Raw genomic sequence first — 144,179 nt, 5'->3', positions numbered from 1 at the left:
GTTGCTGTGTAGGCGGCTAAAATCATTATCAGGTATGTACCTCTCGTAGCAATATGAGTTGGACCCCAAAATGCGCAGGAGTCTGCGAACATTCATCGCAGTATTGCGGGAGGGAATAAACCCAGCCTGGTCTGCATGGACCAATGCCGTCATATGAGGCATCAGACGACTGGCCAAAATGCTGCTTAAGATCTTGTAATCGAGGTTGAGCATCGCTAAGGGCCGATAGGATGAGCGATCCCAGGCGGGCTTGCCCGGCTTAAGGAGGGGGACTATGAGAGCTTCTCGCGTGGAAGCAGGGAGGGCACCTTCCCGACGCGCCGTGTTATAGAGCGCCATCAAGTGGGGAGCAAGAGCATCCGTGAAAGCTGCAAAAAATTCCATGGGGAGCCCGTCCGTCCACGGCGTTTTGTTCCTGGCCATGTGCTTTATGGCACTGCGTACTTCTCCAACCTCAATATCGCGGCCCAGCACCTCAGCGGCGGCAACCTCAAGTTGCGGCAACTCCGCCGTGGGCAAAAAGTCCTCATCCCCCGGCGTCCCAGGCCCCAATCTACTTCCATATAACTCCGCATAATAATGCAGGAAAAAGGTATTAATGCGCTTCTGGGTGAGAAATGCCTCCCCTCCTGGTCCCCTCAGCTCTAGTATCTGTGTACCCCTGCGCGCCGGGTTTGCCAGCCAAGCTAGCAACGCCCCCGCCTTGTCCCGCTCCACATGCGCCCTATCTGTGTATGCCTTGAAGTCAAAGCATCGCAGCCTCTCAAGTTGGACTGCAAGAGCCTCTCGCGCCTCAAGTAACCCTTCATGCCTATCCGGGCGTTCCGGGCGCTCCCTCTCCTCCTCGCGCAGCCGCTGCTCCGCCTTCTGCACATCCTCGAGCAAGATTCTACGGACTCCCACCACGTCACCTATACATCGCCCCCGAATTACTGCCTTGAACGCGTCCCATTCCACCACCCTAGACGATGCCGTTCCGGTGTTAAGTTGAAAATAGTCATTAATAGCCAACCCAAAAGTATCCCGGAACACCGGGTCCTCTAAGGTATCCGGACGAAGTCGCCACGTGGGGATGGCAGGACGATCCGCGCAGCCAATGTAAGACTGTCAACAGTGGATTATGATCCAACGTCGTCCTAGCTAAATATTCACTATGGACCATTGCCCCATGGACATCGGGGGAGCTAAGGATCGAGTCCAACCGAACATGTAAGGCATGTAACGACGAGAAGTAAGAATAATCCCAGTCAGCCGGGTGATGTGCTCTCCAGGTATCTGTCAGCCCCCACTGTTGCTGCCATTCCTGCCGCACCTTAGCCAACCGATGGACCGGAGAATCCGGGAGAGGGGGATGGGAACGATCCAGCGAAATATCAGTAATACAATTAAAGTCGCCACCCAGAAGCACCGAGCCAGTCAACCAGGGGGCCAGTTTGCCAGAAAGGCGTGCAAAAAAGGAGGACTGATCTGAGTTCGGAGCATAGATACTTCCTAAAACAATGTCCCTACCATCTAGACGTCCTGCCACCACCACATAGCGACCATCCGGATCGATCACCTGCCCAGTGCTCTGAAACTGCACCCCCGCTCGGATCCAAACCAACACGCCCCGTGCTGAGATGGAGCTATGATGATACCTTTTCTTTATGTGCTTTGAAAACCTACAACTGGTGCGTAAACGCGCGCTTTGCATTCGAGAAGCAAGGCTGGCAGTAAAAGAGGCACAGTTACTGCCAGGCTTGCTTGTCGTATGCAACGACTGGGAGTACAAAGCGCTTGTTTACGCACCACAGGTTTTCAAAACACATAAATGAAAGGCATTGTAATTTACAATGCCAAGAGCTCAAACACTCGCAAATGCGAGGCCTATTGCATTGCAAATGCTTGTTTATATTGCACTGATTATTCACTGTGCTCAGTAAGAGATTTCCTCAAGGTGTGCTGCATTCAGATGGCGACTCATGTCCTTGTTCAATAGTAAATTCATGCCCTTGAGCACAGTGCCAATGGCATCACTACTACCTAAAAGTACCCAATGTTTCTTCCAGAGAAAGCAACCGCAAAATTGTTATTGTTTCTAAACATTCTAAAACCCATGGCAAACAATTTGGAAAACATTAAGTTAATTAACGTTTCACATTCTGCTAGTTTAGACAAGTTGAACAAAAACATCTGGCTCACCTCACACTCGACTGGACGGTAAACCTAAAACAATTAATGAGGCAGAAAACCTAAAAAAAATGAATGGGGCAGGTCAGATGGTGTGGGCAACAGTCTCACACCTAATGTCAGGATGTGAGATAGCTACAACTTGTCGGTAGTCTCACAGCACCAGGAAGGCCCGACTGCTGCATTAGAGTGAGCGTCCAGGACTCTACATTTATCTCAGAACTGGGAGCCCGACCCCACAGCCAGAGAATTAAACAGCAGGATGAAGTTGAGCTCAGATGGGAGACCCACAGTCATTGCTAAGAACCAGACAAATAAGGGAGAGAAGAACAAGGAGGAACAATTCCTAAAAGCAGACAAGATGGGCCCTCCATGAGTTGCGTTCTTGAAAAGCAGTCTCAGCAGAGACGCCGGAAACAGAAGGGGTTGAATAAGCATCACCCTCCCACTCTGGCAAACTCTGCTGGTACAATGGTCGATTGATAGTGCTAGTGGAGGGCGGGCAGGGGCCGGCCCCTTGGAACCTTGGGCCCTGAGAAATTGTCAATGTCTTAAAATGGCTCTGCAGCTGAGCCAAGTCTGGACCAGCTCTCTGGCTCATCCTAAGAGCCAAAGAATTTTCTGAACCTACAAAATATTTGGGATGCAAATGTAATGAAAAACAAAATATAAGAACATGATGAAGTCCTTAAAATGTAGAAAGTGTTTCTTTAACATATGGAAGCGTTTCAGTTTAACACATTACATCACAACATTGCTTTGACATTTATTTGAAGTGAAAGTTTCTAAACATGAACTTTAAAACATTTGTTAACCCTCCATCCTGACAAAGCCATGAGTAAATCAATGAGCCAACTCTCACCTTCTCCATTCACTGCTCACTGTAGGTCCCATCCTGTGGGCAGGATTCATAGTGCCGGGACTTTCTGCAGGTGGTGGACGGCGACTTCCTGCTGAATGCATGGAAAACAGAGGTCATGATTTTGGGCAAACAACCCAACATTTGGTTGACCTGTTGGTCGACCTTTGGCCTGTTGCCCAGCCCTAAACCCAAGGTTAAAAACCTGGGTATATGGTTTGAGCAGAAACTGTCCTTTGACAGTCAAATCACAGCGTTGGCTGGGAAATGCTTTGGAGTCCTTAAAACCCTGAAAAGGATCTTGGATGTGCTCCCAGAAACTGCGAGGAAAGCTGTGGTCCAAGCCTTAATTATCTCAAGGCTGGATTACTGCAACGTGTTATATCTGGGGTGTCACAGTCTCGCATGATGCGTCTTTAACGCGTGCAGAGCACGGCGGCTCGTTTGCTACTGAACCTGCCGAAGCATGCCACTTTGGGGTCCTCGCTTGCCAAGCTACACTGGCTTCCGGTGAAGAGAAGGATCTTGTTCAAGGCACCGTGCTACTGTTATAAAGCTGTGACAAACAGTGGCCCTCGGTACATCCAGTCTCTCATCCAACCCTATACTCCACTGAGGGGTCTTCGATCCTCGGGAGAGTAGGGTGTGCATTCCAAGAGAGGGAAGAGGGCGCCTTGAGGGCGGCTCGTTTAGCTTTTTGTGGCACTCGCTGCCTTGGTCTGTCTGGCAGGCTTCCTCAGAACTCCCGTTCAGAAAGAGTTTGAAAACATGGATATATAGACAACTTTGATCTATTGATTGTGTGAGTGCATAGCACATGGGAGACTGGGGTCTAGCACTTGTGAGGTGAGGTAGCCATGCTCTTTATAAGTTTCATTATTATTATTAGGTGGAAAATGAACGGTGTACCGCTGCGGTTGTATGACGTTACTACGGCTTCCGTTGTAAAGCATGCCTTTACCACGCATGCGTTACAATGCAAATGCTTTCTCCACGCATATCCTTTACCACAAAAATGCCTTTAACACGCACATTTTTACTACGATTTTCATTGTTAACCTATGCATGTTAATGGCATTTTCATTTTAAAGGATATCTTCCTTCACTACTAATTAACCTTTAAATTTAACCCTTATAATTTACCCCTGCACGACACCACCCCCTCATTCCCCCTTACCTCTCTATGTTGTCTTCACTCCAAGCACTTCCTATTTACGTTTCACGTCGTAAAGAGGAAGTGGAAGTGTCTTTCCGTTTTCTCTTACGACGCCGATTGCCTCCATCTTTTTTCTTCAAGTTCTAAAAATAACGGAATTCTTTTAACCATTTTTTGGGGGGGGGTTACCACCCCAAGCCCCCCCTTTTTTTTTACCTTTAACACACATGCCTTTACTACGTATCTTGTAGTAAAGGTATGCATGGTAAAGGCTATTCCTTGTAATCACGCATGCGTTGTAATGCATGCGTGGTTATAGTTAGGCGTGGAAACGGCCGCGTTGTAGTGGCCGTTCCCCTACGGCTGCAGGGCGTTAGCTACTGTACGATTCATTCACTACCTCTTAGGGGAAAGGGTTGTCCTGAGTGAAAACAGTAAAAAGTTCCTGCACTGGGCAGCCAGTTCTCTGCAGCCAGAGGTCCCGACTTTTTAGGGTGGGGCATACAAATACAGGGAACCAGAACTGGGTGAGCTCTAAGTTTGACTTGGGCAACGTTGAGAGCAGGAAGGAAGCTGCTCCAAGGGGGACGTTTCCGACTTTGCCGAACGTTGCGGCAGAGGTTCACCCTCACACACCCGAGAAATAAAATGTGTTGGGAAGTGAAAATTGCACCCAGAACCCTTCATGTCCTTGGATGCACTTCTCCAGCCACAGACCACACATTGCAGAACAGTTTTAGGCACGTGCCCAGCTCTAGCTCTCACTTCAAGAAACGTCTGTTAGTGCTTTAAGGTATCCTTTTTTCAAAGTAAGAGGGAAAAGACCAAGTTGATCCCGCAGAGATGCAATCGTATAATCTGGAATTGGTCGCAGATCTGTGATCAAGTCAAGCGCCAGGGTATCAATCTGGGGCCGGAACTTGTTACCTGGAGGGCAGAAGGAGATCTGTGCAGTGCTCAGGAAAAGTGATGGTGGATATGTTATTGCCCATTATCCCACTCCAGACACTGACCAATCGTATGCATCGACCATCGTCCTGCTCCAATGGACGCAATCGGGCCGGAGAGTCCAGGCAGGGGCCCCCTGGAAGGGAACAAAGCAACCTCCGAGAGAGTGGCCTTGTCGGGGTACAGTTATGTTGCTGATTTACATAATGCATTACATTGTTATTGCCTTCATATAGTGCTTAATAACACTTACGAGGCATTCAAGCACTTTATGGCGAGATGCACGCTACACCGCAACCCAAAGTGAATGGTTAATCCAGTGGTTATTAATTATTGCTGTACATTTGTTGGCTACTGGTTCGTTTTGTGCTCTGATGACAGTGTTTAGGGTCATGCCAGGCTTCAGATGCAAAGTGAGCAAAATAAACAATGGATTGGAATGTGGCCCGTAGTAACTACCAGCGGTTGTGATCCACTCAAGCATCCCACCCACCACTCTCGGATCGGAGTAAGAGGTACAGGGGCACAGTGAGCAAGGGATCCACATCTGGGCATACCCTTGCGCCTTAGGGCGTAACATCAAACACACAAAAGGTGGTCGAGGATGTTTGCAATAAGTCTGATCAATGGCAATTGCTGGGGTAGCATTCCAATCCACTGTTCTTTTACCCATCATGCCACCTCACTTTGGACCCAGCGATATGCAAATCAGTCTTGACCCTGCTCCAATCAAAACAGTCCTGCGCCTCACTGAACCAGAACACAAGCACTCTCCCTGATTGGGCTCTACAGTCGGTGTATTTTGGTTCAGGACCATGACTAATTTGCATATGGCGGACCTAATGGTGAGCAAGAGAAGGATGGGTTGCATTGCTGCCCGAGCAATAGCCAATGTTTAGACCTATTGCAAGCATTCTCCCATCAACTTCTGTGTGTTTCATTTAGTGCCAAAGTGAGACGGGTTTGCCCAGCCCTGGGTTCTTTGCTCATTGTGCCCCTGGAACCAAGCTACTCCTGACTGAAGATGCCCAGTCAGGAAGAAACTGGGCTTGGGTTGCGTGTGTTCTGGTTCAAAGAGGACCCGGCTTGGCAGTTCGGACTGGACTTTTCCCAATTAAGCAGGACCAAGGCTCATCTGCATATGGCTGGGTCTAATTTGAGGTAGCATGATACGCAAAAGAATGATGGGTTGGAATGGTACCTGAACGGTAGCCGGTGGTTAGACTTATTGCAAGCATTCTCCCATCACCATTTACGTGTTTGACTCATTTTTCCTCTACAGTTTTTGATCCAGAGCAAGACAGAGAAAAACAGAATAGAGTGAAAAAAGGCTGAAGAGAGAGACGGTGGCAAAGCAGGGGAAAAAAGAACTCTGAAGAGTGAAAAGAAGAAGCAGAGTGTCTGCTGGTGGATTAAAGATGCATGAGGTGGAGTCATGAGTAGGCAACCTTGGTATTCAACACACTGGCCTTCCTTAGCGCCGCCCGCAATATTCTGAGCAAAACTTGTCCCCCAGCTTTTTTGACAAATTGAACACTTGACGGCACATAGAGGAATGCTCACACGTTGTGCTGAGGAAGAGTAGGGGCTGCATAGCAAGGGGGGGGGGGGCATGAGTGATTCTGGATTTGGACCCTCTGTGCTGAGATGGGAAGTTAAAAGAGATTAAATTGGTCATTTCGGACATGCAAGGCCACAAAGTTGCCTCGGCATGCACAGGATGGAGAAATGAGCCATCACATGGAGAATATCTGGTAATTTATTTAAATGACTGGTCTTCTATTCTTGTCTTTTGCAGTCCGTAGTTCCCACCCATTAACTTCTAGCCCTGCCCATTAACTCTACCCCTACCTAATGTCTGGCGAGTACTTGCACGTCTTTTCAGGTCTGGCGTTAGCCACGCCTTTTGATTTAACTAAAGGTATATGTGTAATATACTTACTTACCGGGGGTTTCAGCCACCTCTCTTCATCCAATGATCTTTTGCTGTGTGATTTGCATATTACTTCCACCAACTACAGGATGCAGCGTGGGGCAGTGGGTCCGCCTGCATCAGCCGCTGGTGAACATCACTCGGAGTGACTGCATTTGCTCTTTTACAAGGAACAAGTGAGCACACAGGGAGTTCCCTCAGAGCCAGTGTTCTTGTTTTTACTTTACAATCATTTTAGTGTTACCTTTATGTTTAGAGCGTGTTCTCGTACCATGGTGCTTTTCATATGAGCAATGGGCACATTTCGGTTTTGTCATTTACGATCTCTTGCTAATCCTGTTGTAAATCCCTCTTGGAGGGGCCTTGGTTGATCTGAATGCTGCTATTTCACAGCACACTAGATTGTACCCATTTGTAACTGCTGTTTATTGGGTTACCCTCTTTCACTTTGCACCCATTGAAGTGTAAATATATTCTTTTTAATTCCAAACGTAGTCTTATTCTGTCAGTATTTCATTAGTTTGCTGACTCGTTTAATCTTTTTTTTAAACTGAAATTTTAGGTATTTAATGGATGATTTTATAAACATAGGTGAGGTGAAATCTGCGTTTAAGTATCCAATCTTTTATACTACAACCCTTAGAAAAACTTAAGGGTGCTTCAGTTTCTGAAAATGGGATAACAGTTCTCTTCATAGGGCGGTAAAATGGTTGATTTATAATATAATCACGGAAACTTTTAAGGCTGATGCGATAACTCATTCTGAGTGTAATTATGTGTAGATTAATGAGCCCGGTAGACAGTTCATTACAGTGGCATCAGTGTACCTTTGTGTGCTGATGAGATAGCTCAGTGGGTTGATTGTGAGTAAACAATTCTGATTTGTAATGCAACCTACCTTTCTTTCTTCCTTCCTTTCTTTCCTTTTTTCTTACTTTCTTTTTCTTTCCTTTCTTCCCTCCCTCCCTCCCTCCTACCTTCCTTCTTTCTTTCCTTCATTTCTTCCTTCCTTCTTTCTTGCATTATTTCTTGCCTTCTTTCTTGTTTCCTTGGTTACCTTCTTTCCTTCTCTTTCTTTCTTTCTCGTATTAGTTCTTTCTTTCTTTTTTCTTCCATTCTTTCTTACTATCTTTTTTCTTTTTTAAATGCAAAAGGCTAGCAGCCAATGATAGACCAATTGGCTTTTTAGGTTGGTGTTCGGCAAGACCTTTTCATTTTAGTAAAATTAGGTGTATACATAGTTTCTTGTAGGGATTTTCTGCCAGACTTATTCCTTTAGTCTGTGGTTGTCTCATCCACATTTTTAAACCACCCTCTCTCTCCAGCATGCATCAAGGGGCAGTGCATCAACCCCGTTCGGCCATTGGCTGACTTCAATACTAGTGGCATGCACCCCTTTCACAAGAAGCACATCCGCACACAAAGTAGTTCCAATCAGTGCCAGGGAGTACTATGGGAACGTGTGTTTGTTTGAAACAAATTAACATTGTTGCCTCTAGTCAATGCTTTTTTTTTGGTAAATGTGGGCCCGTCAGCTTCCCGAACAACAACGTTTTACAAAATCCAGAACAAAACAAAATAAGAATTGCCAAAATGGCTGGCGGCCAACCTCAGACTTACTGGCTCCGCCAATGCTTGATTCACGTTAAAATCATCACTGCGCGCGCACTTTTTAGCACGTTTTACAGTCAAACATCACTCCTTGTACTGAGACCGTGCGAAGGCCCATTGTGTCGCGTCACCTGTGCGGAGTCGTGGCCAGGCGGTTGTTGCTCCTTGTGCACACTCGCCTGGTGCCGGGGTCACGACTGTCACGTGGCCTTCCTCAGGTGGTGGGTGCATGTAATGTCGCGATACTAATACTGACGTGACACGCAACGGCGTGCGCGTCAGGTCACGTGTATGGATCAGCAATAAATATGACGTCACTGGTGCACGTAGTCAGAATGGCCACGGCAGCAGTGACGGAGCAAGCACACCATTGTGTCCCGAGTCTTATTCCCCACGTGTAGGGACCCGGGTGGTGGAGGCCAGCAGTAATAGCGCCCGGACAACACAACAAAGTGGCGACGAGGGTGGGCGTGCCCTCGTGTTCCGTTGCCTGTGTTCAGTTGGTGTGGCGGCCGGTGAGCGTTCCCCGCTCGCGGTGCTCGTGCCCCGCTGTGAGACGCGCTGCGGTCCCTGTGCCCCCGGTGCTGTGGCGGAGAGTGCGAGCGCATCGGAGCGCTCCCGGTCAGAGGTGTAACCGCGTGGGGATGTCTGATGCATCGACGGCCCCAGCGCGCTAGTCAACACGTTCGCCCCGCCCCCCTGCCTGCCTGGAACGCGCGGAGCATCTTCAACCCCCTGCCTCCTGCCTGAGGCTGCCTGGACTGCCAGTGGGCCCCTGCTCCTCAGTGCCAGTAAGTTGTGTGGTCGAGTGGATGGCCTGTTTGGAGTGCTGCCTGGGGGGAAGGAAGATCACCACGCCCAGCCCATAGGAAAGGCTCAGGAGGTCACGAAGGGAGAAACAATATCCTCACACCCCTGCCTGACCGGGGGGAGCACCGGGAGAAGGTCACACCCGGCCTGTGAGCAGACCCTGCCATCTGAGAGCCATCACGGTCGAGGGTAGGAGGAGGTCTCGCCCAGCGCAAGCAGCGCACGTGCAGGAGGTCTCGCCTGGCGCAAGCAGCGCACGTGCAAAATGGCAAACATCCCGCCAATTGAGCCATTCTCGGTGGAGGGGTCCCCATCAGCAGTAGCGGCCCGATGGAGAGACTGGGAAGATAGAGTGCGCATTTTCTTCGAGGCCACGAAGGTCCAAAGAGATCAAAAACGCGCAATGATAATCCACCTTGGAGGAAAAGAGATTCACAACATAGTGAAGACGCTTGCGGAAAACACCCCCAAGACGCACACGACATTAATAGCGGCGCTCAACGAGTACTTCGAACCAATGGCGAACCGCGACTATGAACGTTTCATTTTCCGCCAAGCACGCCAATTGCCTGAGGAATCGCTCGACAAATTCCACGCTCGTCTCAAGAACCTAGCGGCCACCTGCGGTTTTCGGGATGAGACGGAGGAGATAAGAGGCCAGATAATACAAGGGTGCGCGTCCGTCAAACTGAGGGAAAGGATCTTGGAAGAATCTGGCAAGCCCCTGGCTGACATACTGACAATGGGCCGGACGAAAGAACTATCGAAAGCGCTCGCTGCGCACATGGAAGCGGCCCTACAAGCGCCAGTGAAGACCGAGCCGGTCAACGCAGTGGCGGTCAAGCCAAAACAGAGATGGCCCCGGCGAGGACCAGGCCCGGCCGCCCAAGACCAACCCAAGTCCTGTGGGTTTTGCGGTGGCTCGCCCCATGCCTCAGCAGAGTGCCCAGCACGAGGGAGGAAGTGCATGGGATGTGGACGCTTCAACCACTTTGAGAAAGTGTGCCGGTCAAAGAAGTTCCGAAAGCCCCGCCAAGCCGTAAACACGGTTGAGGAAGGAGGCCCGGTCGCCAGTGACATGGACGATGATGAAGAGGAAGAAAAGGTAATACACAGAGTACACATGATATGCACGGCGGTACGCAGGACTAGGAGGTTGCCGCAGTGCAGCATCCGAGTAGGGTCGCAAGAAGTCACAACGGTCGTAGACACAGGAGCCAGCATCAATATCATGGCCGCTGCGATGCACAGATCCATGCACCCACAGCCAACACTACATCCATCGACGATCACGGTGTTCGCATACGGTCAGGAGGAACCGTTAAAAGTACAGGGAAAGTTCAGGACTGTGATATCCCACGGGACGCGGTCAATAACGTCAAATATCTATGTGACCGAAGACGGGCAAGGCATGCTCCTGGGCTGCAGAGCGGCAGAAGATCTGGGAGTGGTAACGTTCGCCTTTGGGGTACACCAAGAGTCAATACACCACACTTTGGAGGAGTTTGAAGAAATCTTCCACGGAATAGGCAAGTTCCGAAGGAAAGAGGTCCACCTACACATCGACCCCACAGTTCAGCCGATAGCACTCCGTCATCGCCGCATAGCGTTTCACCTCAGGCCACTGGTGGAAGCCGAGCTGAAGAAGCTGGAAGCGGCGGGAATCATCGAGAAAGTGTCCGGACCGACCCCGTGGGTGTCGCCAATCGTCGTAGCGAAGAAACCCAAGAAACCAGGCGCTGTCAGAATATGCGTGGACATGCGGCTCCCCAACGCTGCCATCAAAAGGGAGCGACACATCACTCCGACCATCGATGACATCGTCGGGGAGATGGCAGGCGCCAAATGGTTCTCAAAATTGGACTTACGCTCTGGGTATCACCAACTAGTGCTGGACGAAGCGTCCCGGAACATCACCACGTTCTCCACGCACGTAGGTCTAAGGCGGTACACGCGGCTGAGCTTCGGAGTGTCGAGCGCTGCTGAGGTGTTCCAGAACGTAATACAAGAACTCATCGCAGGAATACCCGGAGCGATCAACGTCAGTGATGACATCATGGTGCATGCCACGACCGTGGCGAACACAATGAGAGGCTGGTGCAGGTGCTACGACGCATACGAGACGCAGGCCTTACACTACATCGGGAGAAGTGCGAATTTCTGTGCAGGAAGATCCAGTTCTTTGGCTACACATTCTCGGCAGATGGCGTCAACCCGGATCCAGACAAGGTAAAGGACATAAAGGAAGCAGCCGCTCCCGCAAACATCACGGAGGTGCGGAGCTTCTTAGGAATGGTGAACTACTGTGGCAGGTTCATCAAGGACCTGGCGAATCTCACGGCGCCACTAAGAGAGCTCACCAAAGAATCCACCCCCTGGACATGGGACAGTGACCAGGATCGAGCGTTCGAGGAAATCAAACAGGCGCTCTCAGAAGCCACGACGTTGGCATTCTTCGATCCGTCCAAGCTGACACAAATTGCCGTCGACGCCGGTCCAGTCGGTTTGGGCGCAGCCCTGCTACAACGGAAGACAAGTGCCGAGGAATGGGCCCCGGTGGCATTTGCCAGCCGGTCACTTACAGAGACTGAGCAGAGATACTCACTGTGAGAAGTTGGCCTGGTATATGATGCTCACTAGTTAAAGTGATCACCTTGTACCATGCCAAGCAACCCTTATGGTGTGGTTGTAAGTCAACCTTTTCGGACTAGCTGCCCTAGTGGTAGCGTAGGCTAAGCAGTCTTTGAGGCTAAACTCGTGAAGCGTGTTAAGCCAGCTGTCTTACCAAATGCAACCCCCTTTTATACCAATGAAAGGACACCACACAGATATATATTCAAAATATATATGTATTTATTTCTCAAAGTAACTCCTAGTCTCTTTATGAGCACAGGAGCACAAATCGTCAAACAAGATTATCACAGAATACACAGAAGTTGCACGTTATATGGATAGGCCCTGGTGGCCACTCAAACCATATACTAAAATAGTGGTATAAGTACCACGAACAGAAAAGGGAAAAGGCCCAGGGCCTCTAGAATCGCTGGGCCTACAAGGAGCTAATGTCAGTTAGTGACCAGGAGGTCCACGGGTGGCGTGTGCAGAGCAAATAGTCACACGCGTGCTCCCATAGGTTTCAATGGGTGCGTAAAAAGTACAAAGTTACTGCAAAGGAGATCTTCCGGGTTGACTAGGAACTCAAGATTTGGAACACAGGCACTAGAGATGTAATACTACACTTGGGCACAGGTGTGCCAGCTTTACCTCACCCACAGGAAGCGGGTGCATAGGCCTCGAAGTGCGTCGGGTTTCTTCTATCTGTTCCGTGGAGCTTGAAGACAAAGATGCTGCAGGCGGTCGGTCCGGGAGAGATGCAGTGGATCCAAGAGTGGATCGGAGATGTTGAAGACCTGTAAGCAGAGGGGACAGTGTTCACAGTCACTAGCCAGTGACCAGCGTGGCACCAGGTGGGTACCAGGCGATGTCGGGTGCAAACAGGTGATGAGGGGTAGCTTGTCTCCGCAGCCACGTGGTCCCTGAAGGTCGACGACGTCCAGGAGTCGGTTCACGAGCTGTCCCACGCAGGCTCTCGCTGTCGGCGGTGTCGGCGACTTGATCGAAGCAAACAAGCCTTGGCAAAAGCAATTGCAGGAGGATTCGGAAATCAGCTGTTGGTTCTGACCAGCAAGGTCAGAGGGATTGCTCCTTTGGAGGGGAGCAAGGGCCAGTCTGGAGCAACCAGACCAGCGGTGTTTGTCGTAGATTTCGTCGCCAAGATGGCCACTAGCCAGCGGGCCAGCAACCGGTTAGGCGCGTCGAGTGGCAAAATGCAGAAGGGCCCCACGCAGATCGTGGAGATGCTGGAGGGCTCACCTTTGGTGCAGATGCTGCTCGAGGGTTGGGCTTCTCAGGACCCAAAGCACAACTTGGAGGGAGCCTCGGTTGTTGCACTTGTCAGCTTGTCGTAGTCGTTCCAAGATGGCTGGCTCCACGGGTCTCGGTGCCTCCACGGGTCTCCTCTTTTCAGGGACTGTGGATCGGGCGGTGAGAGGTCTGGAGGTCCAGGTCTTGTCAGTCTCTGGGCTCGGGCTCCGGCGGGAGGCGGCGGCAAAGCAGATGGTGATTCGCTGGATGGTGCTTGCGTTAGCAAGGTGGTCACTCCCTGACCACAGGGGAGATTTTCTTCAGTCTTCTGTGCAGCAGAATGTCGAAGTTCCCGTCTTCTTCTTAGTTTCAAGTTGATTCCAGGATGTCTGAAGTCTTAGGACACAGCTCCTACCTTTAAGCGGATTCTAGGGGCCGGACTACCTGCTAGGTCCCTCCCTATGGGTGGGACCAGGAAGGGGGGTGGTTACACCCCCAATCCTTTGTCCAGCTCGCCCCAGGCCCGGGACTGGTGTGCCCCAGGACCGGTTTGAACTGGCATATGCACCGAGGCTCCTTGTGAGCCACAGGCATGTCTGGTTTCTTTCAAGCCCTACCTGACCAATACACAAAATCCTGTCTGGGGTGGTGCACGCACCTCCCCTGGCAGGAAACCCTTTGTCCACACCTCCCAAGCTGGAAGGACTCCCAGCAGCAGGAGGGCAGACTTGTGTCTGTGGTGGCAGCATCCATTTTGTGGAGCTGAGGCTATGTCTGATTTTACCCGGGTTTCAGGTACTGTACATGTCGTGTCCCTCTAGAAGGGTGGAATGCTAACCCCGTCGCCAGAATTGGCGAGGGGTTAGTATTCCAATTCGTATGACACCTTACTCGACATGTTTTGATAAAGCCAAACCAAAGATGGCATTTAACCGCGAGGTTCATAATGCACTTAAGAGTATATGGTATGACGATATCTGGAAACAGTAGAAGGAAGTTGTTCCGACCACTGCAGACAGGCTCAGCTCATGCCAGAGCACCATCTCACATGGAACCAAGCACTCTGCCTTCAGGATTGTTAAGGCCTGCCATAGGAGTGACTTATAGGTTACCATGTGTCCCATTTAAGGTTAGGTATAGGTATACTACACCTAAGTAAGAGGTGGTTACACCAACTTACCCCAGCTGAGTGATCAGCCAGTTGTGTCAAATTTGTTAGGCCAGGCCAGGGGTGGCACAATACATGCTTCAGCCCCTGGTAGGCCTTAGATACACCAATGCCCTGGGTACCTAGTGTACACTGGTACAGGAGCTCACAGGGTGATCCAACCAATTGGGTATGTACCTAGGGTACATGGAGTCCATTTTAAAGAGAGAACAGCCAGGCTGAGATCCTGAATAGCAGGATCTCAGGCCAACTAAGTCGAAAAACCAGCTAGACACTAGGCAAAAATGTGGGGGTAACCATAGTCAGATATCCACCTTCCTACACAACCCCCCCCCCAAACGAAGGGAGATAAGGCTGACCTTGACCAGGTAAGCCTATATTGCCCAAGTGGCCATATAAGGAGGAACCAGCACTGGCATGGTTACCCCCTGTCTCATGGTCCACTAAGCAATCCCTCACCCTAAGGGTATCAGAGGGTCTCCACCATAGGGAATCTCTACCTTTGGTGTGTCTTGGCAAAGTAAAAGGCTGGTGTTGAGATGGAGTACTGAAGTGAGTGTCCTCAAAGTGAGGCCTCACCTTCCTCCAATCCCCCTCCACCATGGATGCCTTTCTTTCCTTAACTGAGTTGCACTGTGCTCTCAGGGTCAGCCTCTGGCTACCTAAAGCTGGAGGCTGGGTCCCTTTTGTGGGCTTACTGGAGGGACAGGTCAGGTTTGGGGCCCTAAGGTCCCAGGTTTGCCTGTGCCCAACAGATTCCCTCTGGGGGAGGTCCCTAACTACCTGTAAAGGAGATCCCTCAGGAATGTTTTTACCCATCACCTGACTAGGGCTACTAGCCAGGCAATCCTCATTCTTTTGACGGGGGGGTTCTTGTGGACAGGGGCCCTCTTGGGGTCCACTGGCCTCCCTGACCTCTGCAGCCCTGGGCTGACTGAGGCAGGGTAGAGAGAGGCAGGCTACCTGCACCAGACTGGGTCCCACCTTGGAAGGGGCCACTGACATCAGAGGCTCTGCCAGGCCAGGCCTGGCTACCTCTGGGGCAGTTCCTTCACAAGGGGTGAGGTCAGCTCCCTGAGGAGGCTGACTTTTTCCTAATGTCTGGGGAGAGGGAGACTTTTCTTCCTCCCCACTACTCTCAGTTTGTGTGGAGTGATCCATTGTTTCAGGCTTCACTACACCTATGTCAGTCTGAGTATAGGCTGAGACCATTACAGCCTTGCCAACCTTTTCAGGGGGGCACTCAGTTTGTGTTTGAGCTGTGACTGTCACAGCTCTGCCAGTCTCTACAGGGAAGTCTGTCTGTGCCTGGGCTGTGGCTACCACTGCCCTTCCAACCTTTTCAGGGAGGAAATCTATTTGGACAGGGGTTGTGAATGGCACAACCCCCCTACCCTTTTGTGACAGGCCTACCATTTTAGAATGGGTGTCTTGTTCAACTCCAGCCCAAGCTGAGAGTTCTAAGTCATTCCCCAGTAAGCAGTCTACAGGCAAGGTTGGGGACACTGCTACCCTTTTAGGGCCAGTGACCCCTCCCCAGCTGAGACATACCTCTGCCATGGGATGACTGTTCTGTTTGCCATCAATGTTAGTCACCTGGTAGGAGAAACCAGGCAAAAGCTGCTCAGAGGGAACTAGCCAATGGGCCACCATTGTGATGCTAGCCCCAGTGTCTCTGTAGGCCTCAGCTTTTGTACCATTGATGTAGGGCTCCTGTCTGTACCTACCCAAAGTGTTGGGACAGGCAGTGAAGTTGGCAAACCCCATGCCACCATCACAGACAAGAGTGGTTGCTGTAGGGGAATTGGCTAAGCCAGGGTCCCCCTGTGTTCCCCAAGTAAACCCACCCAGATTTCTGGGGGCACTCCCACCACCTGGGGGTTTACTGCTGACAGTAATAGGTGGTGTGACAGGAGTAATTGGAGGAACAGTTTTGTTTTTAGCCCTTGGGCAACCGCTGTCAGTTTTCCAATGCCCAGGAGTTTTACACTCATGGCAGTAGGGCTTTTTAGCTGTGGTAGAGGAGGGAGCTTGGGACCCACCACCCTGTGTGGAGTTTTGGGGCCCTGAGGAAGGTTTCTCTTTTTCTTTATCCCCACCCTTCTCTTGAGGCTTGGTGGTATCTTTCTTTTGGTCACCACCCTGGTTTTTAGGCCTGATCCTGGTCCTGACCCATTTATCTGCCCTCTTTCCCAATTCTTGGGGAGAGGTCAAATCTGAGTCTACCAGGTGTTGATGGAGAAGCTGGTTTTGACAATTACTTAAAATCTGCTCTCTCATCGTCAAATTGTACAATCCTGTATAATCAGACACCTTACTTCCCAGCAACCAACCCTCCAAAGCCTTAGTGGCACATTCCACATATTCAGACCAGTCCTGAGTCTGTGTCTTCTGGGTGTCTCTGAACATTAACCTGTACTGTTCAGTGGTTAAGCCTAACCCATCAACTAGGACACTCTTCAGGACTCTGTAATTTCTGACATCCTCTTCTCTAACAGTGAGGAGTCTATCTCTGCCTCTCCCCTCAAAGGAGAGCCATAAGATTGCTGCCCACTGGTCTTCAGGAACCTGCTGCACTTTGCAGGCTCTCTCAAGAGCAGTCATCCATTTGTGGATGTCATCCCCACTTTTGTAGGGGGGCACAATCTTGGACAGGTTCCTATTGTCAAAGACCCTATCTTTGTCCCTAGGGACATTGCTGCCACCAGTGGGTATAGACCCACTCTCTCTAGGTTGCCTAGCCTTGTTCAGTTTTTCTTCCATCAGGGCTACTTCTAGCTCCTGCTTCCTGATCCTCAGCTGGGCTTCCTGCATTCTGGCCTCATGTTCCCTCCTCTGAGGGGTGGTCATCCTTTTCCTGGAGTGACCTTGAGAGCCTCTAGAGCCATGAGAAGCATTGGAGTCACCGGAGCGATTCCTTTGCCTCCCAAGCCCTGTGTTAAGTCCACTGGGGAGATCCAATGGGGTAAACCCACTGTCAATCCCCAATAGCCTTAGTTTAGCTGGGCCAAGTATAACACTTGGCACTGGGCTAGTTCTCCCTTCATCATCACTACTTTCTGTATCCTCACCACTTTCCTCCCCTGTAGTATGATTCTCATCTAAGGGATGGCTATTGGAACTGGGTACCTCTGTAGTATCTTCAGAAGGGGGGCCTCCTGTTCCTGACCCTAAGGGGGCTAACTGGGAAGCTTTCTTGAGTGCTCTCTGATTCTCATCATTCTGTAAGAGCTCTCTGAGCTCAGCAGAGTTTGGGTTCTTGGGCTGTTTAAGGCCTCTAAGAGTTGCCAAATGCCTGAGCTCATTCTGATTAAGGGTAGCAAAGCTGGATGGTGCCCTCTGGGGGTCACTCTCAACAGAGATGGGTACAGTGGACCCCTCTGCCCCGGCCATTGCTCTTAAGTGTGGGTGGATGTGTTGCAATCTACCTACACTTGGGTTTACCTACTAAACCTATCTAGTAGTTGTAGTCAGGGTGTGCTACTCCCTTTGCTCTACAACAACTAAGTTCAGTAGAACTTATGTATATCTAATCTTGTTTTATATGTACCTACAGGTACCTATGTGATCTTTCAATTGGTAACCAAGAGATTACAATGGTAAAACACAGCAAGCTCAAATCCAACCGCTGCTCACCAATGTGAGAAGTTGGCCTGGTATATGATGCTCACTAGTTAAAGTGATCACCTTGTACCATGCCAAGCAACCCTTATGGTGTGGTTGTAAGTCAACCTTTTCGGACTAGCTGCCCTAGTGGTAGCGTAGGCTAAGCAGTCTTTGAGGCTAAACTCGTGAAGCGTGTTAAGCCAGCTGTCTTACCAAATGCAACCCCCTTTTATACCAATGAAAGGACACCACACAGATATATATTCAAAATATATATGTATTTATTTCTCAAAGTAACTCCTAGTCTCTTTATGAGCACAGGAGCACAAATCGTCAAACAAGATTATCACAGAATACACAGAAGTTGCACGTTATATGGATAGGCCCTGGTGGCCACTCAAACCATATACTAAAATAGTGGTATAAGTACCACGAACAGAAAAGGGAAAAGGCCTAGGGCCTCTAGAATCGCTGGGCCTACAAGGAGCTAACGTCAGTTAGTGACCAGGAGGTCCACGGGTGGCGTGTGCAGAGCAAATAGTCACACGCGTGCTCCCATAGGTTTCAATGGGTGCGTAAAAAGTACAAAGTTACTGCAAAGGAGATCTTCCGGGTTGACTAGGAACTCAAGATTTGGAACACAGGCACTAGAGATGTAATACTACACTTGGGCACAGGTGTGCCAGCTTTACCTCACCCACAGGAAGCGGGTGCATAGGCCTCGAAGTGCGTCGGGTTTCTTCTATCTGTTCCGTGGAGCTTGAAGACAAAGATGCTGCAGGCGGTCGGTCCGGGAGAGATGCAGTGGATCCAAGAGTGGATCGGAGATGTTGAAGACCTGTAAGCAGAGGGGACAGTGTTCACAGTCACTAGCCAGTGACCAGCGTGGCACCAGGTGGGTACCAGGCGATGTCGGGTGCAAACAGGTGATGAGGGGTAGCTTGTCTCCGCAGCCACGTGGTCCCTGAAGGTCGACGACGTCCAGGAGTCGGTTCACGAGCTGTCCCACGCAGGCTCTCGCTGTCGGCGGTGTCGGCGACTTGATCGAAGCAAACAAGCCTTGGCAAAAGCAATTGCAGGAGGATTCGGAAATCAGCTGTTGGTTCTGACCAGCAAGGTCAGAGGGATTGCTCCTTTGGAGGGGAGCAAGGGCCAGTCTGGAGCAACCAGACCAGCGGTGTTTGTCGTAGATTTCGTCGCCAAGATGGCCACTAGCCAGCGGGCCAGCAACCGGTTAGGCGCGTCGAGTGGCAAAATGCAGAAGGGCCCCACACAGATCGTGGAGATGCTGGAGGGCTCACCTTTGGTGCAGATGCTGCTCGAGGGTTGGGCTTCTCAGGACCCAAAGCACAACTTGGAGGGAGCCTCGGTTGTTGCACTTGTCAGCTTGTCGTAGTCGTTCCAAGATGGCTGGCTCCACGGGTCTCGGTGCCTCCACGGGTCTCCTCTTTTCAGGGACTGTGGATCGGGAGGTGAGAGGTCTGGAGGTCCAGGTCTTGTCAGTCTCTGGGCTCGGGCTCCGGCGGGAGGCGGCGGCAAAGCAGGCGGTGATTCGCTGGATGGTGCTTGCGTTAGCAAGGTGGTCACTCCCTGACCACAGGGGAGATTTTCTTCAGTCTTCTGTGCAGCAGAATGTCGAAGTTCCCGTCTTCTTCTTAGTTTCAAGTTGATTCCAGGATGTCTGAAGTCTTAGGACACAGCTCCTACCTTTAAGCGGATTCTAGGGGCCGGACTACCTGCTAGGTCCCTCCCTATGGGTGGGACCAGGAAGGGGGGTGGTTACACCCCCAATCCTTTGTCCAGCTCGCCCCAGGCCCGGGACTGGTGTGCCCCAGGACCGGTTTGAACTGGCATATGCACCGAGGCTCCTTGTGAGCCACAGGCATGTCTGGTTTCTTTCAAGCCCTACCTGACCAATACACAAAATCCTGTCTGGGGTGGTGCACGCACCTCCCCTGGCAGGAAACCCTTTGTCCACACCTCCCAAGCTGGAAGGACTCCCAGCAGCAGGAGGGCAGACTTGTGTCTGTGGTGGCAGCATCCATTTTGTGGAGCTGAGGCTATGTCTGATTTTACCCGGGTTTCAGGTACTGTACATGTCGTGTCCCTCTAGAAGGGTGGAATGCTAACCCCGTCGCCAGAATTGGCGAGGGGTTAGTATTCCAATTCGTATGACACCTTACTCGACATGTTTTGATAAAGCCAAACCAAAGATGGCATTTAACCGCGAGGTTCATAATGCACTTAAGAGTATATGGTATGACGATATCTGGAAACAGTAGAAGGAAGTTGTTCCGACCACTGCAGACAGGCTCAGCTCATGCCAGAGCACCATCTCACATGGAACCAAGCACTCTGCCTTCAGGATTGTTAAGGCCTGCCATAGGAGTGACTTATAGGTTACCATGTGTCCCATTTAAGGTTAGGTATAGGTATACTACACCTAAGTAAGAGGTGGTTACACCAACTTACCCCAGCTGAGTGATCAGCCAGTTGTGTCAAATTTGTTAGGCCAGGCCAGGGGTGGCACAATACATGCTTCAGCCCCTGGTAGGCCTTAGATACACCAATGCCCTGGGTACCTAGTGTACACTGGTACAGGGGCTCACAGGGTGATCCAACCAATTGGGTATGTACCTAGGGTACATGGAGTCCATTTTAAAGAGAGAACAGCCAGGCTGAGATCCTGAATAGCAGGATCTCAGGCCAACTAAGTCGAAAAACCAGCTAGACACTAGGCAAAAATTTGGGGGTAACCATAGTCAGATATCCACCTTCCTACACTCACAAATAGAAAAAGAGGCGATCGCCATTCATTGGGGGTGTCATCACTTCCACCTGTACGTCTATGGCAAACCATTTGTTGTGACCACTGACCACAAGCCACTGGTATCCTTGTTTGCGGGCACGTCCACCAAGCCGCCGCCAAGAATCGAAAAATGGATGTTGCAACTGCAAAATTATAACTGCAAGATCGAGTACCAACCGGGCGCCCGGAACCCGGCAGACTACCTATCTCGCCACCCTCGCAAAGCAACTCCACAAGAGATGAAGGAGGCGGCTGAAACAGAAGAGTACGTCCGCTGTATCACGGCGCGATCGTGTCCCAGGCCAGTGTCCATGGCCAGCCTATCGCAGGCCACCAGTGAAGATGAGTGCCTACAAAGAGCGAGAGTGGCGGTCCAGAACAACGACTGGAACCGGGCCAGAGAGGAGTGGAAAAGGCTGACGCCTCGGGCGAGACAAATAATGGAGAGCCTATACAATATAAGAACGGAGCTGACGGAAGACGACACAGGATGCTTGTTGAGAGGCCACAGGTTGGTCATTCCGGCGTCTCTAACCCAGAGAGTGGTGGATTTGGCCCACATTGGACACCAAGGCATGGTCAAGACCAAGTCCAGGCTCCGAACCAAAGTGTGGTTCCCTCTCATGGACGAGTTAGTAGAAGCCACCGTTCGAGAATGCCATGCCTGTCAGGTAACGGGGGAAGCCCCACGGCCAGCCCCTGTTGTGATGGAGCCTCGACCCCGAAGGCCCTGGTCCAAGATAAGCGTCGACTTTGGTAGCCTGCCGGACGGAAGGCACACTCTGGTTGCCATAGATGATCACTCCAAATATCCCGAAGTGGAGATACTAACTGTTTTGAGTGCTCAGGAAGTGATCCCGAAGCTCGAGAAGATCATGGCAACACATGGCATAGTCAAGGAAATCAGAACTGACAACGGGTCACCATTTCAGAGTCAAGACTTCGCGGCATACCTACAGGCTCTAGGAGTGCATCACCGGCGCATCACCCCTCGATGGCCTCAAGCGAACGGAGAGGCTGAACGCTTCATGAGGACACTCAACAAAGTGATACGGATTGCCCACGAAAAGAACCAATCGGTGGAGCTAGCCATTTTTACGTTTCTCCGCAGCTATCGCCAGACGCCCCACTCTACCACGGGAGTGGCACCTGCACATCTGCTGATGGGGCGGGTTGTCACCAACACCATACCACACCACCCAGAGTGGAGGCCCGAAACTCCCAATGACAGTGCCATTGATGAGCACCGACGTGGAGCCTTTGCTCATGTTGATGCCCGACGGCGCGCTGTGACACCACACCTGGCCCCCGGTGACAGAGTGCTAATACGAAATCGGAGGCCAGGGGGCAAGTTTCGTCTGAATTTTGAATCGCAACCATGGACAGTGGAGAAGGTCATGGGCACGTGCGTGACAGCCAGGAAAGGTGCCGAGAAGATAACAAGGAACATTTCATTCTTCAAGAAAATCCCAGTGCCCTCTGGAACGGATGGAAGACACCAAGACAGACCCCTGGGGCACACGCCACAAGAGGAGAGACTCTTAGAACTTGTTGAGCCTGCGGCCCATGCGAGTGGAGGAGCAGACCCTTTGAATCAGGGAGGTGTCGCACCGCAGCAGGGCCACCAGCCAGAGACTCCGACACCAGCGGACGCTGGCATCCCAGAGGATGGCGACGGTGGCGCAGATGGTGATTCTGTGAGTAGGGGCCGGGGTGTCGTGCCGGACTGTGGGGGATCACGATATGACCTGAGACCGCACCCTGAGCCCTCCCGTCGTTTACGAGACTACGTCAAGTAAGACTGTTTTGTTTTGTTTGAAAGTTCTCGAATTGCAAATGTCTAGCACAGAGCTAATGACTACTGAGGTACTGGTAGTTCGTGTTTAAAATGCAGTAAGAGGTTTTGGAGTTGTCGTTGTTGTTTTTGTGTGTTGGGGAGGAATGTAATGTCGCGATACTAATACTGACGTGACACGCAACGGCGTGCGCGTCAGGTCACGTGTATGGATCAGCAATAAATATGACGTCACTGGTGCACGTAGTCAGAATGGCCACGGCAGCAGTGACGGAGCAAGCACACCATTGTGTCCCGAGTCTTATTCCCCACGTGTAGGGACCCGGGTGGTGGAGGCCAGCAGTAATAGCGCCCGGACAACACAACAGGTGCAGTAAAATCCGGTGGCGCGTGGATTTACATATGCCTTTAAGCCTCAGTCAGACAGAGCATGACGCACCCAGGGAGACTTTACAAACTCCTGCTGAAGTGACGTCATGTACTATACACACCCCATGCGCTGATCCCTTTGGCAAGTGAGGCCACGCTCTCTTACGTCAGCGCCATGTGTGCGCGTGAGTGGCGCTGCGCTGTGATTGGCTCCTCCTGGAGGTATGTGCGGTGATTAAAGGCCCCTTGCAGTGAATGTAACATTTTCCCTGGTTCGCAAGTTAGCGCTGGCTGCGCTCGGTACCTGGGCTCATCTGTGTTGCATTACCGTCCTATCCTTGACACAGATGTAGCGCCTCCCGCAGCGCGTCTGTGCACTGTCAGTTGGCGCTGCCTCCTCGTGGGCCCAGCCAGCTGGCAGCGAGTGCATCTTTCCCTCCTTCACCTCAGGTGACCATTCCCTGCACATCTGCCCCGCTCCGCGAGGGGGCTGGAGGGGGCGGGGGTGCTCGCGTGGCAATGGCCCCAACACTGCAAACAGTAAGCACGGTGCTCCCCCGGAATGAGGTGTGCAGTGTAACTCAGTGCAACACGCAACGTTTGTAATAAACAGCAAGCCGACAATGGACACACACTGGTAAGAGTTAGTGTTAATAATTAGGCCTTACATAGCGCCCAGTCTTTCACTGGTTTGGCATCGCAGCGCCCTTCAGCTCTCCAAGCCTTTGCATCATGAATATGATTCGGTTTTGTGAAATCATCCATAGAATTGTTTCAGCAAAGAAAAAAAAATGACAAACGGCAAACATGAGTGCAATGCGAACTGATTTATATCAGTTTATTAGTGTCGTTTTCATCCTAAACATCCCAACATTCCACTAGATCTCTTTACAGCCGCTACCTCGAATGATGCTTCGAGGCTGCCACCGCTACCTACAGCCACCCGTACCCCTGGAACCAGTACCTCCATTGAGGCCTCTAGTCTGCAGAAGCTACCCCCACTGACATCTGCGTCTGGCACCGCTACCTCCAAACATACCTGCATCTGGCACAACTACCTCCTCTCACACCTGCGTCTGACACAGCTACCTCCTCTCACACTGGCGTCTGGTACCACCGCCTCCACTCACACCTGCGTCTGGCACTGCTACCTCCAAACACACCTGTGTCTGACACAGCTACCTCCTCTCACACCTGCGTCTGACACCGCTACCTCCAAACACACCTGCATCTGGCACAACTACCTCCTCTCACACCTGCGTCTGACACAGCTACCTCCTCTCACACTGGCGTCTGGTACCACCGCCTCCACTCACACCTGCGTCTGACACCGCTACCTCCTCTCACACCTGTGTCTGACACAGCTACCTCCTCTCACACCTGCGTCTGACACCGCTACCTCCTCTCACACCTGTGTCTGACACAGCTACCTCCTCTCACACCTGTGTCTGACACAGCTACCTCCTCTCACACTGGCGTCTGGCACCACCGCCTCCACGCACACCTGCGTCTGACACCGCTACCTCCTCTCACACCTGTGTCTGACACAGCTACCTCCTCTCACACCTGCGTCTGACACCGCTACCTCCTCTCACACCTGTGTCTGACACAGCTACCTCCTCTCACACCTGTGTCTGACACAGCTACCTCCTCTCACACTGGCGTCTGGCACCACCGCCTCCACTCACACCTGCATCTGGCACCACTACGTCCACTCACAACTGCGTTTGGCACCACTGCCACCACTCACACCTGTGTCTGGCACCACTACCTCCTCTCACACCGGCGTCTGACACCGCTACGTCCACTCACAACTGCATCTGGCACCACTGCCACCAGTCACACCTGTGTCTGACGCTGCTACCTCCTCTCACACCAGCGTCTGGCACCGCTACCTCCAACCACCAGGCCCGGTTCCAGGAATTTTTATCTGGGTGGGCCAAGGGTGCATTTGGGTGGGCCAACGCGGGCCCAATTTATAACAATTCTGACAGCAGACTACAAGCCCTAGAGCATGGGCAGTCACAAACATTTGCCCAGGGCCCACAAAGTACGGTCTGTGGTGTGACTGAGGGCCGCACGGATGCCAGCAGGGTGGCGGTGGGGGTCTGGGTGGATCAGGGACTGTGTAAGGAGGTCTAAAAAAATGTTTTATAAACGGACAAGCATTTATTTGCAGGTTAATAAATGCTTGCCTGTTTATTTTTTTTATCTTCTGAATATTAGTGTTCAGCAACTAAACAGAAACTTGTGCTACTGTTTACGAGGGGGGACTCACGTTAAGGTCAAGAGGGCCACAAGCGCCCCCCGGGCCATACTTTGAGTATCACTGCCCTAGAGTTACACATGGACATCGATTCACCAAAATGCCAGGGGCAGCGGAAATGACATCACACATCCTTGACCTTAATGACATTACAAGAAGTGACATCATCTGACCTTTGGCCCTCAATCTTCCTACAAAGTGATGTCACATGACCTTAACCCTTATAACATCACAATAATTGACATTGCTGAAGTTATAATAAAAGCCATAATAAAACATGACTAATACAATAACAAGGTTGAAAAATGTCTGTTTTGGATACCACTTGTATTAGGGTGCTGACGTCAAATGAAAGGAGATCATTATTCGTTTTTCTTAGTTTTACATGAAAGATTATGTGTTCATCTGAAGAGAATAATTCCACATTGATTCTTAGATAGTGGTCAGACATCTATGATTCCCTTGTGGCTGCTTATGCAATGAGGCATGCACTGCCACTATGGGAATATTATAACGTATGCCACATCCAACAGTATATAACTGGGTGCATCATACACAAACTAAAATACATAAACACCTTCAGAATCCACACACAGAAACAGCCCGTCTGGTGGACTAATGTGTCCACTGTAGTGGCCTGTGTTCGACCTCATTATCACAGGTTCAAGTCCTGGCGGGCCCACTCAGCCTTTCATCCTTCTGAAGTCAATAAAATGACTACCATTGAGTTGGGTAACAATAAACCGCTTCAGTGCCAGTGCCAAGATACCCATGGGTGAACGTGAACTTTACAAATACACAGGTTATATTAGATAATTGAGGTATAAAAGGACGCTCCCAGCTCTGGGCTCCGGTGCCACTGCACCTGCTGCATCATTGGCAGGTAACACACTGTCCCTACTCCCCTATGCACACCACCTAACTGCAGCTTGCCTCTGACATGAGGTAGGATTGCCTCATTGCCGTTTTCTTCCGACATGAATATTTTAATGTCTCAGCCAGTGTAACAATAGAGAGAATCACCCAAAGTCAGCATTTCCCCCCCCCCCCCTTACAGTGCATACTTCGAACAGTATTTATAAAAACAATGCACTTTAAAATGTGTTCTGGAGGTTCCTTAATTACACCTGACTAGGGTTGCCGACTGGCCGATTTTTTTACTGGCACCACTGGTAGTTTAATGTCCGAGCTGGTACAAAAATTAGCAAACCCACCTAAAGCAAGAATCTTTAGCCCTTATCTGCTCCTAATTCAAACAGCAAATAAAAATGGAACACACTTGTAAATGGATTCTAGAACTGCAAAGATTCCCATTCCCGACTATTAAATATAGTAAAAACAGACAGAAAAGTCATGGTACAAATGTATACATACAATTTTATTCATAGTTCTATTTAAAATCATGTCCATGCCTTTGCACACTCTTAAAACTACAACAACTAGCCGGTATTTTCTTTTGGAAAGGTGACATTGCTCCCCCAGATTGATAGTTAATGTAAACAAAGTGAAAAAGCATCAGTGTTTGGCCGTCCTGGTGGCCTCTTCTGCTGACTGGGAGGGCCATAGGTCATGTTTGGGTGGGCCTGGCCCACCTGGCCCACCCGCTAGAACCGGACCTGCCAACCACACTTGTGTCTGGCACCACTTCCTTCATTCACACCTGCGTCTGGCACCGCTACCTCCACTCACACCTATGTCTGGCACCATTACCTCCAACCACAGCTGAGTCTGGCACCACTACCCCCACTCACACCTGTGTCTGGCACTGCTACCTCCAGTGACACCTGCGCCTGTTACTGCTACCTGCTGCCACAGCTGCGTCTGGCACTGCTACCTCCACTCACACCTGTGTATGGCACTGCTACCTCCACTCACACCTGTGTCTGCACCACTACCTCCTCTCACACATGAGTCTGGCACTGCTACCTCCTCTCACACCTGCATCTGGCTACCTCCAGCCAAACCTGCGTCTGGCACTGCTACCTCCAGCCACACTTGTGTCTGGCACCGCTACCTCCAGCCACACCTGCGTCTGTCACCGCTATATCCAGCCAAACCTGTATCTGGCACGGCTACCTCCAGCCACACCTGTGTCTGGCACCGTTGCCTCCAGTCACACATGCGTCTGGCACCGCTACTTCCAACTACACCTGTGTCTGGCACCACTACATGCAGCCACACCTGCACCTGCCCCCGCTACCTCCAGCTAGCTGTATCTGGCAACGCTACCTCCACTCACACCTCCGCCTGGCACCGCTACCTCCGCTCACACCTGCGTCTGCACCACTACCTCCGCTCACACCTGCGTCTGGCACTGCTACCTCCAGTCATACATGTGTCTGGCACTGCTACTTCCAACCTCACCCATGTCTGGCACCGTTACGAGGCCGTTACCTCCAGCCACACCTGTGTCTGGCACCACTACCTCCAGCCACACCTGCACCTGGCACCGCTACCTCTACTCACATCTGTGCCTGGCACCGCTACCTCCAGCAACGCCTGCGTCTGCCACCTTTACCTCCAGCCACACCTGCACCCTGAAACCGCTACTTCTACTCACATCTGTGTCTGGCATTGCTACCTCCACTCACACCTGCATCTGGCACTGCTACCTGCAGCCACAGCTGCGTATGGCACTGCTACCTCCACTCACACCTGCATCTGGCAACGCTACCTCCATCCACGCCTGCGTATTTCTCCGCTACCTTGACCACCCCTACCCCTGGAATTGCAACCTCCAACCGCACCTGCCCCTGGAACTGCTACCTCGATTGATGCCTCCAGTCTGCAGCATCTACCTCCACTCACCCCTGCATCTGGCACTGCTACCTCCACTCACACCGGCATCTGGCACCGCTACCTCCAGTCACAACTGCGTCTGGCACCGCTACCTCCAGTCATAACTGCGTCTGTCACCGCTACCTCCAGTCACACCTGCGTCTGTCATTGCTACCTCCACCCTCACCTGCGTCTGGCACCGCTACCTTCACTTACACCTGCATCTGGCACCGCTACCTCCACTCACACCTGCGTCTGGCACCGCTACCTCCAGCCACAACTGCATCTGGTACCGCTGCCTCTACTCACACCTGCATCTAACACCGCTACCTCCACTCACACCTTCACCTGGCACTGCAACCTCCACTCACACCTGCATCTGGCACCGCTACCTCCCCTCACACCTGTGTCTGGCACTGCTACTTCCAGTCACACCTGCGTCTGGCACCGCTGCCTCCACTCACACCTGCATCTGGTACCGCTGCCTCCACTCACACCTGCATCTGGCACCGCTGCCTCCACTCACACCTGCATCTGGTACCGCTGCCTCCACTCACACCTGCGTCTGGCACCGCTGCCTCCACTCACACCTGCGTCTGGCACCGCTGCCTCCACTCACACCTGCATCTGGCACCGTTGCCTCCAGCCACAACTGCGTCTGGTACCGCTGCCTCTACTCACACCTGCGTCTGACAGGGCTACCTCCAGTCACAGCTGCGTCTGGCACCGCTACCTCCACTCACACCTGCATCTGGCACTGCTGTCTCTACTCACACCTGTGCTGGCACTGCTACCTCCACTCACAACCTATGCCTGGCACCGCTGCCTCCACTCACACCTGTGTCTGGCACTGCTACCTCCACTCACACCTGTGCTGGCACTGCTACCTCCCCTCACACCTGTGCTGGCACCGCTACCTCCACTCACAACCTGCACCTGGCACTGCTGCCTCCCCTCACACCTGCGTCTGGCACCGCTACCTCCACTCAAACCTGCGTCTGGTACCGCTACCTCCCCTCACACCTGTGCTGGCACCACTACCTCCACTCACACCTGCATCTGGCACCGCTACCTCCCCTCACACCTGTGCTGGCACCACTACCTCCTGACACACCTGCGTCTGGCACCGCTACCTCCAATCACACCTGCGTCTGGCACCGCTTCCTCCTCTCGCACCTGTGCTGGCACAGCTAACTCCAGTCACACCTGCGTCTGGCACCGCTACATCCAGTCACATCTGCGTCTGGCACCGCTACCTCCACTCACACCTTCGTCTGTCACCGCTACCTCCCCTCACACTTGTGTCTGGCACCGCTACCTCCACTCACACCTGGATCTGGCACGGCTACCTCCTCTCACACCTGCGTCTGGCACCGCCTCCTCTCACACTTGCGTCTGACACGGCTACCTCCTCTCACACCTGCGTCTGGCACCGCTACCTCCACTCACACCTGCGTCTGGCACTGCTACCTCCACTCACACCTGCGTCTGGCAGAGCTACCTCCTCTCACACCTGCATCTGGCACCGCTACCTCCTCTCACACCTGCATCTGGCACCGCTACCTCCTCTCACACCTGCATCTGGCACCGCTACCTCCTCTCACACCTGCATCTGGCGCCGCTGCCTCCAACCACACCTGCGTCTGACACCGCTGCCTCCAATCACACCTGCATCTGATGCCGCTACCTCCACTCACACCTCCGTCTGGCACCGTTACCTCCACTCACACCTGCATCTGGCACCGCTACCTCCAATCAGACCTGCATCGGGCACTGCTACCTCCAATCACACCTGCATCTGGCACTGCTACCTCCACTCACACCTGCCTCCTGCATCGCTACCTCGACTAGATATTTCCATTCTGTTTTATAAAGTGCACACCCATGGCCTCTCGGCGCTGCGGTTCAGGAGATCCAACTCACAGTGATTGATTTAATACCCTCAGAATGAGGTCAATAATTAATAATGAGTCATTATTGGAACTGCCAAGTTTATAATTGTTTAGCAAAGTTCACTGATTCTCTTTCCATTCTCACTTTACAAGACAAACTCTTTCACACCTCGGCTGCTGCCACCGAGGCAGTGCACCGCCCAAGCGAGACCGGCTGCATCTGATGGACATCAGCCAAAGCAGTGCTTCTGAAGGTATCTTCTCTGGCAGGTAGACAGCTTAAGTAGTGTTGACAGTCCAGGAGTGTTAGATACATATTTCCTAATATTCAATATCATCCTGGCTGATCTATTCTGAATAACCCGCCTTTATTGATTGCATATGTAGGTAGTGCTGCAGTAGGCCAGCCTTGCAGATACAAACGCATTTATAACTTGGACACTCTCTGTTGGAGGATTCGTCATCAGTGTTATGTTACTGGTGTTTTTATAGCACACTAATCACCCGTGAGGGTATCCAGGGGCTCTGGGGCAGTTGTGTGAAGCCGGCCCAGGAGGCTTATTTGAACAAGCATTGGCATAGCCAATAGTTCTCGCTTTTGGGACCTTCTAAGTATTTAGTTATGCAGCACAATATCCTTGGTGCAACCACATCAACTGTTGCGTGGCTAAACACTTATAAGGTCCAAAAGGCGAGACCTATTGGCTATGCCAATGCTTGGTGTGGTTGTGTGTGTGTGTAGTTGTGTGTGTGTGGTTGTGTGTGGTTGTGGTTGTGTGTGGTTGTGTGTGTGTTTGTGTGTGTGGTTGCGTGTGTGGTTGTGTGTGTGGGTGCAGTTGTGGGTGCGGGTGCGGTTGTGGGTGTGTGTGTGGATGTGTGGTTGTGTGTGTGTGGTTGTGTGTGTGTGGTTGTGTGTGTGGTTGTGTGTGTGTGTGTGTGGTTATGTGTGTGTGTGGTTATGTGTGTTTGTGGTTGTGTGTGTGTGGTTGTGTGTGTGTGTGTGTGTGGTATGTGTGGTTGTGTGTGTGGTTGTGTGTGTGGTTGTGTGTGTGGTTGTGTGTGTGGTTGTGTGCATGTGTGTGTGTGGTTGTGTGTGTGGTTGTGTGTGTGGTTGTATGTGTGGTTGTGTGTGTGGTTGTGTGTGTGTGTGTGTGTGTGGTTGTGTGTGGTGGTATGTGTGGCTGTGTGTGTGGTTGTGTGTGTGGTTGTGGTTGTGTGTGGTTGTGGTTGTGTGTGTGGTTGTGTGTGTGGTTGTGGGTGCATGTGTGATGTGTATGTGTGTGGATGTGTGTGTGGTTGTGTGTGTGGTTGTGTATAGTTGTGTGTGCTTGTGTGGTTATGTGTGTGGTTGTGTATAGTTGTGTGTGCTTGTGTGGTTTTGTGTGTGGTTGTGTGTGGTTGTGTGTGTGTGGTTGTGTGTGTGGTTGTGATTGTGTGTGTGGTTGTGTGCGTGGTTGTGTGTGTGTGGTTCTGTGTGTGTGGTTGTGTGTGTGGTTGTGTGTGTGTGGTTTGTGTGGTTTTATGTGTGGTTGTGTGTGTGTGTGGGTGGTTGTGTGTGTGTGGTTGTGTGTGTGCGGTTGTGTGTGGTTGTGTGTGGTTGTGGTTGTGTGTGTGGTTGTGTGTGTGGTTGCATGTGTGGTTGTGTGTGGCTGCGGCTGTGGGTGCGGTTGTGGGTGCAGGTGTGGTTGTGGGTGTGTGTGTGGTTGTGTGTGTGGTTGTGTGTGGTTGTGTGTATGTGTGGTTGTGTGTGTGGTTGTGGTTGTGTGTGTGGTTGTGGTTGTGTGTGTGGTTGGGTGTGTGTGTGGTTGTGTGTGTGTGTGTGGTTGTGTGTGTGTGGTTGTATGTGTGGTTGTGTGTGTGGTTGTATGTGTGGTCGTGTGTGTGGTTGTGTGTGTGGTATTGTGTGTGGGGTTGTGTGTGTGGTTGTGTGTGCGTAGTTGTGTGTGGTTGTGTGTGTGTGTGGGGTTGTGTGTGTGGTTGTGGTTGTGTGTCTGTTTGGTTGTGGTTTTGTGTGTGTGGTTGTGTGTGTGTGTTTGTGGTTGTGTGTGTGGTTTTGTTTGTGTGTGGTTGTGTGTGTGTGTGTGGTTGTGTTTGTGGTTGTGGGTGTGGTTGTGTGGTTGTGTGTGGTTGTGTGTGTGTGTGGTTGTGGGTGTGGTTGTGTGGGTGTGTGTGTGGTTGTGTGTGTGGTTGTGTGTGTGGTTGTGTGTGTGGTTGTGTGTGTGTGGTTGTGTGTGGTGGTTGTGTGTGTGGTTGTATGTGTTGTGTGTGTGGTTGTGGTTGTGTGTCTTGTTGTGGTTGTGTGTGTGGTTGTGTGTGTGGTTGTGTGTGTGTGGTTGTGTGTGTGTGGTTGTGGGTGTGGTTGGGTGTGGTTGTGGTTGTGGTTGTGGGTGTGGTTGTGTGTGTGTTTGTGTGTGTGGTTGTGTATGTGGTTGTGTGGTTGTGTGTGGTTGTGTGTGTGTGTGTAGTTTTGTGTGTGTGGTTGTGTGTGTGGTTGTGGGTGTGGTTGTGTGGCTGTGCATGTGGTTGTGTGTGTGGTTGTGTGTGTGGTTGTGTGTGGTTGTGTGTGTGGTTGTGTGTGTGGTTGTGTGTGGGGTTGTGTGTGTGGTTGTGTGTGGTTGTGTGGTTGTTGTGTGTGTGTGGTTGTGGGTGTGGTTGTGTGTGTGTGGTTGTGGGTGTGGTTGTGTGTGTGTGGTTGTGTGTATGTGTTTGGTTGTGTGTGTAGTTGTGTGTGTGTGTGTGGTTGTATGTGTGGTTGTTTGTGTGGTTGTGGTTGTGGTTGTGTGTGTGTGGTTGTGTGTGTGGTTGTGCATGTGGTTGTGTGTGTGGTTGTGTGTGTGGTTGTGGTTGTGTGTGTGACAGTAATACTAAAAGCATATCAAAATAAAGGAACACAAACATCGAGTTTGTGGAAAGAGAAAGCACATTGTAAGTCAAATGGGCGCAGCAAAGCATTAACACAACAACATGTTCTTTGATGTTTGATGTTCTTTGAACAAGAACATCAAAGGGGCCCAGCGAAAGTGATCGCGGGCAAAAGTGAAAGTGATCGCGGGTGCTTAATGAGCATGATGAGGTTTGCCATATGGTGCCTCTGCTCCTAAGCGCGCGCCCGCGCACATGCACTGTAGCTAGCTCTAGGCTGGCCATGGTAGCATTTTTTGTGCCCTCACTAAAAGTCTCACCAGACCAGCGCATGTGCTGGGTCAGGCGAGACCTAAAAACCAGGCCTCCAAGAAGAGCGGAGGAGGCTCTGATGAGGCATGGGAGGTCATGCCAGGCTTCAGGCACCAGGTAGTAGGAGACGCGGCTCCCCCGCTCTGCTTTTGTTCATGCGTGTGGTACCTGTGGTGTGTGCTTTGAGAGACCTGCAGAGCGGAGGTGTCTGCAAGGATAATGGAGCTGAATGCGGCTGTTCGGATAGACAGGGTCAACGCAGTGGAGTGCTTTGTAGGTGTGGGTGAGGAGTTTGTAGTGTGCGCTCTCATGTATCGGGAGCCAGTGGAGTTCCCTAAGGTGTGGTGTGATGTCGGCTTGGTGCGGGAGGATGTGGACTAGTCTGGATGCTGTGTTTCGGATGATCGGCAGTCTTCTTGTGAGCTGGTTGGTTATCCCCACGTTCGTGGTGTTTCCATAGTCTAGTCTGCTGGTGATGAGTCTTGAGTTATCTTTTCCTGGTGTTGTCTGGCAGCCATTTGAAGATTTACTTTAGCTTCCTTAGGGTGTTGAAGCAGGATGAGGCCACTGCGTTGACGTGGGTGGTCATGTCCAGTTTGTTGTCTCATTCACAAATCTAGCTGTCATCGCCGTACATTGCCAAACAATGTCAAAGCCAAAGTCAAACTGTTTAATTAATTTGGCCAAAGGTGTCATATCCATGTTAAACAAAATAAGGGGCAATACTGACGCTTGTGGACTTGGTATTTGACAAGTTGGCACCAAGTTGCACCTGGGCTTCTTGACCGGTCAGAAAGCGTGAAACCACTTTAGACCTGTGTCCTCAGTACCGCATACCTTCATCCTTTTGAGTAATAATTGATGGTCTAACGTATCAAAAGCGTCCGACAGCTCAAGTAGTATCAACATCACAGGGGCCTCCCGGTCTGCACATAGGGGAATAGTCTCTGGTACGGTTGTGCCCACAGTTCTGTGCTACATCCAGTACGGGACCGTGCTGGACCCGATGGAGGAGACTCTGAGAGTCGACTAAAGCATCCAGGTGGATAAACACCGCCCTTCCTATGTCGAGGATCCAGGCTCTCTTGCAATCTATGGGCATTATTCCTGACTGCAGTGAAGAATTACTAATGCCTTTATTAAAAGATTGCGAAGGGAGCAGAATTGTTTTATGAGGAAGTATTTATACCCTGAAAAATGGCTTTGGTAGGATTGGATGCTTCAGTTATCATATTAGAACAACAGTTGGCCTTTCTAAATTTGAGGGACTTTTCAAATTGATGTAATTTATTCCGTCTATTTCTATGATCTGTGGAGATCAGATTTAAAGATTGCTTTTCTCCATATCTGCTCTTATCTTTGTGGGTTAGGTCCTTGTCACATCCAATCTGCTGCCGCTATGCCAAAGCATACCTCTACTCTGCGGCCGCTACCTCAAATGATGCCTCCACTTCGCAGATGGCACTGTCTCAATATAACCGCTTCCTCCAGCACACATCCATGCTTCCAGCGCTACCTCCAACAATGCACACATTCTGCAATCACTGCCTCAACCATGCCTCAACTCTGCACATGCTGTTTCCAGCCACACCGCTAATGTGCAACTGCTATCTATATGGGGGATTTGTAAAGCACAACAGCTACTCAATGAGTGTCCCGGCGCTAGTAGAAAGGCTGAACCTAACTGGCTTCGGATCAAAATTCAAGTCCAAAGAGCCAGGTTTTAAGAAGGCACTTGAAGGATTGAATATCCACTGTGGTTCGGAGCAGCTGCGGTAGGGAGTTTCAGTCCCTAAGAGCTACTGCCCCACTTTTTCCTTCTGAATTTGGGAATCACCAACAACAAGGAACTGGAGGAATGGTGTGATCTGGATGGATGGTAATGGGTGGTTCTTTTTGACAGGTATTGTGGACAGGATTGATAAAAAGCTCTTCGTGTCGAGACTAAGGGCTGAATACGAGTTTGGCGGTCCCAAGACTGCCACTGCCATCAGTGGCGGTCCGACTGCCATCTCCTCAGCAGTCTGACCGCACGATTACGAGCATGACCAATTTCGGACCACCACGAGACCGCCACCACTGCCAGAATCTTGGATCCTGCAGCGGCGGTCCATGGAGGCGGTGCCGATGCCAGCACTGCCGTGCTGTTCACGACCTGCCTGTCTTCCGACTTTTTCATGGCGGGGATCCTGTCATGATAAGGTCAGTGGAAAAGCAGGGAAGGGGGCCCAAACATGGTCCCAGGGCGATTTTGCCCATTGGGAACTGTGCATGGAGGCACATGTTGCACCTCCCTCTGTTTGCACTGTCATGCGTGCACTGTGTGTCATGCACGACATGGTGCATGGCACACAGTGCACCTGACATGCAAATGGTCCTGCACTGCGGTGGCATTTGCTTCAGGCTCCCTCTATGAGCTGAGGCATGCTGCGACCGTGGAACCGCCACAGTCACACCACCAGTCCGTTGGTCATTTCGTAATGCAGTGGTCAGGATGCCGTCGGCTTCACGTCTTCTCCCGACCGCTGCGGGCTGGCGGTGGGCCGATAAGGTCATACTCAAGCCCTAAATCTTTTAACCTCGCTCATTCCTGAATCAAAACCCAGTGAAGTTCTCTCAGGAACAGGAAGATATGGACCCTCCTAGGGAGATTCAGCAGACGCCGTGCTGCAGAGGTTTGAACCAGCTGTAGTCTCTTCAGGAGACAGACTGGAACGCCCCAATAGAGTGAATTGGCATAATCTGAGGTGATCAGGCCCTGTATCACTGTTTTCTGCTGCGGTAGAGAGAGAAGGTAGAAGAACTTTTTATACTCTTTCATAGTTTGAAACAGGAGCCTAGTACACCGTCCACCAGGGAATAGTAATTTTAACCCCTACGCTATCAAACACTTTCACTACTGTTGCACTCTCTGGAGTGGGAATACTTATTTTTACCCCTACGCTATCCAACACTCTCCCTACTGTTGCACTCTCTGGAGTGGGAATAGTAATTGTAACCACTACGCTATCCAACACTTTCCCTACTGTTGCACTGATTGGAGTGGCAATAGTATTTTTCACCTATTCGCTATCCAACACTTTCCCTACTGTTGCACTCACTGGAGTGGTAATAGTAATTTTTACCCCTATGCTATCCAACACTTTCCCTACTGTTGCACTCACTGGAGTGAGAATAGTAATTTTTACCCCTACGCTATCCAACACGTTAGCTACTGTTGCACTCTCTGGAGTGGGAATAGTAAGTTTAACCCCTACGCTATCCAACACTTTCCCTACTGTTTCATTCACTGGAGTGGGAATAGTAATTTTTACCCCTTCACTATCCAACACTTTCCCGACTGTTGCACTCTCTGGAGTTGGAATAGTAACTTTAACCACTACGCTATCCAACACTTTCCCTACTGTTGCACTCTCTGGAGTGGGGATATACATTTTTACCCCTTCGCTATCCAGCACTTTCCCTGCTGTTGCACTCTCTGGAGTGGAAATAGTAATTTTAACCCTTTCGCTATCCAACACTTTCCCTACTGTTGCATTCACTGGAGTGGGAATAGTAATTTTTACCCCTTCGCTATCCAACACTTTCCCTACTGTTGCACTCTCTGGAGTGGGAATACTTATTTTTACCCCTAAGCTATCCAACACTCTCCCTACTGTTGCACTCTCTGGAGTGGGAATAGTAATTGTAACCACTACGCTATCCAACACTTTCCCTACTGTTGCACTGATTGGAGTGGCAATAGTATTTTTCACCTATTCGCTATCCAACACTTTCCCTACTGTTGCACTCACTGGAGTGGGAATAGTAATTTTTACCCCTATGCTATCCAACACTTTCCCTACTGTTGCACTCACTGGAGTGGGAATAGTAATTTTTACCCCTACGCTATCCAACACGTTAGCTACTGTTGCACTCTCTGGAGTGGGAATAGTAATTTTAACCCCTACGCTAGCCAACACTTTCCCTACTCTTTCATTCACTGGAGTGGGAATAGTAATTTTTACCCCTTCACTATCCAACACTTTCCCTACTGTTGCAGTCTCTGGAGTTGGAATAGTAACTTTAACCACTACACTATCCAACACTTTCCCTACTGTTGCACTCTCTGGAGTGGGGATATTAATTTTTACCCCTTCGCTATCCAACACTTTCCCTGCTGTTGCACTCTCTGGAGTGGAAATAGTAATTTTAACCCTTTCGCTATCTAACACTTTCCCTACTGTTGCACTTCATGGAGTGGGAATAGTAAATTTTACCTCTACGCTATCCAACACTTTCCCTACTGTTGCATTCTCTGGAGTTGGATTAGTAATTTTAACCCCTACGCTATCCAACACTTTCCCTACTGTTGCATTCACTGGAGTGGGAATAGTAATTTTTACCCCTTCGCTATCCAACACTTTCCCTACTGTTGCACTCTCTGGAGTGGGAATACTTATTTTTACCCCTACGCTATCCAACATTTTCCCTACTGTTGCTCACACTGGAGTGGGAATTTTAATTTTTACCCCTACGCTATCCAACACTTTCCCTACTGTTGCACTCTCTGGAGTAGGAATAGTAATTGTAACCACTACGCTATCCAACACTTTCCCTACTGTTGCACTGATTGGAGTGGCAATAGTTATTTTCACCTATTCGCTATCCAACACTTTCCCTACTGTTGCACTCACTGGAGGGGGAATAGTAATTTTTACCCCTACGCTATCCAACACGTTAGCTACTGTTGCACTCTCTGGAGTGGGAATAGTAATTTTAACCCCTATGCTATCCAACACTTTCCCTACTATTGTACTCAGTGGAGTGGGAATAGTAATTTTAACCCCTACGCTATCCAACACTTTCCCTACTGTTGCATTCACTGGAGTGGGAATAGTAATTTTACCCCTTCGCTATCCATCACTTTCCCTACTGTTGCACTCTCTGGAGTTGGAATAGTAATTTTAACCCCTACGCTATCCAACATTTTCCCTACTATTGCACACACTGGAGTGGGAATTGTAATTTTTTATTTTGTTCTATATGTTTTTATATTTTTATTTATATTATTTTTGTATGTGTATATATGTATTTATAATGTTTTTTAATAATGTATAAGTTATTAAAATAATTATTTATGAATATTATTAAGTAAGTATATATATTATATGTTATATGTATATGTTTAATTTATTTTTACATTATATGTATAGTTATCATTTTTAAACATTTAAAAATATTTTTAACTATGTTTCTTTTAAATATTTGTATTATTTACTTTATTTTACATTATTTTTTAACATTAAAATAGCCCCGATATTTTTAACAACAATATTTTTGACAACGATATTATTTTTCTCGATATTTTTGTACTGACCTTGATGTAGATAGGATGTCAATATTCTTGACTTCCATATTTTTGTCACGATATTTTTGTACATCGATATTGTGGTAGTCGATATTTTGTCAGTGATTCATTGGTACTGAAGCTGGGGCGGAAACCCAGGTGGGAGGGGTGTAGCAACTGATTCTGTTCTCAAAAACCAGAGAGTTGGAATAGTAACTTTAACCACTACACTATCCAACACTTTCCCTACTGTTGCACTCTCTGGAGTGGGGATATTAATTTTTACCCCTTCGCTATCCAACACTTTCCCTGCTGTTGCACTCTCTGGAGTGGAAATAGTAATTTTAACCCTTTCGCTATCTAACACTTTCCCTACTGTTGCACTTCATGGAGTGGGAATAGTAAATTTTACCTCTACGCTATCCAACACTTTCCCTACTGTTGCATTCTCTGGAGTTGGATTAGTAATTTTAACCCCTACGCTATCCAACACTTTCCCTACTGTTGCATTCACTGGAGTGGGAATAGTAATTTTTACCCCTTCGCTATCCAACACTTTCCCTACTGTTGCACTCTCAGGAGTAGGAATACTTATTTTTACCCCTACGCTATCGAACATTTTCCCTACTGTTGCTCACACTGGAGTGGGAATTGTAATTTTTACCCCTACGCTATCCAACACTTTCCCTACTGTTGCACTCTCTGGAGTAGGAATAGTAATTGTAACCACTACGCTATCCAACACTTTCCCTACTGTTGCACTGATTGGAGTGGCAATAGTTATTTTCACCTATTCGCTATCCAACACTTTCCCTACTGTTGCATTCACTGGAGTGGGAATAGTAATTTTTACCCCTACGCTATCCAACACGTTAGCTACTGTTGCACTCTCTGGAGTGGGAATAGTAATTTTAACCCCTACGCTATCCAACACTTTCCCTACTATTGCACTCACTGGAGTGGGAATAGTAATTTTAACCCCTACGCTATCCAACACTTTCCCTACTGTTGCATTCACTGGAGTGGGAATAGTAATTTTTACCCCTTCTCTATCCATCACTTTCCCTACTGTTGCACTCTCTGGAGTTGGAATAGTAATTTTAACCCCTACGCTATCCAACATTTTCCCTACTATTGCACACACTGGAGTGGGAATTGTAATTTTTTATTTTGTTCTATATGTTTTTATATTTTTATTTATATTATTTTTGTATGTGTATATATGTATTTATAATGTTTTTTAATAATGTATAAGTTATTAAAATAATTATTTATGGATATTATTAAGTAAGTATATATATTATATGTTATATGTATATGTTTAATTTATTGTTACATTATATGTATAGTTATCATTTTTAAACATTTAAAAATATTTTTAACTATGTTTCTTTTAAATATTTGTATTATTTACTTTATTTTACATTATTTTTTAACATTAAAAAAGCCCCGATATTTTTAACAACAACATTTTTGACAACGATATTATTTTTCTCGATATTTTTGTACTGACCTTGATGTAGATAGGATGTCAATATTCTTGACTTCCATATTTTTGTCACGATATTTTTGTACCTCGATATTGTGGTAGTCGATATTTTGTCAGTGATTCATTGGTACTGAAGCTGGGGCGGAAACCCAGGTGGGAGGGGTGTAGCAACTGATTCTGTTCTAAAAAAACAGAGAGTTGGAATAGTAACTTTAACCACTACACTATCCAACACTTTCCCTACTGTTGCACTCTCTGGAGTGGGGATATTAATTTTTACCCCTTCGCTATCCAACACTTTCCCTGCTGTTGCACTCTCTGGAGTGGAAATAGTAATTTTAACCCTTTCGCTATCTAACACTTTCCCTACTGTTGCACTTCATGGAGTGGGAATAGTAAATTTTACCTCTACGCTATCCAACACTTTCCCTACTGTTGCATTCTCTGGAGTTGGATTAGTAATTTTAACCCCTACGCTATCCAACACTTTCCGCACTGTTGCATTCACTGGAGCGGGAATAGTAATTTTTACCCCTTCGCTATCCAACACTTTCCCTACTGTTGCACTCTCTGGAGTGGGAATACTTATTTTTACCCCTACGCTATCCAACATTTTCCCTACTGTTGCTCACACTGGAGTGGGAATTGTAATTGTTACCCCTACGCTATCCAACACTTTCCCTACTGTTGCACTCTCTGGAGTAGGAATAGTAATTGTAACCACTACGCTATCCAACACTTTCCCTACTGTTGCACTGATTGGAGTGGCAATAGTTATTTTCACCTATCCGCTATCCAACACTTTCCCTACTGTTGCACTCACTGGAGTGGGAATAGTAATTTTTACCCCTACGCTATCCAACACGTTAGCTACTGTTGCACTCTCTGGAGTGGGAATAGTAATTTTAACCCCTACGCTATCCAACACTTTCCCTACTATTGCACTCACTGGAGTGGGAATAGTAATTTTAACCCCTACGCTATCCAACACTTTCCCTACTGTTGCATTCACTGGAGTGGGAATAGTAATTTTTACCCCTTCGCTATCCATCACTTTCCCTACTGTTGCACTCTCTGGAGTGGGAATAGTAATTTTTACCACTTCGCTATCCAACACTTTCCCTACTGTTGCATTCTCTGGAGTTGTAATAGTAATTTTAACCCCTACGCTATCCAACACTTTCCCTACTGTTGCACTCTCTGGAGTGGGAATACTTATTTTTACCCCTACGCTATCCAACATTTTCCCTACTGTTGCTCACACTGGAGTGGGAATTGTAATTTTTACCCCTACGCTATCCAACACTTTCCCTACTGTTGCACTCTCTGGAGTAGGAATAGTAATTGTAACCACTACGCTATCCAACACTTTCCCTACTGTTGCTCTCACTGGAGTGGGAATAGTAATTTTTACCCCTACGCTATCCAACACGTTAGCTACTGTTGCACTCTCTGGAGTGGGAATAGTAATTTTAACCCCTACGCTATCCAACACTTTCCCTACTGTTGCACTCACTGGAGTGGGAATAGTAATTTTAACCCCTACGCTATCCAACACTTTCCCTACTGTTGCACTCTCTGGAGTGGGAATAGTAATTTTAACCCCTACGCTATCCAACACTTTCCCTACTGTTGCACTCTCTGGAGTGGGAATAGTAATTTTAACCCCTACGCTATCCAACACTTTCCCTACTGTTGCACTCTCTGCAGTTGGAATAGTAATTTTAACCCCTACGCTATCCAACACTTTCCCTACTGTTGCACTCTCTGGAGTTGGAATAGTAATTTTAACCCCTACGCTATCCAACATTTTCCCTACTATTGCACACACTGGAGTGGGAATTGTAATTTTTTATTTTGTTCTATATGTTTTTATATTTTTATTTATATTATTTTTGTATGTGTATATATGTATTTATAATGTTTTTTAATAATGTATAAGTTATTAAAATAATTATTTATGAATATTATTAAGTAAGTATATATATTATATGTTATATGTATATGTTTAATTTATTTTTACATTATATGTATTGGTTATCATTTTTAAACATTTAAAAATATTTTTAACTATGTTTCTTTTAAATATTTGTATTATTTACTTTATTTTACATTATTTTTTAACATTAAAAAAGCCCCGATATTTTTAACAACAACATTTTTGACAACGATATTATTTTTCTCGATATTTTTGTACTGACCTTGATGTAGATAGGATGTCAATATTCTTGACTTCCATATTTTTGTCACGATATTTTTGTACCTCGATATTGTGGTAGTCGATATTTTGTCAGTGATTCATTGGTACTGAAGCTGGGGCGGAAACCCAGGTGGGAGGGGTGTAGCAACTGATTCTGTTCTAAAAAACCAGAGAGTTTCCGGTTAATAAGCTTCTCTGATATCTTGGCAAAAGCCAGAAGCAAAGAGATTGGTCTGGAGTTAGACAGACTGGATTTGTTGGCCTACCGCTTTTTAGGTCTCACCTGAGCCAGCGCCTTAGCGCTGCTCTGGCGAGAGCTTTTGTAAATGGGGGATTTGGAAGTGCAAACTAGTGCTTTTCAGGCCTCCAAATGCAGTGCATGTGCGCCGGGCGCACGCACCATTTGGCAGCCTGCCTGATCACTTTCGCGGCTGCTTTGATGTTCTGAGTGAGCCGCGCGGCCACTGAGAACATCAATGCGGCCGCGAAAGTGATCACCATTTGCCACACCCTCCCTTATCCCACTTCCTGCTTGTTCTTCTTCTTCAACAGAAATAAACAACTCCTGTTCCATCCACACTCTATTACTGAGCAAGGCTTCTCTTTGTGCTGCTGTACCCTGCTCTGTGGCCCTCCGTTTCTTTTCGCCCTTCCATCAGTGGTTCATTTCCACACCAATTATACGACCCTATATTATACTCTATCCATGCTTGGAGCACATATAATCCCTCGCGTAAATCTATTTGAAGATTTTTTGTTCACCTCGTACAGACGCTCTAAAGCTGGACACTAGTGTCAAGCCAGCACTTTTCTGCCATGTCGCTTCCAGCATCACGCTAGAGTGTTAAACCACTCGTTGTCAGTGCTGCGTTTTAAAACCAAGCACTGTGAAAAGACGATCACTCTCTTCGGAGCAGAGCAGGCCAAGAAGCGTCAGTCCGTCCAATGAAGACTGGGGTCTGACTGGACTGCGAAAATTAAGCACTGTGCTATGCGGTCTGCCTTGCTTTACTGTTTCACAGCATCACAGTGAAACACTGCTGTTTTTCAAAGAGAAACGCACACGTTTCCATATTTTCCCAACTGCCTTTCCCTGTTCTGTACAGACTTTCTTCGTTTCTACCCTTTCCTTGGAATTTCTAAATAACATTTCTCAGATTGCAATTTCCGTTTCTTTAGCGTCTTCTAACTGTCCCACACCATTCCGCTGTTCTGCCCCCAGGAATTGGTCAACTAGGTGCCCAGCTGTGGACTGCTGCTCTCATACCCCCTAATATGGTGCAAGTACACTCTCTGCCCCTCACACACAAGTTCCCATAGCTTGTCTGGGCGCCATGTTAGCAAGTATATTATGGGTTTTAAAGCACCTACTGCTGTGTTCTGGGCCTCCAGCAATTTTCAGGCAACAATAAAAATGTATTTCCCATTTTCCTCAGTCAGAAATGGTCGTACAAAAAGAAAAACAAGCATTGGCATAGCCAATAGGTCTCGCTTTTGGGACCTTATAAGTATTTAGTTATGTAGCACAATATCCATGGTGCAACTACATCAACTGTTGCATGGCTAAACACTTATAAGGTCCCAAAGGCGAGACCTATTGGCTGTGCCAATGCTTGTTTAACAGAGGAATTGATTTGGCCTGTTTCCAACGGCTAGGGACTGTAACCGTTACAATGGACAAGTTTAGTAACTGGTTTTAGGGAGGGTTAATTGTAGCGCTATTGGAAACGAGAATGTGAGGGGGTTATGGATCATTCAGGGACCCTGACTTCCATGTACTGAGGACATGGGCAGATTCCTCTAAAGAGATAGGGGCAAACTCCTGCAAGGAGTGGCAGCTAGGTGTAGATGGAACCCCTGACAGCCCCATGAGTCCTCTAGCACCCACAAATTCGGGGTACGTAGAATGTAAGGAGTCATCAATAGTTTTTATTTTTGTGTCAATGAAATTTGATAGTTGGGTATGAAAATTGAGAGAGGGTGTTAATGGCTGAAGTAAGGCATCCAGATGTGTAAATATGTTATCTATTTTAAATAGCTTGCCTGGTTTGTTTTTAGCGAAGTTAATTTGAGCTAAAAAAATCTGATTGTACTTTATTAAATGTAAATGTGTTTGTATAGCGCACTGCTACCCAAATTAGGGTCTCCTGGCGCTGTACTCATACCGCTGTGGAACCCTTCCTGGCTTTTCCCTGTGAAATGTCCACTCCTGGGCACCCCCAAGGTGAAGCCAGGCATCCCAGCGCTGTTGGGGCCGTTGTGGAGATTAAGCAAGCTATTGCTCAGAATTGCAGAGTGGGACCCATGTTTAGAATAGGCACCGAGGCGAGAATTAACAGGTCCGAGGAAATTGAGCCCAAGACCCACCGAGGCGGGAATTGAACCCTGGTCCCGGGCCAGACCTCTGCATCAGGGTCTGCCGCTCTAACTATTGAGCCACATTAACTGTGTGCTGGTATTTATCTAAGGCCTTCTTATAAATTAAATTTATACTTAGGGAGGTACTGATGCCTCCCGCTTCTTTCGAGTCTCTAACATTGTTTACAAAGCTCTTTGAGCTCCTCGTTGAACCATGGTGGTGATTGTCGTTTGGCCATGGAATTGTCCACTCAGGGTTTAATGTGTTCAAGGATATCAGCTGTTTGTGTAAGCCAGTTATTTACCGATAGGGCATATGTATTGATGTCCCCATTCATATGTGGGAGTGCTCACTCAGGGAGAGACTAAACACAAAGGGAGGGTCTGTGGCCCAGATTCTACAGGATAGGTGGAACAGGTCCTGTGTCGCGAGAGCCATGGTCTACGCCACATTAAAAGCAAATAAGCAAATGGTCCGACCAAACCAAGGGTTTGATGTCGGACACTAGAACTTGGCCATTAGAAAAAATGGTGTCCAGGATATGGCCTGCTACATGAATGGGCTAAGTTCCAAATTGCTACATGTCCAATGAGGACAGGTTACCTAATAGAAGTTGACCATGTGGGTCAGAAGGTGAGTCCACATGCATGTTGATGTCTCCTACAAACGTGAAGTTGGAATGTTTTAGCATGTATTTAGAGAGGAACTCATCTAGGGAGGACAGGAATTTGCCCGCAGGGACAGGGGGGCGATAGACTAATATTCCAGCCAGGGCTATGTTAGCGGAACGGGTGAGGCAAAACCCCATTGATTCTGCCCCTTGCAATTCACTTGTGTCAAAACTAACAGTCAAAAGTTTGTTTGTAAATAATAGCAATGCCACCCTATCTTTTGCCCACTCTGTCGCAAAGGTAACATAGAATAGCCAGCTGGGACAGCTTTTGAGACATCGGGCGCTGAACTGTCAGACATGCATGTTTCGGTAGGGAAGAATATATCGACCATGTCCTTACTCAACATTGTGGATGTGCGGGGCATTATTTGTGCAGTGAACGTATATTACGCCTCGTCAGAGGTAGTAAGTGCTATATAAATGCAATTAAAATACAATACAATTATAGAGTACAGCGTGTGTCCCAGGCCTTCTATTGGGTCCTTGTGGGCGACACAGCAATGAGCGTATATCCTTATAGGGGTTTTTTTTTTTTTTTTTGAAAAACCTTTATTGACATTTCAATCAATAACAAGTATGGGCCTACAACCCCCCGGGGCCGGCCGCTGAGCAGTCAGAACAACAGAGATCAAATGTTAACACAGGCAGCACCTCGGGGAGCAGAATCTTCATGCTAATATAGTCTGGCCAGTGAAGAGCGCAGGTAGGACACCAGGATAAAAAGGGTTTTCATTTTATAATGGAAAAAAAAAACAGAAGGATCAGGTGCCGAACAATTTCCCAACAGCGATAAGAGGCAGGCAGAATGATAAACGTAAGCAATAAACAGCAATCTATTGAATCAATGGCGCAGACACAGGAAATTCAGGATAGGGAAGAATATCATGCCCAGCTGCGCCTGCAGTCCCCTGCCCTAAAGCCCAGAGAACACCCCGGAAATTGTGGCACACATGAAAAGGCAACGATTCACAACAAAGGAGATGTACCACGCTGATCCCAGAAAAGAGAAAACAAGAAGAATCAGAGAAGAAAAAGGAGGCCATGGAAAAAAGAGATTAAAGACTAAAAGAATCCCCTCCCCCAACCCCCCACCCTGCACCTCTGCAGATGAGTACGCCCCCCCCCCCCCAGCAGTGTGCCTGTCGCCCTGGAACCAGACCCGAAATATAGAAGAAACAGGGAAAAAGGAGTAAGAAAAGAACCCCACCAGAAGGGGGGGTAGAGAGAGTATTAATAAACTGGAGGAGGGCCTTCAAAACATGCCCCCGGCGTCTCCCTCCCGCACATTGTGTTTCCCCCAAAGCAAACAGTAAACAACACAAAATCGACCATGTCAAGGAAAGATGGGGAGCATTTTGCACCTACTATACCGACAGTTATACCATGAGAGCACGCAACCCCGAGCCCGCCCGCCTATTAGCCGACCACCACTGAAAGAGCATTCTTATCCTTGGCCACTCTTGGCAAATCCGCCCATGCATACCCCTCGACCCGGCGCCATGTCCAATGCTACACGGTAAAGGAGCGTCCAAAAACGACCAGGAAGCGACGCACCCCGGTGGGGTGGAAGTCTCTGAGTACCAACCCAGTCAGCATTATGGAGGAACGTCTTTCCCAGCGCTGCCCCAGGATCTGCACTGCACACAAGGTCCAGGAAGGCGGAATCAGCCAGAGTAGACAACCGTTGCTTGAGTTTCCCCAGGGTCGCCGGAGGCCGCACACCGGACAAGGCCACCCCCCCCCACTCAGGTCCAATACCTCCAGGACAGATCAGATCCACAGCCGGCCGATCACACAATAGTAGACTGTCCGGAGTTTCCAGCTGGTCACTAGGCACAGGGGTGGCCCCGACGTTGTCGTCCTGAGTGCAGTGCAGGAAGTCCCTGTGTATCGGAGGACAGGCAGGCCGCAACTGTCCCAACGCTGATGCCACACCATCAAGCCTACTCCCCAATACCCAAACGCCATGAAGCAAGGTGGAATGAAGGGCACCGAGAGCCTCGAGAAGGTCCCGGTACCCCAGCACAGCTCTCTGCGATCGCTCCGCTACGCTCCCCGGAGTCGCACACTCCCGATCCTGCTGTGACCTGGAGGACAGGATGGTAGACTTCATCGTGACAAGATGGCCGCCGGGTAGGTCCAACCCGTATTGGGACCGGGACCCAGGGGCAAGCGCATCAAGGTCCATGTCGCTGGCAAACAGGGTTCCGGAGGCAGACCAAAAATGTATCCGTTATGTAGTCACGGGCAACAGTCGTCCCCACCACGGACCAGCGCCCGCAAAAATCCTAGAGCAGCCCGCAGGAATCAGGGTGAGTTACGGGCGGCGTTCGGGCAGCTCACCGTCGAAGGCGGAGGCAATCACCGGAGAGTCGTGGAACTGCCACCCCGGGCATGCACTTGTTCCGCTCCGCTTAATGGTAGGAAGCGACCACGGCGAAATGTAGGCCGATAGTCGCACCGATCCGGCAGTCCGACTCCACCCAGTCACCAAAGGCCGCTGTTGTGAAACTGCCACCCGGCCAAGATGTCCACTCAAGGTCCCGGCTCCAGGGCCGCACAGGCCGCAAATTGCAAATACCCGTTTCTCCGGCGGTACAGCCGCCAGAAACCTCGGAGTCACTCGATCGGTTGCCGCTCTCATTCACAAACACGGGTGCATAGCGCAGGCTGAGGATCTAATGCAGGATATCCGTGCGGGATACGGAGGTTCACGGAGCCGGGAGTCTACGCTGCCGTCCCGGTCGCCATCTTGGCTCCTCCTCCCATCCTTATAGGGTTTAACCTATCTAGGGAGGGCAGCAGCGCAATGATGACAGGCGAGGGATAGAGTCTGGCCCGGTGACCTAGACCTGCCTGGACAAGGTGGCTCCTGCCTCAGAGAAAGGAGTTCAGAAGCGGTGTAAGAGTTTTGCTTACCATTCTTTACTGACTTTAGCTCTAAACTTAGACTTCAGCTCTAACTTGGACTTTTGGTCTAAGTTTACCTTTGTGAATTGGGACCTAGGAGTATAAGAATCACAACGTTCAGGTGTAACTACTGAGAAGGTGGACCTCCAATTGAAAAACATAATTATTACGAAACCAGTGGGAACTGGTTTTGGAGGGGCAGGCGCTGGGCTGCATATCCGTATACCCCACTTTTGTTGTATAGTATGAAGCTGGTTGGGACCTGCGAGGTCGAGTTGCGGTATGTGGCAGATCTCATAAGTTCTCTTCAGTTATCCCACGCCTGTTCAGGTAGTGTTGGGTGTTTTTTTGCTCCCGACTTGTACATTACTGGGTGATGGACCTGACCTGTGGCAGTTTTGTCTTATATCAATTTATGAATGTCATGCAGTATAAGGGAATTATTATGTTGCGTGTTTGAACTACCATTAGATGCTCCGCTACTGAGTGTTATGGTATTAATATCATGATTTATAGAAGTCTTCTGGGCCATCCATTTTTGAATGACATGCTTGTCATCTACATATATGTAACAGATGAGGTTGAATGATTTAATTGGGTCCAGTAGGGAGTTAGGTGTATTTTGAATAGTAGATGAAATATGATGGGCATTTGAGGAATGCCACAATGTTGAAGAAGAGGAACAGATGGCAGGCAGCAGGTATAAGGCTTTGTCTGAGGTAAGAGGCGACCCATTTTACAGCATTTTCGGGTATTCCAAAATGATGGAGGTTTGAAGTAGTGTGTGTTGGTGGACTGTGGTGAACTGCGTCTAATGCTGCTAAGTCCAGAAGCAGTAGGGCGGCCACTCAATTCCTGTCCCCTGTGATGTTTTAGGTCATCCCAATGGCTAGGACAGCTGACTCTGTATCTCGGCCTCGTCTAAATCTGGGATGTTTGTCTGACATCAAGTCATTTTCCTCTGTAAACTTAGAAAGTTGAGTGAAAACTGCTCTTTCAAATATTTTTCCTAGTAATGGCTATTAGATATTGGTTCACTGGGTCAGAAGATTGTGGTTTTTCGTATTGAGGCGTGATTTTCAACTGTGGTGGGAAAGCACCTAGGCCAGCATGCAATACCACATCTTCCTGTAGTCACAGAATGGGTAATGGGCTTTCATACATCAGGCCCCTATGTTCCAAGGACTTGTGATTAGGTTTCTTGCTGCCTCCCCTGGTTTGCTGGCAAATGGTATGTTTAACATTTCTGGGAGGTGCAGGGTCTGTACGTGGTCTTGATGACGCAAGCAGACCACAATGGGTATTGAAATGAAGTGGTGCTAGATTGCTTTTGTCCTGTGTCGGCTAACGTTAGCTGTGTTTTGTCGCAGAAGGCTTGTGATTGTGGTATTTCTGTGGTTCGGCACTCTTGATTGCAAATTCTGCTAGAATCCGGTGAGCTCCCTGGGAGGTAAGACAGCTTCAATCACCCATGTGGAATAGTGTTGCCTTTTTGCGGTTCTGATTACTCCTCCGTACGCTCTGCTGTAACGATGTAGTATGATTTTATATTTTTCTTTTCTTCCTTTTCTCCACTTGTTTTAAAGTATGTAGAGTTGTGTTTTCATTCTTTTACTGTTGTCATTAATGTGTGAGAAATTGGGTTGCTGGTTGACTGGAAGGGAGCCCTGGTCAAGCAACAGCCACAATTTCTTGTAGGGCGGACCACAAAAAGTCAATAGGTTGACCTGTGCTTAACCCTGGGTAGCTTTGCACAAAAGCAGTCAAGCATAACTTAGATGCAATTTGTAAAATATTTATGGAGAACACAAACAGTAATAAAATGAAAACAGAAGTAGATTTCAATAAATTATTTGACAGCAAAAATGACAAAAATCCAATCAGTGGAACCGTGGCTATGAATTTTGAAAGTTTTTTGTAAAAACTAGCGCCTAAAAGATCAAAGCACAATTCGCAGACATCAAGTTGCGTTAGACCGTTTCAATGTCAAAAAAAGGGTCTGACAGCAATGGAGTGCGGTTCGGATACCAGAAATTAATTGGGCCAGATCAGCGCTTACCTTTGGCCTTTGAAGGAATTTCGAGAAAAATGTTCTGACAGTGTAAAGTTTAGCAGGGCTGCAGGTGGTGTCCGAAGAGGACGCATCATTGTCTTCGGGTAGCCTTGTGTCCAAGCCGTGGTGAAGATTTCTATGTACAGCTTTGTCTCTTATTTGGAAGTTGAAAAGCTCCAGGGGGATAACAGTTCCACGAGGCTTGATTCCCCTTTGGCAAAGGACCAGTGAATAGGATTTGCTGTTGTGGAGAAGAACAGAAAAGGAGAAGCTGCAAAGTCAATCTGACTGGCAATGCACCTAGAGTGGATAGGTGAGCAGGTTCGTCCAGATCTCCTCCTGGTTCTCAGAGCAGTTTTTAGTGAAAATTCAGTTTGGGGTTTTGGCCATCTGGTCACCTTTAGTACCACAACCAAGGGTCCAGGAGTGGTGTGACACCACTTGGATGTTTAGGACTCACTAAGGCTGGGTCGAGGTGCGGGCTCAAGATGATGGGAGCCTTTTGTGTCCCCGTGGCACTGAATAGGAGGCCAGTAAACTAGTCCTTGGAGTCACTCTAGTTATCCTGGGTTCAGGTGAAGATGCAGGGCTGGAGGGTTCAAAGCAGACTCCAGGCGGCAAACCAGTCCTTCTAGGTACAGCAAATCCGTTTTGCAGAGTGCGCAACAGTCACAACAGCAGACAGTCCTCTGAGAGTCCTTCCCCGGGTCCATAAAGTGAACTGAAGAGTGGATCTGAAGGTCCTATTTTTATACCCTGGTGCCCTTCCTCTGAAAGGTGGGAGAAGCTTCTAGAAAGGTTCTTGAATTTCATGGAATTTCCTGACTCCCCTGCCCTTGCTCCAAGCTGGCTGCAGTGACAATGTGAAGGTGATAGGTATTTTGGGTGCCGTAGAGCACACCATATTCAGTTAATTGTAGGGCTGTGCTCCGCTCCGCCCCCGATCCTGCCAGCAAATGGCCCATTCAGGCATACCTAATCCCTTTATTGTGTGACTGTCTGGGAGGAATTCACAAAGTCTAACTGTCAGTTACACACAGTTATGTGACCCAAGACAGGCTGTAGGCACAAAAGGACTAAGGACAGGAAAATACCAACTTTCTAAAAGTGGTAAGAATTTGATTCATTGGATTCAGGCAGTGGCGCGCAGTGCATCTTGGTGGAACCAAAGTTGGTTCCTTCGTCGTTGAGTTTTGTAGTGTTTCCAGCGCAATGGGACGATGCGCGAAGCAAGCTTTGCACACCGTTAACGTTCGAAAGAGCACATTGATTTAAATATGGATTAATAGTAGGAGTACTCGGAGTGCATCTCACCCCCTGGTTTACCTCATAGCATGAATTCTTTGTCTCAAAGAGATGGCACCCACGAAGAAAATGTTGAAAACAACTGGACAAGTGTATTTGATTAAATGAGGATGATGAACGGCTCGGAAGTACAGGGTGGAGCTCCCTGTCATAATGGATAATCAAAGGTTACAAGCCACACTCGTAAGGAGCTATATTGAAAATACCTGCATAGAATTTATCATATTAAGGACTCACATGGACACAAGGCAGTTCTGTAAGCAGTGACTCTAATTGTACACATTTTAATTCAAAGTTTATTTATCGGCATACCTGTGTAACACACCTAATGTAAGGAGATGTGATACATTGCATTCTGGGATTTATAGTTGCATGGGCTTAAACACAGTGGAAGGAGCAACAGAGCACATTTTTCATCAAGCACTGTTTCAGCTTAAATGCAGGGTCCCGACAAAGCATGACGTAATGAATCACCTGGGGAGTGTTAAGAGGAGCGGTAACATAGAAAAGCGGCGCTTTGGAGTTTGAGTTTTAGCTTACATTTCAAAAAAGACACGCGCGCTTCTGCACGCTAGTAAAGAGGAAAATGATTTTACGTCTTTTTTCAAATAAAGTGTATTAAGTTACCGTGAAATTGATGTCGGAAATGTAAGATTCAACTGCATGTCATGGTAAGCGCTTCTAAGTTTTGAAAAATGTTTGAGCCTCTAAATCAGTGAACTGTGTTTTTTCCCACGTAAAATGGAGGGTTTATTCAATAGTCTGGAGTTATTGAGTTTAAGAGCAACATGTGAGAAAAATATGGGTTTTAACAAGATGGTAAGTTGTGGGTAAATGACAATTGTTTGTATATACGCCAGAATAATGGTTAGCGTTTCACTGGAAGACTCATTGTAAAAATTAGTATGAGTTGTTTAAACTTTAATGAAATGCCTGATGGGTAAAAATGGTTTAAAGCACACATATTTGTTTAGTATTTTCAGATGTCCCTGACAAAGGGAAATCTATTCCCAAAATGCATTGGGCTTAGTAAATAAATCATGACATGGAACCCACCACATGCTTCTGAGCTTATGTTGAACAGTGATGGTTAACATGTGTTGAATAAAATGAATTGAATAAAAGAAAAGACAGGATGAAAATTAATGGAGAAAAACGAAAAAATAAAAAAATAGTTTAAAACAGATGAATTTAATTCATTGGATTCAGGCAGTGACGCGGCAGTGCAGCTTGGTGGAACCAAAGTTGGTTCCTTCGTCGTTGAACTTTCTAAAAGTGGCATTTTTAAAACAATTGTAATTATAAATCCTACTTCACCATTGAATAGATGTTTTCATTACAATTTCATATAAACCAAACATCAACTGGATAACTGGTCCCATACAAAGGTTAGCACTTATTAAATCTAATAAGGGAACCCAATGTTATCCTACATGACAGGTAGGCCTCAAAGCAGGGAGAAACTAATTTAGGAGTTTTTCACTAGCAGGACATGCATAACTTAAAAGTACCTGTCCAACCTTTTATTTACAATGCACCCTGCCCTGTGGGCTACATAGGGCCTACCGTAGGGGTGATGTATAGGCAATAAAAGGGGAGTTTAAGGCTTGGCAAGTAGGTTATATTGCCTTGTCGAACTGGAAGTTTAAAACTACATTCAGGCTGCAATGGCAGGCCTGGGACATGTTTTAAGGCGCTACTTAAGTGGGAGGCACAATAAGTGCTGCAGGCCCACTGGTAGCATTAATTTACAAGCCCTGGGTATATGGTATACTACTCAACAAAGGACTTTTGAGTAAATCAAATATGGCAATCAGGTCTACGCCAATAAATCCCATGTTTAGGGACGTGAGCACAAGCACTTTAGCACTGGTCAGCAGTGGTAAAGTGCACAGAGTCCTATGTCTAATAAAACCGAATTTCAGCACAGAAATGGAGGTAAGTTGGCAAAAAGATTGGGGGGAGACCATCCTAAGGCTGACAGGTATAACAATGGGTTTTTTAAACTTTTGTGGTTAACCCTGGGTGTTCTCTTCATTGGTATGTGGCTGTCCAATGCTTTAGAGATGCAGTTGTAGAAGGTGTAAATGTCTTGAGGTTGTATATTTATTGGGGTCGTTCCAGATGGGAGTTGAGTTTTTGAAGTCTAGTTTTTTCCATTGTCTCTATGTGCGTTTGTTGTTTAATGCGTTGTTATATTGATTGGTATGTTGATGATGAAGTTAATGATGTTGTGGTTGTTCCAGATTGCCCTGGCTTTGTCTGTACACTTGCGCCTTACTCAATGGTACTCGCCACCTATTAAATTACTCTTAAGTTTGTTACAGACACAACATATTTTAATGTTTATTTATTTTTTATTTTTTATTTAGAGTTTTTTATAAAGCGCGTACATGACCCAAAGGTAATCTTGTGTCACACTGCACAGAAGGGTAGAGTTAATCCTATAGAAAACACTATATTAATAAAATAACAATCTATTGTGAGGTACTACGCAAGAACACATAGTGCCGTTAGAACATGTATGCAGTGTTCCTGAGCACCTGCAGGGCTGTCTGTGAACTGGAAGCTCTCTTTGACAAAACACAGTTCCCTTCCCTGCCAGACTTCCCAGGAAACCTTTCCCAAATTGAGACAGAAAAGCAGCAATCTGCCAGGGCCTGATTATACGCAATCAAGGACAGGAAACGGCACTGTTGAGAGCTCCGCTGAGGAGGAGTCGCTTCACCTTAGGAGGCCTGGCTTCCGGCCGCGAGGGAGGAGCTCAGTGCATGATGGGAAACCCAAGGGAGTCTGTAGGGGTAGACCTCAGTGGTCTGGGTACTCTGAGGTTCCAGGGTTGGAAGAGCAGGAGAGGCCAATGCTTTGTCCATTATTAAGATGCTGGGGGTTGTCTGCAGTCCCATCACTGGATGAGCAGGCCGTGCTGCAGGCCAGGGTATGGTCAGGGGTACTGGTAGGGTGTGCAGACCCCATATTGGAAGAGCAGGAAGTGCAGGCCACAGTTAGAGTGCATGAGGACCACAGTACCTCCATCTGAATTACCAGCGGGTGGCGGCTCCTCGAGGGAGTGCTGCGGGGCGGTGGGGCGGGGGAGTGGGAGGGGCAGGGTGGGGGTAGTAAACTCCGGCATACGGCCGAACGGAGGTAAGTAAGTAAAAAAATTGTGCGCAATGTAATTAGTTTTATTTATTTATTTACTTACCTCCGTTCGGCCGTATGCCGGAGTTTACTACCCCCCACCTGCCCATCCCCCGCCCCTCCGCCTTGAAATGTCCGGCGCGCGCGAGGCGTTCTAGCCGTCCACGTTGCCGGGGTGCGCTAGCGCTGACGCGTGACGTAAGACGCTAGTATGTATAAATAAAGAGGCATGGCCTCGGCCCGGCAGTCGGGAGCCGCGTGTAAAGTCTAAAGTACCGGCTCCTGTAATTATTTAGCGTGACCGCGCAAGCATGCACATTAGCGCGTTAGAAACGCTACACTGGCGACGAGGGGTGTATTGAGCCCTGCATTTGATGTATATGCCCCACTGTGTGGTGCATCTGCCACACATGTATCCTGGGCCTGTGGTTGGTGTCTCACCCCAGTGGTGACCCGGCTGAGCATGCTGGTGGTTCCTGTGGGGGACACTGAGAGAGCCTTGGAGCCCCATCCTGCAGCCTGTGAGGAGTATGTCTCGCCTGGGTGGTGGCAGGCCTGATGCCACGAGGAGCCCGACGACGGCCGCCCTATACCCCAGAGCAAGCCTGGGCCTGGTGGGAGCGCCCAGGCCCCTGAACACCCTGAGGACCCCAATGCTGAGTCCTGGAGGTACGTGTGCCCACTGGATGGTGTAGAGGCACGGTGGGGGACCACGCACGACACCCACAAGGGGGTGCCCACTGATCGTTTTCAACGAAGGGGAGAGGTAGCCGGCTTCCACCGCGTGCTGCGCACGTGCCAAGATGGCGTCGATTCCCTTGCCCCGCGCTGGAGGGATTGGACAGACAGCCTACAAATTTATTTAGAAGGGGCAAGCATCTCGAGGGAAAGGCGCAGAGCATTGCTACTCCACCTAGGAGGCAAAGACATCCACCGCATCTACAAAACCCTTGTGGAGGCAACGCCAAAGACGTACCACACGCTGCTGAACGCTCTCAATGCCCATTTCGAACCCATGGCGAATAGAGACTATGAAAGATTCATCTTTCGTCAAGCCAAACAGGAGGCAGAAGAGTCCCTTGATGCGTTCCACGGCAGACTGAAGGAGTTAGCCAGCACGTGTGGGTTCCGAGATGAGCAAGAGGAGATCCGAGGGCAGATCATACAAGGGTGCTACTCGTCCAAGCTCCGGGTCACGGTCCTCCAGGAAGAAGGAAAACCCCTTGCGGACATCCTCACCCTCGGGCGGTCGAAGGAGCTCTCGCAGGCGAGGGCCTCGCACATGGAAGCAGCCCTACATCACCCGTGAAGACTGAACAAGTGCAGGTGGCGGAAGCGGTGAACGTGGTACGGCCCAAAGGGATACCGGCCGGAGGGAAAAGACAACCGGAGACGAAGAAGAAAGAATGCGGATACTGTGGCGGCCAGCCCCACCGCATGCAAGACTGTCCCGCCAGAGGGAAAAAGTGCAGCGCCTGCGGGTGGATGAACCACTTCACGGCGGTGTGCCGGTCCACCAGAGTCAAGAAAGAGGCGGCCCATGCGGTGCAGGAGGGGGCGGATAGCGAAGACATGGACGATGACACCGAAGAGTACCCAGTCCACTATGTGTTTGCGATCAACCAGCCACAAAAGAAGAAGCGCAGACTTCCAAAATGTCGCATCTTGGTCCAACAACAGGAGGTAAAGGCGACCATTGATACAGGGGCATCCATTGAGCTGATGGCCGCCAATGTCTACCACCAACTGCGCACCAAGCCTCCGCTGCGAGAGGCAAAGATCCGAATGTTTGCGTACGGCCAGAAGACACCCATCCCTCTCATCGGGTGCTTCAAGACAGAGCTGCAACATGGAGAGAGGAGGATCAGCACCACCATCTATGTCACAGAAGAGGGCAGTGGGATGCTGCTGAGCGGGCAATCAGCCGAAGAACTGAGACTGATATCGTTTGCCATGGCAGTTCTAGAGGAAGAACTGGACACCATCATGGAAGAGTTCAGGGAAGTTTTCAAAGGCATCGGATGCCTGAAAGGGAAGGAAGTGTCCTTACATATCGATCCGTCTGTCCAACCAGTGGCGCTGAAGCACAGGCAAATCTCGTTCCATCTGAGGCAAAAGGTCGAGGAGGAGCTGGAGGCCCTGGAGAGACAAGGCATCATAGAGAAGGTCAGCGGGCCAACCCCGTGGGTATCCCCGATCGTCATTGCCAGGAAGCCGAAACAGCCAGGACAAGTCCGCATCTGTGTGAACATGCGCCTCCCCAATGCCGCAGTGAAAAGGGAACGGCACCTGACGCCCACCATTGATGACATCTTGGGAGAGCTGAAGGGGGCCAGGTGGTTTTCGAAGATGGACCTACGATCAGGCTATCACCAGCTGCCACTCCATCCGGACTCGAGGTACATAACCACGTTCTCCACACATGTGGGCCTCAGACGGTATCGGCGTCTCAACTTCGGCATCTCGAGTGCCGTCGAGGTATTCCAAAATACCATCAGAGAAGTCCTCAGTGGACTCCCCGGAGTGCTCAATGTGAGCGATGACCTGCTGATATACGCGTCAACCATAGAGGAACACCACCAGCGGTTGAGAGGGGTCCTCAAAAGGATTCAGGAGTCAGGCCTGACCCTGCACCGAGAGAAGTGTCAATTCCTGCAGAACAAGATTAGCTTTTTCGGATACACCTTCTCGGATCAAGGAGTGGCCCCAGACTCGGACAAGGTGAAGGACGTCCAAGAAGCCCCAGCCCCAACAAACATCTTGGAGGCCAGGAGCTTCCTGGGCATGGTCAATTTCTGCGGCCGCTTCATCCCGGATCTCTCCAACCTCACCAAACCCCTCAGGGAGTTGACCAAGTCGTCGACCACATCGCAGTGGGGCCCGGAACAAGAGCAAGCGTTTCAAGCAACGAAGGCGGCCCTCTCGGCGGACACCACCCTCTCGTACTTCGACCCTGCGAAGCCCACCAATGTGGCGGTGGACGCAAGCCCTTTTGGTCTGGGAGCGGTGTTGACTCAGCTCCAGAGCAACGGAGAGTGGGCCCCCATCGCCTACGCAAGCAGGTCTCTGACCGAGACAGAGCAGCGTTACTCGCAAATCGAGCGAGAAGCCATTGCCATCCACTGGGCCTGCAGACATTTTCATGTGTATGTGTACGGCCACCACTTCACGGTGACAACCGATCACAAGCCCCTCATACCTCTCTTCCAAGGTTCAGCCTCGAAGCCGCCACCCCGGATCGAAAAGTGGATACTCCAACTACAAGGGTACGACTACAGGGTGGAGTACAAACCGGGGGCCACGAACCCGGCGGATTATCTGTCAAGGCACCCGCGGAAAGCCACAACGGAAGAAAAGGAAGAGGCAGAGGACACAGAGGAATACGTCCGGTATGTGACAGAGCGGTCACGACCCCTTCCGATGAGCCTAGCCGCAATCATAGAAGCGTCGAGAGGCGATGAATGTTTGAGAGTAGCGGCGGAGGCCGTCAGGTCGGGGGATTGGAGAGTAATCCAAGAATCGCTAAGTCGGAGGACTCCCCAAGCCAAGCTGACACTGGAACCCATCTTGAGAGTGAAGGGTGAACTGTCCGTCGACGCCCAAGGATGTCTTCTACGTGGCCCGAGACTGGTCATGCCGGCCAGCCTGGCCCAACAGGCAGTAGACCTCGCCCACAGGGGGCATCAAGGAATGGTGAAAACTAAGGGCAGGCTCAGAGCCAAGGTATGGTTTCCTGGCATGGATGCTATGGTTGAGCAGGCGGTGAGAACCTGCACGTGGTGCCAAGCGGCAGGACGGCCGGATCGCCCTCACCCGGTGCCAACCGAAGAAAACCCCCAGAGGCCGTGGGGGTGCGTGAGTGCCGACTTCGGACACCTCCCAGATGGACGGTACGCATTGGTCATCATCGATGATTTCACCAAATACCCAAAGGTCGAAATCGTGGGGAGCCAGACAGCCACCGAGGTAATAGCGAAGTTCGAGACAACCATCGCCACTCATGGCATATTCGGAGTGGTCAAGACTGACAATGGACCCCCCTTCCAGGGGCAGGAGTTTGCAGAGTACCTCAAGAGTTGGGGGATCCATCATCGCAAGGTGACACCACGATGGCCCCAAGCCAATGGAGAGGTGGAGAGGTTTATGAGGACACTCAACAAGACCATACGCATAGCCATGGCGGACGGATCTCCACTGGAGAGGGCGATCTACAGTTTCCTGAGGGAATACCGGATGACCCCCCATGTCACAACAGAGGCAGCGCCGGGAACAGCCACCATGGGAAGCATAGTGAGTGACACGATCCCTCACCACCCGACTTGGATTCCGGCACAAGCCACTAATGAAAAGACTCTAGCCAATCAGACGCGCTTGAATGACCAAGCCAGCCGACGAAGGGGAGCTAAGGAGTCCACGATACAATGGCAGGATCAAGTGTATGTGAAGGACCGCTACCCAGGCAGCAAATTCAGACTTCCTTTCGAACCACAACCGTGGATCGTCACCCGCCGGACAGGCACGATGGTGACCACCCAAAGAGGAGCTGAAACGGTCACCCGAGATGTGTCCTTCTTCAAAAAAGTCCATCCAGGGACACCTTCACGTCCCGGGGCTGAACCAGAGGGACCCGGCCCGACCAACGGAGCGGAGACCAGGAGGGGGAGGACGGTCTGGGTGAAGATTGTGACTCCCAGTCTCTACCAGCCACACCTGGGGGTAACCTGCCCGGCTGCTCCCCGTCCCGGGAGGAGCATAACCCCCAAGGCGCAGAACCCCCGAGGTGGCCCTACCCAGAGGCGGTCAATCCCGCTACAGCCTGCGGAAGAACCCTGCACCGTCATCCCAATTGGCGGACTATATGGTGTAACCTGCAAGGACTGGCAGACTGGTAAGAGATTCATCATTGGTTTTGATTTTGTGTTTTGGTTTGATGTTTTATAAAGGTTGGAAGGAGTGTAATGTCCGGCGCGCGCGAGGCGTTCTAGCCTTCCGCGCTGCCGGGGTGCGCTAGCGCTGACGCGTGACATCAGACGCTAGCATGTATAAATAAAGAGGCGTGGCCTCGGCGCGGCAGTCGGGAGCCGCGTGTAAAGTCTAAAGTACCGGCTCCTGTACACGCCTCGCAGCACTCCCTCGCGGAGCCGCCACTGATTACCAGGAGGGCAGAGGATGTCGCAGGGCAGGATTAAGGGGCATTATCAGGGCACGAAGAGCTTAGCAGTCAGACTACAGTAAAGCCAGGAGCGGCCATCACAGGTAACAGCGTTGGGGCAGTGGGGTGGGGCAGGGGGAGTGGACAGATGATGGAATAGGGAAAGTAAAATAAAAAAATAATAAAACCACTTACCTTGCGCTTGCCGCATTGCCGTGATCTTCAGTCTCATCACTGGAGGAGCAGGCCGTGCTAAATAAGTGTTTTTAAAAAAATTTTACATTTTACTTTCACTCTGCTTCCTCACCTGTCCCGCCGTACCGCTGTTACCTGTGCCAGCCACACCTGAGTAAAGCAGCAGTGCCGAAGGTCATAATTAAGGTGTGTTATCAGAGCATCACACAGCTCAGCAATCACAGTGCAGTAAAGCAGGCAGTGTCGCAGGTCAGGATTAAAGTGCATCAGCACGTAATGTGTGTAGCCCTGTTAAGCATGCAAGAGGCGGGTAGGGTCTACGTGGATAGGTTATGAGTGAGGTAGATAAGTGGCATAGTATGTGCAGGCCCTGGAATTTCAGGTGGTACCACAAGCCAAGTTTGGGGTGCATGCTCAGGTTGATGTTTGCAGACTCTAGTCTGGAACTGAAGGAGCTTCAGGTCAAGAATGGGGTATTTGGGAGACAGTGCGCCTGCAGTTCCAATACTGGACCTGTAGTAGAGGAAAAACTCTTCTCCCTGAAGACCTGGCAATTCAACTAATCAAGTGGACCCTGCCAGCACCTGGATACCCTCACGGGTGACAAGAAGCACTCCACAAATCTACTGATTCATTGATTGTAGGTCAGAAGTAGTTCTCATTATTGATAAAGCTGGAGACCCCTGCTCTAGATCCAATATTGCATCTTCAGAGACCGGTCAGTCCACCGTCATCAGAACTGGTCTACCTGATTCTTGTCACCCCTCAGGCGATCTGTGCTGAGTTATTCACTGTTTAGAAAGTAAATTGTCTTTGAGGTTCTCCAGTGCAACATCCTGGCTGGCTTCCCTCGCAAATGGCATAGATGCTTTGTATTGAAATGGCTGAATGATTTGCAATTTACCCACTTGGCACATGACCAGAGGCAAACATCTTGCATATCCTGTTCACCGCAGGCCCTGAAGAAGGACACTAAAGGCCTGTGACACCCATGACCTTGAGCAGTTGAGGTTTGACACTGTTCTGCTGACACTAGCTCCAGTGTGGATAGTTTGGTGTGGTGAGTGGGCCCAGTTCTCTGCCAATATCACCTTACACAGAGTGAGGTAACTACAACACCTATTACCCCAGTGACATCTCAGAGCCAGACAGCTTGGGGGAGCTATGAATGGAAGGGATCAGGGCATGTGGAGACACCTAAAAAATGGCGTGCTAACATTTTTGTCCCTATCCGCATATGGGTCAGCAACTGTATGCGAGTAGTGGTTAGTTGGATGAGTAACCACTGTCCCAAGCTGAATTCAGAAAGAGAAGTACTTCTCTTTGGGAGGGATAGCTCCTTCTGGAGTGACACTTGGTGGCCACAGATGCTGGGAGCTCTCCTGACTGCAGTTCCTAAATAGAGACATCATTAAATCACTTTTGATTCCAAACTCTTCTTTGTGGAACAAACAAATAAACTCACATCTATCTGTTCTCATCAGCTAAAAACCCTAAGGAAAATCCTGCCCTTTATTCCAAAAGACTTACAAAAGACTGTGGTAATTTCTCTGGTCCTATCAAGACTAGACTCTTGCAACGCCCTGTATTTGGGCATGGAGCAAGGATCTCTCAAAAATGTGCAGAGTTCAGAATGCAGCTGCAAGGCTGATTAAAAACATCAAAAAATGTGACCGTGTCTCAATGGCCTTGGAGGAGCTGCACTGCCTCCAGATAAAAAATAGAATGACGTTTAAGGTGATGTGCACCGCAAACAAAGTACTCTATGCCTTCGGGCCAGAATACCTGAAGAGCACATTTTCATGGTATGTCCTGGGAAGATGCCTTCGCTCAGAGACCTTTAAAAATGTCAGGATACAAAGAATCCATACTGCCTCGTGGGGTGGCAGAGGTTTCATACATTCAACTTGCAAACTCTGAAACCTGCTCCCCTGGCACCGAAGAAGCCAGTCGAACCTGCTGATATTTCGGAAACAGCTCAAAACATGGCTGTTCCCTCTTTCTATATAGATACACCGGGGCATATTAGCAAGGAAGTGGCAGAGAGAGGCATTAGCCTTCTTGGCTTAAAGCCTCTCTCTGCCACTTCAGAAATGCAAGGCTGCACCATATTATCAAAGATATGGTGCAGTCTCGCGTTTTCCCCTGCAATGGCGCTAAGTTTTACAACTTAGGTGCCGATTTCGATCCAGGTCGGAAAGCACTCCGACCGAGTCGGATCTGAAGTGTTTGCCGACCAAGCCGGACCCCTACAGTCCGACCGAGCGAGTACGATGCGCACGTATGCTGTCGGACTCGGTTCGGTCGCACTCCCATAGAAGTCAATGGGAGCCAGATGTACGACGCGTACATGTGCTCCTATTGACTGAATGGGTACGTCTCGAACAAGTGCGCCCCCTACAGTGGGTACGCGTCGGTGCCATCTGCGCCGTACATGCCTATGTGGGGGAGACCCATGGGTCTCCCCCTGTGTGCGAGTCGTACCGCTGCGGGTGTTGGGGGGTCCGATGCAGACTCCCGAGCTCCGACTCCGGGAGCTTTTGCGAGCCGGACGCTCCGACTCCGTCAAGCTGTCCGATTTGAGCATCGTACTCGTTTGGTCTAGAATCGTCTCCATTGCGCGTGTCGGTTTGTGTGCGACCGAGTCGGGCGGATCGGGTCAGAGAATTCGCGCATCTTCGCATCGTACTTTGTCGTCCGGACCCGTGTACGGATCGGTCAGAAAACAAGCATTGGAATCGGATCCACTACGGCTGAACCCGATTCGGTGCCCTTCCGACCGAGATCAGAATCGGCCCCATAGTGCCAAAGCAGGCACCCTTGCACCAGAGTGAAAGGGTGTTTGCAAGCAGGGAGGCTTGTTTATGTACAGGAAGGTGTCCCTTCCTGTACATAAACAAACCTAAAATGCCAGTTTGTAAATTATGTGGGTGCTGCTTCATGCAGCACACATGTAAGTTACAAAATGGCATTTTAAAAAAAGGTTTGTTTATATACAGGAAGGGACACCTTCCTGTACATAAACAAACCATGGCATTTTGCTTTTTCCATGGTTGCTGCACAAGGCAGCACACACGGAAAAAGCAAAAAAGAGGAGAAATAATGCATTTCTCCTCTTTTCATCATCTTAAGATCAGGATTTTCCTGGTCTTAAGTTTGGCGCTGCCACCTATGGCAGTGTCGAATTCAATGGGTGTTGCGATGGGACGTCCGCTGCAACACCCACTGCACACCCCCTTTCATGCCAAGTTTAATGTGAAAGGGGCTTTAAGCCACCTTAAGTGGCTTAACACTGCCTTGATAATAGTGACAAAAAGTGATGTGGTGGCAATAGGGGCTTGATAATATGCCCCTACATTGTCTAAAAGCAGATGTTACTGTCTGGTAAAGATGCTAGTACCAAGACACCTTCGGGCATACATTGCGCTTTATAAAAATAAATATCAAATGGCAGGATATAAGACCTCAAAAGTGGAAGAAGGTTATTACTGGAAAAAAGCACAATACATGCAGGAAATAGCAAGTCACATGCGGACACGATTTTGCAAACTGGGTTCAAGGTTTTTCTACATTATGGCAGTGTAATTGTTCTAACCAAATCTCATTGGGTGGGATTTTTGCACCCTTAAATGTACCCATCTTCACCCAGTGCGACGGTAACACATTGGCACTGGTTGGGCGAGGTACAAGCCCAGTTTAACCAGATGAAGGCCAGTAGACCAGAAGTGTGGTGGAATCACTACCATATCCCTGGGACGGTGGTTAGTCAAAATATCGAATTTTAAATATTGACCTACATTAATATCGTGTTTTTAATATCGTAGGGACAGAATATCGAAGTCAAGAATATCGTTGACCAGAATATCGACCCCAAGGTAAGTAATATCGTTTTTTTAAATATCGAAGTAAGTAATATCGAAGTAAGTAATATCGTGAGCAAAAATATCGTTGTCAATAATATCGATTTTTTTGTGTGTTATGTATTTTAATATGTATTTTATATGTATGTTAAACATTTTTGTAATGTATTTTAATACATTTAAAAATAAATGTTTAGAAATTAGTAATTTTGTTAAAGTAAATTTAGCGTTTTAGTATCAGAGCGGGTTGTGGGTTTATAGGGGAATTGGGTGGGAAGTAATTTAATTATAATTAATGAATTAATATGTTTTCTTTAATTGGTATTTATCATTAATTAATTGTTAATTAATTATTAATTGTTATTTTTTTTATTAATTAGTTAATTATATTAGTTATAGTTACTTTATTATTAATTTTTATTTGTTGTCATTGTTAATTAATTTATTGTTAATTAATAATTAATGGGTGATTTATTTTTATTAAGTGATTAATTGATAATTAAATAAATTATGCTATTTTTTATGTGTAGTGGGTTGCGGGTTTATAGGGGAATAGGGTGGGATGTAATTAAATTCAATTAATTAATGATATTGTTTTTATTGGTATTTATTATTAATTAATTGTTAATTAATTATTAATTGGTAATTAATTGTTATTACTTAGTTAAATATATTAAATATAAATAATGTATTAATTCTTTTTATTTGTTGTTATTGCTAATTAATGTATTGTTAATTAATAATTAATTGGTGAATAATTGTTATTTGGTAGTTAATATGTATTAACTAGTTAATTTATAACTATAATAATTATAAATAATGTATTATTAATTGTTATTAACTGATTAATTGATAGTTAAAATAATTGTGTTTTTTGTATGCGTAGTGTGTTGTGTGTTAAAGGGGGAATAGTGGTGGATGTAATTTAATGATATTTAGTTAAATATTTATTTTAATTTATTGGTGTTTATTAATAATTATTTAGTAAATTATTTATTAATATGCTATTTTTTAATAACAAATTATTTAATTGATTATTATGTTCATTTAACCCCTACGCTATCCAGCGTTTTCCCAACTGTTGCACTCTCTGGAGTTGGATTAGCAATTTTTACCCCTACGCTATCCAGCGCTTTCCCTACTGTTTCACTTACTGGAGTGGGAATAGTAATTTTTACCCCTACGCTATCCAGCGCTTTCCCTACTGTTGCACTCACTGGAGTGGGAATAGTCATTTTTAACCCTACGCTATCCAGCGTTTTTCCTAATGTTGCATTCTCTGGAGTGGGAATAGTAATTTTTACCCCTACACTATCCAGCGTTTTCCCTACTGTTGCACTCACTGGAGTGGGAATAGTAATTTTTACCCCCTACGCTATCCAACGCTTTCCCTACTGTTGGACTCACTGGAGTGGGAAAAGTAATTTTTACCCCTACGCTATCCAGCGCTTTCCCTACTGTTGCATTCTCTGGAGTGGGAATAGTAATTTTTACCCTTACGCTATCCTTCACTTTCCCTACTGTTGCACTCTCTGGAGTGGGAATAGTAATTTTTACCCTTACGCTATCCACCACTTTTCCAACTGTTGCACTCTCTGGAGTTGGATTAGCAATTTTTACCCCTACGCTATCCAGCCCTTTCCCTACTGTTTCACTTACTGGAGTGGGAATAGTAATTTTTACCCCTACGCTATCCAGCGCTTTCCCTACTGTTGCACTCTCTGGAGTGGGAATAGTAATTTTTACCCCTACGCTATGCAATGCTTTCCCTACTGTTGCACTCACTGGAGTGGGAATAGTCATTTTTAACCCTACGCGATCCAGCGTTTTTCCTAATGTTGCACTCTCTGGAGTGGGAATAGTAATTTTTACCCCTACGCTATCCAGCGTTTTCCCTACTGTTGCACTCACTGGAGTGGGAATAGTAATTTTTACCCCCTACGCTATCCAACGCTTTCCCTACTGTTGGACTCACTGGAGTGGGAAAAGTAGTTTTTACCACTACGCTATCCAGCGCTTTCCCTACTGTTGCATTCTCTGGAGTGGGAATAGTAATTTTTACCCTTATGCTATCCAACACTTTCCCTACTGTTGCACTCTCTGGAGTGGGAATAGTAATTTTTACCCTTACGCTATCCACCACTTTCCCTACTGTTGAACTCTTTGGAGTTGGAATAGTAATTTTTACCCTTACGCTATCCAACACTTTCCCTACTGTTGCACTCTCTGGAGTTGGAATAGTCATTTTTACCCCTACGCTATCCAACACTTTCCCTACTGTTACACTCCCTGGAGTGGAAATAGTAATTTTTAGCCTTACGCTATCCAACATTTTCCTTACTGTTGTTTTTGTTGGAGTTGGAGTAGTAGTTTTATTCTTTCTGATATTTAATATTTTTTGTATTATTTTAGCTAATGTAATATATAACTAATAATTAAAAATAATCAAATTAAATGTAATTTTTTTAATTTGTTATACGTAATTATTTAATTTTTATTCATGTTATTGTTTTATGTGTATAGATGTATTGGTAATATATATAAAAAAAATTTTTTTTATAAGTTACTAAAATAATTATTAAAACTAATTATTAAGTAAGTATATATATTATATATTATATGTATATGTTTAATTAATGGTTTATTAAATTATATATATTAATTATTAATTTTAAACATTATAAAATATATTTAATTATGTTTATTTTATTTATAAGTATTATTTGGTTTATTTTACATATTTTTTTTAACTAAAGAAAAAACGATATTTGTTAATAACGATATTTTTGACATCGATATTTTATTTTCGATATTTTTGTACTTACCATGTTGTAGATAGGATGTCGATATTCTTGACATCGATATTTTTGCTCCGATATTTTTGTAGGTCGATTTTTTGACCTTCGATATTTTGTCAGTGATCCCCCTGGGACTGGACATGCCATGAACTGGTTTTTACTTTAAAAAACTTGCCAGCTAGACCCATCCTTCTCATCAAGCAAGTTTTCAAAATGACCATTCACAGCAAAAGTGCTCAAATATGCAGTCCCCGAGAAAGGGCAGCAGCTTCTTGCGGGTGTCCACCTGCTACTCCCCAGGGTAAGCTGTCACCCCACTAACTGCACCAAATCACTGCTGGTAGCTTTGGTGGGTGGTCCACGTCTGGGGCAGATAATGGTTAGTGCCCAGCGTCTCACCGGATGGTTCATGGCGTTCAACACCCCTCCTGCCTGCCTAAGGCATTCAGGCGCTATAAGGCCGGCACTCATGTGATTTTGACCCTATGTTTAAATCCCACCTCTGTCCTTTTTATATGTAGACCACCTCCTTTGGGCCAGCACTGCAAGCCTGAAGATATCCCATGTCACGTTCAGAGATCGATGGCGACTTAAAACCTCACTTGCGGTACCTGCATGCAGAAGTGCATGGAGGGGTTCATGCTACTGAATGCAACAGTTCTGGACCAATGCTAAATGATAGGGACAGCAGTTTTGGCCTGATTGCGTGCACCTGTGCCTAAGGTGGTGCAGTGGCATAACTGTGTTTCTCCATCTCGGAGAGAACAGAAGCAACTAACAAAATATTGGAAGGTGCGCCCAAGGCGAGCTCGTCTGTGCCTGTCTATGTCAGGACCATGCCCAGCACCTGGAACTCTGGGGTCCACCCCTTACCTACCGCTACTCTGCCATGCTCCTCTGCACGCTCAATTCTGGCCGCAGCTCGCTGTACTGCTGTCACACCACATCACACAACATGGAGGGCATGTTCACATGCACCTCCTGCAAGTTCTCATGCGCTCTCACACACCCTTACACCCACCACTCCCCACCAACAGCACCCAGCACCTTAGCCTCTCCCAGTCACACAAACTAGCCACCCGCCCACGCTCACAAAGACAAAACATCACCCACACAACACATCATGGTTGCATGCATGCTCCTCAACACCCGATCACTGACCATACGCACCACTGAGATATGAGACCTACTGTATGAAAATGCTCTGGGCCTGCTCTTCCTTATGAAAAATTGCTCAACACAACCTCTCACCGGACATCTCTACAGCCATCCCTACTGGCCACAAGACCACCAGGCAAGACTGTCAGCACAAGCCCAGAAGCAGAGTAGCCATCATATTCAAACACACCATCAATTGCACCACTTACATGAACACCTCCATCAGATACACCTCGGGATCAAGATATGCATCACAGCCTCCTTCTCCTTGGGCGGAAGTTTTGTATAGAGACCACCATGACCCCACCCCAATGTTGCCAGCAACATCCCAGCCTTCATTGAACCTCTCATCATCAATGCCAGCCCCTTTATCCTCCTTGGAGACCTCAGCTTTTACCTAGAAGATCACACCGACCCAAACTGCACAGCCCTTTTGGAGAGAGTGAAGGGCTTGAAGCGCGATTATAAAGCCCAGGAGCCTTTTCCTGCCTGAAGGCGGGAAGCACACAGACAGAGCGGGGCACGGTGCATGAGTTCATGCTTGTTTGCCCATGGTGTGAGACACCCTTTATTTCACAGAGTGAAGGGCTCAAAGTGCTGCACTACAAAATACAGGAGCCTTTTTCTATCTGGAGGCTGGGAGCACCCAGACTTATCTTATCTTATGAAGCACTTAAAGAGCGTGTAGCTACCCGTGGGCATCTCAGCGCTGATAGTGCAGCACAGAAACATCAGGAAATGTATTTAGATCCTCTATTAAGCGGGAATATTCTGGAATAGTCAAGTTTTGATTATTTCCCAGAATGGAATTAGCTGATTTACAGAACGTAGAGACAGGGGGAGGGAGTTCCACTGCCTGGCCGCATCATATGAGAAGGAACGCCTTCCAAATTTTTCCCTTCTAACTAAGGGTAATTTGGCCAGGTGTGCATTAGCGGAGCGCAAGGTTCTTCAAGAAAGGTAGAAAGAAAGCAAGCAGGGAATGGGGAATCAGAAGTCCTTTGCCCGACAGAGCCCTGTGCAATGCAGAGGGATTGGAACTTAATCCTCTCAGCCACAGGGAGCAAATAAAGGGAGTTCAAAGCTTGTCTGGAGGATTGGTTCCTCTGTATAATGAACAGCAATCGCGCTGCACAATTCTGTACCACCTGAAGTTTCTTTGTTGTGGCCTTTGGAGCACTGAGGTAAAGAGAGTTACCATATTCCAGGCGAGTGAGGATGAGGGCCTGGACTATCAGTCAGGCCACATAAGTTCACGCTTGTTTGTCCGCAGTGCTGGACAAAATCTGGGCCAAAAATGGGCCAGTCTGATCTCGTTAGAGCCCAAAGAGGCCGTGCCGGGCAATGGCTCTTGTAGACCTCACGGATTACAAGCTAATGTGCCTATATTTGTTTACATTTTTTTCCCACTCCCACTCTTTGGCTCACTGTGACATGGGGAAAAAGAAGGCTAGTTCTCCCATTGGCAGTAAGAGAAATCCCGCTCCATTGAAGGAAACAATTACAAACTATTTATCAGCAGTAACGAGGACCATAATTAATGAAATTGACTCAGTGGAGGATAAGATTGTTGCTGCCCAGAGACGGTCCTCACAATCATCTGTAACCATTCATGATCCACCTCAAAGGGATGTATCGTATTACACGGGTGGACCTCTAGTTACCGGTATGGAGGCTTGCAAGCGGATGGAGGAGAGTCTTCTGATGAAGCCCTGCGCTACATCCAGAGGGAACTCTTGTGAGCTTCAGCCCCCTTGTTAGAAGTAATGGCTGTAATGGAGACCACATCGGGACCACCACCAACTAAAAGAAAAAGCAAGAGGAGCAGTGTTTCCCCAGTGGCCAAGCCGAGCGAGAGCTATAGCCAGAGTAAAGTCCAAAGACAGTCACAGGGGGGTTTACCTAGATAGTTGCGAGAAGAAGTCTTGCAATAACAGCATCGGTGCCATGAGTCCTCTGGAATGGACAGAAGTGGAGGCTGCGATGACCGATCGATCTGGTTACAAATATCTTTAAACAGCTGGAAAACGTGTTTTATAAATTCAGTGTCCTAGTACTCGAGAGGCTCAAAGACCTGGAGACCAAGATGGATCCTAGTCGAATGTTACAAATTAAAGGAAATAATAATTTGAAAGCGAGCTTAGTAAATTGTGCACCCTGACAACTTGTGCAGACTCAAGTGGGCCAAGTTCTGCCGGTTTCGCAACACGACCCTGGAACCCAGAATGCTCTACTTGCAGGCCGACATCATGATAACATGAATGCATGGTGGTGGATTAGCAATCGACAATTATAAGACCAGTCAAGCTGGACCATATATACCTGCAGCTCCCTCCTGAATGCACTCCCTATGTTTAGTTTTGAAGGAAGTGCCTCCATTGCTGCCATCTTCTGAAAATCATTATGCCCTTGAAAACAAAATGGCGCCCTGGCTTAGAAAAAACTCGGGATGGGACCGTGATTTATCAGCAGGAGTACTATGCTCTAGAAGAACTGCCTGGGTGGGAAATTGGGCAAAGGACTTCCAAGATGACTGTAGAATTTCAGATTTTCGAATACCTTCTGTTGTAAACATCCTCCTTCAATGCTTGAAACTCAGGGCATTGTCACTTGGGCCTATTCAGGTTTTCCCTCTTTGGTATTTTTAATAACCACATCGTCCGCTGGTGGCAAAGGATGGTCTGAGAGGCCTTGATAAACAGGTGCAAGGACTGGAGACTATCGGCTTGAAGGACATTCTTCACTTGAACAACGTGATTGACTGCCCACGAGGGCTCCATCTGATCACCAGTGTCAATATCGAGAGGATAATTTGGAAGTATCTACTTTACCCTCTTTTCTGGAGAAGTCCGGTCCTGGAAAGAGTTTCAGGTTGCTCTGTGGGAATGTGGCAGGATCTCGGTCAAAACTGAGCAATCCAGATTGGACTTCTTTAGGTCATGAATATGATATTGCAGCCTTCAAGAAACATGGTCTCCTGATCCTTTCATGTAAATGTATTTATTCCTGGTGTGTCGCAGCTATTCCTGCGAAGGTTGGTAGGGCTAAAGGAGGGTTGGCGATTTTGACGTCTATAAACTTAACTAAGTTGGCAATTGACAATGTATTTTCCATTCCTCTCTGTCGAATGCTTTTATGTATCATCCCCACAAGTTTTGATTTGTTGATGGTTATTTTTCATTACAATATTTGATGCAAATGTGACCTGTGTGAGAAAAAATTTAGTTGAAGAGCTTACCGAATTCCAGAACAAGGATAAAAAGGAGTTTCCATTACTATGGGTTAAGATTTTAACATAGGTTTATGTTGCCCTGCATAAATCATGAGGTCTTAAGGATTTTGAGGGAAGAGCTTTGACGCATTTTAAGCGTGTGCCCTATGGAGAGGACATAAACAATATTATAACGGGCAGGGATCTGGTTGTTGGAAGTGATTGCAGGTCTTCTGATGTGCCTCTTCTCCCTTCTTTCAAGGGTAATGGTAGATAGAGCAGAATCGATCATGAGCTCTTGTCTTCTAACGTATCTTCTTTTTTATTGGAATTTAATGTTTTAGCAAGTTGCAGCAGTGATCCCAAGCCACTCACAGCTGTTTATAAATATTAATTTATGGGATGGGGGGGGAGGAGCCTAGCGCGCAACCAAGATGGCCGCGTAGGTGCGAGGCTCCCGAGGACCTCCGTGACCTCCTACATAAATCCTGAAAATATCCTGTCCTGGATGAGGGGACTGTGTTGGTGAGCCCGAGCTGAGGTGTCACCCGTTTTCCGTTTCCAAATTGGACCTCGGACACCGGCGGGAGCACCGATTGAGGTTTGCGGCCTTCTCCACGCCGGCCCTCCGGATTGGAGTTGCGGGGCGATCCGGAGACAAAGTGATCAACAGCGGCGGGCAGGGCTGGGCGACTCGCGTACCCCGCACTTTCACTTTCGCTTTTGCACCCTCCTTGCTGCTTTGGCGAGGTTGGGTTGCGGGGCGGTGTGCGGTGGTGTGGCCTCGTTGGGGTGCCCTGCTGGCCCACCGGCTGTGATCCGTCCTGCGGACCTGTGGTGGCCCCCCCCCGGAGCCCGTGAACTGGTTTGTCGGCCTTTCCCGAGGTGATTGGCACGATTTGGGGACTGAAACCATGTCCACAAAGCAAGATGGCGACCGGGCAAAGGTGAAATCGACCCGCCGTGGCGCGGCCCACCAGTCCAACAGCATGGACCGCTACACCCTCCAGAAGGGATCTCCCGAGGTGCCGCATCGGTCCCCTGAGGGCCCGACTGATGCTCCTACGCTGCCCGCGGATCTGACCCTGCGAGATGTTATGGGCGCTATCGCCGAGATGAAGGCCTCGGTGGACCAGCGCTTTGACACACTGGCGCAAAAGATTGACTCGGTCCACGTGGATGTTGGCCTGGTGAGGGCCGATTTATCCAAGACCAATGACCGGGTCGATTCTTTGGCCCACACCACTTCGGGCCTTACGGCGGACGTGGCGGCCCTCCAAAAGGAGGTGCGCCGGCTCGGCCAGGCGAGCGCCCTGATGGATCGTCGACTGGAGGATTCCGAGGGTCGGGCCCGGAGGAACAATGTCCGCATTGTCGGGGTGCCGGAGGGACGTGAGGAGGCGGCGGCGGACCTGTTTGTGGAGGATCTGATTCTCACCCATCTCCAGCCCCGGGGGCTGAGTAAACTCTTTGCGGTGGAGCGTGCCCACAGGGTTCCCGGAGGAAGACCTAAGGCCGGAGCCCCTCCGCGGCCTCTCATTGCCCGGATTTTCAACTTTCGGGACAGAGACGCTATCCTTCAGACTTCTAGGCAACAAGGACCGGTCAGACTTGACAATATGGATGTGAACTTCTATCCTGATTTCACCCCAGCGGTCCAGAAGCAGAGACTGAGCTTTCTCGGAGTCAAACGTCGTCTACGGGACCTGAACCTCAAGTATGCGATGCTTTTTCCAGCTAAATTGCGGGTGGAGGTGGATGGCCGCACGCACTTTTTTGATCGTCCCGAGGCAGCCGGGGACTGTTTGGACTCCTTGCCCGGGGATCGGGGCCGGGGGGGTGGGGGGGGCGCGGTTGGAGGGGAGGGCTCGCCGGATCACGACTGAGGGACTAATAGTAGGCCTTGCTCTGGACAACATTGTCGTCATTTTTGACTGTTCGTTAAGTCTCCCTCCTGTGGAGGTGGTACGGGGTCTCTTGGGGGCTCTCCCTCCTCCTCTGGGGGACTAGTTAGTTTAATCATTCATGGGGCGACAGGCACACTGCACTTTGGGGGGGCTATTTGGGCTCATGCAGGGGTGCAGGGAGGGGGGAGTTCTGTTGGGATGGGTGGGTTGGGGTGGGGTGTTGTTTGTTTTTACCGCAAGGCAAACCCTTTATTGTATTTGTGTTTTTAAGGTGCTCTCCGGGGGACGAATGATGGCTTCTGTATGTGATGGGGGGTAGGGACCTGACTTTATTGTCCTGGAACGTTAAAGGACTGGGGGATAGGATTAAGCGAGGTGTGGTCCTGCAGTATTTGAAACGACTTTCGCCAGATGTGGTCTTTCTGCAGGAGACACACCTTATTGGTAATTCCTTTTGTGCCATGAATCGGCGTGGCTATCGTTTGGTGGCCCACTCGGGCTTCACGTCGGGCTCGCGGGGGGTGGGCATCATGGTGAAGAACTCGCTCCCGTTGGAAATAGACGAGGTGCGCCATGATGAGAGGGGACGCTACACTGTCTTAGTGGGGAGAATGGAGGGTAAAGTAGTTGTCTTTGTATCAGTGTACGTCCCACCGGGGTTACAGTCCACGACTTTTGCAGACCTAGGGCGCCTCCTCCTTGACCTTCCGGGGGGGCTTCTGGTGATTGGGGGGGACTTCAATGCGGTGGTTTCTGGGACCGTGGATCGTCACCCCCCTAGGGACCTCCCCCGGGCGCAGGCGTGGCTGTCCGGCTTCTTAGACACACTGGGATTGGTGGACTGCTGGCGCTTAAAACATCCCACGCAGCTGCAGTACACTTTCCACTCGGGTGCCCATGGTAGCCTCTCACGGCTTGATTATGTCCTTGTCCCTGCGGCCTATGTTGGGAGGGTAGGAGAGGTGCGCCATTTGGCGCGGGGTATTTCAGATCACTCCCTGCTCCTGTTGCACGTTGATGTCTTCCCGAGGGGGGAGGGCAGAGTAGCTCCAATCAATGCCTGGTACCTGCGCGACCCCACCATTCGCGCTGATTTGATTAAATCCTTGCAGCGGTATTTCGATGAGAATGTGGGGTCCGTCCCTTCGGCTGTCTCCCTGTGGGAAGCTTTCAAAACAGTTCTTAGAGGCGAGGCCCTCTCCTTTATTTCCCATGCCCGGAGGCGCGAGCAGGAGGAGGTGACCCGGGTGGAGGCCGAAATCGCTGAATTGGAGGGTGATCTAGAGGGTGGGGTGACGGATGCTGCACTACATGTCCTACAACTTAAGCAGGCGGCCTACAGGGCCCTCGTCACAGAGGCGGCCAGGGGCCTCTATAGAGAGCAACAGGGGCGACTGTATGATGTGGGTAATAAGGCTGGTAAACTGCTTGCATGGTTGGATAAAAAGGAGAGAGCGAGTCGTGTGGTTCCGCTGATCGAGAGGATGGATGGTGTGCGTGTCACTGAGCCAGAAGACATCGTCTCTTGTTTCGCGGAATATTTTCGCGAGGTGTATTCCCCGGTTTCTCCCTGCTCGGAGGATGATTCCCATGCCCTGCTTAGGGATATCGCGCTGCCTTCCCTTTCGGTGGAGGACAGGGTGTCGTTAGATGCCGCTCCTACCGCCGACGAAATTGCCCTCGCCATACGCTCGGTCGCATCCGGCAAGGCCATGGGCCCGAACGGCATCCCTATCGAGTTGTATAAGCTGCGACCGGATGTACTGGCACCCCACCTCCGTGCGATGTTCCTGGCGGCCCACTCGCTGGGCTCCCTCCCGCCGGACCATCGTCTGGCTACAATCGTGGTGATCCACAAGGAGGGGAGACCTCGAGACCGGGTTACATCCTACCGGCCTATCTCGCTCTTGAATGCGGAGCCCAAAATCCTCGCCAAGGTGCTAGCCAACCGACTGGTCGGCGTGGTGGGCGACCTGGTCCACCAAGACCAGTCCGGCTTTATTCCCCATCGCAACACGGCCCTTAATCTGCGGCGCTTGCACGGGGTGCTCGCGCGTGTCCCGTTTGTGCGGGAGCCGGCCATATTGGCGTCCTTAGACGCCACCATGGCGTTTGACACGCTCGAGTGGCCATACATCTGGGCCATGCTGGCGAAGTTTGGATTTGGCCCGGGGTTCATCAGCTGGGTCAAATTGTTGTATTCGGGCCCGTTGGCGCAGGTGGTGGTGAATGGAAGAGTATCGGTCCCATTCGAGCTGGTACGGGGCACACGACAGGGCTGTCCCTTGTCGCCGCTCCTGTTCGCGCTGGCCTTGGAACCCCTGGTGGAGTGGCTGCGGTGGCACCCTTCCATCCGTGGTCTCCGTTGGACCCCCGAATATGAGGACCGCGTGTCCCTATACGCTGACGATATCCTTTTGTACCTAGCCTCCCCGCGTAAATCATTGATTGTCCTGGTTGATGTTTTGCGCTAATTCGGCCGCAATTCAGGCCTTGTCATCAACTGGGCTAAATCATGTGTGTATGTGCTTTCCGGGGAGGCTCCCGTCCTCCCGCGGGGCTGTCCGATCCAGATTGCCTCACAGGGGTTTCGGTACTTGGGGGTTTACATTACTCTGGACCCGGAGGCCCGCTACGAGCGGAATTTGCTTCCCCCCCTCCAGCGCTTGAAGGAGGACGTCGCGCGCTGGCGGCGCCTGCCGCTTTCGCCGCTCGGCCGGGCGGCATTGTTTAAGATGATGTCGTTGCCACGCTTCCTGTACGCTCTCCAGAATACTATGGATTTAGTCCCGGCGCGCTACTTCCGTGAGGTGGAGAGTCTACAGCGCCGCTTGTTCTGGGACGGGAGGCCGCGTATTGCCCTGGCGAAGTTGACGCTCCCATGGTACGACGGGGGGATTGCCCTCCCGGATATTAAACGGTATTACTGGGCCTCCCAGCTGGCTGCAATTAATCATGGCCTTTACGGGCCCGCCTTAAACCCGGCATTTGAAATGGACAAGATGCTCCTGCCTGGTGGCGATTATAATCGAGCGCTCTACTCTGGCGCGCCCGGCCCCCGCCTGACGGGACCTACGCGTGTCATGGTACGAGTATGGCACGCGGCTAACGCAGCTATGGGGTGGAAGGACCGTTTGACCCGGGCATCACCGTTGTACGCGTCTGAGAGATTGGGCTCCCTGTGGACCTCGAAGGGCTTCGAGAAGTGGGACATGATCGGCATCAGTAAAGTGGGGGACCTCTGGACGAGAGGGGGATTTAAAACATTCGAGACGTTGCAGACGGAGTTTCAGCTGCAGGGCAGTGAATACTTTCGGTACTTGCAGGTCCGTCACGCGCTGGGCTCAGTCTTCCCAGACGTCGCCTCCATCCCGGAGTCTTCCCCCCTGGAGGATAGAGTGCTGGATGGCCACGTTCCGGACAGCACGATCTCCCTTATTTACAAAAAATTGATTAATGACCGCTCGGGCCTGCTGACTGGCCTCCGCGAGGCTTGGGTTGCCGACGGGCTGGAGTTGGACGACGAAGACTGGATTTCCGCGGTGGCCTCTCCGAAGGAGGTGGCCATACCGGCTCGCCTTCGCTTCGTCCAGCTTAAGATACTCCACCGGGTTTACATGACGGGGCCAAGGCTTCTGCGTATGGGCTATGCTGAGGATGGGTTGTGTAAGCGTGGGTGTGGTGCTTTGGTGACTTTTTTGCATATTTTGTGGGAATGCCCGAAGGTGGAGCGATTCTGGCGTGGTGTGCATGAGGTCCTGCGAGTGGTTACGCATGTTGCGCTGCTGCCTGAAGCGAGGAGATGCCTGCTGAATGTGTGGGAACCAACTGACTACTCGGTTCCGCAGACGCGATGGGTGACTCTGGGATATATGATAGCTAAGCGTGACATTGCTCAACTGTGGGGATCCCAGAGGCCCCCGGCGGTGTCGGCCTGGAAAGAACACATGGATTGGTGCATGTTCCGAGAAAAGGTGGTGTATGTGGCGAGGGGTAAGCCTGGGGCATGGGTGAAGGTATGGGGCCCCTGGAACGCCTACCGCGGGGGTATCTGCGCGCCACCATTGCTGCCTGCGGCCTCACCAGCCCCGTCCCCTTAGTTGACTCCTTTCCTAGCCCCGAGCACGGAATTCCCCCAGTCCTCGATCTGTTCCCCTTCCCCTCTTTAGACTCCTGTGGATGGCTGGGGTCCCCCATTCGGGGAGCACGTGCTGTTACTGTCGATTGCAGGTTGCCTTGCGGGTGTGGTTTTTTGTGTTGTTTGTGTAAAATGAAACCGTATTGTGGGGTCAGAGTGATGTGGCCCACGACGCTGATACCTCCTGATTTTGCTCCTCTGCAACGCCAAGTGTTTTTGTATGTATGTCATATGCTCCTGTCATTCTAGCGGCCGGCCGGAAGGTTGTAGGCCCATACCTGTATATTTTTGAGATTGCAATAAACGGTTTCAAAAAAAAAAAAAAAAATTTATGGGATGGGAAGATGCAGGGCGACAGTCAGGAGACTGAGGGGCATATCATCAAGGACCGGCGATAATTATCGCTAAGCGCACTTAGCACTAGGATAATTATCGCCGGGTAATGTGGAATTTTATCGCTGAGATAGCGTGCTATCAGCAACGCTTATCTCAAAAGCGATAAAATTCCAAGCGCTAACTGCCAAATGTGAGATTATCGCTGGAAATCCTGCGAAAATCTCACAAAGTTTGGCGATAGCTTGTTGATAGGGCAGGGCAGACTTAGCCATGATATCCACCTTCCATTGGATATCATGGCTAAGTCAAACTAAAAGCAGGTGTAAGGAAAGTAGCGATAACCAAGGTTAGCGCTACTTTTCTTATCGCTATGCCAGTTAGCGTGCCCATTGATAATTGGAAAAATGTTGGTTAGCGACATTTCTCCAGTTATTTTGGGACGGACCACCCACTTTGCATCTCATTAGAGATGCAAAGGTGGGCGTTACGGGAAAGGGAGCTAATGCAAGGATTCACGCGATAGCGTGACCTTGTGATAAGGCGATACAATTATCGACGCTTTTCGTCTGAAAACGGACGCAAAAGCGGCGATAATTTTATATCGCCTCCTTGATGATATGCCCCACAATATTCACGGAATAAAAGAGTTAGGGTTAAGAAGGAGAAAGAACTTAAAGAACTTATCCAGCAGGAGGTGATTAGGGAGAATCAGAATCTCTTCAATGTTATGACGGAACATGAGGAAGAACCGGCCATCATTTGAGCTGCTTTTAACCTGTTATCCGCCTCTATCTCCTCAAAACAGGCCAGATCTAAGCTGACTAAGAGCCAACCACCTCGGGGTGGTTCAATCATGCACGTACTGCGGCACATCAAGATCTTAAAGCGGCACTAAGGAACACCCACAAGACGGTGTGGAGATTATCAGGGTCAGGATAGCTTACAAGGCAGTTTTGGAGGTGAGAAAAAAACGAGATTAGAGCACTGGTGTGGGCAGACCTTGAGTTGGCAGGCTCCTTTAAATATTAATGCTACCTCCTGGAAGATAGCCAATAATACTTTTTATGGACCATCATAGCTTCAAGATTGAGTGCCTGATCCCTGTTCAGAGGTGGGTTGAGCATTTTACAAAACATTTTGACTCTGATTCTTCTGTTTCTTTAGCCAAAAATCTGGATGAAGACACTTTGGACCTGGGTGAAGCTGTCCGTTTTAGTAGTTCTATCAGCCCAAATGATGCGGCGGCACCTGGAGTCGGGAGAAGCCCCCGTGGGAATGCCTCAGACCCAGATAGAGTTTTTATGGACCTTTAAAAGGAGAATTTACCACTTTGGGCGCCCCCTGGTTGCAAGAGCAGCCACTGTAGGCCCTTTACTTCCATTCTGGAGAGAGGGCATTGTGGTTCCCATATTTAAACAAGCATTTGCAATGCAATCGGTCTCGCCTTTTGGACGTTATATGTATTCAGCTATGCAGCACATTAACCTGGGTGCTGAAACATCGACTGTTCTGTAACATGGAGGGAAAGTAAGCACCAAACTGCGTGATACGCCAGGTATGCAACACATGGAGAGAAATATGCCTTTTAGCAGGAAATGATATTGCCCAAAGCTCTGTTTTTAATATAAAATCAGGGCCTTCGGGGGTCATATCACTGAGAATACAAGATTTGAAAAAAATATTATTGTCTACGGATGCTCGTGGAAGACAATTTATATGGACTGGAATCTGGAGAATGCTAAAGTGATTCTGCTATTTTACTGATCTCTGCTGGTCGTTTTCTATCAAGAAAGTTAAATAGAGGCAGTTGCCAGTGAAATATTAACAAGAATGTCCCTCAACAGAAAGCAATTCTGGTATTTTACTGATCTCTACTGGTTGTTTTCTATCAAGACAGTTAAATAGAGGCAGTTGAACAAGGAGAAAGCAATTCTGGTATTTTACTGACCTCTACTGGTCGTTTTCTATCAATACAGTTAAATTGAGGCAGTTGAACAGAATAAAAAGTCCCTGAGCGGAAGCAGACAAGTCCTAGGGCTGATCTCCAGAGCCCACAAAGTACATACAAGTACATACTAAAGTATATACAAGAGGTCTCAAATGCTCGACCTAAAAAAGGAGATAGAAATGACCCGGGATGTTATCCGCTTATTTTTTCATTAGACCGCGCTTTCATAATACTGGGATGAATTTTCATTTCCAAGCTGGAAGACTGGGTGGCCGAAAATCAAGTACTGTCGGATGTAAAGTTTGGCTTTTGACCAGGTGTTGACTCTGTCTAGCAGTGCCTTAACCGCCCATTATAATCTGGAAATACGTCAAAGCGAGGAGAAGGGCTGTCCATGTGGGTTTTATGGACCTCTCCTGTGCTTTTGACACAGTAGCAAGATCAAAATTGTGGGAGATTATGGAGGGAATGAGTATTATCAAGACCGTGATTCACTTGCTTTGCCGGATTCATTGGGACACTTCAGCTAAAATGTACTTTGGCACTGAGGGAAAATGTTCTCCAAGTATTACAGCAACTCAGGGGGCTCGTCAGGGTTGCTTGATGTCCCCTTTTTGTTTTTATTATATATAAACAGGTTAGACAAGTATTTATGCCATGGGGGATACCTTTCTGCCACGACTAGGGAAGTGTTCTGTTTCAGTTCTCTTATATGCAGATGGTGCAGTTTTAATAGTCAAAACAACAAATGAGCTGCAAATTCTCCTGGATGTTTTTAACTCTTTTATGAATGATCTGGGATTAAAAACAAATTTAAAGAAGTCCTGTACAATGAGTTGCATACCCAAGAATACTAAAATCAAGACTTTTTAAATAAATGGCACAGAGGTGACAGAGGTGCATAAATTCACCTATCTTATCCCATTTGATTCAGCGATAAGATGGGACTCCTCACTCACGCTTTGGGCTCCGTATATGCAAAGGGCAATTGAATCTGTCTCCATTTTGCTTCCAGATTGGGCCACAAACAGATAAGTAAATTTTCATATTTATAAAGGGAAATGTGTGCCAGATGGTTGTTATGGTGCAGGCTGTGAGGGTATATCACAGATAAAAGGTGGGAAATACTTTTTTGTGTAGGGTATGACTGTCCCTCAATCAACTCCTATCTTTACGTGTCATGAAGGGGGTGGACTGGAGAATGTAGAGGATAGCATCAAGCTTAGCCCGCTGCTGCTCTGGCTAACGGTCTGGTCAACACCAGAAGCAAAAATGACTAGGATGATTGTCGATGATTGTCGATGATGGTCTGTCCCTGGATAGGGCGGCCGCTGTTCCTTGGCTGGCACATGTTAAGGCGGCTTTTACTAGTCAGGGGCCGGCGAGTTGTTTGATAGCCCGCACGCATATCAGGACTGTCCCAGTCCCGAGTTAAAAACACCTTTTTAAATCTCAAAAAGAGATTGGTATGGTGGCATCACGCTAATTGAAGTCAGGAAGTCATTACTGGTCGATCAAGGAGACGCCTGATCTAGAATAATATTTGATCTTTTTCCGCAGCCCTCAGTATAGATTTCATCTGATTTGCTTTTGTTTCAAACTATTTAATTTTTTGTGTTTTTTCCTATACAATGTACATCGTTTGTGAATTTACCAAAACGCCCTTGTGACAATGCTTCAGAAAAGACCACATCTCATGTTATCCTTTTTTGTTCTGTAATCTCATCGAATAAGAAACGTTTTTAGTGTCTATTGCACAAAAATGGGACACCAGACAGCATAAAGCAGCCATGGTTTACTTTTGACAATTATGTTCAGCTAGAATTTGTGTAGCTATAATGAACTATTTTAGATGTGATTTATCTGTGAGGAAGAAATGTGGTTCATGCATTATTGTCTACATTGTCCAGGACCTATTTTAAACTCTTTGTTGTAAGCAATGGACTAATTAATTGTACAGGATGATCATTTTTAACTGTATGTCATATTTTATTAGTCTGTTTTATCTCTGTATGCTTTTGTTGTTTTCATTTTAAACAGCCCTTCTATTAAACCTCGGAAACTGTGGCCTTACTCAGGATATTTACAGCCCTCCCCACCCCTCCCCCCCCACTGCAGGACACCTATTGGACCCAATTTTCTTCTCAATCAGCAGCATCACAGTCGACAAGCCCACAGCTATGACCTGGACAGACCACACCCGTGTAAGTTTCAGAATATCCATACCGAACAACCCCAGCCCTACCACCAACACCCATCACAGCCAGTGGCGGCCGCTACTTAACATGCGTGGCAAGGCGGGGGAGGGAGGTAAATGGAAAAAGATGAAATACAAAAAACACTTACCTGCAGGCCAGCTGCCACCTCTGGGTCCTCTTCAGCTCCTCGTTGACTCCAGAAGCAGGAAGTAGGAAGCAGGAAACGCACAGGTTCTCAGACTCCTCTAGTCAATCACCACGTTGCTTTACAGCAGTGTTGTGATTGGTCTGAGCGCCGTGGTTCGGCGCTCAGAGAGGGACTGGGTGGCTGTGTATGTTCTTCACCCAGGCTGTGCATTACAGCCGGTGGAGAACATGCAAAGTGCGCATGACTGGCTGGCCCAAGACGGCCGGGCCAAACCGCCATGCGCTCTGAGAGTATGCTTACCACTACTCCCCCTTGCCTCTGTTTCGGCCAGCCCCGCCCCACCCGCACCTAAGCAGGAACAGAAAAGTGAAATGATAATTACATCGCGTTATTATCCTTTTATTTTTCCTTTTTAAGCTGCTCACAGAGCAGTGGGGGCGACGCTTCTCAGCCCTTGTGGAGGAGCCGCCACTAATCACAGCTGGAAACGCGACACAGAAGAGGACTTGGCTTCTGCCCTCTCTGCGCACCTGCCCGAGCACACTAGCAGCTTGCCAAACGCCACCAAGAGCCTCAACAGTTGGATTAATGCATGTGCTGATATCATGGCTCCCATTGAGCGCAACCTAACGCAAGAGCCCGTGCTCAGCCCAGCTGTTAATTAGAGGAACTCAGGTGATAAAACGCTACTGCAGGCAACTAAATGGAGGACAAGTAACCATGAATAAAGACATCTGCAACTCTGCCTTAAGTCTCTACTACCACCAGATATGGAATACCAAGCACACAGCTCCTGTAGACCATTTTGGCGCTGGCAAAGACAGCAGAAGGACATTTTCAGCATCTTCAAATGTTTCACTGCACACCCTGTCACCTCCAGCAACATCACCCCTTTCAAGAACTTTGCAACAAATTCTCAGATTTCTTCAGCAACAAAAATACCTCGTATACAGCATCTTAGACCCTTAACCAGGCCCTATCACCGTGGCAACTCAACTTTCCATCACGGAAGTAGAATTCACACTATCCTCATGGCCCACCATCACCACATCAAAACAGACACTCACGATGACCATCCACTCATGGGCCCCATTTTACCCTTTCCAACCACGCCTTCATCAAAGGACTCGTACTAATCAACAAAACACCAAGACCCACCCTCAAACCCTCCATCAAGTCAGCCACATTCCCAGACACCTGAAAACAAGCCACTGTCACGCCACTGCTAAAAAAACTATCTGCTGACCCAGCCATGCTCTTCAACTGCAAACTCATCCCGCTTATACCATACCAGACCATGGTCTTAGAGAAACTAATCAACCAATGCCTCACCAACGCCCTCAGTAACCACCAGCTCCTCAACACCATGCACTCGAGATTCAGGCCCAATCAGATATCAGAAACAGCACTCATCGCCTCTGCCAGACAATGTCCTCATGATCCTTGACAGAGAAGACATGGCAAACCTAATTCTCCTGGACTTCTCTGCAGCATTTGACACAGCCCCAACAACTGAGTAGTCACATCTCCTTCCACCAACCACCCAGACACCTCTGCTCTGCAGGACTCATACTCACAGACTCCCCACACAGACAAAGAACAAGATAAGAAGGACAAGTGTGGAACAATATCCCACTCCACATCAGAGCCTCCTCCTTTGTTCTTGAATTCTACAAGAATCCAAAGACCTGGCTTTTTAATTAATCAACCTACCCTAGGCAGGGTTCGGCACGCACACCTGGCGGCACCAGGATGCCCTCAGGAGTGATAGTTTGCTTTACAAATACACATAACATAACATTCCACACTAAAGTGCTGTCATATTATTGCTGAAAGATCATGATGACACACCAGCCAGACCTATTGGGTTTGCCAATGCTTGTTTGTTGCTTTACTTTTTTGGCATTTCAAGGGAAGAAAAGGAATGAGATTAAGGAAAGGGGTATGAAAATTAAAAGTAATCAAGACAGGACAACCATCTTTGAATGATATTGCAATAGTCTATCATTGTTTTACAAGGTCACCTTCATATTTAGAACCAACTTGTCACCCATCTTGGAATGGTCAAAAACGTGCACAGTACCATCCCATGATCAATGCTCAGTGAATGTAACACTGGGTGGCCATTTTGAACTGCCAATGTTCACATTTTGAGAGCAGACAACTCATGTTTAACTCTCTCAGATTCTTGCCTCGGTTGTTGGATAATTCCGCAACTCTGAAAATTTGTAGGATCCAACTGTCTTTCAGCAGCAGACCTCTCTTATATGTAGCACCACAGTTTACCTAGGTCCCTCTCATAGGTTTACCAAGCTGGATGATAATCGTGCCTGCTCCTGTTTTCATCCTGTCCGGGCCTTTGTTCAGTTACCTCATGTCTTTCAATCACTCTGCTGTGCCAGGAGCCCTCTCCTAATACTACATCAAAAAGTTAACTCTGGTTTATGTCTCTTGCTTCCTCTTCATCTGGGGACCCTGATTATTAGCCACATTTGTACTATGTACTAGTTTCAACTACATCTGAACATTATTCAAGATGGATCAGGACTTGAATTTCCTTTGTTTTATGGTGTCTTCTTCATGCTCAAGAAAATGTGGTCACCACAAGAGCAATACACTTTCATTTTTTCTGTATTTCAATCTTAGATTATTTTCTAAGGTAGTGCATCACTCTATGAGGCACAAAGGTGCCGGATAGACCTTGCCAGATCCGTGCGGTTGCCGCAGTTGTCCGTGGTATCAGGGGCACAGTTCTCCTTACCCATTGCTTCTGCTCTTTGGATCACCGACTTTCACTCGTGGAAGGACAATCATCTCCAGCTGTTCGTTCCATCATCCTCTCTTTGGCACTGCTCCCCTTGTCTTCATGATGCCTCAACCACGTACAACGCAGAAGTTCTGGTTTCTGTACAGGGATAGTCCCCTTGCAGAGCTAGCTCAAGCTCACACGATGCCCAACCTGTTGGCATTCCCCCCACATCTGCATCGTGTACTAATTATTACCATCTTCACTGCGACCTGGCAGTCTGTAGAAGCTAACATTTGTAGAAACATTGGGGTGGGAATCTTCACCTTCATGATTCTGTCTCTTTTCTGTATGGCATCCTCCCTCCTTCAACCACTTGTGGGTTTGTAGTTCTCTCAGCTCAAGAAACTCAGTTCTGTCTGGTTATGGGTCCAAATTGACAACAGGGATCAGTGTCCGCTTTTTGTAATAGCCCCTCTCTACTCCCGCTGCTGTTGTAGGAGCCAAAGATACTGGGGGCACTTCAGTATGTAGCTGTAACAGCTCCCAGGAAACTCCTTATACAGGGACTAGTGACTGTCAATGAAAGGAGGGCTTTGAGGAACTGGGGCAAGATTCGGTGCTTCTGAATGGGCTTCAGCCGTTGGTAAATCTTCTTCCCACCCCAGTCCAGGAACAGTCTTCAATTTTTGGACGAGGAGGAGGCACTCGATCTCTATGGCACAGGGTAGAGTCACAACTTGTGATGGATATCCATACAGGCAGATAATCCAGAGAGCAGGGCTGAGCACAGGTCTCAGAGCAGAATAGCGCTTTATGATGGGTATGGCAGCTGCGAGGCTTCACAGAACTTGCACTAGATGTTACGGGCACTCAAGCAGGAACAGAGACAGAACTGCTTGTTTCTGCACAGATTGGTCTTACTGCTTGGCTATGGAACTAGCCCTCTTGGTATCTTCATGAAATCCAGGGCTGAGGTCATGAGACAATGTGGACTCTGGAATTTACCATATAGGTTCCAACCCACAACAATGTATGGACAGAGGTATTTACTGGTCCAACGGGGAAGAAGTACCTGTTATTGATAATCCATGCTGCTTCCATGCTCAGCGGTGGGCAGGTTGTCTTCTGTAATTATTTATCCTTGCTGCTTCCCGGATTTGTGGAGGGTGGATCTTCTGGTATTAATAAATCATGTTTCCTCTAGGCTTGTCAAGGGGAAGAAGCTTCTCTTATTAGCAAATCAAGGGTCAGATGTACGACCATTGTGATTTGCGAGTCGCAATTCACAATGTACAACAGTGTCTCAGACACTGTTTGCGATTCCCAATGGGGTCGCAAATTGCATACCTCATGAATATTAATGAGGCACTCGCAATTTGCAACCCCATTGGGAATAGCTGGCCCTCCCAGGTATGGTGGCCTGCTGGGCTCAGCAGACCTTCATCTCTGGGACTGCTTTTAAAGAAAGCAGTTTTTATTAATGCAGCACTTTTTCCTTAAAGGAAAATGGGATGCATTTAAAAAAAGAAAAATGTAACTTATTCGTTTCATTTTTTAAGGGCAGGTAGTGGTCCATGGGACCATTCCCTGCCCCTAAAGAATATTTTCCCCTGCATTCACAAAGGGGAAGTGGTCCCCTGGGGACCCCTTCCCTTTTGCAAGCGCTTTACCACCCTTATGAGAAGGGTAGTAAACTGTGACTGTTTTGCGACAGCAATTGTGGTCACAAAACAGTCATACATAGGGCTCAGACTCGCAATTAGGAAGGGGTGCTTTCGGAAAAACCCTTCCTAATAGCGAGTTGCTAATCCTATTTAGTGAGTCGCAAATAAATTGCAACACGCTAAATAGGTTTAGTACATGGCCCTTTTGTATTTTGCATGCACAAATAGGGTGGTACATCTGGCCCCAAGTTGCTTCCAAGCTGTATGGGGGAGGTACGCTTCATTTATTAGTAATTGACCCTGCTTCTGGTCCTGGTAGAGTGAGGAGCTTATATTATTAATATTCATGCTACTTCCAGACGTAGCCAGGTTGGGGGCATCCTTTATTGATAATTCATGCTGTATCCAGTTTTGGGGAGGGGGTTCTTTTATTAATAATGCATGCTGCTTCCAGACTTGCCAGTGGAGGAGAGCCTTTTATTAATAATCCATGCTGCTTCCAAGTTTGGCATTAGGGTGGAGCTTCTGTCATTAATGAGGACACATTTCCTAGCCATTGTAAAGGAAAGTTTCAATTCTATTAAGGCCACGGAGGCGAGGATCATGCTGCATCCAGACTTGGCAGGAAGAGGGGCTTCTGTTATTAATATTTCATAATGCTTCCATGCTTGGCAGAGGGCAGGATATCCTTTTATTGATAATACATGCGGCTTCCAGTCTTGGCACTGAGTAGGAGATACTTTTATTTATAATTTATGCTGCTACCAGGCTTGGCGGGAGGAGCTTTATTTGTTAATTATTCATGCTACTTCAAGCTTTGGCAGGAGGTAGCGCATGCTGCGTTGAGACGAGCGCCTCTTTAGACTCAACAACTATTCATAGTATGTAGGATGGCTCCGCAAGGGAAGCAATGGAAGTTGTCTGTAATTGATCTGCTTGTAGGTAATGCAGATGCTTTGCAACACAACAGTTGCTTGTGTGGTCATGCGGGCAAGCGCGTTCTCAAAGGGACCGCCACCTACCGTGTGTGACTGCGAAACTGTTCTTACCTGCTGTGCTAACCAAATTTACTTGTGGTTTCATGCTACATGTTACTTTCTAATGACATTGATCATGACTACGCTTGTGTAGCAAGTAGGCTTTACACCATGTGTGGCGTTGCACATACTTCAGCTAGGAACGCACACATCATACACAGACTACCCCCATCCCGGAGGCTAGGCTGGACAGTTCCCACTCAACCTATGTTTCATTCCCTCTAAGGTCGAGGATGATTTTATAGCACTTGCATTTACCCAAAAACCATGTCATTCAAAAATATGAATGATTCAGGGTATTGTCTTCTTAGGTTGTGGGATTCCCTCTCACAACCCCCAATACATTCTAGTAGCAGTATGGGTTGTGTTCTATTTTTAGGTCTGTCCTGAGACCATCCATGCCCTGCTGCTTGTGACAATCTACTGCTTTAAGAAAAGAAAAAACTCTAAAAAAGGGGCTTTTAGCCCGCCCATTATTTCCCATTGCTCGGCTTCATTATTCTATTCCTTTTCATTGACGAGCGGGTGTCGGCGGTAGCCGGCTTCACTTTGCCTCTGTGTGTTTTTGTTTTCCTCTCTGGAGCATGGACCAAATACTGATAGTTTTCTTGATTAGTGTGCTTCTGAGCTGCTTGTGCATGGAATGCGGTGCTCTTTGTTTTTGTGTTTGCAAGACAACTTGAAACCATCAAAGTTGAAGTTTGCGTTCCAGGTATTGCCAAGAGCTGAACAAACAACTAGCAATAACATAACTTTGTGGCATGTAACCAATTTCTGAAGCACACAATTTCAGCCGCCTGTCGCTTTTATTGATGATGTGGCTCCTACTTCCTTTTTTAAGACTGTTGCCAGAGAATATGTGTTTTTCTGAATTATCGTTTTCCGTTTGTCAGACTAATTTATTTGTTGGTTACCTGATTTATGATTTAGAGGATGTTTAACTCTGTCATCAATCATGCAGTGATTTCAAAAGGCTAAAAGGTGTAGGTTTCATCTTTACCTCAATCCACTCCTATCCCTAAAATCACCCTCATCTCCCTTTACCTCAACCCATCGCTGAGCCTCCAGGTCACCCTTTATCTCCAACTATCCGTGAATCCTCAGGTCACCCTCACCTCCCTTTACCTCTACCCACCCGAGCCCTCAAGTCACGATCATCTCCCTTTACCTCTATCCAACCCTAAACCCAAAAGCCACCCTCAACTCCTTTACCTCTACCAAACCCAACCCCTCTAGCCTCCCTTAACTCCTTTAACCTCTATCAAACCCTCACCCTCAGGTCACCCTCACCTCCCTTTACTTCTATCCACACCAAAATCCTCAAATCACCCTCCCCTACTTTTACCCCTACCTACCTCTAATCCTCAAGTAACCCTCACCTCCCTTTACCTCTGCATTCTCTTGAGCCCTAAGTCACCCTCACTTCGCGTTACCTCTACCCACCCTAGTCCTCAAGCCACCCTCAACTCCCTTTACCTCTACCCACCCGAGCCCTCAAGTCACCCTCACCTCCCTTTACGTCTACCCACCCGAGCCCTCAAGTCACACTCACCTTCCTTTACCTGTACTCACCCGAGCCCTCACGTCACCCTCACCTCCCTTTACCTCTGCCCACCGAGCCCTCAAGCCACCCCACAACCCTTTACCTCGACCCACCCCTGAGCCCTCAAGTCACCCTCCCTTTCCCTCTACCGAACCCCAAACCCTCAAGTTTCCCTCACCTCACTTTACCTCTACCCACCGAGCCCTCAAATAACCCTCACCTCCCTTTACCTCTGCATTCTCTTGAGCCCTAAGTCACCCTCACTTCGCGTTACCTCTACCCACCTGAGCCCTCAAGTCACCCATACCTCCCTTTACCTCTACCCACCCTAGCCCTCAAGCCACCCTCTCCTCCCTTTACCTCTACCCACCCGAGCCCTCAAGTCACCCTCACCTCCCTTTACCTCTACCCACCCGAGCCCTCAAGTCACCCTCACCTTCCTTTACCTGTACTCACCTGAGCACTCACGTCACCCTCACCTCCCTTTACCTCTGCCCACCGAGCCCTCAAGCCACCCCACAACCCTTTACCTCTACCCACCCCTGAGCCCTCAAGTCACCCTCCCTTTCCCTCTACCGAACCCCAAACCCTCAAGTTTCCCTCACTTCACTTTACCTCTACCCACCGAGCCCTCAAGTAACCCTCACCTCCCTTTACCTCTGATGGAGCAGGTAGAGCAACATTTTGTATACCTCCTCTATTTTGCATGAAAATACTAATTATATAACCTACTTATATTATAATTTAACTAATGGTGTTAACTAATTTCGTAAACACCAATTACACGTGGGACTTATTGCTATTTGCATGGCAAAATAACTCTAATAACTAAAATATGTACGCATATTAATAATAGTACATGTGGTAATAGGATATCGCATGATTTATGTTGCTTTTGTGATGTCTGCGTTCCCATTTTGGACCGTAAAGGTGAATTGGGACATGCAAGCAAACCTTAAACATTGTTGCATAAGGGCAACATAGACTGCAGAAATGAACCAACAAAATCCATGTGAACCTGGTAAAACGTAAAATCGGACGTTCCCCAACCATCCAATCACCTTCTTTCTTGGACTAAGAATGTTTCATGTTATCCCGGAATTTATTATAAAAGAGCAGTAGAATAGGGAGGAGTGGAGATATTGGAGAGGGCAATGGAGATCGATTGATGAGTTACTGCCTTCTTACTTGATGACCGCGAACGCTATTGACCCCACAGACGATGACAGATGCTTGCACGATTTCTGGTCCTGGAGATCTTTGGGACTGTAATGTGCTGAGCAAAGAACTTTTGGACTTTGAGCTTTGGCCTGCATTATTTGGACAATTAACGGCAAAATTTGGTTATGCAGAGCCAAATGAATTAGAGAAAAATCCAGATAGCAAGAATAGGTAAATATAATGTCATGCGATCTATATTAATTGAACAAAACTCTAAACTTTTGATTAAGCGAAAATGGTAATATTAATTGCAAACAATATTTAGATAAACAAATATTTGCTTAACAGATATTATGAGTTTGTGGATTTTCAATGAAGAGAGTAAAGGATTCTGAGTCTTCAATGCGTTTTAGCTGGTTCTAAATCACCATCAACCAATCCAACTAATTGGTACGTCGACCAAGTGGTGGAGTGCCTTGATGTTTAGGATTAGGAATCTATAGGTGGTGAATGCTAATGTATATTCTGTAAATAACTTTTCTTCCCTATATGTAATAAGGTACCACCCCCCCCACATGTCAAGCGCATAGTTATTCATCCCTTCTGTGTGCAGACTCGTGAATGGAGACGTGTGAGTGTTGGTGTTATGGGCCTCACCAATGACTGTGTGTGAGTGAGCTAGTGTGACGTCGGGTCTGCGACGCAGGGAGGATATTTGTATATTTGCCCCTTTTCCCCGGTCTCGCGCTGGATCACCTCCACCCACTGAGAGCCCTCAAGTCACCCGCTCCTCCTTTTACCTCTACCCTCCCCTGAGCCCTCAAGTCACCCTCACCTCCCTTTACCTCTACCCAGCCAAGTCTCATGACACCCTCACCTCACTTTACCTCTGCCCACCGAGCCCTCAAGCCACCCTCACCCCCCTTTACCTCTACCCAACCCTGAGCCCTCAAGTCACCCTCACCTCCCTTTACCCCTACCCACTCAAGCCTTCAAGTCACCCTCCCTTTCCCTCTACTGAACCCCAAACCCTCAAGTTACCCTCACCTCCCTTTACCTCTACACACCCCTAAGCCCTCAAGTTACCCTCACCTCCCTTTACCTCTACCCACCCCTGAGCGCTCAAGTCACCCTCACCTCTCTTTACCTCTATCCACCCGGAACACTCAATTCACCCTCGCCTCTTTTTACCTCTATCCACCCTGAACCCTCAAGTCACTTTCACCTCTCTTTACCTCTATTCATTTCTAAACCGTAAAATCACTTTTTTTTTTTAAATAACATTAAAAGAATGTTATTTAATTTTTTTTAAACTTACCTGTGTGGTAAAGTACTGTGTATAAAAGCTATAAGTACTTACCTGTGTGCGACTTCCCTGCAGGGTAAAGACTGTGGTAAAGGTCCTGCGTGGTGAAGGCTGCGTGGCTAAAATTGTTTCCCGTCAGGCAAGACACATCCCTGCCCCTTCCTTAAACACTCTCCTGCCTTCACCTCGCGTCCCTTTGTTTTGCCCTTCTGTATGTTTGGCTGGCACCTTCACCTCTTTGACAGTTTTTACTCATCTCAACCCCCTCACCCTATACTTCATGTCGCTTGCGAGACATTTTTCTTACTGGCTTAGAACCCCCCCATTGCTTACCATTGGTTGGCTTAATCATCACTCTCATTTCCTTGCTTCTCTTTGGTCAGCGAGTGCCAACTTCCCTTCCTCTTTATGTGTTTGTCCCTTCCCTGGAGCATGGCTCAAGTACTGCTTCCTTTGCCCAGTGTCCTTCTACTGCTTGCCTCTTTCAGGGGTACCTTTCTTTCCATTTACTTGCACCCCCTTACTCCCTCCCCAGTCCTTTGCATTGCTTCTTGCCCTACCTCCCACCCACCTCCTGCGGTGTTGCTTGTCCGGTCCGTCCCTGCCCCTCCCTTCGTGTTGCTTGCCTCGTCCACCCCCCACACTGTTCCCCATCATTGCTTGCCCTCTCCTGTCCCGCCAGAAAAAAAGCACCCAAAAGCCTCACCAACAGGTTTCAAGATGCTACAAAGATACAGACAGGGCTGCGCTCCCTGCTCTTCATGGGCTTTTCGGCGCTATCATCATGCGGGGCCAACATGGCGTATGTCATCTCGGACATAGGATAATGGAATGGCTTTTTGTGAAGGTGAAAAAGAATCCCCTACTAAGAAAACGGATCACTGCCCCTCCCGGTTACCGATGGCTGTGTCATAGTGTTTTTTTAAAATAACTTTCAGCTCTGCTGCCCAGCAGGGGCACTGCTGCACAACATGGCTAAAACAACGTCAAATAGCTCTCTCATATGCGAGACCTCTTGAGTTTGCCAGTGCTTGTTACTAGAGGTGTAGGAGCTTTGGTTTCGATCAGCCCTCTCAATGAATCCTGCCTCCAGAGGGCTGACATGGCAGGACAGGCGGACGGTGTCTCAAGAGGATGAGGTCTACAGTAGCTTGCTTCTGGATGCTGCGATAGTGCACTTTAACGCCATATTTCTGGAGTTCTTAGAGTCTGGTATAGTGTTCAGCACCTCGGGGGAGGACTGTGTACTCTTTTGGTCATTTATTGCATCACAACACGCATGCATATATATAATGTAGGGTTCAATGCCTTGTTGGTTAGGGTATAGTGTCTCACAAACTAGCCTCACTGTCCTTCAGGTGTAAATTTGTAAGGCCTAACTGTTTGTTTTGTGCAGATTGTCCTAACAATAAAATTCCACAAAGAAACGCTTACACAAATTGGGAATAAACGTAGTTATAACAAGCATTGCTACCATGTATTTCGAGAACCGGTCTCGCGTCGCACTCCTGTAAAAACTCCCTCAAAGTTAGCCTTTGCTAATCCACCCTTTCTAAGCAACAAGTCCCTAAGAGACAGAGTGCGGGTCGCCATGTCAACGATGCCAGACACAAACCTATATACCTACATCTCTCCTGTGAGAAAGGGTATGACCATCCTATGTGCCGTGGAGCTGTGTCCATCCCAAAGACATTTTCCTTCTGCCAAAACTGGGGACCAGTCACTTGGGCGGTACCAAGGTACACAGCTCGACAGACCTGAGAATGAATGTGATGGAGCAGGTAAAGCAGCATTTTGTAAACCTTCTCTATTTTGCATGAAATGTAATTATGTAATCATTCTAAATATTTACTTGTACTAATTTGTGTAGAGTGGTAGGATTAACCAACAATTGCACCTTAATAAACACGAAATACACGTGGGACTAAAATGCTAATTGCATGGCTAATAATTAAATGATTAACTGTGGTACGCAAACTAACTTTAGGATGTGTTGAAATAGAGAATTGCATGATTCATGTTGCTTTTGTGATGGTTTGTGCATCCAGTGCTGCAGAATGGTGAGCATTATTGCTTTAAATGTTGCTCCACGCTAGGAAAATACTAATATATATTAGGATTAGTGTGGGTTTAAACATTAGAATCTTCATTTCTATATATTAATAACTTGTTATGTTTGTTTTTGCTTAAGTTGACATTCGGGCCTACTAGGCCGCAGTACATAAAATGGAGTTCGGAAGTGGCCACCATCATGTGAGCGCGATGTCGACTGCGCAGCCTCGGATGGCTCTGAAGATCTCCAGGCGACCTCTAACCACAAGACTACGTGTTCCTTGTCAAGGATAGGAGCGTGGAGGATTGCCAGGATAAGAACTAGTGTGAATGACCTAGGGGACAATGAACCACCTGTACAAGAAGGTTTACATTTTGTCACTTTGGAACTTTCGCCTGTGAAACTACGAAAAGAATACAATTGGGAAGATGTCATGCCCGGTCTCATGGGAAACAGGCAAACCTGGGAATATTGAATAGACTTACAATTTTCGGAGGGCTTAGCCAATCAGAACACTTTCTATCCCTAAATTGTTGCACATTGTCCTAAAAGTTAAGGAGAAAAAGAGTATAAAAAGGGGGGGTTTTGAAGAGGGTTCACCTCCTTCCTTCCTTATTGCTGTTAGGCTGTTGGTGTGGAGAGTCGATTTGCTGGATTGTTGGTTCGTTGGTGCGATTGCTTGGTCCCTTGGCTAAATCGTGGGGACTGCGTCATGCTGAAGGAGATTTCCTGGACTTACCTGTGTTTTCCTTGATTATAAAAGGACAAGTCCATCTGAAGGGATTTTGCTTATTGATGTGGGTTGACGGGTTATCTGGAGGTGGTCACCAATGTCCAAATTTAGGTAAATATACATGTCATGTCAATTTATGTTAAAGAAGCAAGACTGGAAATCGCTCAATAGAGAAATTGTTGAACTGTAATCCTGAATATGCCAACACAAAGTGACTTAATTAGATAAACTAAACTTGATTAACAAGAAACGAGTTTGTGATTTTTTAATAGGGTATTGAAAGCTAATCGAAAAGTTCCGAAGCTTTAAATGTGTTTTAGCTGGTTCTAAATCACCATCAACCAGTCCAACTAATTGGTCCATCGACCAAGTGGTGGAGTGCCTTGATGTTAAAGTTAGGATTGTATAGGTGCAGATGTATATAATGTGTATAATGTAAAGGAATTACTCCCGATAGGTAACAAGGTACCCCCACATGTCCAGCGCTTCTTTCCTCCTGTGTGCAGATTCGAGTCAGACGTATGAGTGTTGGTGTTATGGGCTCCACCAATGAATGCGTGTATGAATGAGTAAGTGTGATGACGGGTCTGTGACTCAGGGAGGATATGTAAATTTGCCCTTTTCCGCTGGAGCAAATGTATCCTAGGATCCTCACCAAGTAATCATAATGTTTGGTGTTTTTATAGTTTCCTCTCTAGATCTTTTTTCCTTTGTATGTGTATTTTTTAGAAGCACAACCCAGTATTTAGAATGACAAACCTTCGCGACCCACCTACCATCAAAGAGCATGTAATAACATCAATTGTTAGTAAAGGTCATAACCTTGACTGCGCCCTTCGATATTAGATGGTGGCCAAGATATTGATCTGGCCATAAAAGTGGCAGATGTACTGCTCTGGAATATGGAGCTGGAACACCCTTCAGAGTGGGGTGCTGGCTTGTGGCATCCATTCACTAAAATCACAAGGCTTCTGACGGATCATGGTGTTGATACCAGCAAATTTGAGAAACTCCTTCTGCAGCAGATTATTGGTTAAGGCCTCATCTATTTTTGTGTTAAAACAAGGCCTGGCGGTGCATTTTGGACTCCATATGTATTTTCCATTTTTAAATAGGGCAAACATTACCCAATGGCATCGCAGCAGTTTACATGAGCTCCAGGTGACATTATACACGGTCAGATTCATATTACTTTAAGCACCGTTGATTAAGGACCTGAATCAGATCTTGGTAGATGACATACTCCGTCACAAAATGTGACGAATATCCCGTCCGCCGTATTACAAGTGCATTATACAAATGGGACACTCCGTCACAAATGTGACGAATATCCCGTCCGTCGTATTACAAGTGCGTTATACAAATGGGACACTCCGTCACAAATGTGACGAATATCCCGTCCGCCGTATTACAAGTGCATTATACAAATGGGACACTCCGTCACAAATGTGACGAATATCCCGTCCGTCGTATTACAAGTGCATTATACAAATGGGACACTCCATCACAAATGTGACGAATATCCCGTCCGTCATATTACAAGTGCATTATACCAATGGGATACTCCGTCACAAATGTGACAAATATCCCGTCCGCCGTATTACAAGTGCATTATACAAATGGGATACTCCGTCACAAATGTGACAGATATCCCGTCCGTCGTATTACAAGTGCATTATGCAAATGGGCTACTCCGTCGCAAATGTGACGAATATCCCGTCCGCCGTATTAAAAGTGCATTATACAAATGGGATACTCCGTCACAAATGTGACAGATATCTCGTCGGTCGTATTACAAGTGCATTGTACTAATGGGATACTCCGTCATAAATGTGACGAATAACCCGTCCGTCGTATTACAAGTGCATTATACAAATGGGATACTCCGTCACAAATGTGACAGATATCCCATACGTCGTATTACAAGTGCTTTATACAAATGGGATGCTCCGTCACAAATGTGACGAATATCCTGTCCGTTGTATTACAAGTGCATTATACAAATGAGATACTCAATCACAAATGTGACAGATATTCCGTCCGTCGTATTACAAGTGCATTATACAAATGGGATACTCCGTCACAAATGTGACAGAAATCTCGTCCGCAGTATTACAAGTGCATTATACAAATGGGATACTCCGTCACAAATGTAACGAATATCCCGTCCGTCGTATTACAAGTGCATTCTACAAATGGGATACTCCATCACAAATGTGACACAGATTCCGTTCGTCGTATTACAAGTGCATTCTACAAATGGGATACTCCGTCACAAATTTGACAGACATCCCGTCCGCCGTATTACAAGTGCATTATACAAATGGGATACTCCGTCACAAATGTGACGAATATCCCGTCCGTCGTATTACAAGTGCATTATACCAATGGGATACTCCGTCACAAATGTGACAGACATCCTGTCCGTCGTATTACAAGTGCATTATACAAATGGGATACTCCATCACAAATGTGACAGATATCCCGTCCGTTGTATTACAAGGGCATTATTCAAATGGGATACTCCGTCACAAACGTGACGGATATCCCGTCAGGCGTATTACAAATGCCATAGGATATAATGCACTCGTAATATGGCGGATGGGATGTCACATTTGTGATGGAGTATCCCTTCCGCCAAGACCTAGATCAGGCCATAAGTTTTTTGGGCAGAATCAAAAGATGCTGAGCCATGGCTGGAACTCAAGTCTGGTTACCCAGAACGAAATTTGGCAAATCTGGCCATTAGTCCACATACAGATTTCTTAATTTATGTGTGAAAGTGATACACAAGTGATATGGTTGTGTATGATCACATATAGTGAGCGCATTGTCGGTTGAAATGGCATGGGGAAGTAAAAACACAGCAGCAAATTAACTGTGAGGTTTAACTGGAGTCTTGCTTGGGAGTACATGCAAGGGTTTGAAATAAAACTCGATTTAGGGACGTAGTTCAGCACTTTCTCACTGGTGCACAAGCAGGCCTTATCGTTTGCAATATTACGTACACATAGACCAGGACTTTTGCAACCCACCAAAAATCGACTCACGACCCACCAATTGGTCGAGTAAGATCCATTGGCGTATATTGATCAGGGAGGGGACTGGAGTAGTGGTAAAACCCTAATAATCCTGCAAAGTCTCAGACAGGCCTGTTGTCCTCCAAACACATCTCTTCCAAATGTGTTGGGTCACAGGCAGTAGGGCAACATGTCTGTGCATGTGCTCTTTCTCTGTAGATATGCAAAACTCTCTGCACAGGGAAATTCACCCCGAGAATCCCCCTGAAGAAGGGTGGTATGCACCAGGAGGTGTTTGCATAACATAACACGTGTATTTGTAAAGTGCACGTTCACCACTACGGGTATCTTGGCGCTGAATAACAGATGTTTATTGTTACCCAACTCAATGGTACTCATTTTATCCACCTCAGATGGATGAAAGGCTGAGTGGACCCACCGGGATTGGAACCTGTGACCATGAGGTCGAACACAGGCCCCTGCAGCAGACGCATTTGTCCACTGAGCCACCAGACTGTTCAACCCACTTGGTGCCACTGTGTGACACACAATATTGACTTACTTCACACAGCGAGGAGCCGATATCACACGGTGACAGCTCAACGACCTGAAATCCACTGTAAATAGTGGACTTCCAGCTCATTTTTGGTGGCTCCGAACTGCCGATGTCCATTGACAACCCAGGACTTGGTACCAGCAAGATATTTTTTTTGGGGGGAGGAGGGGGTTTGGGGGTGTTGGTGGGGTCAAAGTGGCTTTCAGATTCTTCTAGGCACAGGGTGCAGCCCCTTCCTCACACAGTGACATTTTTGTTGTAGTTGGCAGGTCTGAGTTTGCAAATATTGATTCATTCAGAGTGCCCCGGAGGCTCGGCAGCAGATGGTCCTGGGTGGAGGTGACTCCTTCTGGTTTTGGGCTCACCTGTTCCTGCTAGAGGAAGCAGCGCTAGAGAGACCCCTGTTGTGTTAGTCTGGAAATATCTGGTTCTGGTCATTGAGAACCCCTCCCCATTGGACGTTAAGGTGTGGCTAGATCTGGGGAGAGCTACAAATTGCATTGCATGGGTCTTACTTGATGTAAGGTGGCCACCCTAGTCCTGGGGTCTGAGCACTGGGGCAGTGGGGGCTCTGCAGGTCGAGGTGTTGTGCAGTTGTAGGACTTTGTGTGATGTGCAGGGTCTCTTGCCATGCCTTTAGCCCTGGAATGGGTTGCAGGCCTGGGCGAGCACGGCTGGACCAAGGATAACAGTCATTTGCATATGAGAAGTCTAGAGTCGCCATGACTCTGCTGCTCCTGGCCTCCTCGCCTGCGGCAGATGTGAGTGGCTGGACCCTGCCCAGAGCCGGCGCGCTTTTCCTGGATCTGACCGGCAAAGCCCTGGTCATAAAGGAGAATTTCTCAGCCAATTTTTACTCTGAGAAGGAAGTGAGAAACTCTGAAGTGGGCCAGATGTGAGCTGAGCTAACCAGCGTTTGGACTCGGCAAGGTGTTAGTGAGGAGGTGATGAAGGGATGGCGGCTGGGGGAGGGGTGGGAGATGAAGGGTGGGGGAGGGGGCGAGAGGGATGGCTGTGTAGAAAGGAAAAACAGTGGCAAATTGGGTTCTAGAGGAGTGTGGCTGGAAAAAGAGAGGCATGGAAACAGAGGAAAGCAAGGAGGGGCAGGCAGGATAAAGCGAGAATTGAGGACTGAGGGGGGCACGTGAAGAGCACTGAGCGCGTGGGAGGGAGGAAGGCAAAGCAGAAAGAGTGTTCATGGGGAGAGAAAGAGACAGCACCTGCAGGGATCAGGAGAGACAGGTCAAGGCTAAGATGGTGGCACAGGGGGCTAGAGGGAAAGAGAGCAAGAGACGTGCCAGGGAGGGGCAGGGAAGAAAGGAAGGAATGGTGCGCAACAAAGAGTGATGTGAGATCAAAGAGAAGGAAAATGAGTTACAGGCAGGTGAGAGGAGTCAGTGAGTGTGAGAGAGTATCCGTAAATGAATGAGGAGGTGAGGGAGGGCGTGAGGGGGAGTCCGTGAGAGTTAATGCTTGAGAGAATTCATCAGCAAATGAGTGAGTGCTGGGCATTCAGCAGCAGAGGGCTCATGGATGAATGAGTGAGTCGGTGTGTGAGTCAGTCAGTGAATCCTCCAGTTGAAAGCACAATAATGCAAAGATGAAACCTGGTTGCCTCTTGCCCTGGTTGCCCACGGACAGGCCGCAGTGACTATGGTTTGTCAAGGAATGCAAGAGCAAGGTACTGATGCGTTCAGTCAAGACAGAGCCGCCATGTTGGAAGGACGGGTAGACTGTTGCGTCTTCAGGCTTGTAACTGATAATGTTTTAAACTTGAGTGTTCTGAAACGCCTCGGTGTAATAGGGGTCAGCCTATAGGTACCTGTAGGTTTACAAACACAGATAGCGCCAGTATCCTCACGCCAACATCTTCCAACTTGACACAGCATATCTAACCAGAGGCCTGTCTTGCCTGCCTGAAGAATAGTCCCCCTTCTGTTGCTCTCCACCACTAGGACAGAAGTGTTTCCCGTCCCCTCGCCCACTTCTGACCCCGTCTACGTGCCACACCTCCCAGCCCAGGTGTCGTACTCACCAGCCCCCAGGTACAACCAAGAAGTCAGTTTGATGTCACATGTGACTTTCTCTCAGCACAGACATGGCCGCCACTTCCGCTCCCTGGACCCTCCTCGCCACTTGCAGATACCACCCCTCGTCGCCGTCAGTGCGGTTGGGACACTGATCGAGTGCCTAGCCCTCATTCAATCTGAGTCTCAGAAGCCATTTACTTGTCTTGCACTCTACAGTTTGGAACCCCTTAGAAGGGTCTTCAACTTTGCTACCCACACGGTGTAAACTTGCACCGCCTGTCCCCCACGGCCTCTGCTGGGATCACCACCTATCACTGTGCAGCCTTTTGACACGGATTTGAACATCTTTCCAGGTTCTTACCCCTTGGTAGGTTCGCCTCAGTCCTCGCCACTTCCAATCCAACCATACCTCCAGGTCACCTCCAGATTCAGCTCAGACCCCTCTGCTGCCTCCAACTGGATTTCTTCTTCCAAAATTCATGGCAAGGCCCACCTTTTTCCCCGATGATGCATTCCTCAATCCTCAAGCACAACACCTGTGGAGCATCGCTCAACTAAACCCAAGCCTTAGTTCTCTAGCAGTATGCAACCTTTACACGGCACCTCATCTCGCAGCGGAAGTGCACTAGGTAGGTAACTGCAACATTGGCATGGTTTTTTTTTGCAAAATATGCATACTTTTTTCTGAATTTACACATATGACATAGAATATATTCCACCAATGTCTTGAGTCTCTTTTCTCCGTGATGGCATACTTTTCACAAAAAAGTCACGCGAGATCCTGGCAGGGGAGGCTTGTTTGAGGAGAAAATGTCCTCCTCGTAGGGAACATGTCTCATCAAATCCGTCTGTCGCGGGCAGAAATCAACCAAAATTTCACAGTATGTAAAATGGTGAAAATTTGACAGATTTCGTGTAATTCAAAATTTGGAAATTATGCTAGATCATGCTGCCCTAACAAAAAGTTTGCAGAGGTCAGGGGTCACTTCCTGATGGTCACAGGCTGGCTAGGGGAAGGTAGAGAGAGGAGACAAGGATAGTCCCCTCCTCAAAGCCCAGCAGCTCCTCACTTCTTCCCATAGGTGCCCATGTTTGGGGCAGGGACTTCTTTGTACGAGAGCTTCCACAGTCAGGGGGAGGGGAGAGAGGTCTGGTAGGAGAAGAGTGGTGGTAAACCTTCTGTTTGTCCTGCTAGGCTAGAAGGATCTTGGACTCCCTCACCAACCAGATCCACTCTGATCCTTCACTCTTTCACCCCAGGAAGGATCTGGAGGACATCCTCTTCAAAGCTCCATATGCAAACCTCAGTTGATGGACCCTCCATAAAGATCTCCTCGATCTACCCGCTCCTGGCTCTTGTGTCCCGTACCCTCCTGCTCCTGTCTTCTCTACGGGTCTCTGTTGCTTTGTAGCTCAGTCCCCACTATCCGAATCCTCGCACTTCCATCCACAGGAAGCTGAGAGCGAGGTCTGTTAGATGGGCCCAGTGCACAAGGTGTTCAGTGTGAGGACATCAAAGGGATCAGCAGAGATCATCAACCAAAGGTAGAAATGCACATATGCACACCCACAAACACACAAAGGCACAGACACACTAATTCACACCCATCCATCCTTTCCCTGCTGGTGGTTCAATCCAGACTCTGTCTCATCTCACAAAACCTAATCCTATAATCAGGGTACCATACCGGCAGCCTACTGGCGCAGCCCTTTCTCAACTGCACAGCACAGTCGGCAGGATGTCTTTTCTCATCACAGTCTTCGACCTATCCGCTGCCTTCAGCGCTGTTGATGAGAGCCTTCGGTCCGGGCTCACTGTGCCTCACTGGCCAAGCAGACAGGTTGCGTTCCTCTTGTGCTTCTGACCGCACAGTCGTCTGGCACTCAAAGACCTCAACTCCTACCTTGCTCCCAGTAGGTGTCCCTCAAGGCTCTGTTCTTGACACTCGCCTTTCCCCACTTTATTCCACCTTTTGGATATATTATCTGCTCTCTTGGTTTGTCTTATCTTCTCTGTGCAGCTGATACCCACATTTTGTCTTCTTTCCACCTTTTACCAGCCACCTCCACTCATGGGTCTTGGACCGCCTCAGGGCCTCTTGCCGCCAGGTGTCACTACAGATGCCCCTACGCGTGACACTACAGTCCCACATGCTGAACTCCCGTAAAACTCACATTCTTTACTTCCCCTACTCTTGTGCACCCATGCCTCTTTCAGACTCCCTGGAATTGTCCTGCAGAACCTTGAGGTCCTCTTCATCCCTTCCAGAAGAAGAGAAGTCTTCTCTTACTCTTGCCTTCAATGCCTCCACACCTCTCCTCAACTCTTCACTCTTCAGTAGACCCCACTCCTGCAACTGACTTCTGGTGGACCTCCCCAACTACTCTAACACACTGCAAGACATGGGTCTAAGGTCTGCGACCCAAACTCTCTGCAAGTGGACCAGGCCACCAAGGATAGGGGCAGAACAAACTACCAACACCGCAGTTACTCAGTGAGTCCCTAACTACCTCTATGTGATATTATCACACTAAACACCATCTCTAAGGTAAACCGATCATAACTAGGGCTCCCGCTATTATGGTATGCATTTAGTTTACATTTCTGTCTGTATTTATCCACATTTATTTTTATGGCTATGTTATTGGCATTTAACCATATTTATTTGGTATTTTGGGAAGAAATGGAGTCCTAAAATGGTATTTTTCCATATTTATTTGACTCTTAGACGTGCACTTATACGTGGATACCTGCTGCATTCAAACAAATTAAGCAGCCACGTATAAGAAAACACTACACCCATAGATAAATATTACTTTTATATTACAAATACATGTTAACATATGCCTGTATTTACGGAAATTTCATCCTGTTTTTTAACTCCCCAAGCTTTCTATCCGCTCAGCTTTTGCCTGGAATTCATGACGGACCGCATGGAGAGTCTCTAACAAATAGCACAATTTCAGTATTTTTCCACTTTTAAAAAGAAATACAAATAGGAAACACGTTGTTTGTTTTCTGTCTGTCTTTATCTGTAAAAATCAGTAAAAAAGGAAAACTGGGAGACTTCATCATAACCTTCCAGCCACACCTGGGTCACCTTGCACCGCCTCCAAGTTCCTGAAATGTCATTGATGCTAATTAAATGAATATGACTGAAGCATGACCGGTCAATCCCTGACCGCCCCTGTACCCACCCTCCAGGTGCCAAGCCTGGCATCGCAGGGCCATGCCATACCAATGCTGCCATCCACAGCCCTATGTTTCGGTGTGCTGACCATAAGCTCCTTCCACAAGCCATTGACTCAGACATGTCTCTTCAGGGGGCGGGCAGGGACATAAGGGTTTTGGGGGCCCGGGGCCAAACTTATTTTGGGGCCCCCCGTTCGGAACAGCATTGAATTTATGATCCAGTTTCAGCTGTTTCATGCTGTCTTTGGCCAGATCACTGGCAGTGCACAGGCACACTGCCAACATTTCTAAATGTGTTTCCATCTTATATTCAGGAACTGTAATGTGTTTTCAATAGTATAACATAGCATCAGCTCAGTAATTTTACTGCAAATAATATCTGTGACGCCCCTACCATTTCTCATATGTGAGTCATTTTCAAACTGAAAGAAACTTTTTTATGGATGTTGCATGAAGCAAAAACAACATTTAGCTGAAAAATGTGTGCAATAGACTCTCATACATCACCCAGGTTAAAAATAAATTAAAGAAATACAGCATTTAAAACGATCTGTTTAAGAATCATTCAAGGTCATCGGGGCAAGACTCTGCAGAACAGAGCTGGCTCCATCAAGGGCCCCCTGAAAGGCTGGGGCCCCGGGGCAGAGCCCCCTCTGCCCATGCCTTAGAACGTCCCTGGGGCGGGGCCAGTTGGAAGTAGTGTCACAGGTATTGGTCAGTGCTGAAGGAGGACATGGGAAGCAGAGTGGAAGAGCTGACGTTGCAGAGTTTTAGGAGTCAGTTGTGAGTTAGAGAGAAGAGTGAATGTGTGAGAGCAGTCGGAGTGAGTGGGAAGCAGGGGGTGGGATAAAGAAGGAAAGCAGCAGAAGGGATTGGGGAGCGAGGGAGTTAGAGGTAGAGATAGGCGATCGAATACGAGCTGCTAGGAGAAAGTTGGAAGGACCAACAAGCATGGAGTCTGTCCAAAGAAAATGTCAAAGATGTAATTGAGCTCATTAGCGTAATTGCAATAAAAGCTCATAATTCCAACATCCTCCGCCGCATCCAAGTTCGGGAGAACGCTGAGCCAGGATGAATTAAAGTTAATGCAAGCGGTGCGTGGAGGGAGCCCTGGTGGGGCCCGGAGCCCCAGTCACATCCAGCTACCTGCCGCTCACCTAGATGAGACCCATGTCCTTGGACACACTCCCCCAGGGATATCCAAAGCTTGGAACAGGAGCCGCTGTCCGCGTACCACACGTGGTGTGTGTGCCCCGGCACGAAACCGCCTCCAAACTAGGGGCGCTTGAATCCCAGATCTGGCTCAACTGCTACAGCCCCCATGGGACGCTGTTGGCGGGACCTGCAATAACAGTCAACGTTGGGCTGCTCTGAGCACCAGAGATCCTGCTTTCTGTCACAACATGCCTGCTGCATTAAATGTACTTTTTCTTCTTTCCAGCTGGTCTGTTCCTTCTGAGGGCCCGTAGGGTACTTCTCTTTCCGTATTTGCTGTGCACAACTGGAGTGTTGTGTTAGCCTGCAGTATTAGATGCTTCTGCTTGCTTACACCGGGTTGTAATTGTCTGCATGCTGTAGGTGGGCACTGTAGGAGAGTAGGATCTGCTTCACATGTTTACCTCCACTTTTTACTGGTGTTTCGCTGTTTTTTTACTTTAGTCTGAGTGGGACCCTGCTATTCAGGGCCACAGCCTAGCTGCTTCCTTTCTAAAACGATTGCATGTACTTTAGGTATACTATGTACCCAGGGCCTAGGTACCCCAGAGGCCTACCAGGGGTTGAAACATGTATTATGCCAACCCTGAAAAGCCATGGCATCACAGGTCTGCTACTGCAGCCTGGGTAAGGTGGTGCATGCACCCCTTACTGAGGTATCACTGCACATAGAAATCTATTAGTCACCCCTATGGCAGGCCTTATCAATCCTGAAGGCAGGGTGCTTGGTTATATGTGAGAGGGTGCCCAGGCATGTGCTGAGCCCCTCTGCGGCCTTCGGACTCTCTTCTTCGGGGTTGTCAGTGGTGCAACCTGACCATATACTCTTAAGTGCATTATATCTTAAACTGTTAATGCTAACTTTGGACTGGCTGTATGGAAACATGCCGTGTTTGGTATCAAACACCTTGTATCATACCCCCACATCAGTTCTTGATGTGAGGATATGATCCCACCCTTCTAGAGGGAGAGACATGGCAGTACTGGTATACCCGGTAAATGGATGCTGCAGCCACAGACACGGGTCTGGCCTCCTGCTCCTGACTGAAACTCCGGCAGGGGATGCCTGGACAATAGGTTTCCTGTCACAGGGAGGTGTAACCACCTCACAGACAGGCTTATGTGTATTGGGGCTGGGTGGGAGCACTCTCAGAGTGCTTTGAAGTCCTGCACTGGGGCACATTTGGTGTCCCTGTGCATAGTCCAGCTCAAACCAGTTCAGGGGCTTCCAGCCCCTGCTCTGGCATGAACCTGGACAAAGGAAATGGGTGCAGCCACCCCTCTTTCCGAACCCTCCCATAGGTGGGTCCCCAGAGCTAGTCCAACCCCTTCCTTAACTATAAGTAAGGAACCTCTGTAACCAGAACTTTAGATATCCCTGGACGAAACTCTGAAGCTGAATCCTGGAACTTCGACGTTATACTAAAGACTAGAGGACTGAAGAAATCTCCCTAGGGGTCAAGGAGGGACTCCCCTGCTTGGCAGGCACCAATTAAGCATTTTGCCGGTCTGCATCTCCGAAGCTCCCCCTGGACTCCGAAGTATTTGCAGCCCAGGAAGAGGATTTCCAGACATCTCAGAGGCCAACCCGAGTCCCCAGCAAAGCTGAGACCCGCAGCCCTCGTGAGTAGTGTGGAACCGGAACCCCTGGCTACTGTGCACTTTTGCAACTGCATTGACTTCTCGACGTCTCATGAAGTCGTGCTTGGGATTACTTGTAGCCCCCATCTCGAGCAGAGAATCCACTGAAGATTGTTGGCCTAGTCACCCCGAGTGACCCATGGGCTGCCATTTTGTGTTTCCTCTTGAGGCTCCTTTGCGATCCCTGGTCCGTCAACTGCTGGGTCCCTGAGAAGGCAACTTTGGTTTTCCTTGGGCTTCCCTGGCTGCACCAGACGTGCTCTGACTCCCCACCAAGTGGGGAGTCCCCCAGATCTGGCTGGTCTGCACCGAAGCATCTTTCTCCTTTCTGCATGGGTTGCTGTTGCCAAGGCTTGTTGTGTCCAATCTGGACACCGACACTGCAGCACTTGACATCCTTCATGGGACAGCTCGAATCCATCTCCTGGTTGTCCTCGACGCCTCCTGGTCCTCGTGGCTGAAGAGTCAAGCTTCACCTTCTTCACCTGAAATCACCCGACATCGGTGGACATCCGCCTATCATCCTCATGGTCACTGGCAAGTGACCCCGACTCTGTCCCCTTTGCTTTCAGGTTCTTCTCGAATTCGATCAAGGCTTGGATCTCTTTGGACACTTCGCATCTTCCCGGCAGTAGCACTTCTTTGCCAGCTCCCATTGAAATCGACGACCCGACCCGACACCATTTGACACCTATGCTCCCGGCTTCCCTGGGTGAGGTAACATGAGTACTCCGGTGCTCCCGTGGGTGTTGACCCTAGAACTTCCTAAGTCCCAAAGGGTTTGGTCCTGACTCATTTCTAAGTGTCCCTAATCTTTAAAAATCTAACCGCGCCTTTCCCCATAGAAGCTAACGGGAGCTCGCGGCTGTGTTCTCACACTGCACACGGCCCCCGTGGGTCCCCTGTGTCCCTACCTTGGGTGGTTCCTTGGGGTCCCAGTGATTCTACAGGCTCTAGGCCTTGTGTCTAGTTAAGTCGTGGTTCTTATACCACTATTTTAGTATATGGTTGGGCTCGCCCCTTGGGCCTGACGTGTATTTGTGCTATTTTACTGTACTATTTGAAGTGTAACTTATGTGTTTTGACCTCTAGCCTCATAAAGAGACTAGGAGGGTGTGTTTAGAAATAAATACATATATTTTATATATATACCTGGCGTGGTTGTCTTTCATTTAGCCATTCAAGAGATTATAGACTGGTAAAACAAGCTGCTTTACATTCCTTCAAGACTTAGCCTGAAGGCTGCTCTCCACAGCTACCACTAGGATAGCTTTCAATAAAGGTTGTCTTTAACCTATCATCAATAAGGGGTTGTTTGGACTGGTACAGGGTGCCCACTATAATTAGTGGACAGCATATACCAGGCCAACTTCTCACAGGCACTGCAAGTGACGGGTACAGGCCTGGTCCTTCTCAGAGACACCCACACAGTGGAGCAACCACACAAACACCAGCTACAGTGCTGTGTGGCACCAGGCAGGAGATCTGTGGGCAGTTCCACATCACACTGCGACTGGGCTGTTGAATTTCTAATGTCTCTTGGGTGCAAGTCTGGAAAAATAACATATTTAACTTAGCCATGAACCAACACGCAGAGTCCAACTCCATGTGACATTAAGATTAGAATAGCGGGGCGTCTGGTGAAGCAAACCTTGGTACAGGCTGGACTTTATTTAGTGATTTGGAAAGACACAGGGGGATATTCACAAGGATCTATTGCCGAGTTAATGGCACTTTATCGCAGCCAAAGTTGCGATAAACGTATCGCCCCAATCACAAGCTGGTGTTAATAGCCCACAGCACCAGTTTACCCACGATAGCAGCCGCAAAAAACATCGCCACAGATGACACCCGCAACTAATGCTAATGAGATGCAGAGTAGGCGTTCCCGTGTCAAAAGCTGCGACAACACCACTTCACAACATTCACAACGACCAGCCAGAACTGCGATAAGAACACAAAACAGGCGATAAGGCGCGTTAGCAGCAGGAAAATAACACCTGCTCTGACCTGGTGCAAAGTCGGACCACAGCCTTCTCCACAAAAGGGAGCACAGCCCACAGCCACATCGGAAGGGCAACAGATGCCATGGAGCCACTTGTCATGCAGCCCGGGCACCCAAGAGGGCCACAACACCCACCACCATCACCCCAGGACCCCACCCCCCACCCGGAAGAACCCCCCCCTTACCACCACAGAGGCAGTGCAGACAAAGACAGCGGACCCCCAGGAAATGCACCAGCCTCACAGACCCAACCCCTGACAATGTTGTTGCCCACTACAGGCTCAAAAGGACAACCATCCTACGCATCCTGACCAACAACGCGCAACAGGCCGAAGACACTAACACAGCGGACAACCAACATCCCACCCCACACAAAGCTGCTGGCTGTACTGCACCTGTTGGCCCCTGGAACCCCCCAACCAACACCCGCCAGAGTCGGAGGAGTCACACAGCCAGCCACATCAAAGTCCCTCACACCCGTCCTGGACATCACCATCAGCCTGGTACCCCAGTCCCCATACTTCCAACACAATGCGCAGGATCCGCTGGAGACCAAGAAAGGACCATAGCTGGATGTACGCACGTTTTGGGGGCAATCCACAGCACACATGTCATACCTGTGCCCCCTGGTGACACAGCACACAATCACCACAACAGAAAGCACACGTCTCACATCAATGTGCAGGCAACAACCGAACACCGTGGAACCTCCACCAATGTCGCCTCCATATACCCAGCCAGTGTGCATGGTCTCTTCGTCCTCCGACAGTCCATCAGCAACCAGCATTCCCAGAATGGCTCCAAGGGAAATGCACAGCCCCGTGGCAAGTTCCAAATGAACACCCCACTCACCTCAACTCCACAACCATGCAACTCACAACTCTGGCAATGCACACGTCACAAAATCACAACCAACATGCCCACCCACCAGACAAGACCAAACAACTCACAATGGTAACTTGGCCAAGCCGTGAACATGAGCCATCAACGGCATGGCACCTCAGCAACACACTGGCCCAATGTGGGGAGAGGTGGCAACAAGGCATGTGTGAAGGTTGCAGGAGAACCATGATTGGGAAAGTACACAATGCCAAGAGTGGCGGAGATGTGCTGGACAGATCGCAGTATGCTGAACACACCCATATCCATGGCGACATACACCGCTGGTGCATGGAATGTAGTGGACAGTGGACGTAACCATGTCACCACAGCCAGCGGGGGAGTTCACGGAAATGTTGCCTGTTATGTCCCCCCTGTGAGTGGAGTGGGATGGCCCGGCGTACGCCAGGCCAGCGTAGGGGTGTGAATAAAAAGCACGTAGCCCTGGGCATGGTCCTTTTCCGGAAATCCCAACGTCTCTGCCAGGGCGGCGCCTCTTACCACGTCATGAGGCCAACACCGTCCTCGTGAGTGGAGTTGCCTGCGATCCTGTGTGCCTGCCGTACCCCGGGCCGCAGGACCCCGAACCTGTCAGGCCCACCCCTACGCAGCCCGGCCACACTGATCACCTTCCAACACGGCGTGTGTCAAGGAGGGCCCACCACGTGCCTGCGCAAGCTCCATGCCCGAGGGCCGCGACCTTGGCCGCCTCTTAGACCATCTCGGCCTCCACGACACAGACCCGCTTTACTCCTTTCTCGTTGACGTACTCTACTGCCGACTCCGGCCTACACCACGGTCAAGTAGGTCACACATTTGGATCTGAGTCTTGATTACACCATGACAGTGAACATAACTTAAGGCAGAGTACATGTCACTATACTCCCTTCGATGTGGTGCCACCAAGTCTGTGCATAGCATCACAACCACACGAGTCTGTGAGCCTACGCGGACTACTGCCCTCGGCATATGCTGTGCACGAGTAGGTCACAGATTTGGAACTGAACATCGATAATTCAAAGGCAGAATTCATTTCATCGCACGCAAGGAGAGATGTAAGAGGATGACGCGTTGCAGTTCGGAGGGAATAGGATCATCGTTACGGAGGTGATCGAACACTACCGACAACTGCCTTGGTGTCACTAACTTTGTGCATCGTGAGCCAACGACAGGTGGGTGTGGTCCCCTGCTGACCGCTGCCTCCGGCCTACACTACGGCCAAGTAGGTCACACATTTGGAACTGAGTCTTGATCATACATTGTCCGTGTACGCACAAAAAGGAAGATTCTACTTCACTGTACTCCCTTTGGTCAGGTGGATGCAACCATGTGCATAGCATCCCAACGACACGTGGCTGTGGGCCCTTGCTGACCGCTGCTCCCGGCCTACACTGCGGTCGAATAGGTCACACACACCTTCGAATTCTGCCTTGATTTATTTATGGCAGACTTGATGTCATTGTACAGGCTGCATCCCCTTTCAGCCTCGGTGCCACTATGTCTATTCCCCGAGACCCATGGACACTTTCTGGTTGGACTTTGGTGGCGACTGAGTCCATGGACTTGGGGTTGTCGTCGCCATCATGGCGGTGATACTGACTTTGTGGCAAAAAAGAGGCTATGGCATTCCACCCCTCTATTTGCTGCTATTCCCTGAGATCCATGGACACTTTCTGGTTGGACTTTGGTGGCGACTGAGTCCATGGACTTGGGGTTGTCGTCGCCATCATGGCGGTGATACTGACTTTGTGGCGAAAAAGAGGCCGTGGCATTCCACCCCTCCATTTGCTGCTTCCAGACAGCTTCCACCCTCTGCATCATGCCCTGGAGGACACCTTCCACTGTCCCCCGGAACCCTCCGCAACATACACCTCGGACATTGATGAGGACCCGCAGAGGTCGCATGGCCCATGTGACTGCACCGCAAGTCACCGTCCCGTGGCTGGGTGCCTGTGCCCGGCCGCAGTGCATCCGGGGCCACTAACTCTGTGCTGCTCATGTCCGGGACCCCTTCTTCTGAGATATTGGATGGCCTCTGAAGCGATGGCCTTGGGGTCACCAACGCCATGTGTCTGTGGCCCTGCGCTGTCCGCTGCCTCCGGCCTCAACTGCGGTCCACCAGGGTTCACACATCAAATAGAGTCCTGACCGGCCCGGACCTCGCATCACCGCAGGAGGCACACGCCACCACCGCCAGGACCACCTCCAACCGCCATCTGCCAGCGTCAAAACGGTGGTCCTGACAGACTGACAGAGTTGCTCACACCTGTCGTGGATGCCATCATCAGACTGATACTCTGCTCGGCACTCCAGGTGTCACTGACTCAGTGCACCGCAAGCCATCGTCCGTTACTGATTGAGTTTTGTGTTGTTGAGAGTTTGCGCATCAATGTCACCTCAAGCAGTGTGGGAGACCTGGGACGTTGATAAGGAAGATGATGCAGGTCTGACACACCCCACTGCATCTGCATCAGGAATGTCTCGAAGGGAAACAATCCGAGACTTTTTCTTCACATGGGCGCGCTCAGCTGTAGTGCCCCAACCTCAGTGCACTGCAACTCACGGACACTTCTGTTTGCTCATTGTGTGCCCCCTGAACTTGCTCAGGCTACCTCCATGATGCTCCGCAGTTGTCCCTGTGATGCTGGTGTTGTCTGTTTACATATTCATTGTGTTAACTGTTGTATTTGTTGCCAGCATCAACAACTCCCTGAGGGCTGGCTTGCACCCACCCCACACACATCCAGCACAGGTGTCATGGTACATGTGCCCCTGCCAATAAAGGGGCGGGGCGCACGTGCCCGTAGGCAGTTCAACATAATATCTGCATGTGTCCCGGTGGTCTTGTTGTATGCATGAGGGACCAGGGCCCTACGACATTACATTGTTCTATGTACAGAGGATGCAGGCATGTCACCGCAGGCATCGGGTTTGAGCTTGGACATGTTGCTTTGTCGTCACCCACTCAATTCGTAAGGGGAGTGGCCTGGGCCATCGTACGCAGGGCCAACGTGGGTGTGTGGCTGATATGTGCGTGCCCCTGGGCGTGGTTGTGTACTGTGAATGTGCATCTGCATGTGTCTCTATGGCAGTGTGGGTTTCCTTTGTGGGGTGTAGGTGGTCCCAGAAGGGTAATAGACACCAACTCAATGTATGTGATCTAGTTCGCCTTCCATGGGTTGGGACCCCACCCACACCTGTTCAGCCACATCCTTTTGGCGTGCTGACACATGGCATTGGGGTGCCATGTGTGGGTGGGTGAAGTGTTGTGAGCCAGCTGTGCTTGCGGGTGCTTCCTGCTGTGTGTTCTGTTGCAGGCTCTGTGTTCTCCTCTGAGTAGCTTGGCTGCCTGGGTCCTGGTGGTGGGTTGCGTGGGATGTCCATGGGCTGTTGTAGGGCGTCGGTGTCGAAGGTGTGGTGGTCCTCTCCGGCATCACAGATGTGTTGTCTTCTGTGCTCTGCTGGAGGTGTTGTGTGCCCCTCTGCAATGTGAAGGGGAGATGCATGTTGACATTGTGTTGACATGTATGTTGGAGCATTGTTCTGGTCTACATGCAGACTGTATGACAATGTACATTGTGACTTTTTGGGAGGTGCTGGAATTTGATTCGGGACAGTGTACATTTTGACTACATGACGGATGTGAGGTCATACGCGTCCATTTCCATTTCACAGTTTCCTGCTCTGTCAGATGTAGTAGACATGTTTCTGTGCATGTGCAGAGCCAGTTGTGTCCTCTGTTCTGCAGTGTCGGCTTTGCGCATTGTACCATGTTGTCGTCAATGTGGGTGTGCTGTGCTTGCTATGTGTGTGTGCTGCAGTGTGCCAAGGGGATGAGGGACATGATCCAGGGTAATTGTGGGTGTGCAGTGTGCTACACCTCGTGGCGTATGTGTGCCATTGTGCCCATCTCCCCCGTCCCACCAGTCCCTTGTCGTTACTCACCCTGTTGATGTTGTGTCAGGTCCTCTCGAGCTGTGTCCGTACTCCCTACTCCTTGCACCGTCTCCACACTAATGACTGTGGCCTCGGTTTCCTCCAGCTCCTCAAGTGGCCCAGGACTGCCACCTCCTGTCGCCATTGCAGCCTTCCTGTTGGCAGCGGGTTTGTGCCTGGTTTAGGTTGTCACATCATGCCAGCGTCTCTTGGCCTCCTCGATTGGCCTCCTCTGCACTCTGACTGCATTCAAGGTGGTCTACTTGTGGGTCAGTTGCTGGTAGTGTTCTGTCACCTCCATGACGCTGATCTGGTTTTGCTGCGGACTGCACCCGTCTTCCTCTCCCACTTCTCCTCGGCCGTCCCCGTCCCCGTTGTTTCTTGCTGGTAGTCTGTGGGGTTTGTGGGGTTCGCGTTGGCCTCTGTGCTCGGTCAGGGTGCATCCATGTTGCTACGTGCTTTGGCTTGTTTCTGGTGTGTTGTTTCTGTCTTTTTATGGTGCATTTTCCCACCAGGCGCGTGGGATTTGCAAGCCTGGGGCTGGTTTTCGCTACTTTTTGTACCGCGATTGGCCGCATCGCATGATTTTTTGCGCTCGTGTTTCGCATTTTTGCGGCATGGCGTTGATTTTTGCAAGGCCATTTGGCGCTTTATCTGGTGACTATCACATGCTACCGCCGTGTTGTGAATACTTGGTTGGCACAGTGTAATTTTCCCACGATAGGCTGCGATGTTGAGAGTTGTGTTAAGCTACTCTTGCGGTAGTTATCACACGTTCTTGTGAATATACACTACAACGTATTGCAAGAGCCCCAGAGTGAAATTAGATTGGATAAAGCAACCTTTGTCATTCTAACAGCCAGGTCTTCATGGAAACTCTCCAAAGAGTTTGGATTAAACGCTGAACAGAAGCTGCCCGACGCAGTGACGACGCTGTGATGTCAATACAAGTCATACCAGAGTGAAGGCACCGAGGCCATCTTGGGACCTCCTCGACGTATGTTTCTTCCACCAGACTCTTGAATTTTCATGAATAAGGTTTTAAACACCTCCTTAAATGAAGAGGACAAAAGAGGTGAAGATACGGGTAAAGTACATAGGGCCTCATTTATGAGACTCCTTGCACCTCCGGAACGCCACTTTTTGTGCCGTCCTGTGGCGCAAAAGCCTGCGTGATATTTATCAGGCAGCACTAAGCCACTTTTTTTGGCTTAATGCTGCCTGATAAATATCAGTCCCTTAAACGCAGTGTTCTGCGTTAAAGGGGCGTGCAATGGGTGTGGCTTGGGGTGTTCCCAACAACATCTATGGCCTTTTTACTCTGCCCCAGATTTACGAGAAATCGTAAACCTGAGGCAGCACCAAAAGCTTACATATCCCAAGGGAGGCGTAAGGGAGGCGCAACGAAGAGAAATATAAGGTATTTCTCTTCGTTTTTTCTTTTTCTATGTGTGCTGCATTCTGTAGCAAACATAGATAGAGGAAAGAGCCTCTTGTGATTAATTTTGTACAGAAAGGTTTCCCTTCCTATACAAAAATAATCATCCCCGCAACGCAGACACCCTTTCACCATGGTGCAAAGGTGCCTGTGTTGGTGTACGGCAGCCCATTGTGCATTGCACTGGGCTGGTGCATTGTGCACCGGCCCAGGGCAAAAGGACAGGAATGCGCTGTATCTCATATTCCTGCCCTTTTCTTTTGCCGTAGGGCAGCGCGGCAGAAAGGCCTGCTGTACTGTCCTACGGCAAAACCTCATAAATGAGGCCCTAAGTATCTTGGCATCAAGCTACGCAAGCAGATGAAATATTTAATCTCATGGTCTTTGTGCCCTGCCGATGACCCCAGAAGCCTATAATGATGTTGCAACCAGTCTACCTGATGATGGATGGCAGAGGTGAAGCCGCAGATACAGCCAATAGCGGAATGAAGCTACAGGTACAGCCAATAGCGGAATGAGGCTACTGGTACAGCCAATAGCGGAATGAGGCTACAGGTACAGCGAATAGCAGAGTTGCAGCTCCAGTAGCAGAAGAGAAGCAGTAGATGTCAATGACGGACATCTAGCTCTAGATACAGCCAACAACAGAAATAAAGCAGCAGATACAGAAAGTGAGGCAGTGATCCAAAAGAAGCGGCAGATACATCCAGACGCAGGAGTGAAACAACAGATACCACCAATGGTAGAAATGAAGCTGCAGAAACAGTCAACGGATAAAGGAAATTAGGAGTTACAGCCAATGACAGAAGTGAAGCAGCCAATGGCAGAAGTGAAGCCGCAGATACAGCCAATAGCAGAAGTGAAACTGCAGATTCAGCCAACAGCAGAAGTGAAGCTGCAAATACGGACAATAGCAGAAGAGAAGCCGCAGACAGAGCCAATAGCAGAAGTGAAGCCACAGATACAGCCAATAGCAGAAGTGAAGCCGCAGATACAGCCAATAGCCGAAGTGAAGCAGCAGATACAGCCAATAGCAGAAGTGAAGCTGCAGATACAGCCAACAGCAGAAGTGAAGGTGTAGATTCCCCCAATCACAGAGTAGAAACAACATACACAGCCAACTGTAGACGTGCAGGTGTAGATACATCAAATTACAGAAATGAAGCTGTAGATAGAGCCAATAGCAGAAGCATTGCTTAATTGTTAACAAAATAGGTGATGGGGTCGAAAGTTTTGTTTAGAAGCCTGTGGCCAGCACAACCACAGGTCAGTGCTGAATATCAACGCTGCATACTCTTGATTCCACCTAATCCCTCTTTAATCCACCACCAAACACTCTTCGCCTCTTTATTGCACTCTTACATGTTTTTCGTCCCTACATTCTCCCATTTTTCTGTCTTTCTCTTCCTTTCCCCCTTTTGTGTTTTGCTCTGTCTTGCACTGGACCAAACTTTGTTGAGGAATAATAAGTGCCTTTCCCGAAACCTGAGGGTTGGTGGGCCGCATCTGCAACCTCCAGCTCAAATTAAGAACTGAGAAGAAGTAAGAGGCATATACAGCCAATGGAAGAAGTGAAACAGAAGATGCAGGCAATGGAAGAAGTGAAACAGCAGATACAGCTAATGGTAGAAGTGGTGCAGATGATTCCGCCAAATGTAGAAATGAAACAGCAGATGCAGCCAATGGAAGAAGTGAAACAGCAGATACAGCCAACAGCAGAAGGAAACAAGCATTTACAATGCAATGGTCTCGGCATTGGTAAAGTTAAAGCTAATGATATTGCTCATGACATTATTTTTGTTTATGTTTTTAAAACATTTAAAGAAACGGCATTGTTATTTACAATGTCAATAGCTTAATCACTCTCAAATGCGAGACCTATTGCATTTGCACTCCCACAAAGGGAGAATGCACAGGCCGGTGTATGGTTGATCACACGTTGGCTGCAAGGCCACATTATGAATTACAAAGGCGACACAAAACTCAGCGAACCAATACACTCTATAATTACCCAGACACAAGGGCCGCCTTGGAAATTCGGCATATGACAGCAATCAGGTACAGGCTGAGCTCTTCCCCGTCCCCATTCATTCCGCTCTGGGAAAATTTGGAATATACCCGGACCTGCATAGGACCTCATAAAGTGTGTTTAACCATGACACTAGAAGCCATTTGAGCAGCTCAAAAGAGGAACTTGCACTCCCAGAAGCTGAACGCTTCAGCTATCTACTACTGCCCCCATCGGCTGCTTTACCCTAGAATCAGCAGACATCCGCCAGAGCTCTGACCCCATTCGAAAAATACCTATTATACTCTGACCCCATTCGAAAAATACCTATTACCTACCGTCGCGAATGGCGATGAGGGGAGGCAGAATGTTACTCAAATGGGGGGGGGGGCTTCCCATCAGTGACGCAAGCCCCTCAGACCACACTCAACACCCCCATCACCCCCCATCACCCCCTTAGCTCTTTCTTTCATCTCGAGGATCCTGGCTGGATGGGCATGCCAAACTGGGATTAGCAGTGCGCGTGGGATTAGCCAAGCCTCTGCTCTGAGTATCCAATCAGTGGCAGCAACGAGGGCACAGAGGAAAAAGCCCAGACCTCCACAAAGGGAATGTCAACACAGTGATAAAGCGAGGGCTACCGTTAAAGAACTGTATTATCAATACCAGAAATGGGTCGCCAGGGTAACGGCCTTAAAAATAATGTCAGTCACCAGACTGGCACTTCGCTCTCTGAGACGGCAAACGAATTGCGTGACAATCTCTGGTATTTGCTACGATATGCAGAAATGCGTAATTTTAACCAGTGATGCTGCACCTGACTTGACCGCTCAACCGGACGTTCAACAGCGTACTTCTCAGTTCCGTGCGTAGATAGCAGGACTACAAATCCTACAATCAAAATAAAATCCTGGAAGAATGAATGAGGCACTCGCACGTGGAACCGAGAAACTTGGGAGCTCGGTTGCATGTATGTGCCAAAAAATGCAAACTGATAAGAAAATTCGTATTTCATATTTCCTGTGTGATTAATACTAATATGTACCCAGTTGTCCACCCGAAGGTATTGGAGCACTTTATTATTGGGTAGGCAAGGGGAGATTATTATTTGACCAGAATCACAGAATGCTGAGTCGACGCCACGGCTCGAGCCCCGTTTCCCAGCTCAAAATCGGCAGTTCTAGACGTAAGGCTACACCCTCTCCCCAACTGTAGAGCGCTTACCTCTGTTAGTCCTAAAAGTGAAGTATATATATTAATCATGTCTTGTGCGCTCCTTGTAAGAATAGGCTTGCGTCAGATGCTGCCATTGTAGCCCTATTGTCACAATTTGCGTATTTACTGGCTTCTTCGGAACATGAAAGATTTTGAAATCTGGTCAGACAGACAATATGATGCCGGCAACGTCGTATTACAATTACTTGGGGGGTGTGTGGCCGAGCCGTGCAGCAAGATGGGCGATTGGTAAAGGGGCTCTGCCGGCCTAGCACACTATCCGGCAATTATCCTGTTGAAAATTGCCCCATCCTGGCTCCCAAGTACGGGGCACTCACGCTGAAAACAAAGCGGCATGCAGTGATGTGATTCGTGCTTCGACATTCGGCTGCCTGTTGCTGTGATCGCCGCTGAGATTTGGCGGCCTGGTTCCGCCGGTGCAGGGGCCCGGACTCCAGGCCGAGATGATGCCCCACACGGGGTGCGCTGATCGCTGGGACCGAGTGTCGGTGTTCTGACTACCCGGACAGGGAGGCCGCGGTGGAGCGATGCGCACACGTGGAGAGGCAAGTGGAGCTGCGGGGGGGAGCTCCAGGACCCAAACCGGCGTGTAAAGCCCGGCCGCACTAGCGTGGCATGAGAGGCGGGCCCGCGGCTGCGGCGGGGCCCGACTACGAGAGCGGCACTCGGTGATCGCTGAGGCTCACGGCGTGGATGGACGGTGCCTGCTGAAGTGTGGGCCACTGGGGCGCTCCCCACCCCCGCTGGAGATTGGTGATGGAGCCGCCATACAGCGCTGAAGCGGGGGACTGCATATAATGCCTAAACGGTGCGACATTTAAGCACCATTGGGGCCGCACAGAGGCCTGGGAGGAGAGGCAGCGCGAAGTGCACAGGACTGCTCCCGTAACACTGAGGTACGAGGCCGTATTAAAAGAAGGGAGTTTCTGTGGGGACTGGTAGGGGCCCCTCTACAATTGATGCTGCTAGCTGCAAAGGTGCTGTGACTGGGCCCTGTTTACACGACCAACTTCGGCGCCAGACTTGGTGCGCTTCAACTTTACCTGACGATTGCTGCACCCACCCTGCGGCTCCGATGCAAACTCCTGGGCAAAAGTATAGGGGGAGAGGACGCCAGGAACACAGCTGCCTTTCTCCGAGGCGAAGCAGAAATGCCTCGGAGAAAGGCAGCGGCGGTTTCGGATTCGGGGACGTGTTTTTCTTTTCTCTCCTCTTGCCATTGGCTGGAGGAGATAATGAGAAAAGTAGCAAAAAACACGCCCCCGAATCCGAAAAGGACGGGGCCTGTTCGGAGAGACAAACCTCTTCTCCAATGGCTGGCCAGCATTCAAGAGGCCAGCCAATGGAGAAGAGGGGAGAAGAGGGGCGGGTTCAAGCCCCTCTTCTCGAAGTCATTAAATCTCGCGAGCGAGACTGCGCAAGCGCAGCCTTCGCTAGCCGAGACCTAAAAAGCAGATACAGCCAATGGTAGAAGTGAAGCCGCAGATAAAACCAATGGTAGAAATTAAGCAGCAGATACAGCCAATGACACAAGTGAATCAGCAGATACAGCCAGTGAAAGAAGTGTAGCAGCTGATATAGTCAGAAGAAGACGTGAAGTGGCAGATACAGCAAACAGCAGACAAGGAGCAGCAGATACAACCAATGGTAGAAGTTAAACAGCAGATACAGCCAAAAGCAGAAGTGATGCAGCAGATACAGCCAATGGCAGAAGTGAAGCAGCAGATACAGTCAATAGCAGAAGTAAAGGGGCAAATACAGCCAATGGCAGAAGTGAAGCAGCAGATACAGCCAATGGCAGAAGTGAAGTGGCAGATACAGCCACTGGCAGAAGTGATGCGGCAGATACAGCCAATGGCAGAAGTGAAGCAGCAGATATGGCTAAGGGCAGAAAAGGAAATGTCAGATACAGCCAATGACAGTAGTGAAGCAGCAGATACAGCCAATGGTAGAGGTGAAGCGGCAGATACAGCCAATGGCAGACGTGAAGCAGCAGATACGGCCAAGGGCAGAAAAGGAAGCGTCAGATACAGCCAGTGGCAGAAGTAAAGCGGCAGATACAGCCAATGGCAGAAGTGAAGCAGCAGGTACAACCAATGGCAGAAAAGGAAGCATCAGACTGGAAAGCGCAAGTAGGTATCTCAGTTAGTCCGATACCATGGCATCTGGCAAAATATCACTCACTCAGCCTACTCCAAGCAAAGAAGTTGCTAATCGCAAAACAAACCAATGTTGCTTTGCCCATGCTATGTTATTGAGCATATAATGGAACACATCTCAAAATTGTTTCTTCAAATAGGCAGTGGTAGACCTGCCAACTCACATGTTGCCACTGTATGTCACATGATTTAGGCTCCCTTCACACGGTCACCCTGTGAGGAGTTGAAATCACATGGTGGCAGGGAAAACAAGCTGAAAACAATAGTAAACAGTGGATTTCCGGCTAGTTTTCAGATGCAGTAAGCAGCTAATGTCCATTAGAAGGTGTGGGAAGACCATGGCACATCGGTGACCCTTTGTTTTTGTTTTTTGGGAGGTGTTGGGGGCTTGGTGAAGGGCAGAGTGCCTCTTACAGAGCTCTTGGCACCTGGACTCGCCCCCTCCAAGGTCCCGCCCCCTCCTCACACAGTGAAGTTATTTTGTAAGTTAGCAGGTATGTAATGGAAAGACACCTGACAGAAAGACAAACTACTGATCATAGGAGCAGATGCCACTCATTCTCATGAGAGAAAGTTGAAGGACCTTGAAACTAAGATACATGGCAGAAGTTTCCCTGCTCAGCTAACAGGACTCTAACTTTTTTCGCTTACGAATGCCAAGGTGAAAAGGAGGCATAGGTCACAGCAGACAAGGGCTGCACATCTTAGAACAAGGTATCAGCACACGCTTGTGCCCACTTCAAGATGGCGGACAGTCCATTGCATGCGATGACCTTATTTCACCCTTGGAACCCTTTGTCCATGTTTGCGTCACAACAGCATCTGCTCATGGCAAGCTGCATGGCCTGTGGCAGGATGAGTTCCAAGCATCTTCACTCTCACAGCTGAGAAAACTCCCATAATGCCATTGACGTAATGGGAGGAAGTAAAACGAGAACAAGTGGGTGTTCTGGTGGTTGTTCTCTCGCTAACGAGCAGTAGAAAGGCATCTCTGGTTCATACTAGGTGTGGTTTCTTCCTAAAGTTACACCCATCCTCCCCTGGCAGATGCAGTTAGCTTCATCTGAAAGTTACAAGGATATATTTTCCAAAAATTGCTTGTATGAGAGAATAATAACCAAGCCCAGATGGAACCCAGATTTAAAGACAACCAGGTGAGCGTGGTATCATTGGGGCAACTCAATTAGGGCGAAGTACGAAGAGGGGACAGGCAGAGTGAGAGATAGTGCACACAAGCCGTGCCAGGTGAGCATAGGGTCAGCACCCACTCTGAGGCCTAGAGACTCAAACACTTTCATCCATAGATTAATGGATGCCTCTTGGGAGAGCTTTACTGACATGATTTCAACCAGGGTTCTGCAGGGTTTCAGGTATGAGCTTGTACACTTCAGCCAGTTATGGAAAGATCTATGCAAACTTTATGGAACTTTGAGAAACGTGCAATTTGTTCAAGAATGTAGGTGCGAATTTGTGCTGAGCGGGTGAGATCTGTTCTGTTTATCCTGCTCAGGTCTTACTCTGCCCACCCGTTCCTAGTTCATCAAATGGGCTCGGAGCCAGGTGATTAGTGCCCCTGGCACCGGCTGAGCCTATGGAAATGGTTCGGTGTGAGCGAGGGGTCACGAGATGGTTAGTTGTAAGATGCTGTCCTTGTAGGAGGTGGCTTTGAGAACCACAAGGATGGCTTTGAAGTCCTTATTTGAGATGGTTTGATTTGGGTGTATTGCTTGTAGGGATGGGTGACAGCCTGGTAGTTAGTTTGGTGCTGGTAATTTGTTGATTGTTATCCAGGGCTTCTATATTTGGGGCCCGATTCACAGAACTAACTTAAGACAAAATCCTAAACTTACTACTTTTGGTATTCACAGAAGTTAGGATTTTGTCTTAAGTTTGTCTTAAGACAAACTTAAGACAGACTTAAGACAGACTTAAGACAGACTTAAGACAGACTTAAGACAAACTTAAGACAGACTTAAGACAGACTTAAGACAGACTTAAGACAGTCTTAAGTTAGGATTTTGTGTTAAGTGTGTCTTAAGTCTGTCTTAAGTCTGTCTTAAGTTTGTCTTAAGTCTGTCTTAAGTTTGTCTTAGTTTGTCTTAAGTCTGTCTTAAGTCAGTCTTAAGTCTGTCTTAAATTTGTCTTAAGACAAACTTAAGACAAAATCCTAACTTCTGTGAATACCAAAAGTAGTAAGTTTAGGATTTTGTCTTAAGTTAGTTCTGTGAATCGGCCCCGAAGCCTCTATCATTTACATCTGATTCTAAGTCTGGCAACTCACTGCTATGACGTAGCAACAGTTGATAGCAAAACTGGTTCCCTGCACAAAGGTCTTCCAGGCCAGGCTGGCAAGGCTCTCTGAGAGATGGTCAGCAGAGCACAGCTGCAGGAGGGGGAAGGAAGGAAGGGGAGGGCTCGGGAGAGCAAGTTAGCCATTTCTTTTTCAGATTGGAGTCAGGGAGGAGAGGCATGTTGTATACGGCTCCCCACCACTTCTCTACTCCTGCGTACCAGGTGAAAGCCAGGGCAGATGACTTGTGGACTTGACAGGCACACGGTGCAGTGTTTGAGGTTCTACAGAGAGGATTGCTCCAAGGGGGTGGGTCTGTGATGATTGACGGGCACTGAGCAGTTTTGGCTGCTGATGTGAGGTTTTTGTTTCAGGATATTTATTGCTTTTGGAATGCACTGGGTTTGAGATTTGTGCTATTTTGTTGTCACTATTCTCGCAGAATGCCCAACCTTCTCATGCTCACAAGACAGCTGCGCTTCAAGACGTGGGTGGGCAAACGCCCAACCTTCGCATGCTCACAAGATGAATGCACTGCAAGATGTGGGCGGCAAAATGACCAACCTGTGCATGCTCACAAGGTGGCTGAGCTTCAAGACGTGGGCGAGCAAACGCCCAACCTGTTCATGCTCACAAGACGGCTGAGCTTCAAGACGTGGGCGGCAAACGACCAGCCTGCGCATGCTCAGAAGACGGCTGTGCTTCCAGACGAGGGTGGGCAAATGTCCAACCTGCTCATGCTCAGAAGACAACTGATCTTCAAGAGGTGGGTGGGCAAACACCCAACCTGCTCATTCTCACAAGACGGCTGCGCTTCAAGACCTGGAAGGGCAAATGCCCAATCTGCGCATGCTCACAAGATGGCTGCGCTTCAAGACGTGGGCAGGCAAATGACCAACCTGTGCATGCTCACAAGATGGCTGTGCTTCAAGACGTGGGCGGGCGAATGCCCAACCTGCTCATGCTCAGAAGACGACTGATCTTCAAGAGGTGGGCGGGCAAATGCCCAACCTGCAGATGCACACAAGATGAATGCGCTGCAAGAGGTGGGTGGGCAAACGCAAACCTGCGCATGCTCATAAGACGACTGCGTTGCAAGAGGTAGGCAGGCAAACGCCCAACCTGCACATGCTCAGAAGATGACTGATCTTCAAGAGGTGGGCTGGCAAATGCCCAACCTGCGCAGGCTCACAAGACGGCTCCACTTCAAAAAGTCGGCTGGCAAACACCCAACCGGCGCATGCTCACGAGACAGCTGCGTTTCAAGATGTGGGTGGGCAAACGCCCAACCTGCGCATGCTCACAAGATGAATGCACTGCAAGATATGGGCGGGAAAACGACCAACCTGTGCATGCTCACAAGGTGGCTGAGCTTCAAGACGTAGGCGTGCAAACGCCCAACCTGCTCATGCTCAGAAGACAAATGATCTTCAAGAAGTGGGCGGGCAAACGCCCAACCTGCTCATGCTTACAAGATGGCTGATCTTCCAGAGGTGGGCAGGCAAACGCCCAACCTGCAGATGCTCACAAGATGACTGCCCTGCAAGAGGTGGGCGGGCAAAAGCAAACCTGCGCATGCTCATAAGACGACTGCGCTGCAAGAGGTCGGCGGGCAAATGCCCAACCTGCACATTTTCAGAAGATGACTGATCTTCAAGAGGTGGGCTGGCAAACGCCCAACCTGCTCATGCTCACGAGTCAGCTGCACTTCGAGAGGTCAGTTGGCACCGGAAAAACAGCTCCATCACCCCTTCTTTATGCACAAAGCACGAGTGACCATGGCCAAATCCGATTAATTAAACAAGAACACATGTTGTTCTAATTTCCTGCACCTCAGAGCAACAAACACCATTCATTTCACTGTTCTCCTGCATCCTACAGATTAACTCCCGTTAGTCTTGTGTGGGACGAGCGGTGCATCCACCTGTAACCAGCAAAAGTCAGAGAGCCCCACTGTCCCTAGCAGCACTGGGCCTGGGCCTCAAGGCCCACAGAAGGTCCTAGCATGGGCACATTACTCATCTCCATCGATGGTCAATGATCTGCGGCTTCTTCGCTGCAGCAGGCGCCTTCAGGGTGATTTTGTTTTATCTCTGTCGGTGCCAAGGAAGCACCCTTTACCTCATCTCCAACCCTCTGCCCAGCACACTCAAAAAGCTACTATACTCAAAAGGGGGAAACACCCTCTGGCATTTGAAATTTCCAAAAGAACAAGCACTGGCAAAGTCAACCGGTCTGGCTGTTGTTTTGTGCATGAAGCAAGAATATATTTCGAAGCACATCTAGTTCCAGACAAGATGTTAATGTAAATAGGCTTTTCATTAAGGCCATGGTCTGTGCCCTACTGAAGTCACTAACTGGATGCCCAAATGAAATGCGTGCTGTCAGCGGATATCTAGAGGCGGTCAATAACTGAGCGCTCAGATGAGGCTTGTACCATCTGCAGACACCTACTTGAAGTCAATAATGGTGTGCAGACAGAATATTGAGTTGAAAATGTCGAACCACAGAAATATCGAGTCCTAAATATCGTGAGTCAGAAATATCGACAGCAAGAATATTGTGGTCTAGAATATAGATTTTAAGGTAAGAAATATCGTTTAAAATAATATAGAAGTCATTAACATCGTTTGCAAAAATATTGTTGTTTAAAACACAATTTTTTAATTACTGTTATGTATTTTAGTATATATTTAAATGTATGTGATGTATTTTTTTGTATAAGAATTGTTTGTTTTTTAATATATGTGTTAAACAACAGTAGTTATCAATTTTACTTTTATTAAATTTGCGATTTTTAGTTCCATAGCGGGTTGTGGATTTATAGGTGAATAGGGTGGGAAGTAATTTAATTATAATAAATTAATTTTATTTATTTATTTATTAATATTTATTCAATTGAGATTTTACAGTGTTAATTCTGGGAAATAATTTTTTAAAAAATAATTATTTATTGGTTGTTAGTGAATATTAGTTAATTATTGCTAAATTATGGTAATTGTGCAATGTTTTTAGGTGGGAATTGTGGGGATTATAGGGATAATGGGTGGAAAGTAATTTATTTTTGATTAATTATTAATTAGTTGTTAATTGATGTTAATTCATTGATTGAAAATTAGTTATGGAAATTGGGTAATTAATTTAAGGTGCAGGTTGTGGGGTTTATAGGGGTAAAGTTTCGCAAGTAATTTATGAAAACGAATTAATAATTAGTTGTTAATTAATATTAATTAATTAATTTTAAATTAATTTTAGGAGAGGGTTGTGGGGTTTAAAGGGGTAAAGGGTGGGAAGTAATCTATGTTTAATTAATTATTAATTAATTAATTGAAAATTAAATATGGACATTGTGTAATTAATTTTAGGTGTGGGTTTTGGGGTTTACGGGGTAAAAGGTGGGAAGTAATTTATGATTAATTAGTTAATAATTGACCATTAATATTAATTAATTAATCAATATTTAATTAGAGTAATTGTTTATATTTTTTGTGTGTGAGATTAACTTTTATAGGGGTAAAGGGATGGGAGTAAATTAATTTTACTTACTTTATAATTAGTTGCTAAATACTATTAAGTTTTTAATTGAAACTAAGTTTTTTTATAGTTTAATTTTAGCTGTGGTTCTTGGGGGTTATAGAGGTAAAGTGTGGGAAGTTTATTAATTTTTATGAGTTTTAATTTGTTTTTTAAACAATAACATTTATTTAATTGGTAATTAATTATGTTAATTATGTAAGCACATTTTTTTTTAATTTAGATGTGGGTTGGGAATTGTGTGGTGTTAAAGGATAGGAAATAAAAAAAGTTAATTTATGTAATAATCAATGCTTTTGTTTCTAAATATTTTCTAATTACAAATATGTATTTGTTTGAAAATTATGTTTATTTTATTTTATATAATATTTGTCATATGTATTTAACATTATAATATGTTTTTATTTGTAATATTAAATATATTCATATTTAAATTTTTAACATATTTATATATTGTTTATTTATTTTCTTTTTAAAATATTTTTGCTGTTCATATTTTTTTGTTTTTAATTTTGAACTGACTGGAGTGAGAATATTAATTGTTACCCCTCCGAAATCCAACACTTTCGATAGTGTTGCACTGATTGGAGTGGGATTAGTAAATCTATATATTTGTGCATTTTTATATAATTTAAAAATTATAGAATAAATTAAAATTAATAGTTTAATAACTGTTTTAAAGTAAATATATATATATTTATTATTATGTATGTGTGTTTAACTTTTTAATTAAGTCTATTTGTTATATTTGTTAAAATGTATATTAAATCTATTTTTTTTATTAATGTTATTTACTATATTTAATGTTTATTTTATTTTGCAATGATTGGTGAGGCTGCATGTTCTCATTTAATTTTCCGGCATTACCGGCATTTATTTTTAATCTATTAATCCACTCAGCTGGCCTTTGTTGTGGTTGAACTGTGTGTTTTTATACGCTTTGTTTTAATGCCTTATTGTTCGCCTCTCACCTGCTTGGCGTTACTCAGTTCTCCGCTCCTGTCCACTGCGGGCTTGTTGCCGTTTGCGTGGGGGGCGGTTTCTTTCACTTCCCTGCCCTGCAAGGGGTGACGCACTTCTGGGTGCGGTGGGGGCGTCACTGCTCCTAGCTCTTCATTATTTAAGCATGCTCAGACCGCGGACGCCTACTCGCAGTGAACGTGCTCAGCGGGCGCGCTGCTAGCACGCCTAAGGCAAGCCTGTCTGTGCCCGTCCGCGCCTGGACGTCACCAGATGCCAGACATGCTGCCGGTTCGGTCAGCGGCAAGCTCATTTACTCCTGTGGTGCCCTCCTTGCCATTAGGAAAGTAGTGAGCTCCTGCAGTCACCCTCCATGTAATCTGCCTGATGGCCCATTCTGCTGCAAAAGCTGCGGTTTTAATTCCTGGGCCATTACCTCGTCCCCCATTTCCCCTCTCTGCTCCAGACAGAATATCAAACCTTTTAGCCTCAATTATCACTCCCTAGCCAAGCACTTTCCTGTACTCATCCTGCACTACGACCTGTTGCAGGATGAATCTCCCGATGTCCTTTTTCTGACGGAGACATGGCTGTCAGCTGACATGGTGGCTGAGCCAGGTTTGGCGCCCCCCAGGGTTTCAGTATTGTGACTCTCAATAGAGAGTCTAGAGGGGCAGGTATTACAGTTGTTTTTAAATCTTGCTACACCTGCACTTTTGTTAAAGAAACTCAGGTTGGCCGTGGATTTCTTTTTAAGCTAGCTATGCCATGTCTGGGCTACTGGTTTACCACCCGCCAGGACCTTCTACAGAGTTTAGGGCAGCACTCATCAATACAGTTAGTTCCTTGGCAATGAGAGCTGCCAATGTTAGCCTTATTGGTGATTTGAACTTGCATCTTGACAGCCCCCATGACTCGGAAATGGGTAAATTCTCTGTTGACCTGGCGGCGTGTCAGCTGCTCCAACTGGTCCAAGGTCCCACCCACTCCGCTGCCCATTTGCTGAACCCAGTCTTCTCTTACCTTCCCTACCTCACAGTCAACACCCCCATCCCGGTGTGCTGGTCCGACCACTATTTGATCCCCATGACACTCTCAGAGGTAGAGCCCCCCCGGAGGGTGCTCCAGAAGTTCTCTCTCAAGCGCCCCTGGCACAAATTAAATATTGACCAATTCCATGCCCTCCTCTCTATGAACACACTCAGCATGCCGGATGATCCGGATGCTGCCGATAAAACACTATCGGAGTGGATCCTCTTCCCTCTGGACACACTTATTCCTGCTAAGTTGTCTAAGTGCCGTAATACAAAATCTAGTCCTTGGTATAATGACAAGCTCGCTACTATGCGTAAAGCAAGTAAAAGGTTGGAGCAGGCTTGGAGACGGGACTATGACCCGATCCTGGAGAGTTGCTATCAGGCAGCCATCAAGAATTATCACAGGGCTATTCAGACAGAACGGGCAGCTTACTTTGCGGACGAGATCAGGAGCAGCAGTAACCCACCCAAAAGTATATTTTCTATACTTAAGGATCTTAAATCAGCAGGGGTATCTGCAGCGCCTTTGATAACGTCGGATGAGCAATGTGAGGCTCTCGCCACCTTTTTTGTTAACAAGGTGGAAAACATTTATAGGACCTTTCCTCAAGCTGCTATGTGTTCTGACCCTGTATGGAGACCCTTTCCTACTCATACGCTTGCCGCTTTCCCGCCGATCTCCCAAGAGGAGCTGCGCTCACTATGTAACAAGGTTAAATCCGGTTCTCCTGCTGACCCCCTTAAGCCTGATCAATTTATGAAATCGCTACCTGTGCTTCTTACACCTCTGGGTCAGGCGATTAACATGTCCCTGTTTATGGCAGCTGCCCATAGGACTTGAAAGCAAGCAAGGGTTGTTCCCCTGCTAAAACAAAACACCCTTGATACAGCTAAACCTGAGAACTTTCATCCTATGTCTCTCTTGCCGTGGGTATCCAAGATCTCTGAGGCCTACATAAAGTCCATCTTGCCAGGAATTTTGGAAGAGAATAACATAGTAGACCCCTCTCAGAATGGCTTTCGCCCGGGCCACAGCACGGAGTCTGCTCTCCTAGCTGTGACCGAACATCCGAGGGTAGCACTAGATGCGGGACGTACTTCGGCACTGATCTTATTAGATCTCAGTGCCACATTTGACATGCTTTCCCACCGGATGTTGCTGCAAAGGTGGGAGGAGGCAGGCATTATGGGCTCTGCCCTGGTCTGGTTCATCTCTTTTCTCTATGAGAGGACCTTCCAGGTAACGGCCCCCCCTTTCACCTCCATGGTCCATTCTATTAAACAAGGTGTGCCACAGGGCTCAGCTCTGAGCCCAACGCTTTTCAACTTGTACGTCCAACCATTAGCAGCTGTGGACAGGAGTAGAGGGCTTACAGTAGTATCATATGCAGATGATACACAGTTGGCAGTTGCACTCTCTGACGATTCCGTGTGGGACACTCATAAGTTTCGGAGCGATCTTGCTGCTATCGCTGAGTGGATGACTGCCAACTGCCTCCAGCTCAATGCCAGCAAGTCTGAGATTCTGCTGGTAGGGAAAGACTCTGAGCTGTGGCATGAACGCTTCTGGCCTGCTACCCTGGGCTGTTCACCCGCCCCCAAACAGGTGGTGTAAAATCTAGGTGTTTGGGTGGACTCGGCCCTTAGCTTCCAGGTCCAAACTAAGAAAATGGCATGGACTTGTTTTGGTATATTGAGGGGGCTCAAACCGCTGTTGGGTTTTTCCGATCCATCCATCAGACAGGTTATGGTTCAGGCCTCCGTTCTGTCAAGACTGGATTATGCTAGCTCGCTGTATCTGGGGATGAACAAGACTGAAATTCTGAGATTGCAGAGGGTCCAAAACGAAGCTGCTAGAACTCTCCTTGACCTCCCTAGAAAATCTTCTAAATATTAATAACTCACCACCTCAAAGATGATTCTGCCCTCTCCACATCTCTTCTAGATATTAATAACTCACCGCTTCAGAGATGAATCTGCCCTCTTCAGATCTCTTCTAAACATTAATAACTCACTGCCTCAAAGGTGATTCTGGCATTTCCAGATCTCTTCTGAATATTCATAACTCAGTGCCTCAAAGATGATTCTGCCTTCTTCAGACCTCTTCTGAATATCAATAAATCACCGCCTCAAAAACGATTCTGCCCTCTTCAGATCTCTTCTGAATATTAATAACTCACCGCCTCAAAGATGATTCCAGCATGTTCAGATCTCTTCTGAATATTCATAACTCACCACCTCAAAGATGATTCTGTTCTCTCCAGATCTCTTCTAGATATTAATAATGCACCGTTTCAGCGATGATTCTGCCGTCTTCAGATCTCTTCTAAACATTAATAACTCACTGCCTCAAAGGTGATTCTGCCCTTTCCAGATCTCTTCTGAATATTCATAACTCACCGCCTCAAAGATGATTCCACCATGTTCAGATCTCTTCTGAATATTCATAACTCACCGCCTCAAAGATGATACCACCATGTTCAGATCTCTTCTGAATATTCATAATTCACCACCTTAAAGATGATTCTGCCCTCTCAAGATATCTTCTGAATATTAATAACTCACCACCCCAAAGATGATTCCACCATGTTCAGATCTCTTCTGAATATTCATAACTCACCGCCTCAAAGATGATTCCACCATGTTCAGATCTCTTCTGAATATTCATAATTCACTGCCTCAAAGATGATTCTGCCCTCTCCAGATATCTTCTGAATATTAATAACTCACCACCCCAAAGATGATTCCACCATGTTCAGATCTCTTCTGAATATTCATAACTCACCGCCTCAAAGATGATTCTGCTCTCTGCCGATCTCTTCTGAATATTAATAACTCACCGCCTCAAAGATGATTCCACCATGTTCAGATCTCTTCTGAATATTCATAACTCACCGCCTCAAAGATGATTCCACCATGTTCAGATCTCTTCTGAATATTCATAACTCACCGCCTCAAAGATGATTCTGCCCTCTTCGGATCTCTACTGAATATTAATAACTCACCGCATCAAAGATGATTCCACCATGTTCAGATCTCTTCTGAATATTCATAACTCACCACCTCAAAGATGATTCTGCCGTCTTCAGATCTCTTCTGAATATTAATAACTCACCGCCAAAAATGTGATCCTGCCCACTCCACATCTCTTCTGAATATTAATAACTCACCGCCTGCCTCAAAGATGATTCTGTTCTCTCCAGATCTCTTCTAGATATTAATAACGCACTGCTTCAGCAATGATTCTGCCGTCTTCAGATCTCTTCTAAACATTAATAACTCACTGCCTCAAAGGTGATTCTGCCCTTTCCAGATCTCTTCTGAATATTCATAACTCACCGCCTCAAAGATGATTCCACCATGTTCAGATCTCTTCTGAATATTCATAACTCACCGCCTCAAAGATGATTCCACCATGTTCAGATCTCTTCTGAATATTCATAACTCACCGCCTCAAAGATGATTCCACCATGTTCAGATCTCTTCTGAATATTCATAACTCACCACCTTAAAGATGATTCTGCCCTCTCAAGATATCTTCTGAATATTAATAACTCACCACCCCAAAGATGATTCCACCATGTTCAGATCTCTTCTGAATATTCATAACTCACCGCCTCAAAGATGATTCCACCATGTTCAGATCTCTTCTGAATATTCATAATTCACTGCCTCAAAGATGATTCTGCCCTCTCCAGATATCTTCTGAATATTAATAACTCACCACCCCAAACATGATTCCACCATGTTCAGATCTCTTCTGAATATTCATAACTCACCGCCTCAAAGATGATTCTGCTCTCTGCCGATCTCTTCTGAATATTAATAACTCACCGCCTCAAAGATGATTCCACCATGTTCAGATCTCTTCTGAATATTCATAACTCACCGCCTCAAAGATGATTCCACCATGTTCAGATCTCTTCTGAATATTCATAACTCACCGCCTCAAAGATGATTCTGCCCTCTTCGGATCTCTACTGAATATTAATAACTCACCGCATCAAAGATGATTCCACCATGTTCAGATCTCTTCTGAATATTCATAACTCACCACCTCAAAGATGATTCTGCCGTCTTCAGATCTCTTCTGAATATTAATAACTCACCGCCAAAAATGTGATCCTGCCCACTCCACATCTCTTCTGAATATTAATAACTCACCGCCTGCCTCAAAGATGATTCTGTTCTCTCCAGATCTCTTCTAGATATTAATAACGCACCGCTTCAGCAATGATTCTGCCGTCTTCAGATCTCTTCTAAACATTAATAACTCACTGTCTCAAAGGTGATTCTGCCCTTTCCAGATCTCTTCTGAATATTCGTAACTCACCGCCTCAAAGATGATTCCACCATGTTCAGATCTCTTCTGAATATTCATAACTCACCGCCTCAAAGATGATTCCACCATGTTCAGATCTCTTCTGAATATTCATAACTCACCACCTCAAAGATGATTCTGCCCTCTCCAGATATCTTCTGATTATTAATAACTCACCACCCCAAAGATGATTCCACGATGTTCAGATCTCTTCTGAATATTTATAACTCACCGCCTCAAAGATGATTCCACCATGCTCAGATCTCTTCTGAATATTCATAATTCACTGCCTCAAAGATGATTCTGCCCTCTCCAGATATCTTCTGAATATTAATAACTCACCACCCCAAAGATGATTCCACCATGTTCCGATCTCTTCTGAATATTCATAACTCACCGCCTCAAAGATTATTCTGCTCTCTGCCGATCTCTTCTGAATATTAAAAACTCACCGCCTCAAAGATGATTCCACCATGTTCAGATCTCTTCTGAATATTCATAACTCACCGCCTCAAAGATGATTCCACCATGTTCAGATCTCTTCTGAATATTCATAACTCACCGCCTCAAAGATGATTCTGCCCTCTTCGGATCTCTACTGAATATTAATAATTCACCGCATCAAAGATGATTCCACCATGTTCAGATCTCTTCTGAATATTCATAACTCACCACCTCAAAGATGATTCTGCCATCTTCAGATCTTTTCTGAATATTAATAACTCACCGCCAAAAATGTGATCCTGCCCACTCCACATCTCTTCTGAATATTAATAACTCACCGCCTGCCTCAAAGATGATTCTACCGTCTTCAGATCTCTTCTGAATATTAATAACTTGCTGCCTCAAAGATGATTCTGCTCTCTCCAGATCACGTATGAACATTAATAACTCACTCTTTCAAAAATGATTCTGTTCTCCAAATCACGTATGACTATTCAATAAATCAATCAATCAATCGGTATTTATAAAGCACAGTTTATCATCCAAGAGGGTGTACAGGCGCTGTGCTGAGGGTGTCAGTTGTTGAGCCAGGTCTTGAGTCCCTTCCTGAAATGAGTCAGTGATGGTGAAGTGCAAAGGTGGAGGGGAAGGGTGTTCCAGGATTTGGCAGTGGGATACACATTGTTGAAGCCCAGGATCGATGGACGTTCCTGAGTCTCAGTATGGACACTCATTGTTGAGGCCCAGGATCGATGGAAATTGCTTAGTCTCAGTTTGGATACACATTGTTGAGGCCCAGGATCGACAAACATTCCTGAGTCTCACTGTGGAGACACATTGCTGAGGCCCAGGATCGATGGACATTCCTGAGTCTCACTATGAATATACACTGTTGAGGCCCAAGATCAATAGACATTCCTGAGTCTCACTATGGGTACACATTGCCGAGGCCGAGGATCGATGAATATTCCTGAGTTTCAATATAGATACACATTGTTGAGGCCCATGATCGATGAACATTCCTGAGTCTCACTATGGATACACATTTTTGAAGCCCATGATCGATGGACATTCCTGAGTCTCACTATAGATACACATTTTTGAGGCCCAGGGTCAATGGACATTGCTGAGTCTCACTATGAATATACATTGTTGAGGCCCAGGGTCATTAGACATTCCTTAGTGTCACTATGGGTACCCATTGCTGAGGCCCAGGATCAACGGACATTCCTGAGTCTCAGTACAGATACACATTGATGAGGCAGTGTTGTAAGACATTTTTGAGACAGAGCATGGATACACATTGCTGAGACACCGATAGCTGTTCATATGTAACAGTATTGATACACATTGCTGAGGCCCAGGTCTTGAGTCACAGCTACACATTGCTGAAGTCCAGGATCAACAGACATAGTTCATTCGCTGTATGGGTCCACATTGCTGAACTTCAGGACCGATGGACGTAGCCGAGTCGCTGTATGATACACATTGCTAAAGTCCAGGATTGATGGATATAGCCAACTCAAAGTATGGATAAACATTGCTGAGGCCCAGAGTCCGATATGGCTGAGTCCAAACAGGGGCGCTGGGGTGAGCAAAAGAACCATGGATTAAACCCAGATCTTTGTGACTGGGGTGAATATTTGCAGTGTTCAGCATTTCGTCCATCATTTATTTTTATTTTTTTAATCTTTTTATTAAACAAAACAGCAGTTCCAGGTAAATACTTAGTACAACACAGTTCGTCATATAATCTACAGACATCATCATAATAGGAGCACAGGGAGGTCCAACAGTGGGGGGAATGAGTTTCACAAAGTCCCATCTAGCAAACGTGCCTCCCTGCATGCGTCCGGCTACACACCCTCCCAACCACCACTCAATCTAGGAACTATACTTTTCCCAGGGGCCCCATATCTTTTCCCATTTCTTGGGTCACTCTCTGCTCTCATACGCCACCCTCTCAGCCAAGCAACACCAATCCGAATCCGTTTTCCAGTCAGTTACCTTGGGGGGTATTCCGGCACCAAATTATGTATTTATTTATTTATTTATTTGAAAGTTTTGTATAGCACGAACAAGACCCTAACGGGTATCAGAGCACTTTACAGGGTTGGTGTAAGTACACGGAAAACAAAAACAAGTAGAGAGAATGTATGTGAGACTAATACAAAATATTACTATAGCAACCTAACAGATATATTACAGGTACATATAAATAGTTTAAATAAATTTGGCCATGAGAATAGCCTTCACTTCTTTTTTGAAGAATGTAGTAGAAGGGTTCTGTCTTGTTTCAGGGGACAAAGCATTCCAAATCCTGGGAGCCATTCCTGAGAAAGACCGATTGCATGTTTTTTTCTTGGCAAAGCGTTGTGGTTTCAGTAGGAGATTTCTGGAGCTCCTAGTGGATCTATTACCACAGGGTAATACTAATTTCTGAGCTAGATAGCTCGGAGTTTTGTGATGAAGTGCTTTGTGCGTCATGCAAGCGATTTTCAGATGAATTCTAGCCTCGAAAGGAAGCCAGTTTAGGGCTCGAAGGTCAGTGGAGATGTGGCTGTTTTTTTTTGAACCAGTGATGAGTCTGGCAGCAGTGTTGATTGCAGCTCTTAAAGGGGCCGTTGTCGCTCTAGGAAGGCCGCTGAGAGTGACACTCCCATATTCCACTCTGGGGATTACTAGAGCTTGCACTGCATGCTTGAAATCATTTGCGGGCAGGAATGGTTTCATTTTTCTCAAGGTGTTTATTTGAAGATTTGCTGCTTTTGTAGCCGCGCTAATGTTTTTATGCATGTTTAGGTTTCTGTCCAGGGTTACTCCCAGTGATTTGGCTGAGTTGATAATGAGAGGTTGACATTCGAGTGCTGTTAGGTGGTTCATCCAATCGAGGATGGTGGTCGATTGGTTGGGGGAGCGATTAAGAGGAATTCAGTTTTGAGGGTGTTTAGTTTCAGATGGTTTTCGGCCAACCAGGTCTGCGTTTTTTAAAGCGTTGAATTGAGGGATTTGATATCCTCAAGTGGGTGGATTTTAATGTAGAGTTGAGTGTCATCTGCATACATGTGATAATGTAGATTGGATGAGCTGAAGAGATCAGTGAGTGGTTCCATGAAAAGGTTGAAAAGTGTAGGGGAAAGGCATGATCCCTGTGGTACTCCTAAAGTGACCAGGACGGTCTTAGATAGCGATTGATCGACCTTGAATCTTTGTGATCTATTTTGGAGGAAAGAGGTGAACCAGTTTAGAACAGATCCAGATAGACCCATTCTGTGTTTCAGGAGAACAATCAAAGTGTTGTGTTTGACGGTGTCAAAGGCCGAGGATAAGTCCAGCAAGATTATTAAACAGGCATCGTTTTGTTCAAGGATTTTTAATGCGTCATCTATTATGTGGGTCATGGCTGATTCAGTGCTGTGACCAGCACGGAAGCCGGATTGGTATTGGTTAAGCAGGTTGAATTGGTGTATGTGCTTGCCAAGCTGCATGTGGACACCTTTTTCTAAGGGTTTGGCCAATGTGGGGATGTGGGATATTGGGGGATAGTTATTTAAGTCTGCGGGGTCCGCTGATGGCTTCTTTAAGATAGGGGATACCTGCCCTGCTTTAAGGGCTTCTGGGATGATTCCTTGAAGGAGAGAGGTGTTTATAATCTTGGTCCAGAGCAGCAGTAGCAGTGGAATGAAGTCTTTTAAGTGGTTAGCGGGGAGTGGGTCTGTGAAGTGATTCATGGCCGTAAGCGTATTTTAAAATAGATTCTTCACTGTAGGTGTCGAAGGATGACCAAGATGTCGTTGTTTTTGAGGTTGAACTTTGCGGGACGCATCAGTGGGGCAGTAGGCTGGGGTACTGAGGTGACCAAGAGTGGGTTGGTAAGTGATATTAGGACATTGCGCAGGTCCGTCTTAATGTTTTCTGTCTTTATTGTAAAGAAGGTGGCAAATTCATCGCAGTTGGGTAGTGTGTCTGGGATAGCTTGGGGTCAGTGGGGAACCTCCTTAGATTGCGATTTGATTAGTTCAAAAAGCTTTTTGGGCTGGTTCCCAAGCACGCTATATTGCATTTAGCAATCCTGGCGGCCAGCAATAGCTATGTGGTAGTGTGTGAAGGCCACCTGTCCTCTCTGGGAATGCCTAGCAGAAGCCAACGTGCCTCAACCTGAAAGTGGGTTCCCACCACTGTCAACGTGACCCCAGCTACTTTCCCCCAATACCGTTGTATTACTGGGCATTCCCACAGGATGTGAAAATAGGTGCCAGGCAATCCACAGCCTCTGAGGCAGGTATCTGAGTCCGCCTGTCCGATTCTCTATTGGAGTGTGTGTGCAAAGTATGCCCTATGTAAGATGCGTAACTGAATTAGTCTAAATCTGGCCCTTATAGCTATCTCACTAGAGCTCTGAACCACCTCCTGACAGTCATTGTCCTCCAGTAGACCAACGTCCATTTCCCAAGTTTCCCGTAGTGGGCCAAGGGGGTCAGGTAGATTAATCATTAACTTTTTATACGTGATGGGAGATTGCTTTATCAGGAATGGGGTCTAACAGCAATCGGTCCTCTAGTGGGGCGTACTCGCAGTGCGTGTTTCAGTTGAATGTATCTGTACTGCTCCGTATCAGCTAGTTGATACTCCTGTTGGAGGTCGCCGAAGGAACTCAGTTGGTCCCGTTTCCATACATCCCCAAGATCTTCAATACCAATAAGGCTCCAGCCACGAAATCCACTGTCGCCCCACCTCTCGTAGGCCATCACTATACCATAGCGGGGTCTGTTGGGTCAACGAGTCAAATGCAAAAGCTTCATGAAAGGGTTTCAATGCTTTTGCATTTGACTCGTGAGGGACATCTAGTAACGACTAGTGGAACTGCAGCTTGATGTAATAATAATTTCAATGCTTTTGCATTTGACTCGTGAGGGACATTTAGTAACGACTAGTTGAACTGCAGCTCTTTGTAGAAATATTTTGATATTGGACACTATAATATTCACTGCCCACTGCTAATCTCGTCCCATAATGCTTTGCAGGGCCTTTGGTTGGGATTGTATTTTTGCCCATAACTGTGCTTGGGGTGGTCCTAGGAGGAAGGGACCACCACTGAATCGTTCACCAGCATGATATGCTCTTTGTGTTCAAGGCATCTGCTTGGTCCTTCCCCTAGGTTAGGGGGGATCCCAAAATAATCACCTCTCTCATTGCCTAATATTTTCGTTCACAGTTCACTTTTGTGAATTGGTTATATGCTCTTTAGCATGTAAAATTGCTTTATCAAAGCATTTGTGGGTATTGTTGATATAGCTGCTATGCTACATGTTGTAGCACATTTTTGCACTGTGCTACATGCATTTTGTGAAGTGTATAATAGTGCAAACTATGCGTGCTTTGTGAGCGAAGCGTAGTACTATGCCCAGGGTTACAAATAATCCCTTCAAACTCGCCCTGCACAGTAAGCCTAAAACTACCCACCACCCCATTTGCAGAGTGGCTGTCACCCACATTGGTGCATGTAACCTAAAGCAGAGCACGTGGTCCAGCTACCCACCCACCCACCCAACGTCCCCAATTATATGAGCCCAATTACAAGTTCTAAATAGTCTCAGCAATGTCCTTGCGTGAAAGTCCTCTGAATCCCATAGGAGACCCTGATCAGGGCGCACGCCCTATCGGCAGTCCTCCATCTCTCCAGCAGTGGAGAGCGCATTCAAACCTGTGGGTGTTCCCAAGGCTGTGGCTGTCATCGGTCCTCATTTGGGTATCACTCACTGGTTCCACCTCCCAGCGAACTCCGTTCCAGATCATTGCCGGTCTTACTGGATGGCCCACGTTCTTGTCTGGATCTGTTCGCCTGTTCACGATGATCTCGTTGCAGCCTGCTCCCAGCCACGCGCCAGCCGTCAAGCCAGTCCCATGTGTCTTCCGGGCTGTTGAAGAACCACATCTTCCCCTCTGCCTCAATGCGCAGTTTTGCGTGAAACAGCATCGCATATTTGAAGTCCCTCTCATGCGGCACCCTTTTTACTTCCAGGAAACTCTGGCGTAGTTTTTAAACTTTCAGTGTGAAATCCGGGAAGAATGTTATTGCACTGTTATCAATCTGGACCGGAGGGGCACATCATGCCGATTGCAGAATGGCATACCTGTCTCTAAAATGCGTGCCACAATGGGTCGAGGTGGCACTCCTGGTCTCAGTCTTCCCCCTGGTACTCCATGAGCATGCTCAATTGAGAAGAATTGGGAGAGGCCCTTGGGCTGTAGTCGTTTAATGATAAGGTCCTCAACAAATAACTCCGTCGCCTGGCCCTCAGCTTGCTTGGGCATGCCCAGAATGTGCACATTGTTGCGTCGGGCCCTGCCCTCATTGTCGTCCAGTTGGGCCTCCATCCTAGTTGTGTTGGCTTGGAGTTCCTCCACCTGTTCTTTAAGCCTTGAGTCGGTCTTCAGTTCGAGAGTTGTGGTTTCCACGTCCTTGACTCTAGCGTTCATATTGTGAATGTCCACCCTAAGCAGAGAGACATCGGACAAGACACTGTCCATGCTGGCTTCTAGGGAGGTCCGAACTGTTGTGATGGCAAGCATAATATCATTGAGAGTCAGGTCCGCTGGTCAGCCGGTTGCCACTACGTTGTCCGGCGCACCGTCCTCTCCCTTCTCTTTTGCATCCAGCTCCTTCTGCCATGCGTATTTGTCAAGCATGGCCTGCATCGTTGCACAGTTGTCCCTTCTGCCTGCCATGACAACTCTGGCACGCACCCAGATCCATCCGGTTACTTACCGCCACCTGCTTCGGGACAGCCGCCCCATCCGGCATGTCGGGTTCCACCAGCCAGACCCACACACTTCGTCCGGGCAATATATTTCTGTGCGCCAATATATGTTGCGGTCTAGTCCATGGGTCGACGCTCCTGTTGTGGCGCAGGACCCTCGCCACCCCTCAGCTTGGATCTCTCCCCTTCAGCCCATGTGCAACATCAAATCACCTCCAACTATGAAGCATTAAGGGGCACCAATTGCTGTCAGAGACTGGAGTTATATCATTAGGCAAGTCCCCCAAACCAGCAATTGAGACTTGGGGTGCTCAAGTAGAAAGTACCCCTTCTGGCGCTGCACTCACTGCTTATGTTCAGGGAAGGGGGATGGGTGGGGAGGGTCTGAGGCGCCGGTCTCTTCACAGCCTATAATTGTCCCAGCTGTTCTTCACTGCCGTGACCACTACTGCGGTCCCCCCTCGCTCCGCAGCATCCCTCCGGCAGCCACCGCAGTCAACTAGGCTCTCTCACAGGATATGCCAGGCACCGGCGTCCGTGCTCAGATTCTGGGACCCCTCCCCCATGCCGGGGCTCACCGCCTCTCACTCTAAGCTTCTGTCCTTAGTACAGGGCCCTACGGGACCCGTGCCGGAGCCGCTGCTGCCTCAGGGGAATATGCCGCAGCCTGCTCACCTCTGCCACGATGCCTTCCTCAAATCACATGGGTGGCGCCATTTCGCTGAGGCCTGAAACTGGACCGCGTACAGAACTCGGGCGCACTGTGGTCCTGCTCTCTCGTTTTTCTTTATAAGGAGCCCTCGCAGCATCGGACACTGAAGACTCCCAGCATGGCTCCAATTTAGACGGATATTTGTGCGGATTTCTGGAACGTCGGGGGAGTTAAGCTGGAGCCGCGCTAATGTGCGGCCATCTTACCCAGCTGCTGGCCACGCCCCTTCATCCATCATTTTTCCTTTTGCTGCCCTAAGGTATGCCCAGACTTGGGTCCCGTGCTCACTGCGCCACTGTATTCAAACTAGCCTGGCTAATGAGGGGTGATGCCCCGAAATCTGTCCCAGGATGCTTGTTTCCGGTCCACGGATGATCTGGTTTGGAAATTCGGGCTGGACTGTTCCCACAAGGAACAGGGTCAAGACTGATTTGCAAATGGCTGTGTCCAAACTAGGGTGGCATGGTGAGCAAAAAAACAATGGATTAAAGCCAGATCTTCGTGACTGGGGTGAATGTTTGCATTGTTCAGCATTTCGTCCATCATTTGTTCCTTTTGCTTTTGAGGCCCATAGTCACAGCATTGATATGCATTGCTGAAGTACAGGATTGATGGACATAGCGAGACACAGTATGGATACGCATTAGTGAAGTCCAGGATCGAAGGACATAGCCGACTCACAGCATGGATACCCATTGCTAAGGTACATTTTCCATGGCCGTTCCTGAGTCAGAGGCTCTTTGAAACCCAAGAGATTGCTGTATAATGAACTTTCCTCATGCATAGTTTGGTCACTATTCCTATGGCACACTGTGAACGGACATTCATGAGGCATGGAGTGATGGTCCTCCCTGGTGCATATTATACACTATGAATGGACAACTCTGAGGCACACACCATGAATGGACATTCCTGTGGCATACTATGAATGGACAACTCCGAGGCAGGTACCATGAATGGACATTCCTGAGACATACCTGAGACATACTATGAATAGACATTCCTGAGGCATTCTGTGAATGGACATTCCTGAGGCATACTATGAATGGACATTCCTGAGGCATTCTATGAATAGACATTCCTGAGGCATACTATGAATGGACATTCCTGAGAAATATTATGAATATACATTTCTGAGACATATTATGAATGGACATTCCTGAGACGTAATATGAATGGACATTCCTGATACATATTATGAATGGACATTCCTGAGAAATATTATGAATGGACATTCCTGTGGCATACTATTTATGGACACTCCTGTGGCATACCATGAATAGACATTCCTGAGGCATACTATGAATGGACATTCCTGAGAAATATTATGAATATACATTTCTGAGACATATTATGAATGGACATTCCTGAGACATAATATGAATGGACATTCCTGAGGCATTCTATGAATAGACATTCCTGAGGCATACTATGAATGGACATTCCTGAGAAATATTATGAATATACATTTCTGAGACATATTATGAATGGACATTCCTGAGACATAATATGAATGGACATTCCTGATACATATTATGAATGGACATTCCTGAGAAATATTATGAATGGACATTCCTGTGGCATACTATTTATGGACACTCCTGTGGCATACCATGAATAGACATTCCTGAGGCAGGCACCATGAATGGACATTCCTTAGACATACTATGAATGGACATTCCTGTGGCATACTATGAATAGACATTCCTGAGGCATACTATGAATAGACATTCTGAGGCATACTATGAATGGACATTCCTGAGCAATATTATGAATGGACATTTCTGAGACATATTATGAATGGACATTCCTGTGGCATACTATGAATGGACATTCCTGTGGCATACCATGAAGCGACATTCCTGAGGCATACTATGAATGGACAACTCTGAGACAGGCACCATGAATGGACATTCCTGAGACATACTATGAATAGACATTCCTGAGGCATGCGATGAATAGACATTCCTGGGGCATACTATGAATGGACATTCCTGAGAAATATTATGAATGGACATTTTTTAGACATATTATGAATGGACATTCCTGAGACATATAATGAATGGACATTCCTGTGGCACACTATAAATGGATATTCCTGAGACATATTATGAATGGACATTCTCTAGACATATTGTGAATGGACATTCCTGAGACATAATATGAATGGACATTTCTGTGGCATACTATGAATGGACATTCCTGTGGCATACTATGAATGGACATTCCTGAGACATATTATGAATGGACAACTCTGAGACAGGCACCATGAATGGACATTCCTGAGACATACTATGAATAGACATTCCTGAGGCATGCTATGAATAGACATTCCTGGGGCATACTATGAATGGACATTCCTGAGAAATATTATGAATGGACATGTTTGAGACATCTTATCAATGGACATTCCTGAGACATATTATGAATGGACATTCCTGTGGCACACTATAAATGGATATTCCTGAGACATATTATGAATGGACATTCTCTAGACATATTATGAATGGACATTCCTGAGACATAATATGAATGGACATTTCTGTGGCATACTATGAATGGACATTCCTGTGGCATACTATGAATGGACATTCCTGAGACATATTATGAATGGACATTCCTGAGACATATTATGAATGGACATTCCTGTGGCATACTATGAATGGACATTCCTGAGACATATTATGAATGTACATTCCTGAGACATATTATGAATGGACATTAATGAGACATAGTATGAATGGATATTTCTGAGACATATTATGAATGGACATTTCTGAGACATATTTTTAATGGACATTCCTGAGACATATTATGAATGCACATTCCTGAGACAAATTATTAATGGATATTTCTGAGACATATTATGAATGGACATTCCTGAGCCATATTATGAATGGACATTCCTGAGACATATTATGAATGGATATTTCTGAGACATATTATGAATGGACATTTCCGAGACATATTATGGATGGGCATTCCTGAGACTGGACATTCCTGAGACATATTATGAATGGACATTCCTGAGACATATTATGAATGACATTCCTGAGACATATTATGAATGGACATTCCTGAGACATATTATGAATGGACTTTTCAGAGAAATATTATGAATGGGCATTCCTGAGACTGGACATTCCTGAGACATATTATGAATGGACATTTCTGAGACATAATTTGTGAATGGTCATTCCTGAGCCATATTGTGAATGGACATTCCTGAGACATATTATGAAAGGACATTCCTGAGACATATTATGAATGGACATTTCTGAGACATATTATGAATGGATATTCCTGAGACATATTATGAATGGACATTTCTGAGACATATTATGAATGGGCATTCCTGAGACTGGACATTCCTGAGACATATTATGAATGGACATTTCTGAGACATAATTTGTGAATGGTCATTCCTGAGCCATATTGTGAATGGACATTCCTGAGACATATTATGAAAGGACATTCCTGAGACATATTATGAATGGACATTTCTGAGACATATTATGAATGGATATTCCTGAGACATACTATCAATGGACATTCCTGAGACATATTATGAATGGACATTCCTGAGACATATTCTGAATGGACATTCCTGATACATATTATGAATGGACATTTCTGAGACATATTATGAATGGATATTCCTGAGACATATTATGAATGGTCATTTCTGAAACATATTATGAATGGGCATTCCTGAGACTGGACATTCCTGAGACATATTATGAATGGACATTCCTGTGGCATACTATGAATGGACATTCCTGTGGCATACCATGAAGCGACATTCCTGAGGCATACTATGAATGGACAACTCTGAGACAGGCACCATGAATGGACATTCCTGAGACATACTATGAATAGACATTCCTGAGGCATGCGATGAATAGACATTCCTGGGGCATACTATGAATGGACATTCCTGAGAAATATTATGAATGGACATTTTTTAGACATATTATGAATGGACATTCCTGAGACATATTATGAATGGACATTCCTGTGGCACACTATAAATGGATATTCCTGAGACATATTATGAATGGACATTCTCTAGACATATTGTGAATGGACATTCCTGAGACATAATATGAATGGACATTCCTGTGGCATACTATGAATGGACATTCCTGTGGCATACTATGAATGGACATTCCTGAGACATATTATGAATGGACAACTCTGAGACAGGCACCATGAATGGACATTCCTGAGACATACTATGAATAGACATTCCTGAGGCATGCTATGAATAGACATTCCTGGGGCATACTATGAATGGACATTCCTGAGAAATATTATGAATGGACATGTTTGAGACATATTATCAATGGACATTCCTGAGACATATTATGAATGGACATTCCTGTGGCACACTATAAATGGATATTCCTGAGACATATTATGAATGGACATTCTCTAGACATATTATGAATGGACATTCCTGAGACATAATATGAATGGACATTTCTGTGGCATACTATGAATGGACATTCCTGTGGCATACTATGAATGGACATTCCTGAGACATATTATGAATGGACATTCCTGAGACATATTATGAATGGACATTCCTGTGGCATACTATGAATGGACATTCCTGAGACATATTATGAATGGACATTCCTGAGACATATTATGAATGGACATTAATGAGACATAGTATGAATGGATATTTCTGAGACATATTATGAATGGACATTTCTGAGACATATTTTTAATGGACATTCCTGAGACATATTATGAATGCACATTCCTGAGACAAATTATTAATGGATATTTCTGAGACATATTATGAATGGACATTCCTGAGCCATATTATGAATGG

The sequence above is a fragment of the Triturus cristatus genome, chromosome 8 (genome assembly GCF_964204655.1).
Source record: "Triturus cristatus chromosome 8, aTriCri1.1, whole genome shotgun sequence".
NCBI lineage: Eukaryota > Metazoa > Chordata > Amphibia > Caudata > Salamandridae > Triturus > Triturus cristatus.
Note: the sequence above shows the minus strand (reverse complement) of the source record.